The 144,179-nt window shown below is 43.7% G+C and overlaps 2 long non-coding RNA genes across 4 annotated transcripts; both read left to right on the forward strand.

Moving 5' to 3' along the window:
- The first annotated feature begins 23,495 nt into the window (after positions 1-23,495).
- Positions 23,496-25,576, forward strand: LOC114814609. The gene is made up of 3 exons (XR_003762380.2): positions 23,496-23,875; positions 24,949-25,062; positions 25,439-25,576. It is a non-coding gene; the product is annotated as an uncharacterized LOC114814609 (long non-coding RNA).
- Positions 25,577-36,844: 11,268 nt separating this feature from the next.
- LOC103170609 lies at positions 36,845-103,705 on the forward strand. 3 transcript variants are annotated; one of them, XR_003759020.1, is made up of 4 exons: positions 36,845-36,873; positions 89,376-89,494; positions 102,022-102,214; positions 103,311-103,705. It is a non-coding gene; the product is annotated as an uncharacterized LOC103170609 (long non-coding RNA). The 3 variants fall into 3 exon arrangements; XR_486294.2 differs by lacking the exon at positions 36,845-36,873 and adding an exon at positions 81,174-81,288; XR_486295.3 differs by lacking the exon at positions 36,845-36,873 and adding an exon at positions 87,733-88,095.
- Positions 103,706-144,179: the final 40,474 nt, after the last annotated feature.

Consider the following 144,179-nt stretch of genomic DNA (forward strand, 5'->3'; position numbering starts at 1 on the left):
ATTAAAAGTGTGAGCTCTATGTGGGACAGGGACTGTGTCCAACTCAATTTGCTCCTATCCACCCCAGTGCTTAGTACAGTATCTGGCACAGAGTAAGCACTTAACAAATGTCATTATCATTATTATTATTATTATCATATTATATTTGTTAGGCACTTACTATGTGCCAAGAACTGTGTCATGCTCTGGGGTAGATGCAGTCATATCAGGACTCACAGTCTAACAGGGAAGGAACATAGACATTTAATCCCCATTTTACTAATGGGATTACAGTTAATGACTTGTCCAAAGCCACACAGCAGACAAATGGCCAATGACTGTTTATTGTTGCATTGTACTCTCCAAAGTGCTTAGTACAGTGCTCTGCGCATGCTCAATAAATACAAATGAGTGAATGAATTGAATGAATGAATGAATATATTCCCTGCCCACAAAAAGTTTACAGTCTAGAGTCAAATTAAAAACTCCAATTTGGGATCTGTCTCCCAATTCCTCAGTGCTTGGAATGAGCCAAAATCCATCCAGTGGGGATTTTTACCAAAACTAGGAAGTAATTTGAAAGGGAGTCTCCTGTTGACTTAGAATCTGCCAAACTCTTTTAAAAGGGCTTTGCCAAAACCAGAGATTATTTGATAGGCAGTCCCAGGTGCTGCAAAAAGGCTTCCTCTGACTTTCCAATTTGTTAAAACAGATTTTCATCACAGTCCCTCCCTGGGAGGAATTGGGGTTTTAGGGAAGCACATTCACATGTTTGAGCCTCTAGGGCAGGAATTCCCAAATATGACCAGTCATCTGGCTTAATCAGACCCATCAAACCATGGGTTGGGGACATCAACCTTCCTAGGAATGAGTAAAATCAAGATAGCCCCAAGAGTCAAGGTCTTCAGGAAGTCATGTGGGAGTGGAGAAGGAGAAGGAACAGTGACCAGTGACTGAAGAGTAAACCAATTTCTACATTGGCACATATCCCTGCTCTTCAGGATCTCTTTTCCTCCACGATGAGATCGATTTGGTTCTGACCCTGCCCCATTCTGAACATGTGTGGAAGATTATGTGGCCTGTTCTTATGTCATTCTCTTGGTCTGGCCCTCCAAACCAAAAAAAAAGTTTGGATACCCTCACTCAGTGTCTTTTGATTCATTTTTCTCCAAGCCGCTTTACTCTTCTTCTAAAGTAGATCCAGGAAAAGAACTGTTCAAATCTCATTCCCACTAGTAATGAATATTAGCTGCTAGCTTCCCTTTGGAATGGATTCCCTCTAGTGTCCCAGTTTATAGGGAAATGAGGGCCTGCTGAAATCTCTCTACTGTTCAAGGGTAATTCTAGTGTAAGTGTGGCTAAAATGTGAAGCCCCAAAATGCAGTAGGGGGCATTAGGTCAGTAATACTGAGAATCCTAGTACAGAGAGGCACTCGACATGCACTCACTTGACACCGCTGACATTTTAGTCCTTGAACCAAGCATAATATTCAGCCCCTACTCAGTATCAGTTCATAAACACTAGTTGTTATATGACTCTTCAGGAAGAAATAATGATACTAGGTTAGGAGTTACTGACCAGTCTCCAGAGTCATAACCCACCCTACCCCCTTCCCACATTCCTTCCAACAGCCCCTGGGCTCAGGGCTGCTGAAGTACCAAATCAGAGCCATCAAATCCGTCAGTCAGTTAATTGTATTCATTGAGCGCTTACTGTGTGCAGAACACTGCACTAAGCGCTTGAGAGAGTACAGTAGAACAATAGAACAGTCACTTTCCCTGCCCAGCTCTTGGTAGCCAAAGCAGCATTAGAAAAGACAATGTGGCCTAAAGGAACAAGCACAGTTCTCTGATTAGGAGAGACAGATTCTAGTCCCAGCTCTTCCAGCATTCTCTTTATCGAGAATAAAATGACAATACTGTGTTGGTATATTTTAAGATACGGAAATGTGACATTGCTTTTAGGAACTGTACTTTCAAATGGTTTGTTAATAGCCAAATAGAGAACCATCTTCTAAGTAGGTGCTCTGATTCCACTCTCACTGCTGGATGATTGAGGTTTACTCCTGAATTAGAGCTAATGTTTGCCTATTGCCTGACTCTGACTATTGCTGACTCTCCTACCTCACCTGCCACTAGCCCTGGACATCACCTCTGGGGCTAGGCGGTCACTTATGCAGGCTGTGGATGCCCTTCAGGCGGTGTGGGAGAAGGTTGGAGAGATTACAGCACAGACTTGAAAGTTTAAAACTTTATGTTGAGGTTAATCCAGAACAGAGATAATTCACTCACCAATCAATGGCATTTATTTATTGAGTGCTTACTGTGTGCAGAGCATTGTACTAAGCACCTGGGAGAGCACAATGTAACAGAGTTACTACTAATAATAATAATTATGGTCTTTATTCAGTGCTTACTATATGCAAGGCACTGTAATAAGTGCTTGGGGGAATACAAGCAAATTGGGTTGGACACAGTTCTGTCTTGCACGGGGCTCACAGTCTTACTCCCCATTTTACAAATGAGGTAACTGAGGCACATAGAAATGAAGTGACTTGTCCAAAGTCACATGGCAGACAATAATAATAATAATGGTATTTGTTAAGCACTTACTATGTGCCAAGCACTGATCTAAGCTCTAGGGTGGATTCAGGTTATCACGTTGTCCCACGAGGGGCTCACAGTCTTAATCCCCATTTTACAGATGAGGTAACTGAAGCACAGAGAAGTTAAGTGGTTTGCTCAAGGTTACACAGCAGACAAGTGGCGGAGTCAGGATTAGAACCCATGCCCTCTGACTCCCAAGGCCATGCTCTTTCCATTAAGCATGCTTCTTCTCTAGTGAAGGTGTCAGAATTAGAACCCAGGACTTTGTGACTTCCAGGCCCGTGCTCTATCCACTAGGCCACACTGCTTCTTAAGAGTTGGTAGACACATTCCCTACCCACAGTGAGCTTATAGTCTTAAACAAGCTTATACCAATGGCCTGAAGCTAGGTTGGATCAAATCTCTTAGGTTTATTGCAGAAATAGGGGTGGCCAGATTTTTCTCCAGTTTTGCTATAGAATTCAGGCTTGAATTTGGTCTGGTGTCCTAAAAGGACATTAAAAAAAAATCCACATACTGTAGCAACAAACCTATCGTTTAGCTTCTGCTTTCTGGCAGAAATTTGAGAGCGGGGTGAATTACAGCCATAAATTAAATAAAACTATCCAGAATATGGCTGGTCCAGAAAGCTTGTCGGCTTCTTTCACAATGCTCCTCATTCTCCTCTTCTTGATGAGACAGATTCACCAGAGGAAAAAATAAAGCAGGAGTGGAGAGAAGAGTGGTTATTTGATTCTGTATGCAGAATACACACCTAATTAACGCAAAGTTGAGACCAACCAGAAAGCTCAGCTAAATGTCCTCCTAATAGATTCCTCTCCTATAAGCACAAGGACTTTCAACTATACTGTTAACCTGAGAAAAAGAAGGACCCATCCAAAAAAAGTTACCAGAATCGCAGTACCTCAGTCAGTCCTTGAGGTCTAGACACAGGACTTAACTTCAAATAGCAAACGTTTTACTTCCTAACATTTACTTACTCTGAAGTAGTGTGGCCTAGTGGATAAAGCATGGGTCCAGATGCCAGGGAACCTGGGTTTTAATCCCTGGTCTGCCACCTGCGTGCTGTGTGACCTTGGGAAAGTCACAACTTCTCTGTGTCTATTTCCTCAGCTGCAAAATGAGAATTCATTACCTATTCTCCCTCATACTGAAACTGTGTCTCAGGTGGGATAGGGACTGTGTCCAATCTTATTAACTTGTATCTACCCCAGGGAGTCAGAGGTTATGGGTTCTAATCCCTGCTCCGCCGCTTGCTAGCTGTGTGACTTTGGGCAAGTCACTTAACTTCTCTATGCCTCAATTACCTCGTCTGTAAAGTGGGGATTAAAACTGTGAGCTCCATGTGAGACAACGTGATCACCTTGTATCCCCCCAGCTCTTAGAACAGTGCTTTGCACATAGTAAGCCCTTAACAAATACCACCATTATTATTAGCAGTGCTTGACAAATAGTAAGTACTTAATAAATATTACTTTTTTCAAAAAAGACATGTTCCTCAAGACAGTGTGAAAGTGGAGAATTCTGCATCTTTCTTATTATCTTAATGCTGGATGAATTGCTACCCCTATACTGGTTCCTTTTCTTCCAGCTGACTTTAACTCAGAGTATTTACTTCAGTATGTGCCAAGGTGACATGGAGTTGAAGAATGTATTGGCCCGCACTGTTCATTCATTGTTTTGGATGCAGTGTTATCTGCCTTAGTCCTGAATGCTTGCCCTGGAATTAAATTAAATAAAAAAAGGAGAGTGATGCCAGAGGGCATAACACTTCCACCTTTGCTATCCCTGGAGAGACTGATGCAGTCTTCAGGAATGTAATGTTTTCCTTAATTTGTTGGAAACTGGCCCTTTATTGACAAGATTTATCTGCACTGCTTGACTAGTGGAAACGATGGGCTATTTCATGGGTGTAAATAGGCAGCCTCTGCCTCTGCCTCTGTCTCTGCCTCTGCCTCTGTCTCCAAGGGGCCTCTCACATATTTAAGGATACAGCCCTTCCTGATTCCCTCTGGGGCCTGAGAGCATTCCGGTGGGCATATCTCTTGCGGAAAAAGCTGGACCCAGTCCTTCTTCCTGGAATCCTGCTTTTTGAAGAGATGCTGTCACCAGGCTGGTTTTTGTCTCTCAATAAATGTTTGTTCGCATCCATCTCCATTATGCTGGCCAGTCAGTGAGATCTCTTCATATTGCATTTCTAGTTTGAGGTTAAAATCTGCCATGTCCCAAAGGTCTGGGTGTGCTGATCAGAGAGGAGATTCCCTGGAACTTCCCAAGGCCATTGAGGAGGACAGCGGGCTCGCAGGATAGACCTCGATCTCGTCTATCTCGCTGCCGACCTCTCGCCCACATCCTGCCTCTGGTTTGGAATGCCCCCCCTCCTCATATCCAACATACGATTACTCTCCCCTCTTCAAAGCCTTACTGAAAGCACATCTCTGTCAAGAGGCCTTCAAGAGGCATCTTTTCCTCTTCTCCCATTCCCTTTTGTGTCCCTCTGACTTGGTCCCTTCATTCCCCCTCCCAGCCTCACAGCACTTAAGTACAGATCTGTTATTCATTTATTTATATTAGTGTCTGTCTCCCCCTCTAGACTGTAAGCTCACTGTGGGCAGGGAATCGCTCTGTTCATTATTATATTATACTCTCCCAAGCACTTAGTACAGTGCTTTGCACACAGTAAGTGCTCAATAAATATGATTGAATGAATGAACAACTGGATCCTAGCTACTTGGAGGCAGTAGTGAGCAAAAAGCAAAATAAGCAGAAGCAGAAAAGATTCAGACTTGCAAACTTATTTCTATGAACTGGATCTTCCAAGAGTCTAAGGTACTCCAGAGCAGGAAGTTGGGCCTTTGACTCAATACACTTGATTTTGCCGGTTGCATGGTCAGCCTACAACCTCTTCACCAGATGGCTTTTGCTGCCCTGGATCCACTGACAACTGAAGGCATGGCAGCACTCGCTCCGTCCATCCTGATACCGTCATTCCCACTGTCACTGCCGAATTGGGAAGGGAAGCCTAGCCCTGGAAGGAGGCATTCGTAAGGCATCTTCACCCAGTCAAGGAAGACAAGTAGATACAAAATGAAACAATTGGGTACTCAATCAATAACAAACAAAAGATGAGTCCATTCGAGAGTTGAGGAGACTGGAAGGATAGCAGGATTGGGAAGGTAGGGTACAGCGGGGCAGTCAGTGATAAACCATCTTTTGAGAGACCTAACTTCCTCCTGCAGTGTGACTCAGGTTCTTACATGAACAGACTCACTAAGGGCAGGAACAAAATATACCCTGAAGTATCCTAGAAGCCAGAAAGAGTTAAATCACCTTCCCAAAACACCAAAGCCTTCTCCCAAGGAGCAGTTGGCACTCTGGGGGAAAGTAATCCAGCAATCTGGCACCCAAAAAGCTCAGTCAGTGGACAGAACACACTACCCAATAGATGTCATCAACCCATTTGGCCTGGTTCTGCTCTGGACAGCTTGTGCTGTGCTCTAGACAGCTGTTGTGCTATGTGCTCTAGACAGCTGTTGCCCTCTGAACTCCCCAAACAGGACACACTGTACAGGGCCAGATTTTCAAAATCTCCCCTCTGTTTTACCGCTACATTTTTAAATCTCCTCAACCTCTGGTATACTTAGGCCTAGACACAAATCCTCATCTCTGGTTTTGAAGTTGTCTCTGCTTCCATGCACTTGCAGAAGAAAATGTCCAAGGAGGAAGAGTGAATTTGGCATCCAAGATCGTGGTAGCCAGGAGGCCAATAGAAACAGCATACCAATCGTCAGATAGATGGGCCCTGTTAATAGCCTTTCAGTCGTCACATGGATTCACGTTTCTAGGCCCCACAGGAGTCTGTCACAGAGACAAACATTTCAGTGAGGCTTAGTGGATAGAGCATGAGCCTGGGAGTTAGAAGGTCCTGTATTCTAACCCCAGGTCTATTACTGTCTGCTGTCGCTGGGTGACCTTGGGTTAGACACTTCACTTCTCTGGGCCTCAGTTACCTCAACTGTAAAATGAGGATGAGGATTGTGAAACCCATGTGGAACAGGGACTTTGTCCAACCTGATTAACTCGTATCTACCTTAATGCTTAGAGCAGTGCTTGGCATATAGTAAGCACTTTAACAAGTACCATAATTATTTATCATTATTTCCAATCCATAAGACCTTCAGAGTGTTGGACACAAGAGCTTAAGAGGGAGGAGGGGCTCAATTTTCCCCATGAAATCAACCGTTCAAAGATGCGAACCGACCAAAATGCCAGCCCAGAGCAGTATTCCCCTTCTGCTCTACCGTCTTGTACCAATCAATAACAATTCAATTTTGTCTGAACTGAGGCATAACCTATTCCAAGAAGTAAGTCTCAAACCCAGTCAGGCAATAGACAACAAATAAACTTTCTGGCCAGGATTTGACATAAAAGATAAGTAAATTTGGGCACCATCCACAGAGCAGTGGAAGTCCAGCTTATATGGTCTATTTAAAGATCCAAGTGACACCATATCATTCCTTAAAAGTACTAAAGTGAGCCCCAAGGGGCAATACCCAGCCGAGTCTTAATTTTTCTTTTTTAAATCTTAAACCAGAGCCAAAACATATCAAGTAGTTTAATACAAATCCTGGCATATTCCAGTAGAATTTTAATAGTCAAAGATATTTAAAAGGGTGGATAATTATGCTAGTATTACTAGAACAGGCAAGGGACTTTCCATCAGAAATCTGGATACTTCAGAAAATTAAAAATGTGCTTGCCCCGCTGGGAACATACTGCAGAGAGTAAACATACTATGAGCTTCCTGTTCATTTTTACATCTCACTTGTCACAAACCCCACACCTAGTTTTTTATTTTGTTTTGTTTTTTAGGTGATTAGTTTCAGGGGCCAAGGAGACCTGATGTTTGTGTAACTCTCAAGAGAGTTTAGGGTAGTAGCTAAACTTTTACAAATAAACTGCAAGTTCCAAGAAGACAGGTTCCACATTATTTGCTTCAGTTGCACTCTCCCAAGTGCTTAATTCAGTATTTTGCACTCAGTGGTGCTCCGTAATCACCGCTGATTGTTTGAGTGATTAGTAGCCCCCTCCTGATGAGACATTAAATAATAATAATGGCATTGGTTAAGTGCCTACATTATGCCTTACATCGTACTAAGTGCTGGGATAGATACAAGACAATCAGTCCTTGACCCACATGGATCTTACATCGAGATAGGCTGGAGTAGGATTGAATCCCCATTTTACAGATGAGGAAGCTGAGGCACAGAGATGTTAAGCTACTTGCTCAAGGTCACACAGCAGACAAGTGTGCAGAGCTGGGATTAGAACTCAGATCCTCTCACTCTCAGACCCGTGCTTTTTCCACTGGACCTTGCTGCTCATCTGATTAATTGATTAATGCTCTGATTAATCTAATTCCTGATTAATCCCCACTCCTCCCTGGTCAAACGACTCTGTCAACCATTTTAGCACTCATGAGTATATCTGTTCATTTGTTTATTTAAGTGCCTACTTTCGTTTTTATAATTTACTCTACAGTCTCATTCACTCCAATTCAGTTAGCTCATGTCTCTTATTAGATTGTAAATTCCTCAAGGGGCAGGGACTGTGTCTTTTACTTTTATCATTTATCCCCCAAGTGCCTGTAAGGTACTTAATAACTGTCACTGATGATGAGGAGCCCATCAACTGTACAGGACAATGATGCTGACAATGCTGTTGAAGAATCAGTTCTCTAGATTTATTGTGAAAGACTGGCTTTGAAAAATGGTTGGATGGTTTGTCCTCTGACAATAGCAGTAACTGAATAAGTGCTTAACTCAACTGCTTAGAACATGGAGATAATAATGCTAGAGCAATGGGTTTGAATTCTATATAGTTCACATTTTCTCTTTAGATAAGAGTTTTATAATGGATTACCAAAGAGACAATTAAGACTATAAAGGGGGAAAGTTAAGGGTTTTGAGTAGCCCACCATAAATCATGAGGATCGATGTCCGAGGGGCAACAAGCACACAATTCCTCCAAGTATCCTAGAGACAGTTTCAAGGCCAAATTCTGGGTAGGACTGACCATTGATCTGACGCAATATGAAATTCCTTTGTGGTCTTTGCCTGGCATCCTCTCAGCAGTTGAGATCAGCAGTTCTAACTCAGTTCATGCTGTTTGTCCATGAAAGCCTGTACTTTTAGAAACTTCTAGCCACCACTGACTAAGTGAACCCCAATTTCTGGCTTCCTATACTCATTGCTCAATCTCCCTGCTCGGATTAGATGGAGGAAAGCATCAGATGCTAAGGGAAGTTATTTTACTGTTCCTGGATTTAGCGTGTGTGTGTGTCCTTGGGCTTCTGAGTAATAGGGTTCAATGTTATAAATTGAATAAACAATAATTTCCAGAGAGCCAGAAAGGACCAAAATATAATTCATCAAGTGTCATCACCAGAAACCAGCAGCAAGCAGAGGAGACAAGTGGACAATTGTGATTAAGTGTTCATTACAGGATAGAGAATTCTGTTGCCACCACACCGACTCTGACCATGACTGTTGGAATCTAACCTTGGGGCAAACTTATCTAACTGTAATGTATTTCAATATCCACTTTCTCCTATATACTGTAAGCTCCTTGAGGGTAGGATTTGTGTCTACCAACTCTACAGTACTGTATTTTCCTATGGGCTTAGAACAGTTCTCTACACACAATAAGAACTCAAGAAATGCCACAGATTGAATGATTCCAGCAATCACATCCAAACAGTAGGCCCTTGTTAGCTCTGATATAATCTTAGGCTCCCAAACTTAAGAAGCTCAAAGAGACAGGATCACAACTGACATCCTTGTGGGGTTAATAGCATTTTGGAAAGTGCATTTTGGAGTGTGTGCATCTGATTTTTAGAATAGGTTCTGCTCTTGTATGGCAGGAGGGAAGGCAGGGAGGGAAGAAAAGCAGAAAAATCTGAGAGAGTGAGGAGTGATGGTCATTGGTTAGGATCATTCCAAGGTACCCATTAAGACTAGAAAAAGAAAAATACATGTCCTTTTTCTTCTTTCTCCCTCCGTCTTCTGTTCTAACTCCTAGTAATAATAATAATTATGGTAGTTGTTAAGTGCTTACTATGTGCCAAGCACTGTTCTAAGTACTGGGGTAGATACAAGTTAATCAGGTTGGACACAGTCCCTGTCTCACATAAGGTTCACTCTTAATCTCCATTTTACAGATGAGGTAACTGAGGCACAGAGAAGTTAAGCAACTTGCCCAAGGTCACACAGCAGACATATCATGAAGCAGGATTAGAACTCAGGCCCTTCTGACTCTCAGGTCCATGCTCTATCCACTAAGCCACGCTGCTTCTCTCCTCAGCTCAATCGATGAATGATTTTTATGGAGCATTTACTAAGTGCAGAGCACTGCATTAAGAGCTGGGGGAAAATACTCCAAACACTAATGACACAGTCATTATTCTCAAGGATTTTATAATATATAAAGCAGATATAATTTTTTTTTACCTATAGTGAGAGCAGGAGGAAAGACAAAGATATAACCCTAAAGCCCTCTCTTCCCCCTGGGCCCCAGCTTTCCCATCTTAGTCAGAAACAGCACCATCCTTCCTCTCCCAGAAGATGGCAACCACAATGTTAACCAGAATTCCTCATTATCTTTCAATTCTCATATTTAATCAATCAATCACTCAATGTTTTACAATTCATTTATTGTACCTCAATCTCGTCTATCTCACCACCAACCTCTAGTCCACGCCCTGCCTCTGGCCTGGAATGCCCCCACCTCTTCATATCTGAAAGACAAATACCCTCCTCACCTTCAAAGCCTTATTGAAGGCACATCTCCAAGTGATCTTCCATTCATTCAATTGCATTTATTGAGCGCTTACAGTGTGCAGGGCACTGTACTAAGCACTTGGAAAGTACAATTGAGCAACAAATAGAGAAATTACCTACCTAACAATGGGCTCACAGTCTAGAAGGGGTCTGGGGGAGAGGGAGAGACGGACAGCAAAACAAGTAAAAAGACACTATAACCATTAATATAAATAAATAGAATTATAGATATGTACACATCATTAATAAAATAAATAGACTAATAAATATGTACACATATACACAAATGCTCATTTCCTCTTCTCCCACTCCCTTCTGCATTGTCCTGATTTGCTCCCATTACTCGCCTCTCCCTCAGTCCCTCAGCACTTATGTGCAGATTCATAATTTGTTTATGTTAAGGTCTGTCTCCCCCTCTAGACTGTGGGCAGGGAACATATCTACCAACTCTGTTTGTTATATTGTTATGGTGTACTCTCCCAAGTGCTTATTACAGTGCTCTGTAAACTATAAGCTCACTATGGGCGGGGAATGGGTCCATTTATTATTATAATGTACTCTCCCAAGTGCTTAGTACAGGCTCTAGTGCTCAATAAATATGATTGAATAAATGAACGAACAGTAAAGTGCTCAATAAATATGATTGATTGATAGAACACTTACTGTGTGCAGAGTGCTTGGGAGAGTACAATACAACATAGTTGGTAGCTGCATTTTCTGCCTACTATCTACTGCCAAGCCTAAAGTTCGCTCAACATTTCCCGGATCCACCCCTTCTCTCCACCCAAATAGCTACCACCATGGTAAAGATTCTGGTCAGGTCGGGCCTAGACTCAATATCAGGCCACCTCAACTGTCTCCCTTCCCCCAGCAAACTTCCCCATCCTATCACAACATCTTACTGTTATACAGATCATCTTCTGAAAGTGTCACTAAGCCCACATGTCACCTCTTGTCAAACCCTCCAATGGCTCCCTGTATCCCTCCGCAACAAAACAAAACTCCTCACAATTGGTTTCAATGCTCTCCATCAACTTGCCCCACCTTTAACTTTTATCTGTTCCTCAACTCTCTCTCTTTATTCCTCCCAAGTGAATCTTCTAACGGTACCTCATTCTCCACAGTCTCATCTCTATCTCCTTACTTGTGCGATTCCTCCCAACTTGGAATTTCCCCCTTTCCCAAACCCAGCAGATTACAGCTTTCTCCACATTTAAAGCCCTCTTAAAGTCCCACCTCATTAAGCAAGCTTTTCCTGATTAATTTCCAAGTACCCTGAGTCGTATAAATCCATCAGCAGACTCTAACAAGTATGAACTTATTCATAACCATCTTTGGCACTTCTTTCTATACATATGTCTTTTCAATTAAGCATTTATCTTGACTATTGATTTTTAAATATTGTATTTCTGCTTCTCTGGTAGAGTGTAAGCTCTTTGCAGGTAAGGGATGTGGCACTTCTTAGTTTTGTACTTTCCAAATGTTTTGTACAGCACATTCCACCAAGTGGACCCTTAATAAATGCTAATATTAAGCTACTATTCTGCCGTCCCCTCTCTAGGATCGCACCTGGAGGGTGTCCAGTACTTCTACCAGTCTTGGCTAAAGGCGGGAGAGTCAAGCAGAGGCATACCTATTCCATCCCTAGCTTGGGCAGTGACTAGCAAGAGGAAGGCAATCTACTACAAGTCAAAACTCACCAGGAGAGAGTCGAGGGCAGAGACTCAAGTTTACTACATGGAAGAAGACAGTGGTAAACCACTTCCATAGTTTTACCAAGAAAACTCTATGGATCAACTATCAGAATGATTGCAGATGGAGGTGGGACGTTCTGAGAGAGATGTGTCCACGGAGTCACTATGGGTCAGAGATAACTCGACAGCATAAGACAAGACTGTCCACAGTAGATGCTTAGCGACTCTGAGGAAGATGGTGACAATCTAGACCCAACCTTCTCTCCCAAGAAGGACAGACCACTCAAGGCAGAATATTTTATGATTTATACTTTAAAATCACTGTGCACAAAGTCTAATCACTCCCTTCATTCATTCAATAGTATTTATTGAGCGCTTATTATGTGCAGAACACTGTACTAAGTGCTTGGAATGTAAAATTCGGCAACAGATAGAGACAATCCCTGCAATGGAAGGAGTACGGGCTTGGGAGTCAGAGGTCATGAGTTTGAATCCCTGATCTGCCACTTGTCAGCTGTGTAACTGTGGGCAAGTCACTTAACTTCTCTGTGCCTCAGTTACCTCATCTGTAAAATGGGGATGAAGACTGTGAGCCTCACGTGGGATAACCTGATCACCCTGTATCTACCCCAGTGCTTAGAACAGTGCTCTGCACATAGTAAGCGCTTAACAAATACCAACATTATTATTATTATTAGTCGGGGGAGACAGGACAGACAAAAACAATAGCACTAAATAGAATCAAGGAGCTGTACATCTCATTAACAAAATAAATAAGGTAATAAAAAAATATATAAATCAGTGGATGAGCACAGTGCTGAGGGAAGGGGAAGGTTGGGGGAGGAGCAGAGGGAAAGGGGGGGAAAGGGGACTTAGGTGAGGGGAGGTGAAGGGAGGCAGAGAGGCAGCAGAGGGAGCAGAGGGAAAAGGGGAAGCTCAGTCTGGGAAGGCCTCTTGGAGGAGGTGAGCTCTCAGTAGGGCTTTGAAGAGGGGAAGAGAATTAGTTTGGCAGAGGTGAGGAGGGAGGGCATTCCAGGACAGGACAGGTGAGAACGGGGGGCGGTGAAGAGGTGGGCATCCCTGTATTTCATCACCCTGCTATCTAGCAAGTCCTTCCTTCTATCCAGCCAAGAATCTCTCCTGCTTTCATTTAAGCTGTTTCCTCTGTTCTGTCTTCTCTGGACAGGGAGAGCCACTGACCAACTCCCACTCATTAAAACCCTTCCTAAAACCATAGGAAGTGATTAAATCACTCCTCAACCTTCTCTTCTTCAGACTAAACAAACCCAATTCCTTCAAGTTTTTCTCATACCACCTGCTTTTCATCCCTCTTATCATTGTTGTTGTCATCACTATTCTTTGGGCCTTTTCCAGTAACTCCACATCCATTTTTTAAATGCACTAATCAAAACAGGAAACAATAAGGGCTCACAGGACAAAGCTATGGTAGAATGACTACACCCTTATCCTTTCATGTGCTTTTGAGACTCCATCCCCTATTTCTCAGACCTTCTCTCAGACAAGTTGGTTTTTCCAAATTTCAAGACCATATAACGATGCCTAGTGGTATTGCTTGTTATTATTATTATTATTAAGTGTTACTATATGTCTAGCATTGTTCTAAGTGCTGGGCAGACACAGGTTAATCAGGGTTGAACACGGTCCCTGTTTCACATGAGACTCACAGTCTTAGTAGAAAGGAGAGCAGGTATTAAATCCTCATTCCATGGTTGAGACTTGTTATTGTTGAATTGTACTGTTTCTTTGAGAACCTCTTTCTCATTTATCCAGGTAAGTTTGAATTTCATTCCCACATCCCCTAATGTTGGCAGCTAAGTCCAAATCATAATTGTTGGAAAATCTGATGAGCAAGATCCTGATTCCTTCATCTATATCATCAGGAAAGATACTGAATTTAAATTTACAGCTGTTTGCTTATTTTACAAATGTAATGAAAAAGATGAGTTTTGAGCTATTTGGTCATTGACTAAAAGGAAAAAATTAAATAACAAAACCCCAGTTTCTTTGCTCTTTCTTTCAGAGCTCTATCCCCAGGGCCCTGGAAGAGCCAGGGAGAGACTTGGCAGAGGGAAATGAACAATAACAAAGCAATAATGGCCAGTGCAACAGAAGAAGAATGAAAGTCTCTCTGTTGGTTACCCTGTCAACCAATATTTCAACCTTCACCACCAGGCTCTACAACCAATATCATGTATTAGAACGGATTCCTTGGCTTCTTTAATGGAACCAGTGAAAATAATGTTCCCCTTAGAGGATTAAGCCACAGTTTTAGGGCAGTAATTGAGTCTCCACTGTATATGTTTTTTGGTTCAAGCACCTTACATTCATAACATATCAGCAACCTGATTATCTTTTACCTACCCTAGTGCTTATTACAAAGCTTGGAACATAGTAGGCATTTAACTAATAATAATAAGTACAGTGCCTGGCACATAGTAAGAGCTTAACAAATACCATCATCATATTATTATTATAGTATTATCAATTATTATTATTACTTAACATTAATAATAACCAAAAGAATTGAATCAGGCTAACAATGGTTGTACCTTTTGCTTCCTCCTCCTTTGGTTCTCAGAGAGATGTCCTTCTTAAAATGTCTCACCACACTCTTTACTCTGTGCATTTAGGGCTTTGCTTTAAGCTCAGCTTTACCTAGCTAGAGGCAGGATTTAATTAGTTACAGTTTTTCTAGAACAGTCCCCCCCCACTCAACCTCACCACAATTTACACTGTGGCCTACATTACTGAATTCCACTGGGCATTTAGTTTTTCAGTGTCTTCCTTTTAGATGGTAACACCTCTGCTTTCCAATGGTAGACACAGAGAAGTTTAGGAAATACCAGCTGGTAAGGGCTGAATGGGTCCAGTGATGTATCTCTCCACCACTAAAAAATGTGGAATGCACTTACCCCGCAAAGATGCCAGGAGTTTGGATTTCCCATTAACCACTCCCGCAAATTACTTCAAGGCTTAACTTGGAATTCACAACCAAAATGTTAACATTTTTAATTTAAGTGGGCACCTCTGTTTGAAAAATGATGGTGGCCATCAAATGCCGCCAAGGAAGTTGAAATCAACTGGAAGGAATTAGTCATTCATTCATTCTTATTGCATTTATTGAGAGCTTACTGTGTGCAGAGCACTGTACTAAATGCTTGGGAAGTACAACACACAACAATAGACAGTGACATTCCCTGTCTTCAGTGAGCTTCCAGTATACAGACACTAGCACAACACTACAAGCAGATGTGAAGCATCATGGTGTAGTGGATAGAGCACGGGCCTGGGAATAGGTGGTCATGGACTCCCAATCCCATCTCCACCACTTGTCTGCTGTGTGACCTTGAGCAAGTCACTCAACTTCTCTGTGCCTCAGTTACCTCATCTGTAAAATAAGGATTGAGACAGGGACTATGTACAAACCACTTTGCTTGTAACCACCCCAGCCCTTACTATAGTGCCTGGCACATCATTAGTGCCAACAAATAAACATTAGTTATCATTATTATTTACAAGCTCTTCCAGGGAATACAATATTCTTTGTTTTTCCCTGCTTTGAAAGGATAGGGACTCAGATTCAAGCCCCTTCAGGATCTATAAGTGGTTCATGCAGAGATGCTGAGCAGCACACTAGTGCTGAAAATATTTCCTTGTATGTATGTACAAGGTAAAAAGTATTAAAAGAAAATCCCTTAATAAAGCTGATAGTCATTCTTTTTTATAAATGATTAGTGAGGGCAAAAGATTACTATAATTGACTTCTCAGTTTGTTTCAAGCTTATTTCATCTTTTTTTCTCCTCTAAATGATACATGTGGTTATCACTAGATCTCCTTCCTTCATAAAATTAACCCGTAAAAGTATTCTCATGTTTCCTTGAAGAGCATAAGTAATTGAGAAATGTAATCCTGGGTTCAGAATTGATGGTCCATTCCACCCATGATGCTTGGAGGAAACCAAGTGATGATTGCCCTCCTTTGATAATGATGGACATTTAATAATAATGTTGGTATTTGTTAAGCGCTACTATGTGCGAGCACTGTTCTAAGCGCTGGGGTAGACACAGGGGAATCAGGTTGTCCCACGTGGGGCTCACAGTCTTAATCCCCATTTTACAAGATGAGGGAACTAGGCACCGAGAAGTTAAGTGACTTGCCCAAAGTCACACAGCTGGCAAGTGGCAGAGCCGGGGTTTGAACCCATGACCTCTGGACTCCAAAGCCCGTGCTCTTTCCAGTGAGCACGCTGCTTCTCGTGCATTTATTAGGGGCTTACTCTGTGCCAAGCACTGTGTAGTTGCAAGATAATCAGATCCAACACCATACCTGTCCCACATATGGCTCACAATCAGAGAGAGCTCCATTCTCCTGCTCGGGGATTATACCACCTGAACATCCCTAATTTTTCCCTCCAGTAATCCATTATGAACTTATAGTTCATAAACTAAAACCCTTCTTGGTCTTCTCACCGCAACTTTACCCTCTAAACACTCCAACAACCCACTGAGGACCTCTTGCCTGTGAATTTAGCCTAGTCCCTCTTAAATCTAATGATATTTTCAGCCTGCATAACTCTCGGTGGTAGTTGAATCCTTTATGCTACCAACACTAGGTGAGGAAATGTTTCCTTTTATTTGTTTTGAAACTTCCACCTTCAAAATTCAGTGGGTGCCCCTCATCCCGGTGCTCTGGATTGGGAGAGAGAAATTCTGGTTTGCCCTCTACAGAGGTTTCATAATTCTGTGAATTTTTTTATGGGTATTTGTTAAGTTCTTATTACGTGCCGAACACTGTTCTAAGTGCTGGTTTATATATGAGGTTTATTCAGGTTGTACGCAGATCCTGTCCCACATTGTGCTCAAATCTAAGAGGGAGGAGGATTTAATCTCCATTTTACAGTTGAGGAAGATGAGCCACAGAGAGGTTGCCCAAGGTCACACAGGCAAGCAATTGGCAGAGGACTGGATTAGAACCCAGGTTCTCTGGACTTCCAGGCCCATACTCTTTCCACTAGGCCCTCCTTGTTTCTATTATGAACTTCAATCTTGTCTCCTTTCTGCCGGTGCCTCTCTAGCCTCAGGAGTACTAATTATTCCCTCTGTTCCGATTTGGAAGCTGCTCTATTCTCTAATCATTTTGATTGCCTCTCTTCTGATGTTCTTCTTGAACTGTGTTTGTGTCCTTCCTAAAGGTACAGTATTCCAGATATAAATATACTTACATTCCAGATGTGAATAGCTTCAAACTCAAAAGGGTATTTGGAAAAGGAAAGTGATGAAACTCAGTGTTTGTTGGTTTTTGATAACCTTCCTCATGATCCTTTGCATTTTTGTTCATCTTTTTACTGTCCCCGACACCTTAGATTAGTAAATTGAATAAAATGTGAGCCTTTCGCCAGGCAGAGCCATCCCTGTGAACGAAAAAGCGAACCTACCTGATCCTGCAAATTGACTTCCTTTGACCTCTGCTTTCTGTCTGAAAATTCAAGTTGTTTAGGAAAAGGATGTTAATTGGGCAAACCACTGCTGATGGAAAGCCTTTATAGAGATTGCTTAAATCAGCAGTAATGCCCAATCTTCCACACCTGGGGCACTAGAATCCTCTAGTTTCTTTTTTTGTCTCTAAAAAATTAGTATGATTTTTATGCATTTTAAGAAATGGAACAAACAGTTTCTATCTTCACTGGGTACTAAGTGCAAGATGTTACAGAAAAAAATAGCTTTTAACTGCTGATATGCGAATTTTAAAAAGAGAGACAAGTGTGAGCAAACAAAAGCTGTTGCATCAAATACTGTGACCAAAAAATTAGAAAAAATGCCAGAAATGTTTGAGGCTAAATAAACACATTATACTTGATATTTTAACCCATTCACTTTCAGAGAGCCAGCCTCTTAAAGGGCCAGTCAAATACCCTGACTGCTGTGCGAAGCAGTGTGGCTTGTGGACTAGAGCATGGGCCTAGGAATCAGAAGGACCTGGGTTCTAATCCTGGCTCCATCCACATGTCTGTAGTGTGACCTTGGGCAAGTCACTTCACTTCTCTGGGCCTCAGTTACCTCATCTGTAAAATGGGGATTAAGAGTTTGAGCCCCATGTGGTGTCCCAACCTGTGTCCAACCTGATCAACTTCTATCTACTCCAGCACTTAGAATTGTGCTTAGGACATAGTTAGTGCTTCACAAGTGCCATAAGTATTATTATTAATTAATTATTATTATTAGAACATTTAAGCTGAAATATTTTAGTATACCTATGTTTGTGAATTAGGCTGTGCCTCGCTAAGACTAGGATGTTTTTGATTTCCAAGATTATCAAGAGATATAGTAACTATATAATATTTTTTATTCCAAACTTCCTTCTTGGGAGGCCATTTCCCTATATGCATTTCCCTCTAGACTGTAAGCTCGTTGTGGGCAGGGAATGTGTCTACCAACTCTGTTGTACTCTTCCAAGTACTTTAGTACAGTGCTTTGCCATAGTAAGCACTCAATAAATATGATTGATTGATTACAGGCAGAACAGACAATCCTCTCCCACTCTTCAAAGCCTGCACTGAAGGCACAACTCCTCCAAGAGGCTTTCTATGACTAAGGCCCTCCTTTCCTCTTCTCCCACTCCCTTCTACTTTGCCCTGACTTGCTCCCTTTGCTCATTGCCCCTCCCAGCCCCAGAGCACTTTGTACAGATCTGTAACTGTTTATTTATTACCCATTTATTTGTATTAATGACTTTCTCCCTCTCTAGACTGTAAATTCATTGTTAACAGGGAATGTGTCTGTTGATATTATTGTACTCTCCTAAGCACTTAGTACAGTGCTTTTGCACACAGTAAGTGCTCAATAAATACGATTGAATGAATTGATGAATGACAATAAATTGTGGGAGACTATGGACCAATTTAGGATTTATGCCTTCTTATCTACAGGAGAGAAGCTGGTCCTGCTGTCGGGAGGTCAAAAGCCTCGGTTAGCTACATATGCTGGGAAAGATTGTTGGAATGGGTCTAAATCTCTGGCCTAGATATCATTGCCCTCCTTAAGAGAAGATGGTGTAATGATTTTTTCTAAAGTGCTTACTATGTGCCAAGCATTGTTCTAAGCACTGGGGTTAGATACAAGATAATCAGGTTGGACAAAGTCCCTGTCCCACGTGGGGCTCACAGTCTTAATCCCCATTTTACAGATGAGGTAATTGAAAGCACAGAGAAGTTAAGTGACTCGCCCAAGGCCCACAGAGCAGACGAGTGGTGGAATTGGAATTCGAACCCACTTCCTCTGACTCCTAAGCCCATGCTCCTTGACATCTAGACCATGCTTTACCTCTCAACTGAAGCTTTTGTTGTAAATGGATGTAGATGTGATGTTGTATTTGTCTATGAGAAGCTGAATAGTTGGCCAAGTGATTCTCCTTTGACTCCAATGTAAGCCTGGATTAAGGATAGGACTATGGGCAGAAGGGGCACTCGAGGAAGAATCTAGCTGACTGCTATCACTGCCATTGCTGGTTGATTATCCCTTTTGATAAATTGATGGATTAGGTGGACTTGGTTAGATTGAATGACTAAAAAAAAAGGAAAAGCTTACACACTCTATACACTCACTCTCTGCCACAAGTTACACTAAGCACCTTTGCTCTGGATTGGGGGGAAAGGCTCTAGGAACAAAGAGATGGGAATGGAGAGTGACAGTGCTTAGCAGATTGGACGGGGGAAGAGGTGATCAGAGAAGCCACAGCCAGAAGATACAGGGTCTGAGAAAGCAGCAAGTCCACATAGAAGGAATGAGGCGGATACAGGCTCACTGGGGAGGCTCAGGTACCAGGAATAAGTACTTCAGGGGGCAGAAAAGAAAAGCAGTAAAGAAGAACGAGAGATGAGGTTGGGTGAGATAGGGCTGGATACCAAAGCGGGGGATGGGGGAAAAACAGTCTGATTAAGGAATCTTGAAATGTTTACTGATGTAAAAACCATGGAAAGTTAAAGGGTAACTCATACACCAATTTGCCAGATTGAAAGATTAAAAATAGTCCATTCTTTTTATCCTTGACTTACTTCATATCTCATCATTATCATAATTATCATCATCATAGTCGTCAACATTGTCAAATATCAATAGTATTTATTGACCATCTACTTGTCTAGAGCACTGTATTTAAGGTTTGGGAGAGTATAATGAAAGTGATAGCCCCCGCTGTCAAGGGGCTCATGATCTAATCAGAAAAACTCTTCAAAACAGATGTATTCAAGGAAAGTGTGGAAAGATGCAGTAAATGAATAAGTAGATAGGTATCATACCTGGACCTCTGTATACACAAATGGATACTGGGATTCTTTCATGGGGTCAAGGAGATATGAATTTTGGAACCTCCAAGTCTGGCTGGGCTCATTACTCTAGAGTAAATATTTGAGTAAAATTCTCAATCAGAAATCAATTATGTGACATCTGTGAACTCTACCTATATTTACTCTAGAGTAAATATTTGAGTAAAAATTCTCAATCAGAAAATCAAATTATGTGACATCTGTGAACTCTACCTTTCCAAACAAGATAGTTTAGGTACTATGGAGAGATTGCTAATTCATCTGCATCAGCTTTCCTTTTTTAAAAGAAGATTCATAGTAGACTACTGAGAGGAAGGTTGGAGATGTGGAGGAGAAAGTCCTGGTTGCCGGATGGCCCAGATCGAACAGGAGGATCGTGTGTCGAGGGGGACAACCAGCACACAGTTCCTTCTGTGGCTATTGTTGGAGGAGGAACACTGGACCATTAGGCCACAGAACTGGCTCAGCGGAGGAGTTCCAATGTTCTTAGATTCTTATTATGGAATGTGAGAAATGGAGGTTAATCTGGGGGTGGAGGAAGAGGGTGGGGGTAAGCCCATGAACGGAACACCTCATGGATCCTGGGCCTAGGCAGTCTAGAAAGCAGGGCCACCCAGCACTGTCTGCTTCTCCTGACATCTATAATAGCTTTGATATGGAATGGGGAGAGGGGGGTTACCACTGGGTTCCCCTCAATCCTTCCAAGGTGCTGGTGCTCCCCCCCAACTCCTGAGCTCTAGCAGAAGTTTGAGTCAATTCTACCTGCAACAGATATTCCATCAGAAGGAGGTCCTGCATCAGAATGCGGGAAAGAATCAAAGCTTGGATTTGCCTAGAGCTTTTGTTTTTATGATTAATAAAAATATTTATTAAGCATCTGCTATGTGCCAAACGCCAAGGTGCAAGATTGGCACAGTCCTGTACTACGTGGAACCCATAGTGCAAAAGTGAGGTTCCAGTTGGGTATCTTATCCCCATTTTGTGGACCCCAACATCCACACTCAGAACAGGCAGCCCCCAATTTACAGATGAGGAACTGGAAGTATGGAGGCTTACAAGAGGTCACACAGCAGACAAATGGCAGAGTGAGGACTATCAATCAATCAATTAATCAAAGGTATTTATTGAGCACTTACAATTTGCAGAGCACTGTTACTGAGCACTTGGGAGAGTACATGCAACAGAAGTAACAGACATATTCTGTGCCCATAATGAATTTAGAATCTAGAGGGGAGACAGATATTAACGTAAATAAATAATTTGTAATATATAATTTAAGGTATATACACAAGTTCTGTGGGGTTTAGAGTTGGGGGGGATTAGAATCTGGGCCTCCCAATTCCAGACCTTTGCTCTTTCCACTAGTCACACTGAAAGTGCTTGATTTCAATTACTGCATTTTTATGCACACAATATCCCTGGAGATAGGGCGGAAGATATGATTATTCCCATTTAAGCACTATGTACATATCCATGATTTTTTTATTCATATTAAGGTCTGTATCTCCTTCTAGCTTGTAAGCTTGTTGGAGGCAAGAAACATGTCCACCAACTTCGTTAAATTGTACTTCCCACAGAAGAGCTCAGTAAATATGATTGATAATAATAATAATACTTGTTGATTTTTAGCACTTACTATATGCCAAGCGCTATACTAAGTGCTGGGGTAGATAGAAGATAATCAGGTCTCACATGGGGCTCATATTCTAAGTAGGAGGAGAAGAATATTGAATCTCCATTTGCAAATGAGGAAACTGGGGCTGAGGGAGGTTAAGTGAGTTGACCAAGGTCACCCAGCAGGCCAGTGAAAGGCCTGAGACTAGAAACAGATTTCCTGACTCATAGCCCCAAGCTCTTTCCACTAGACCACATGGAGTGCAACTCCCTCTTTAGAGGTTCAGTGGTTCCCATGTGTTCATAATGCTCCCTTGCCTGATGGGTTAACAGGTCTTCCTTATTTGCTGAAAAAGATATTAACAGTACAGCTAGCTATTACAGCTTAGTGTAAGGAAAGCTTGAGTGTTTGCATAACAGCGTAGCACTGACATTTCACATGAGCTTGTGTGTGGGATGAGTGAAAGCTGCACACAATAGACTGCTTAAGCAAAATTTTTGTCTGGTGTATGCCGAAGTTACCTCACAACTTCATATTTGAATAAGCTTCTTAAATAACTTTGGATGGGTTCTGGATGATTATATAATTCCTCTACCTTCTTTCACCCTGGAAATTTCACAATAACCCTCCTGTAGATATTACAAATACTAGGTAAATCGTCCTCAGGATGGGTAAAGTGAGGTCCAGTTGGCTGAAATGTCTTTCATCACTAAAATTAAAATTTTAGTTCTCAGTGAAACCCTTCTCAATCCTGTGTCTAAGCACAGTGCATGAGTAGATTTGTGCCTGAACTTATCAGAAGTTAAAAAAAAATCAAAGTTAATAAAACAGTTATATAGAATTGCTTGTTTTTCCTTCAATGACACAAAAGAAATTCAACCTAGTAAATTCAAATGGGAAGAGAGAATAAACATTTCATGGATCCAGGGAAGCCCACTGTCAAACCATGAGACAAAGGACTGGACTGCTAAGAGGCAACAGCAACAGATTGACAGGGAACAAGTGGGAGGTGGGCTACACTCCTTCAGCGACAGCTTCACAAAGATCAGGAAACAAGAAGCATTACGTAAATTCCTTTGTGTAAGTTCTCAGTCTCTAAGTCTTTGGCAGGACAGAGACTATTCCGTTGCTCACAGTAGAAAGACTCCATCATCACCTTTGAAAACAGATGGGTCCCATTTGCGGTAACTGTATAGGCATTAGGAATTCGGTGCCCATAATGTGAAATTGGCTGGTAGTTCCGAATTAGTATTTTCAGCCACACCAGCAGGCATGGGTGGCTGTAAACTCCTCAAGGGCATGAACTGTGTCTTCTAGTATGAACTAGAATACTATTTAGTATTCTACTGTTTCTATGGTATGCTTCCAGGGTTCTGTTCACAATGGGCCCTTAGTAAATGACAACACCTTCGAAAATGAAAACAGTTAGCCATTCCGTCAGTGGATTTGCCCAGCAAAGGAGAGGCTTGAGAGGGTTGATTTGAAAAATCCTTCTACAGTTCTCAATAGTCTATCAATCTTCCACCAGTTTTCGTTACACTGGTTTAGTCAAACCAGTGGATTTGCTTCCACTTCACCTATTTCATCTTCACATAACCTTATTGGCTTTTTCAGTAGGAATCAACTATTTCACCCAGGCACATACACAGAGATTGTCCAGTGCTTGGATTCATTTGTTCTTTTCTGAGAAAGAGATTTTTACACTCATATGTATTTTATTCCTAGCTGGAGAAATATCAAAAGGATTTGAATATCACCATCTGGAAGTTGTGCCATGGACTGCAGTGGGCAGAATTAAAAGTTGGTTTTCTTATCTTCCTTTAAAAGTATACTTCGGGTGCTTTGAAAACAGCACAAAAACATTTCTGATACAGCAGTGTCACTGATGCAAATGAATAGATTTCTTTCTTCCATGACTCCCATCTCTGTTCTGTATTTTGTCAATTATATTCTGGAAAAGTTCCCTTTTCCTGTACTTACATAACATAGGACATGACCCAAGAGTTAAGAGGGTAAGAATATTCAAATTATAGAAAAATTTGTTAGGGTACATTTCCCCAAAGAATAATATGTTGTGTTGATATTTTTCCTAATATTCCCGAAGAAGTACCGTTCGGTTTGTTTTGTGGTTATGGGTATTACCATTGTTTACAATTTTATAATGTTCTATTTATTTTAAATTGTTTATTTCTAGTGACTCAGTTAATAATAGACATCAACTCATTAAAGGATCCTCCACATAGAATGAAATGCTAGATAAATATTCAAGCTATTCCTTCGATCAGTCAATCAAACATGGAATTAATTGAGCACTTACTATGTTCAGTGCACTGTATTAAAGTGCCTGCGAGAGCACAATACAATAGAATTGGTAGACACGATCCCTGCTCTCAGGAGCTAAATCTCACTGGGGAATTGCAATCCAGACTTGGTCTGAATTGTGAATTCTGCTTTGAGCCACTTCAGAAATAGGTTCCTTGTTAACTAGGTGTAAATATGACATTTGCTCAAAATACTTGCTGATAGCTCTCCGTTAGTTTAAATTTTAATACCATAGCTCATTACTACTTACTCTTACAGAAAGTTCCTTGAAAATTTGTCAGAGAATATCTGCTACAGTTTCTGTTGTTTTTTTACAATAGAAGAAAAGAAGGTTCCTTTAAGATCCCTTAAGCATCAAGCGCACAATCCAGAGCCCAGGAGCAGGGTTCAGTTAGAAGCTCCTTATAGCTGTGAGATGACAGGATCACTGAATTAAAAGGAAACTTAAAAGATTGCAGTTTGACACATATTTTTCTTATTATGAGTATTATTGTGTTGCATTATCTCTGATTCCTAAGCCTTCAGCATGTTATTCCTTATTTGCCCCTCAGAGTGTTTGGCAAGAAAATCACAGCCATTTCAGCTAAAGCCGATAGGCAGCCTATGGAAGGCCGGTTCCTGCATCCCTGTCACTGAGGCTCGGCCATTAGATTCTTGCTAATGTGGTAAGAATACATGTCCCCTTCCTGCTCTTCTCCCTCAAGCTTTCCTCATCCCCCACCCCCTATCAACCACCGCTCCTCTTCCTGCCCGTTTCTCCCTGCCACCCCTCTGAGGCAGCAGCTGTGGGGGCTGCGGCCAGAAGGATGGTGAAGTGATGGCAGCTATTTTGATGTCTGTGGTACCTGCCCCGGGGTCCAGTGTCTCTACTGGCTCCACCTGGCACCAGTCAGTATCCGTAACGATAGTTCTGGCAGCTGAGCAGACTTTTCCAGTATCACCACCTCCACTTTCCTGCAAAATTTAAAGAAATGAAATAAAGACAGTAATGAGAAGTCCCTGGAACCATTATTTCATTCCCTATTTTTTTCATTTGTACAGGAACTTTTCAAATCTTTTGAGGCACTCTACCTCCAAGAACACGCATGATTATGCCAACAGATGGACTTATCTTTATGTGAAGCCAATTAATGGATGGCTGTGTACATTTTGGCTCATATGAAGATCTAGCAACCTTTATGTGTTTAGTGCCTAAATTCATTTATTTCCGAAGGACCATCCTTTTGGCTTTATATAGTGAGCTACCATCATGTGCCTTAAACCCCTCTCTATATTGCAAGATACAGTATTCTAATAGGTCTGAAGCACTAACAAGTTAAAATCCTGCTTTCCTTTTAAAGATGAATTTTACCCTTTTCTTGGCAATGATTAAATGTTGTTCCTCTTAACGGTTCACTGAACTTACCGATATGCTGTACTACTTAGTAATAATAAAAATAATGAATGATATTTATTAAGCATTTACTATGTGCCAAGCACTGTATAGAGCACTGGGTAGACACAGGATAATCGAGTTGGACAGGTTCCTCTGCTACAGGTGGCTCACAGACTAAGTGGGAGGGAACACAAGTACTACAGATGAGGAAACTTTATGGGCAGGAAACACGTCTGCTAATTCTGTTGTATTGTACTCTCCCGAGCACTTTGCACAGTGCTCTGCACATAGTAAATGCTCGATAAATACCACTGATTGATTGAGGCACAGAGAAGTTAAATGGCTTGCCCAAGGTCATACAACATAGCCTAGTGGAAAGAGCATGAGCCTGGGAGTCAGAGGACCTGGGTTCTAAGTCTGGCTCTGCCAACTGCTTGCTGTGCCTCAGTTTCCTGTTCTGTAAAATGGAGATTACATATATGGTCTCCCTCCCACTTAGACTGTGAATCCCATATGGGGAAGGAACTGTGTCCAACCTAGTTAACTTGTGTCTATCACAGTACTTAGACATATATTAAGCACTTAATAAATTCATTATTTTTATTGTTGTTGTTGTATTCAATGGCTGGGCTGGGATTAGAACCTAAATCCTCTGACTCCCAAACTCATGCCTTTTCCACTGGGGCATACTGCTTCTCAACTGATCCTCTATGAAACTTTATGAAATAGATAAATGTAACAATTTCCATAAAGAGAAGAAAAACAAGTAGCTCCCTAACAACCTCATAGAACACCCAAAGAACAATTTTCAACCTCATAATTTGAAGCTTAATCTGGTCAACCCCTTCATTTTGCTTTAAATCATCTCATCTGATCAACACTAATACCTAAAGTTTCTAATGAATTTCAGTTTCAAGAATGGAGAAAGAACAGGCTAGATAATTCTCAGGAAAAAAATTTAATGCCTTCTCTTTTGATTGCCACATTTATTTTCTCTTAGGATTTCGACATCATTTATCTGAGGCTGGTGGCAATTGTGGAACAAAAATTTCATTCTTTTGACTCCAACCCCCATTTGCTTTGCATCAGATCACATGTTCTCCTGCCTATGGTCTTCTTGCAGAAAATAAGGCCTATTCCTTATAACTCTCAAATGTCTTAAGAATATATGGATTCTTTGAAACAGTGGGCTAGGAGTCTGAGTCTTCGATGATCCTGCTTTGCCTTTATTTTGACAGAGTAAGGAGGTCTGAATAGCCACAGAACCAAGAAATAAACAACTTTTAAAAGAATTTAACTTGGCCAAATAGGCAGATGCTAATTTTCTTGTAAAGCTGGTAATCTTCCTTTTGCTCAACTATTTTTAATTTGCTGTACAAACTAATTAGTAGGGTTTTTGCAGATTAAACAACACCTCATTAGTTCAAAACCAATGAAGGTAGGAATATATTCTTCTATTTCTAGGGCAAGACTTGAATAATTTTAAAGTCAAAGTCCTAATTTCTCAAAGCCAAGGGCCTATCATGTCAGCACCAGGCAAACTACTCAAATTAGCAGTAGGATAAAGTAGCAAAGCAGACACTCCCTGATTCTTCATGGCCCTTTTGGTTGTGCCCTGTTTTCTGCCCAACAAATCCCCAATTTGGAACTGATGATGCTACTCATAAATTGTCTTGATTTTTTTTTAATAGTATTTGTTAAGTCCTTACCACGTGTCAAGCACTATCCTAAGTGCTGGAGTAGATACAAGATTATCAGATTGGACACCATCCCCATCCCACATGGGGCTCACAGTCTAAGTAGGAGGGAGAACAGGTATTGAATCCTCATTTGACAGGTGAGGAAACTGAGGCACAGAGAAGTTAAGTGACTTGGCCAAGGTCACACAGCAAGCAACTGGCAATTGGCAGAGCCAGGAATAGAACTCTGGTCCTCTGATTCCCAGGCCCAGACTCCTTCTACTAGACCACACTGTTTCCCCTCAATACCCCTATTTGGATTTGGGGGGACAAGGCAGCTGGTCATGGTAATGCTTCCTAACATGTCCTTAGACAAAAGATTTTGAGCCAAATCATTTCCTGAGTCAGGCCTGAGGCATCCATCCCACCCAGGACTCTTGGAGGAACTGTGTGATGACCGACCTTCTGAACACTCATCCTCAGAGTTAGGGCTAGATCATACAACACCCCTAACTTTGCCTTCCCCATCCCTCTCTTGCCCTTCCCTAGCCCGTTATAGACCCCGAATGGTGCGGAGATTCATCACCTGGAATGGTGAGGGGCCATGAACAGCAGAGCTTGGCCAGGAGGATTTTATTGAACTGTACTCTCCCAAGCACTTAGAACAGTGCTCTTTACATAGTAAACGTTCGACAGATAACTTTATTGCTTGTTAAGCTTCGTATGGGAAGGGACCATGTCTACCACCTCTACTGTACTGTACCAGGCATTTAATATAGTTCACATTGAAAGCACTTAATAAATTCCATTGATTGATTGATTGATTAATCAAGGAATGCCTTTCAAAATTCCTCTAAAAGATAGGAGGTGTGAAGCTCAGTGGGACTAAGAAGGGAGGGCATTTGAGCAATAGGGAAAGCAGTTGAGGGAGGAGGAAAGGCATAGACTTTGGGTTGGCAGCAAGATCATGAAGATTGAGTTGTGTTATTATTGACTTAATAATAACAATAATGACTGTGGCATTTGTTAAGTGCTTACTATATGCCAAGAATGTACTAAGCACTGGGGTAGATACAAGATAATCGGGTTCTACATGGGGCTCATAATCTAAGTAGAAAGGAGAATGGGTATTGACTCCCCATTTTGCAGATGAGGGAACTGAGGCACAGAGAAGTTAAGTGACATGTCCAAAGTCACACAGATGATAAATGGTGGATGAAACTAGGTCCTCTGACTCCCAGGCCCATGATCTTTCAACTAGATCATGCTGCTTCTCTCTACTTGTTTCCAGTTTTAGCATGGTCAGTGTCCTTAAATTATTTGGCGGAAAAGGACATGCCACTTTAATGAGTACATCATCAAATAGCAAGGTCTTGGAGAGGCTGTGTAGTGCTATGAGCAGATTATCAAGCTGGGATCTGGGACCCAGTTATGCCACTGGCTGAACTTGAGCAAGTCAGTCCACCACAGTGGAATGGAGATGAGAATAACACTTGTCCTTTTCTTCCCCTCAGGCCCCATACGAAGATAAAATGAGATCACTGGTGGGAAAGTGTTCTGTGTTCTTAGGAAGAAAGGCTCCATATAAAGCTGTGGTTTTAGTGTATACAACATCTGGGAATTTGGCCAAATACCACTGACAAGTTTATCTGTAATATTTGTTCACCTTTGAGAGATTAAATTTGCCTGTTGAGGAAATTACATTAAATTATGATTCAAGTGAAAGACCCTTTAGACTGAGGTCTTTGAGACTCACTGAGACCCTACAGTATCTGATCATGACAAAGAGGACCCTCAACGATATTGATCGATCATGAGGCAAAACAATTTGAGGAGACTGAGCATACAATCTTTAGAGAATAGCTATATGGTCTACCAGGTGAAGCCACAACTCTCCTGTGGGAACCTGCATGCACGCACACACAAAAACACACACCCATATACACATACATGTTACCTTCATGTAAAAATACTGAATCAACAATAGCTGCAGGAGCTGGTAATAATAATGGTGGTATTTGTTAAGTGCTTACTATGTGCCAAGCACTGTTCTAAGCACTAGACCATCATGGCTAGGGTCACCTCCCCACAGTGAGCTCTGTGGTCTACCCCGGAGTAACTTCTCCTTTCCTTGCCCATCCTGCCTCATGAGGGTGAAGCCCCAGCCCCACCAGGAGTGAAAGGAGGCCAGCCTGCCTTCCCCAAATCTAGAAAGGTGGAGGAGGTAGACTACCCCCTCCAAATACTATTTTAGCGTCAATCAATCAATCAATGGTATTTATTTAGCACTTAATGTTTGATGAGCACTGTACTGAACACTTGGGAGACTACAACAGAGTAGGTAGATGTGATCCCCGCCCTCTAGGAGCTTACAATCTAGTTCATATTTTAATGGCTTTAATTTTTTATTGTTGAATTTTGCAGTGCTCCTACTGTTTGTCATTTTTTCCTGCCTCTGTTGTGGGACAGGGATCTAAGGTTGTTTGGCCTTTGCCTACCGCAGTATGTAGCAGAATGTGTGGCACCGAGTCAGCACTCAGTACCATAATAGAGCTGGCATGTCCAGCACAGCCCTTAGTCTTCTTATTCTGACCTCAGTTCCCAGGAGAAGAATCTGGAGCTCCCGGAATTGGACTGGTTCTCTGTTTCCTCTCTGGGAAGTTGGTTGTAATGATGCCTAGCTAACTCCCTGGCTTCTAGGGAGGAGGCCCTCTGAGGACAAGAATTCTTGCAAAGGCTTGGCCACAGGACCCAAGTCCCCTTGCCCCACAATGGATGGAGTTAGATGTTCTTGGGGGTGTCCCCTAGTGGCTGCCCTCAGATTTCTGCCACTCTCTGTAGGCATCGAAATGAGACTTTGCTTCTGCTCAAATAGTATTTGATAAGCACTTATCAAGTGCCAGGCACTGTACTAAGCGCTAGGGTTGATACAAGCTAATCAGTTTGGACACATTCCATGTCCTATGTGGAGCTCACAGTTTTAATCCCCATTTTACAGAGGAGGAAACTGAGGCGTGGAGAAATTAAGTGATTTGCCCAAGGTCACACAGCAGACAAATGGTGGAGCCAAGATTAGATTCAGTCAATCATATTTACTGAGCACTTACTGCATGCAAAACACTGTACTAAGTACTTGGAAGAGTAAAGTACAACAACAATAAGACATTCCCTGCCCACAATGATCTGACAGTTTAGAGGGATTAAATCCCAGGTCCTTCTGACTCCCAGACCCATGCTACTGTTCCCTACTGAGAGCTCACCTCTTTCAAGAGGGCTTCTCAGACTGAGCCTCCCCTTTTCCCTCTGCTCCCCCTTCCCTCCCCTCCTCACTCCACCCTCTTCCCCTCCCCCTTCCCCCTTCCCCTCAGCACTGTGCTCATTTGTGTATATTGTTTATTACCCTATTTATTTTGTTAATGAGGTGTACATCCCCTTGATTCTATTTATTGTGATAATGTTGCCTTGTTTTGTTTTGTTCTGTTTTGCTCTGCTGTCTGTCTCCCCCAGTTAGACTGTGAGCCTGTCACTGGGCAGGGATTGTCTCTGTTGCAGAATTGTACATTCCAAGAGCTGAGTAAAGTGCTCTGCACATAGTAAGCACTCAATAAATACTATTGAATGAATGAATGGATGGATGAATGAATGAATACAATGCTTGGCCCACTAGGCCATGCTGCTTCTCTACTGAAGAGACCTGTGAAATTGGCAGACTGAGATCTGTGCTTTCCAGCAGTAAGACAGTTTTTCTGACAAGTGGGTTGCCAGTGTCACAGTTTCAGAGGAACCATAGAACTTACTGATAAGAAATTCAAGGGTTAGAGATATCATAACAGGTGAAGTGAGAGATCGCCCCATAGTTTGAATCATCTAGGACCACCCTGCACACAAGCTGTGACAAGATTGACATTCTGAGAAGTTTTGGTCACACCAGATTCTATGTAGAAAGTGAATGTGTTCTCTCCTATTTGGGTGTATAGTGGTTTGCCTTTTGTTAAGGCCCGTAACTCTTTCAGGTTGACCAGAGCTATATACCCCCCGAGACCAGTCAGGTTTTGGAAGCATTAGCAAAGCTTTCAAGTTCTCCATGAATCACAGTCCTCTCTAGTCTACAAATTATGAGCTAATGACAGACATGTCTATATAAAAGTTTAAATGATTAAATGAATGCTCCATGTGACCAGTGAGAGCTCTCCACCTCGCATTATTACTTAACCAAGGTTACTTCTTTATGGGATAAAAAAATTTCTTCTTTTGACTGGGATTATGCACTATCATCATTTTAGGAAAGCATTTTTTCCAGGAAGCCTCACTACAGCTGCTGTAAATGTAGACTTTCCCAAACTAAATCTAGCAAAGTCTCCTGACCCCAGATTCACACAGCATAACCAGATCCCATACCTAGGCCCTGTCAAAAATCAATCCAGCTCATAAATGCAGGAATTCACCATGCATTCTGAAGTTTCAAGGGCATTCAATAATTCAGGTAGTCAACTACACGCAGTGCTGAAAAGTGAAAGGTAGAAAGAGTCAGTGGAATGGATTTTAATATTGTAAAATGTTAGATTCGTTAGCTCCTTGATGGCAGGGGCCATATTTTCGGGGGGGGGGGCCGGTAATTTTCTTAAGCACTTACTCTCCTTCTCTGCACATGTAGATGCTCAGTAAATGTCAGTGGCTTACTGATTGATTGATTCACTGTTTCTATTGGAGAAATGAGGAAGCCGGGCAATTTCAGGCTCTGAAAATTAAATGGGCTGACACCGCCCCCCCAAACCCAAAGTAGGTTATTAGAGGGAAAGGTTAGGAGATGGCTCAAATGCAGTTTAAGCAGATTTAAGATTGAAAAGATCATAGATCATAGTGGATGCTTAAAGGGAAAGTTGGGTATGGTGGATGATCCAACCATAACCTTGAAGTTGGATGTCCAGGAAGGAGATGGGCACACTGTTCCTTCAAGTGCCCTAGAGCCACTGTCAGGTAGAATTGGGTGGACCATGGGCCTGACCTGGGAATGGTAGTGCCCACAGTCTTATGTTCCTGTGTCCTATTGTAAGTTCTGTTGGTAGATGTTTCTCAAAGAGAGTTCTGCAGACCCAGAGACAGAAAATGACCCTGGAGGAAAGAAATGAAGAAACAGTAGATAGGAATAACAAGGTAGAGGAGAGGATTAAGGGGAAATTTTCAAGAGAAGTTGAGGGAATGGATTCTGGGGGCAGGGGGAGGAAATGCAGGAGGAGTCTGATCATTATAGTGAGGACCAAGGAGAAGTATATTGGTATTAGGAGTAAGAGGGGATCTGTCAGATTATTTTGTAGTAGAAACAAGATGAAAACCAGTGTCTATTTCGGTGGTGAGGAAAGGGCAGATTCCTGAAATGTTCTGAAGAAAAATTGGCAGGCTTTAGCAGAAGATTGGGTGGAAGAACAGAATGGCAGTGAGGAGTCAAAGACAATAGCAAAACTGAGGGCTTCCATCATAGGGAGGATGATTATACTGCCAACGGAGATGGGGAAGCTGGGGAAGGGAATGATTTAGAGGGGAAGATGAGGAGTTCAACTTTGGATATATCGCATTTAAGGAGCTGGCAGAACATCCTGAAGATGTTCAGAACATTGCCTTGTCCTGAAGGCAAGAGAAGATGCACTATTAAATAGCAGGGGAGAGGTAAGGGCTGAAGAGATAGATCTGTGAGTCATCCTCATAGAAATGGTAGCTGAAGTCATACAAGTAGACAAGTTCCCCAAGAGAGCATGTGTAGAGGGAAAAGAGTAAGCAGTCACAGAACCTTGAGGGACACCCACGGTTAGGGGATGAGAAGATGATGAAGAATCAACAAAAGAAACCGGAGTGGTCAGAGAAGGAAAACAGCCAGGAGAATATCGAGTTGGCAAAACCAAGATCTGAAAGAGAAGGCGGCGGTGCAAAGTGTTGAAGGCCACTGAGAGGTTGAGGATTAAGGCAGAGTAGTTATGGGTCTTGGCTATGAGGAGGTCATTGGTGCCTCAGTGACATGGAACACACACAGACTTAACTAAGATCTGTTTTAGTTAACTGTATCTATTGAGCACCGGGTGCTTTATAGCGAATACAACTGAGGTAGGTGATTCAATCTCTGCCCACAAGAAGCTTAATGACAAGTGAAATCTACTGCCCTATTGCCAGCAAAATTCAGAAGCAAAATTTCCTCCCCCAACAAAAATTAGACATCATCATCATGAGTTTGGCTTCTTCCTAGGTTCTTTTGTTTCACGCCTGATGAGAAAGTAGGGTTGTGGGGGGGGAGGGTTGTATTGTCATCATCACCCGGATGTACTGAGTGTAAACTGCGGTACAGACATTCTCCCAGACACTTGAGAGAGCACTGTAAACATAGAAGACACAGTCTATGAGTTTACAATCTAATGGGGGAGGCGGGTAGACATAGATTGCATGCATGGAATGGGATAAGAAAAAAAGCATGTATATAACTAATAAAAACAAAACTAAGAAAAAATGAATGTACAATAAGCAAATCAATACACACCCAAATACTAATGGTGGCTAGTGTAATGACACAACTAAGTAGGAGGAATAAGTCATGGAATACCTCCTGGAGGATGTGGCCTTTTAGGAAGGCTTCAAGGTCAGTAGGGTTTCTTATTCCTTGAAGACTTTTTTCAGTCTGTCTCCGGCATTATGGTAAGCTTCATTTGGTTGAAAAGCTAAGTGGGTTAAGGTTCCTAAATTAGTCGGGATGAAAAAGGTAGGCGCTATGGTGGCTTTCACCTACTTTGAAGAATTACTTGGAAACAAATGACTACAGAGTACCACAGGCTTCAGTATACAGGTAATATTGGAAAGGTAGGGTTTTGAGGAAGCCCGAGCCTATCTTCAACAGGGGATTTTCAGGATTTGCTGATAATTTTTCAAAAATCTGCTCCCTTTTTTTGTGTTGCTTCCAATCAAGACTATCCAGAGCAAACTGGATTTTGTTTTGATATCTGGCTTGGTTTTTTGCTTGTTTTTCCTTTCCTTTCTATTGTTGCCTTTAAGGTGGTCTAACTGAGCCCCATTTATTTTTTTAAAAATACTAGACCTTTACTTTGATTTAAGCAGTTTCATATGGTTAAAATCACCCCCAGTCATCAATTCTGTGATTCTAACGGGATTGGCTGGTTTGTACCAGAAGACTTAATTCAGAGAAGTCATTCACTTCTTCATTTTCCATGATCCTACCCTCACCCAAGCCCTACACTTTGAAATGTGACTGACTGGTGTAAGATCACAGTCACATTCCAAAAGTAAAAATAACACTTATTCTAAATGAAAGACGAAACGTGCAAAGGAAGAGATTTTGATGATCCCCTTCAGGCTTTAGCAAGAAGGTTACGATTTTTCCGGCAATAAATGGCCATGCCATTAACCGATGTGAAATCGTTAGAAACTACAAGTTAGAAACCTGTCATTCAACTCCCATTTCAGGGTTGCAGACATGAGACCATCCGTATTGACTCAGCAACCGAGTCCAAACATTTAATTAGTAAAGAGAACATTCACAGTTAGGAATCACTAATAAAATCCCTTTTCTCTCAATTATGCACTTTATTCTGGCAACCAAATCCCTACTTTAAAAAAAAAAACCAAACTTGTTTTGGTTCTTTAAAGCACCTGCTGGGATTCTTTTATATGCCGTTATTTAAATAAATGATTGGCAAGAGTAGAGGATACTATTTAAAATAGCAAAGGTAAAGTTGTGACCTGTAGAACGGCCTCTCACTAACTCTTTTTAAATAGTTTTCCTGCCAAAAACAGCAATTAAAAAAGACCAAGTCACAGTTCTGCTGTATCGGAGCCAACAAGCCGATTACGGTATTGCTGGTTAGCATCACCTCTTTGGAATCGGGCTGCTGGTGGAGGCTACGAGTCCTTATTATCCTGGAATCCTGCTACTAGAGCCCTCTTGTTCTTCAACTCCATCCGAATCACCTCTTTCTCCTGTCTCCCTCAAATTCAAACTCGATTAAGGTGAAGCGAGGCGCCCACCGCGCAGAGCCGGCTTTCTTCGACTTTATTTGCAGACCTTTAGCAGATCGTAATGGGCCGCGGGAGGAGGTTGGGAGGGGAATTATCTCCATCCTTTTGAGCCCCTTCCTAAATAACCGTCGCGGTCGGACCGCGTTAGAGCACCACAGTGTCCGGGGCCTCTCCCATCCATCTCAAAGCGCTTAGCGGAAAGCCCCCCACTCCACCCCAACCGACCCCGGGCCCCGTTTTCCTAGGGAACCTGAGAAAAGGAGGAGGAGCAGGAGGAGGAGGAGGGAGAGGGAAAGATCTTAGGAAGGGGTGGAAGGGTCGAGGATTACCCCGGGTCGGAGGTCAGCCTCGGCCCCTAGGGTGCCCACCCAGCCAGCCCGTGCGCGTCCGGAGCTTCCCGTTCGTTAGAAAGGGAGTTGGCATCCTGCTCGGAGGCCCCGTGGCATCCTGCTTGGGGAAGTCCAGGGTTTGAGGCTGCTTTGGGGATGGGCTCTGGCTCCTGGAACCCTCCCAGACAAGGGGCCCGGTTGGCGAAGGCGCCCTTCTCCTCCCGCACGTTATGATGGGCGACCGGAGCTGGGGGGGGGCGCGGACGGTCCCATGGGTGCCAAGGTGGTCGTGCTGGGCTGAGCTGGGCTGGGCCGGGCCGGGCCAAGATGGGCTGAACTGGGCCGGGGCTGGGCTGGATTGGGCTGGGCTGGGCTGGGCAGGGCAGGGCTGAGCTGAGCTGAGCTGGGCTGGGCAGGGCAGGGTTGGGCTGGGCAGGGCAGGGCTGAGCTGGGTCGGGCCGGGGCTGGATTGGGCTGGGCTAGGCTGGGCTGGGCTGGGCTGGGCAGGCAAGACAGGCCTGGGTTGGCGGGCTGGGCTGAGCTGGCAGGGCTGGCTGAGCTGGGCTGGATTGGGCTGGGCTGGCAGGCCGGGGCTGAGCTGGTCTGGACAGGTTAGGGCCGGGCCGGGCTGGCCGGCTGCCGGGCTGGCCGGGCTGGCCAGGCAGGGCCGGCTGGGCCGAACTGGGTTGGGGCCGGCAGGGCTGCGCTGGGCAGGGCTGGGCTGAGCTGGGCCGGGTCGGACTGGGCCGGCTGGACTGGGTCGGGCAGGACCGGGCTGAGCTGGGCAGGGCTGGCCGGGCCGGGTCTGGGCTGCCGAGCCGGCCGGGCCGGGCCGGACCAGGGGGCGAAGAGGCTGCCGCCCAGGCGCCCGGTGAGTCAGCGGCGGCGGCGGCGGCGGCGGCGGCATCAGTATTCCCGGCGGCCCCTTGTCCTCCCTGAACCGGCCGGCGCCGGGCCGCCGGAGCTCCGCGGGAGGAGACAGAGAGACAGACAGAACAGAGACAGGGACAAGACAGAGAGACAGGCAGAGCGTCCTCCGGGCGGTGCGTGCGTGCCCGGCCGCGGGCTCCCCCGAGGAAGGTAAGGTCCGCGGAGCAGACGCGGCGGGGGGCGACCACGGGGGCGACCGCGGCCCGGGGGGGGACATGGGCGGGGGGACACAGGTCCAGCTCCCGGAGCCCCCGGGCCGCCCCTCCCTCCGTCGCGGGGTGGACGGGCCCCGACCCCCGCGCCCCTCCTGGGCCCTCGTTGGGCAAAAGGCCCCGGGGCAGGTGGGCAGGTGGGCAGGGCGGGGCGACCGCGGGCTCGGGGTCACCGGGTCAGTATGGCACGTGGCAGAAGCCGGCTAGTAGGGAGGAAGCGCCGAGGGGCAAGCCCGGGTGTCCCGCCCCGGACCCAGGACCCTGGGCTCCTCCCCGACGGCCTCCCACCATGGCTGGGCGCGGGACCATCCAACGGACGGCGCACGGAGGGCAGGGGCAGGTCTCTAGCCCCCCCCTCCCCCACCTGTGGGTCGGGGGCGTCGCCCAGCAGCAGTCGAGGCAGGGGCGTTTGGGTCAAGGGTCGCCCCGAAGGGAAAGCTGGGGCTGGAGGCAGGGCGCCTTGGGGCCTCGCCCAGCCGCCCCCGCTCCTTCTGCCGGATGGATTATTAAAGGGGGGCGGGTGCGGGGAGAGGAAGTAGGGAGAGAGAAGGGAAGAGGGAAAGAAGGAGAGAAAGGGAGGGAAAGGAAGGAGGGAGAGAAAGAAAGGGAGGGAGAGAGAAAGGAAGAGACAGAAAGGGAGGGAGAGAGGGAAAGGGAGAGAGGTCGAGAGAAAGGGAGGGAGAGAGAGAAAAGGAAAGGGAGGGAGGGAGAGAGAGAAAGGAAGGGAGAGAAGGGGGAGAGAGGGAGAGAGGGAGAAAGAGGGAGAGAGACAGAAAGGGAGAGAGAGAGAAAGGGAGGGAGAGAGACCGAGAAAAGAAGGGAAAGGGGAGGAGAGAGAAAGGAAGGGAGAGGAGAGAGAGAAAGGGGGGAGAGGAGAGAGAGGGCGAATGGGTCGGCGTGTGCCTGAGTCCCGGTCCCCGCTCCGTCCTGCCCCCCTCGGCGGGGGGTAAGGAGGTGGGAGGTGGGGAAGGAGGAGGAGTGACACGGCAATAAAGCGCTCGCTGATTTCCCGCCCCCGCCCTCCCCGCTGCCCACGGCCGGGCCTCAGAGGATGAAAGGATCTTATCCTCGGCTGACACCGCCGGCTGCTTCCCTCCCCTCCCTCTCTCTCCCGGCTTCTCCCCTTCCCCCCGCCCCCTCTCTCCCTCCCTCCCTCCCTCCCGGAGCTTTTAATTGTGCCCCCGGCCGCCAAGGTGATTAAAGTCCCCGGCGGTGCCCATCCCGCCAAGAGGGCATCCCCTCCCCCCCCACAAAGCCCCCTGCCCCTCTGCCCAGGGACCGTGTCGCGCTTTTGTCCCGGGCCGGGACAGCCACGGATTTCTCCCCTTTGCCTTTTTCCTTTTTATTTATTTTTTTTCCCTTCCCCTTTCCTTTGCCCCCAAATGGTCTCATCCCTAATTTCTAACGGCCTGTTCCGAGTCCCCAGCCCCCCTCGTGCAGCGTTGGCGGGGGGGACGGGGGCGGCTGAGCAGGGGGAGGGGGGGAGAGGGAGTTTTACATTTATTTATTTTTTTGTGAATTTTTCGTTGGAGTTTTTGCTGTCCCGGGAGAGTTTTCTCCCCGCGGGATTGGGGGAAGGGGGGGGGGGGCGGGGGAGGGGTGATGGCAGGGGGAAGGGGAAGGAGGAATGAATGAGTCTCCCCTTCCCCCTCCCCAACCCCACCCACAGACACAGGCGTGCAAACACACACACACACACACACGCACACACTCCCCCTCTCTCTCCTGCCCCTGTCCCAACCGTCTGGGAAATTTGTCCAGTTTGCTGTGAGTGATCAGGGCGGGAGAGCAGGTCACTCCCTCCCAAGAGGTCCCGAGGGTCGGTCTTGCCCCCGGATCCAGCGGGGCCGGTGACCCCCAAATTGGAATCTTGATCTTTCCTCCTTTCCCTCCGGGAAAACGGCCGATCCCTACCTCCCGGGCCGTCTACAGCGGGGTCAGGGTGGAAAACGGGGATTGAGGCTGTGAGTCCCTCGTGGGACAGGGACTGGGGTCCAACCCCTTACCTTGTATCCACCCCCGGCTCTTAGTACAGTGCCTGACACGCAGTAAGCGCTTACAAAGACCCTGCTTTTTATAGCATTATTACTATTTAATGACGAGGGCGAGCCTCTAGACGTAAGCCCTTGTGGGCAGGGATGGTCTCTCTCTAGGCTCTGTGTTCACTCATTCATTCGATAGTATTATTGAGCGCTTACTGGTGCAGAGCACTGACTAAGCGCTTGGAATGTACAATCGGCAACAGATTAGAGGCAATCCTGCCCAATAACGGGCTTCCAAGCGCTCAGTACAGTGCTCTGCACACAGTAAGCGCTCAATAAATACGAACTGAATGAATGAAGGGTCCCGAAAGGAAGGAGTGGGAGGAGGAGGGGTCGACCGGTCCTTAGGTAGGCGCCTGGGCGGCCAGCTGGGGCTCGCCTCGCCCAGCCAAGCCCCCGGCGGAGCGGGGGTCGTGAGAGGTCCCGAGACCCTCCCCAGTCTCCAAAGGGCTCTTGGGAGGAATGAGGAGAGGAAAACGAGCCCTGAGCCAGTCCGTCTACGGACCTGACTGTGGTCCCGAGTTGGCATCGAGGCGCCCCCTCATGTCCGTTGGGGTAGCCACGAGGGCAGAGCCGGGTGGGGTGGTGGCGAGCTCTCCCGTCGGGGGAAGCCCCCAGGGGCTAATTGCAAGAAGCGCTCCTCGCCCTCACTTATCGCCCGGGAGCCCCAGGATCTCGTTTCACAGCTGCTGCTCGGGAGTGGGTTCCCTAAAACGCATCCTCGCTCTCCCACTGCGCTACACGGTGCTTTTCAGACCCGTTTAGGGGTTCGGGCCGGTGCTGCGGGAATCTGCAATCCCTCCTTCGATGAGAAGAAAATGGGAAGCTACAAAGCAGGACAAAATTCACATCTGCATCCGCTGAGCAGCCCTTGCCATGTCTGTCCGATCTAAGTCTTTTATAAGAATGCTGCTATACGCTTTGGTGGAAATTAAAATTTCGTGGTTGGCTTTTGAATTATGAACAACGCACAGGGCTTTTCGTGTCGACCAGATACCTGGCAATGAACGGCCCAAAGAGCATAGGATGGAAGGGGCGACCTGGCTTCCTCTTAAAGGAGTAGGGAACGGGTGTTTGATTGAACACAAATGTTTAGGTAGAAATTAGTTCTTAGAATCATGAAAAACATTGATCGAGGGTGACTTTCACGTGCTAGAACTTTCACTTCAATGGAAATGTTCGAGTTTCCCAGAGTTTTCAAAACTTGGGGCAACATTCAGTGCTAGAGTTTCTGTATATTTGAATGTTTGTAACTTCGAACATAAAATTTAAAAAACAAACTAAAATGAAAAAAGTTACCTAGGAAATTAGAGAAGTGAGCTAGACTTTAATTTAGCAGTAAAGTCCATCATGTCTTCTTGTGTTATTCCACTGGCTTTAAAGAAAACTGAGTGAAAAATAAAAAATTTCCTGTTAACCTGACACAGAGTAATGTTTTCTTTCTGGATGTTCGAAAGAGACTGGCTGACATTCATGCTTTCAGTGCAGGCAGAAAATCCTGTGCTCAAATCTACTTGCTTTCTTACAAAAATCTTCTCAAGATATAAGGAAAAGCAAACAACAGTTTCCAAACTCGAGATCTCTCCCTATATATAATATATATATGTATATATTCAGAAAAAACTTGTCATCCACAGATAAATTGAACAATCATTTTTTTCTTAATCTTTTAGAAGTTAACAACAAACTTACAAAACACGAGGTCTTTTTTTGTTTTCTACCAAAAGAATGATAATATTTTTGTTTTGTTTTGTTAGAGCAATAACATTTGAATAATATTTAAACAAAATAATGACCTTGGTGTTTAAACTACAACTCATTTCACGTCATTAAACCTCCTGGTTGTAAATAAAAAGTCCAGTGTTTGAACTCTGGCTTTTGATTGGTTTCAAATGGCTTGTAGTTTAATGACTTGTGTCAATAAAAGATAGTGTATACTAAAACAAAAATTTGTGTTTTTCAGGTAAATAAAGATCTCAATCTCAAAAAGTTCATGTATGTTGAATGTTTTTAGGAATGATTTTTAAACTTGAAGACAGAGCAAAATAAGCACTTTTTAATCATATTATGAAAAAACAAAAAGAGCATATAGCCCCTTAGATTTCTTCCCCGTGCTCTTCTCTGAATTCCCTGCCTTAAGGGAAGAGATGGGGAGAGGAAACAGGGAGAGAGATAAACAAAATTAACCATAAGTATTGCATAAGGAAAGAAATTACGATTTATTAATCAAATTACCCTTCCTTTAGTTAGCTAAGACTTGATCTCTTACCAAAGAATTAATTTGAAAAAAAAAAAACTATGGCAATATATTGAGATAACTAGATTTAGAAAATACTACAGTATCTTAAGAAGGGACTCAAATGAAGCCAATTGTAGATTTACATTGGCTCTACCTAAAGGAATATCCTTGCTCTTTTAGATCGAGTATGGTACTCACACACTGACCAGTACATTGTTTATTGTTGCATCTAGGCAACAACTGTGATTATTGGTGAAATGCAGATAGAAAGCTGGGCTGTACTTCTTTCTCATGAGTTCTCCTTTTCCATAATGTGATTCTTTTTCCCGTTTAATTACTCCCATGAATAAAATCAAAAACTGTCCATGGCAGTGATGACTAAGGCGTAGTCATTAGTACGTTGAATATGTCTCATGGATTCCACCTGTGTCTTAATAGTTCTAACAATACCTGACTCATCAGGGGGATTTGGCACTAGTACTTCAGTATTAGTACTGAAGGGCTGAGAAGTGATATGCTTGCACGTGAAGGTAGCATTTTTTTCTTTGAGGTTGTGGTCTGGGAGTCTACCTGATTGACAGCTATGACAGCTCTGCCCTCCCCACCTATCGCCTCCCCATGTGGTCGTTGCGGTCATCAGAACAGCGGGGGGTTGGAGGGAAGGACAGAATTTTTGGGTGGAAGAAAAAAAGAGGCAGGAGTAAGCAAAGGGAAGGAGGCTGGAAAGCAGTCAGCCTGTCAATGCAGATGTGCAGACACTGGGGTTCTTGCAGTCGGTCAGAGATGGAACTAGTGGCAAGCTTGAAAACTTCTTCTGCCTGTGAGCTCAATTCCCCTGCTTTAGAGCTGGTTAAGATTTGTGGAATATTATCTTTTGAAAACACTGCTTACCCCATTAGTCTCAGCCCATGAGACATTCATTCATCCGATCGTATTTATTGAGCACTTACTGTGTGCAGAGCACTGTACTAAGCGCTTGAATCCCCACTACCACTAAAATCCCCCTGTAACATATGGGATGATGAACCCACTCCAGGATAGAATCAAGTATCGGAAAGTCATGGCCTGATGAATGTGATGATGTTTCACACCAAAATAATTATTATCATTCAATTTTGATTGTAAGTATCTGGAGGGTAGCCAACAGGTGTCTGGCTTCTGGTTTCCTCTCCCAATCACTTAGTACAGGGTTTCACGCTCAATAGATGCTCGATAAATAACACTGAAAATTCAAGCGGCGGAAACAATGATGGAAATGAGACCCATCTATATTAGAGCTTAATCAAGCTTCTACTTAGCAATAGAAATAAGACGCTTTGCCATGGATGACAAAACACACTAGTCCGTTACCTCTGGTGATTCCTGAATCTCTGGAGGATCAGATGGCAGAAAGTGTATTTTTAAACTGTATGCCTTTGCATGGTCTTTCTAAATTTATTCGAAAATATTTAAATAAAGTCAAAATCATCATATGGCAACCTGCAGTTGACTATGACATGGCTTGTTCCTGTACTGTCAACAATATATAATGTTTGGGATTTCATGGATGGGTTTTGTCAAGGCAAAGCAGACTTTGGTGAAGATTTTTTGCAGAAATTTTCCATAAATGACCAGGCTCTTCCCACGGCCAATCTAGCCTCTGGGACGGGAACAAACATTTACAGAGAATGCACTACATACATAGGAATCATATCTTCTTGTGCCGCATACAGCAGCAGTTTCACCTCCACGCTGGGCCCCGTGAACTTTGTTAGCAGTACATTTTGCTGCCTGGCCTCTCCGGCTCCAAGCTCAGACTTGGCGGAGGGGGGGCCTTATGACCACCCCTAGGGGCCAGGCAGGTTGGCAGGGGGCCTTAACCCTGCCAGGAAGCGGCTATTTAGTCAAGTTCACTACTGGCCCAATCCAGAGCACATTTTGGCATGCACGCACACTGCCCAAAACATTTGAGTCTGCCATGGGTTCAACAGTGGAATTTGGTGGATCCAGCAATGCTCCAGCAGAATTTAATAACTTGCCAATCCCCCTCTGACTTGAATGAAAACAAGGCTGAAAATATTTGCCCTGTTAAGAAGCATGTGAACTTTGGAAATTTTTTTTCAAAGTGAGAGTAGATTTGTTCACCCATTCTGGGAGTTAATTCGATTTAAAGGTGTTCTTCTCAAAATGTTACTTTAAGATCTGTGGGAACCACTTTCCCACTGGTAAATAAAAGCCCACATGCTGAATAAATAGAACTGCTCTTTTGAAAGGCATTAGGATTATTAGTCTTAAAATCTGCTGTCCCAAATTAACAACGTGAGAGTTCATTTTGTTTTATGCAATCGATTTTCCAGTTTTAAGTATTTTGCCCAGAAACCCAAAATGAAAGAAAAACATCGAGTACAAGATCGAATCTACAGGACTCATGTTGTCTTCTTTCTAAAAGGCAGTGTCTTATGTGGCTGCTGCACTGTATATGGGTCAATTGGGTAGAAATAACCTTGTAAGCTTAAATCATCATTGATTTAGGTCACAGTTCATTGACTTCTCTAATCGAGCAAACGCAAACCAACAGACTTGGACACTCTCGGCTTCTCTTCAATCTGAGAATGGAATTGACCCACTGGTTCTTTGATCTGTGCTGTTATCAGAATCAAAGGTTGGTTGCCCAAGGTTATTTTTATGGAGTCTAAAACTCTCCTTTGGCTAGGGCGAGGACAGAATGGGTGGCTCAGTGGAAAGAGCCCGGGCTTGGAAGTCAGAGGTCGTAGGTTCTAATCCTGGCTCCGCCACTTGCCAGCTGTGTGACTTTGGGCAAATTATTTAACATCTCTGTGCCTCAGTTACCTCATCTGTAAAATGGGGATTAAAACTGTGAGCCCCACGTGGGACAACCTGATCACCTTGTATCCCCCAGCGCTTAGAACAGTGCTTTGCACATAGTAAGCGGTTAACAAATACCACAATTTTTTGTTGTTTTACACTGACTTCGGGGAAAAGGAAAGAGTATCCATGCATCTGTCCTTTCTCCGGGGAGCTCAGAACAAGGATAGCATTTGATATCCCACAGTTCTTATTACTATTACTTTATCATTGCATTTGTTCATCCCTCAGGCTCACACTACTATCTGGGGGCATATTCACAAACAGGGATATTGGCCAAAGCTGCAATTTGAGCACCCCCACTGGCCTTTCCCTCTCTGGCAATGTCTAAATGCACCACAAAGAGCTACTCAGGGAGGGAGCAGACTGCGGGACAATGCAGAGAAAGATCAACCAAGGAAGAATTCTCCATATGAAGCAAGCAACACATGGTGGGGAGGGGGAGGAAGGGGGGATCCCGAGCTCTCCCCTCAACAGCTGCTGAGGGGGGTGTAGCAGTTTTCCTACCACCCAGACAAGAGTCAGGCTCACTGTTACTATCACCAATGATAACTTCACCAATGATACCGAGCTCCTTTCATCCAAATGTTCCTTGGCTTTACATATAATAGCTAATATGAATCAGTCCAAATGCAGCTCACCACAGGCATATTGTCTCTGGACATTGCTTATAAGAAGGTGAAATAACAACTTCATAAGCATTATGAGGCTAGAAAGAGAACCTCTAGACTGTAAGCTCATGGTGGACGGGAATATGTCTGTTTACCGTTGTACTGTACTCTCCAAGCACTCAGTAGAGTGGTCTGCACACAGAAAGCCTCAATAAATACAACTGAATAAATGAAATCTGTCTTCCCAACCAGAGTAACAGAAATCTGTCCTGTTTTAAAACACTCCTAAAACTGAGTTCCTTCAGTTCCTTGGGTAACCCATTCCGATATGTCAATGGCCCCAGTAGGTTCTCTGTACTAGGAAACTTCTATAGGGGGTTGAATTAATTCCTATGACCACCATCTTTCCTAGAGAAGCAGAAGGGTTTAGTGGAAAGAGCACCAAACTGGGCATCAGAGGACCTGAATTCTTACATCAGCTCTGCCCCTTGTCTGCTATGTGACCTTGGAAATCACTTAACATCCTTGGGCCTCAGTTTCCTCATCTGTAAAATGGGATCCAATTCCTGTTGTCCCTCTTACAGATTGTGAGCCCCCTGGTGGGACCGGACTGCATCCAACCTGACTGACTTGAATCTACCCCAGACCTTAGAACAGTGCTTGAAAAATAGTAAGCATTTAACAAATATCATTATTATTGTTATTTAACTCAATTAGAGCATTGGGTCCAGTTTACTAAATAGACTAATAAAGCGGGAAAACACAGACTCATGAGCTTTTTGCTAGTTCAAGATATATGGGATGACAGGCATGGGTGAGGTGAGGGCAGGAAAGAGGTAATACCAGAATGCTGCTATCCAATAATTCAAATCAATCAATCATATTTATTGACCTCTTATTGTGGGCAGAGCACTGTACTACGCACTTGGAAGAACACATTATAATGGAGCTGGTAGACACATTCCCTATCTGTAATGAGTGGTTTAGGGGGTGCATTACTTGTGAAAGTATGTGAAGGAAACCTGTGTTTCTTCAGTATTTTCTGAGATGGCTCTTGAGATCTTAGTCACTCAACTTTGATGGCATCCTTATTTGATAACCAAGTGACTCAGAGAAGTCATACATACAGTTTCAAATATTGATCAACAAAAATTCTTCAGCTAATAAAAATTTTACTTGCTTCTCCCACACTAAAGTCATAGCACTAATGCATTTGATAGTAGTGTATATTAATAGCCTAAAGAAATATCATTACCATCCATCATCAACATCATTACCATCATCCACATTTATTGATGCTTACTCTAAGCTTGGGAAACATTTAAAGAAGTAAAATCACAGTGTCTGATCTCGTGGAACTTCAGAACTGTACCTAGACATGGGTCATAATTTCAAACTTTATTAAAATCCTTATGCCTTTGCCCAGATTGCTTTATAGACATAGCTTTGTTTTTTTCAGATCTAGAACTGGTGGCCCAGGCAAATTGCTTGCCTGGATTGACTTCAACAATTTAGATGTTTTAATATGTCTTGGAACAGATTCTAGAGCTATGAGAATGTTATTAATCATCAATTAATCAAACATATTTATTGAGCACTTACTGTGTGCAGAGCACTGGCCTAAGCACTTGGGGGAGTACAAAATATAGAGTTGACAGACATATTCCCTGCCCAAATTAGCTTACAGTCTAGAGGGAGGGAAAGCACTAATATAAGCAAATAAATTATGGCTACATACATAAGAACAGTGCTGTGGGATTGAAGGAGGGGTGAATAAAGGGTGCATATCCAACTGTAAGAATTAAAGAGAGTGGGATAAGAGGAAATGAGTTGGGTAAGACCTCTTGACATGTGTTTTAATAAGGCTTTAAATTTGGGGAGAGTGATCCAACTGTCTGAAAGGAAGAGGTGGGACATTCCAGGCAGAGACAGGAGGTAGGTGAGGGGTCGGTGGCAAGATAGACAAGATAGAGTACAGAGAGTAGGTTGGCATTAGAAAAGCGAGTGTGTGGGCTGGGTTGTGGTAGGAAATCAGGGAGGTAAGGTAGGGGGAGCAAGGTGATTGAGTGCTTGAAAGCGATGATAAGGAATTCAGTCGATGGGTAACCACTGGAGGTTCTTAGAGTATGGTTGACCTTTAGGACAGGTCAACTGCCTTAGAGAAACCCAAGGTATTGCATGGCTCAAGACTCTTCCCCATAGCCCAGGCTGTTGACTACAAACTGTCCTGTCTCCTTCATATGTTGAAAGGTATGGCTCTTCATTCAACTGTCTCGTTCATTCAATCGTATCTAGTGAGCACTTACTGTGTGCAAAGCACTGTCCTAAAGCACTTGAAGCACTGTACTCACCAAGACTTGGTTGGCTCTATTATAGAGGTTCTGCTTGCTCCTGAAAGTTACAGAAAGCTCTCTGCGATCCAGGGTCTGGCATGGCAGTGCCTGAGACTGAATTTGGCCTGAGGGCAATAGTGTGGGGTGGAGGGGAATGGGCTCAGGGAGGTTGCCTCCCCATTTCTGGAACCACCTAGTCATACTCTCTTGCTCTTGAGGGTGGAAAGAAAAGTCATAGGGTTTCTTTAGGGGATAGAGGAGGGAGGAGGGAAGTTTGGGTGTAGGGTCACAATAGAATACGTACATAAACTCCAGCCCAATTTTTTTAGGACTTGTCAGACACAATATGCCATACTATTAGAAATGTTCCAACCCTGTAAGTGCGTGAAAAACTAACAAAGGAAAGGTAGACAAACAACATGCAAGTGGTAGCTAAAACATATCAACGAACCACATGTTCATCAAACCATCTGATGTCTTTCTAGGTCAGTAGGGAGGGCAGGGTTGTTGTGTTTACAGAAAGCAAATTAGTGGGTTCTGGAGAAGAAAAGTACTGGGGCTGCTTTTCCCTCATCACCATCTTCTTCAGTTTTCCTCCAACTCTGTCTTCAAGTTTTCAGTCAATCAATCAATCAACGATATTTACTGAGCACTTACAGTATATAGAGAGCACTGTACTAATCACTTGGGAGAGTACAATACAATGTTCTGGAGACAACTTTCGCCCACCCACATGAGTTTACAGTTAACTAACACAATTCAATCTTGAAATCTTCTGTTGCTAAAAGCTTAATCTGAGTGGTAAATACACCCGTTTTGTAGCCTAAAACCAGCAAAAGGAGTATTACTACACCAACGACATGAGCCAGCCACCATCTACTTTATTTCAGAAGTAATCTAAATAATACTGTCATGGGAAGTAAAGCTTAAGAAAATTGCTCATCTGCTTTACTCATCAAAAGCAGAAGATTCCAAACTCTAAATCTGGTATTTAGGACATCTTGAAGCTAGTGGGTCCATCGTGACTGAATAGAAAGGATAAAGTTATAATAAATCATTATTCATGTGTATATAACCTTTTACTCAGGGAACCTCAAAGTGCTTTTTTAATCGGTTAATGGATCTCATTCGTTCCTCAACATCCCTGGGAGGTAAAGGTGGCCCTCCATATTTCCCAGATGAGGGAAACTAAAATACAAAGAGTTAAAAGCCAAGTGCAATGACCCCCCACACACGTGACTTCCTCCCGCTTCAATACCCTTCATCATCCATTTACCCTCTGTGAATGTCTGACTTGTCTATACTTGCTGAAGGATATATCCTAGTTGTGCCCAGAACTATTGCACCACCAACTTCCTTGAGGCAAAGCCTCTTGTAAAATATGAACGGTGACTTTATTTTTTTATTAATTTACTAAATGCAGAGACAAAAATAAAAACAAACTGTACATCAGCTGGGATTGGATAACAGAATGTTCAAATTCCAAAGCTATAAAGATGGGACCACCCGAGGTCACTCACTTTATATATTGGTTTGCTTTATTAATATCACACCCTCTGACTCCATGATGGATTTCTTCTTCTTTCCAGTAGTATCAAGTTTAGCCATCTTTTTGAAGTGAATTGTCTTTTAACCTTGTATTTATTCTTAATAAATCTCATTTAAGCCTGGAAACCTATGTTAGGGTACTGAGATTATTATAAACCCTTCAAGGGGCAGGGTCTGTGCCTAATTCTCACTTGTGTATTCTTACCAGTGCTCTCCATATGAGAAATGCATAATAAATACTGTTACTACAAATTACAAGCATTTTCAATAACTCAATTATTTACAATGCCTTAAAGTTTCTCAATTTTCTCCAACCATATAGGGTTAAATATATATAATTGAGATAATTGAAGAAGGTAATTTTTATATCTGTATTTAAAACCTTTCTTTCAAATTACAGGTATAAGTGTATTGCTAGTTTTGTTATTAAAGAGAGTTTCCAAATAACAAAGAAACATTCAAAACTAGGCAAATGAAAACATCAAAATTTATTTCAATAACTACTTTCTGGAATACCAGACTTTCGTTCAGATATATTTAAGCTTATCTAGTAGCTCAGCAAATTAAGATCTTACTGAAAAATATTAAAAGAAATCAGTTTGGAATTCAAAAGCATTTTTTTAAGGTCATAATTATGTATAATAGTATCTTGCAAACAGCCACTCACCCACTTCCCAAAGGCAGTAATGATTTAGGTAAGAAAAATATAATCTGGGTACATTATTCTTGAACTGCTGCTGTCTGCTGGGACAGTTAGCTCTACTGCTGTCTGCTGGGACAGTTAGCTTGTAGAAATGTATTTGTTTCTAAGATGAAAAGGCATATTTTTACTCTGGCAAAACTCACATTTTCTTATTCAGTACAGTTACTGACTAGCCCTTTCAATTCATTACCACAATAGTCTCTAGATGATTGTTTTAGGCAGATCTTTAAAGTCAGGGTCTTATTTAAGGAAACCCCAATTAAGTATAATTTCACCTTCGAAAATAATAGTGATGGCATTTGTTTAGCACTTATAATGTGTCACGCATTGTGCCAAGCACTGGAGTAGATACAAGTTCATCAGTTTGGACACACGTCTTGCCTCATAAGAGGCTCACAATCTCAGTGAGAGAGTAGAATTCTTCTCTTATTAGAGGATCTAAATTCGATTCATTCATTCAATCTTATTTATTGAGCGCTTACTGTGTGCAGAGCACTGTACTAAGCTCTTGGAAAGTACAATTCGGCAACAAATAGAGACAATCCTTACCCAACAATGGGCTCTCAGTCTATAAAAGTGGGGGCAGACAGCAGAACAAAACAGAGCAAGTAGACAGGCATCAGTAGCATCAATATAAATAAATAGAATTAAAGATATATACACATCATTAATAAAATAAATAGAATGATAAATATGTACATACATACTCAAATGCTGTAGGGTGGGGAGGAGGGTAGAGCAGAGGGAGGGAGTAGGGGCAATGGAGAGTGGAGGAGGGACAGAGGTAAAGGTGGGGGCTCAGTCTGAGAAGGCCTCCTGGAGGAGGTGAGCTTTCAGTAGGGCTTTGAAGGGGAGAAGTATGCTAGTTTGGCCAATTCACATAAACCTAAGGCCACAATTCTTTCCCTTTATGTGAAATTCCAACTACAATACTTTAAAGGTTTTTAGTGTTTTAAAATGATCTTAAATGCATTTATTGAACTTTCATCTTCTTTCATCAAATTAATCATCTAGGTTGGAGTCTAAAGTCCTTTCTAAACACTTTCTTCAATTCAAGTAAGGGACTGCTGCAGAAGATTATCCGTAATTAGTGATATATTTATTTTCCCAAGTTTATATCAATATATTAAAAATAGATATAGCTGCTATTGGCAGAATTTTATGTTATTACATTGTATGGAGTGAAAGAGAATCTGTGGGTCAACTATGATGACTGCCCCTGAAAATTTGAACTAGAACAGATTTGGAAAGTTTTTAAACAGTTCAGAATTTCCTTACTTTTTATATACAAAATCTGAGTTTTGTTTCCACGAATGAAGATGTGGTTTTTCCCCACCTTTTCCTGAGGAAGAGAGGCCAACACCAAGGATTAGTTGGTCTGGCTTGAAACCTCCAAAAGCTTTTTAGTTTATCTGGTAAATGAAATGAGATGTCTGCTGCTTTTTGTCAAGGCTGAACTTCATCTTGGTATCATTTTGAACCTTGCTTTGTTAATGAAATCAGAAAGGCTTACCCTTCTTGGTTGACCACTACTGCTATGTCTGGGAAACAGAGTCATCTCCTGGCACTGGGCCAAATATTAACCAGACACAATTTTGTTTATCTTGTAAAATTATGCAAGGGCAGGTGTTCTGAGATTAGGAAAAACTCACTCAACCACATGAGGAAGACAGAACGATAACTGTGGATAAACAGGGAGATACATGGCTGAGAGAATAGCATTGGATTGGAAGCTGCACATATGGTAAATTCCTGTTCCCAGAATAAATATACCTTCCACCTAAATGTCCTATTCCATAAAAGCAGAGTGCTGACCTGCACTCACCCTGAATAAAATCTGTTCGACTCAAAGATTACACACCTTGTCACAGTTATCCTTTCATTCTTTTATTACTTCAGATTAGATGGTTGCAAATTGCTGCTGTGTCTTGGCTCCCCCTCAGTGGTGTCAGGTGCTTTTCAGATAAAATAATTTCCATCTGTTTAGTCATGCATTCGCTTAGCTCTCACTCTTTTATCTTTTAGGTATTTATTTAGTACCTCCCACCAGAGACTCTAACGAGTATGCCTCTCCCTCGCACATGCATCCTTTTGGACTCCTAGGGGACAAAAGCCACTGCTCACCTTCCTTCTACAGTGAACCCTGGCCAAACCAAAGAATAGTCAGGTGGTCCCACAGGGTCAAACTTTGGTGTGATGAAATGGCCGGGAGAGAGCCCCAGGTATTCCCAATGTAAGGCCACTGGGCCAGAAGCCAGGAGGCATATTACCAAAGATCCAGCGAGTGCCCCTTTCCTCTCTGGCCTTACCCCAGATCTGCCTACTATTTTAGTGCTGGGTAACTGAAGCATAACCAGGGGTATTGCAGCAAAATGCAGAACTCCATCTACTGGGCATGCAGAGATCCATCACGGTGCTCTGGCCATTCTGGCACTGGAAAACCCAGACCTACTCTCCCCGACTCTGGGAGAATCAGTGGATCAATATTATTTACTGAGTGCTCATTCTGGACAGAGAACTGTCCTGAGGGCTTGGGAGACTGTGATAGAGTTAACCCTTCCCTCAAGGGTTCCACAGTCTAGTGGAGGAGACAGTTATTAAAATCAATTACTAGTAGGGTGTAGCAACAGGGTTGAAGATAAGTTGAAGTTGGGGAAGAGGTACTCAAGTACTCAGGTGAGAAGCAGTCTGGGGAAAAGAATCGAGCTTATCAAGATTTAACATTTCGACCACTCTTCTAAGATCAAATTGTAACTATTTAAATGAAATTTTCAGTGCAGTCACTAATGGGCGTAGTTTAAAAATAAAGGACAACTATGACCAGTCTGGAGTTTTGTGCCTGAATTTAGTCACAATACAACTGGCGACCAGCAGGGGGCGAGATGGGTGACACGATACTGGCATTGGGCCTGGAATACTCAATCACTGTTGTTAGTTGGGTTAGAGGCTCAGAGGCTGGAAATTTTTAGAGGCTTGAATCCTGCCTCGGCATTGCAGCCTTTACATTACAGCCTCCTTAGGCATTACAGCCTTTATTCATTCAATAGTATTTCATTCAATAGTATTTATTGAGCGCTTACTATGTGCAGAGCACTGTACTAAGCGCTTGGAATGTACAAATCCGTAACAGACAGAGACAGTCCCTGCCCTTTGACGGGTTTACAGTCTAATCGGGGGAGACGGACAGACAAGAACAATAGCAATAATAATGTGAACTTTAGTGAGTTCACAGCTGTGATGGGATACACTCCACACTCTGGGGTCTGAGTCTATCTGAAGGCACATCTCCTCCAAGAAGCTTTCCCCGACTAAACCCTCATTTCCTTTTCTCCCACTCCCTTCTGCATCGCCCTGATTTGCTCCCTTTATTCACATCTACCTCAGCCCCACAGGACTTATAATAATGATAGCATTTGTTAAGCACTTACTATGTGCCAAGCACTGTTCTAAGCTCTAGGGGGGATTCAAGGTAATCAGGTTGTCCCATGTGGGGCTCACAGTCTCAATCCCCATTTTACAGATGAGGTAACTGAGGCACAGAGAAACTAAGTGACTTGCCCAAAGTCATACAGCTGACAAGTGGCAGAGCCAGGATTCGAACCTATGACCTCTGACTCCCAAGCCCGGTTTCTTTCCACTGAGCCACGCTGAATTTGCATATCTGTAATTGATTTATAATAATGTTGGTATTTGTTAAGCGCTGAGCACTGTTCTAAGCACTGGGGTAGATACAAGGTAATCAGGTGGTCCCACGTAGGGCTCACAGTCTTCATCCCCATTTTACAAATGAGGTCACTGAGGCACAGAGAAGTTAAGTAACTTGCCCAAGGTCACACAGCTGATAAGCGGCAGAGTCAGGATTAGAACCCATGACCTCTGACTGCCAAGCCTGGGCTTTTTCCACTGACCCACGTCGCCCCTCTAGACTGTGAGCTTGTGGGGCAGGTTCTGTGTCTACTAACTCTGTTTACTCTTTCAAGTGCTCAGCACAATGCACCGCACACAGTAAGTCTTCAGTAAATTCAATCGATCGATTGGTTGATTGACCGTGTCACTTGTCACCCTGTCGCAACATTTGGTCAGGCAGCCAGATGGGCTATTTATTGAGTGCTTACTACATGCCAGGGACTGTGCTAAAACTCAGGGGTGAATACCAGATTAACAATTCTGATATGGTCCCTGGACCACGTGGGGCTCACAATCTAGATGGAGGCCTGACAGACAGAAGAGATTTAAAAAATGACAGATACTGGGAGCATTTAAAAATACAAACAGAAGAGTTAAAAGGCAAAAAGCAGCAGTCAAGAATGGAAACAGCTTGAGGTGAGGTGCAGAGATTCATACTGAACACAGAATTCCAAAAAACCTTTAGAACAAAACCGGACTTTCAAAGGACTTTCAAATTGAAGCAGCGTGGCGCAGTGGAAAGAGCACGGGCTTTGGAGTCAGGGCTCATGAGTTCGAATCCCAGCTCTGCCACTTGTCAGCTGTGTGACTGTGGGCAAGTCACTTAACTTCTCTGTGCCTCAGTTCCCTCATCTGTAAAATGGGGATTAAGACTGTGAGCCCCACGTGGGACAACCTGATTCCCCTGTGTCTACCCCAGCGCTTAGAACAGTGCTCTGCACATAGTAAGCGCTTAACAAATACCAACATTATTATTATTATTAATGGAAACCACTGGAGACAGATACTCTCTAGGAACTGTGTTCTGGGAGCTGTTTCATTTCCTCACCTCACCCTTCTCTATGGCTCACCGCCAGAAGAGGGTAGGGTGCCCAAGATAAGGAAATTAAATGTATGAGAAAGCATTTCCCCTTCGGCCCTTCTGACAAGCAACTCCTGGAAGATAGGGTGTGATCCAGCACCAGGAGATCGTCAGATCGTCAGATCAAGGAAAAAAGGCCTGGATTTGCTTTTTGCCCTGCCCCTGTCTGCCCACAGGAGACAACTTTTCATAATGCGTGCCAGGTGGAAGGAAAGGGGGCAGGACCTTTAAGGGAATCGAAAGCGGAACAGGGTTTAGTACTGAGTGGCTGACAGTCTTCAAATTGGTCGAGGATCAGAAACCTGCAATTTTTAGTCTTTTCAGCCTGGCCTGGGGGCTCTGGGGTCTTGTTGAGAGACCTGGGATGAGCAAAGCTTAAAGTCCAAACTGAAGCAGATCTGGGGACTGTGTCCCAGTGCTTGGCACATAGTAACTGCTATACTAAGTACTATTATCATTATTATCATTAATAATAATAATGATGATGGCATTTAAGTGCTTACTATGTGACAAGTACTATTATTCTCATTATTATTCAATCAATGATAGTTATAGAGCATTACTATGTGCAGAGCACTGTACTACACACTTGGCAGAGTACAGTACAACAGAATTAGCAGACACTTCCTCTGTCCCTATTGAGTTTACAGTCTAGAGGGGGAGACAGACAGTAATATAAATAAATAATTTATAATACATAGGAAAGATACTGATCTTGCCCCAACAGTTGGAAACGCAGGGGAGCAAACAGCCCTGATTGGCCCTTGTAAGAATTGCCAGCTGGGTCGCTTTCTTCCCCTATGATTTTCTTTCAGATTTCTTGTTTCTTTCCCTCTCTCTTCCTCTCCTTCTTGCTGTTTTTCTCTGTGGCTCTGTCTCTGTGGGTCTCACTAGATAACTCCTCAAACTGAACCTCTAGCAGTCTCTTACCCTGTCTCCTGTGACAAGTTAGAAAAAAAAGACGGGTAGGTAAATTGTGGGGTGACCCACAGGAGACAAAGTGAAAGACACCCGAGTCAGGGAAGGTGAGTAAAAGGATGAATTCAATCGCTGTGTGCAGAAAAATGTACTAAGCATTTGGGAGAGTATGAAAATACAATAGACACATTCCCTGCCCATAGCGAGTTTACAGTCAAGAGGGGGAGACAGACATTAATATAAATAAATGGATTATGAATATGAACATAACTGCTGTGGGGAACTATTTCTTCTACTCTGAAGCTAAACTATACAAAGTCATCTTAAACCCAGGTTTTTCTAGATTTCAAAGCTATAAAGTATATCCTAGGTCATTTCTGCAAAAATACATTTGATGATCCCTTAGTGGTCTGAAAGAATTAAGGTGCCTCCAAAAGCACCCAAATTTCTATCTAACTTGGGCTGTGGAGAGATCTGGCTTTGAAGCCAATGTGTTGAACACTTTACATTTATATTAGTAATCAGTCCTTTCCTCCTCCTCTTCTTCCTCCTTCATCCTAAATCTCCATAAACACCCTACTCTATCCTGACATATCTCCCCAGCACCGCCCCCATCCCCACCATTTTCCCACCATATCTTCTTAGCCTGGATCCCATTTAAAAGAGGGAAGTCATATTTCTTTTAGCTCGTTATGAGTTTAGGTTAAGTGCTAAACTTAATCTAGATCATTTCATGTTGAAATTCCCTCTGGAATTTAGGTAACTGTAAATGTGGAAATGAGTTCCTTTAAAAAGAAATCTACTCCAACAATATGATGACACCTCGTTAGCACACTGCTCGTTAGAATGTTTTCCCAGGATCCCAGTTAGTACTTCATTAGTGCCTCCTTAGTGTTCTGTTCTTCATAAGAGGTTTGTTGTTGGTGGTGGGGTTTTTTCCACTCTTCTAGGGAAAAAGAAAGTACTTCACTGATTTTAAAATCTATTTTATGTACCTATTCCTGGGTGCAAATAACTAGAAAAATTTTATACAGATGCCTGCATCTTATTCACAAAGCTAGAATTGGGTTGTTTTTCTATGAGTTTCTTTTTGCTCTCTAGTTTCAAAAATCAGTTTGTCAAGCAGAGTTTCTCATCTAACTATAAAACACTGAGCACATAAATCCAATCTTTTGAGTTAATATCCCATTCTATAGCTGTTGCTTATCATAGACTATTTTTCATTTAAAATGTTCTTTATGGGACTAATAAGTACTTGAATGCTTCTCTTAAAACCTAACAATAATGATACCCTTAGCATAATATAACATTCTACCATATTTACAGAGAATTGGTGTCACTTCCAAAAGAACATTTTTAATAGTTCATTTATTCACTTTTCCTATTTTCTGGAATCGAATAACAAGCAGAGAGAAATAAACACTTTCTTTCCTCCGCCCCAGCAAAGCTGGAAGAGGCACAACGATCGGAGTCTGTGGCCAGCCAGTACACCAGAAAAATGAAATAAAGAGTTTGCAATTATTTAAAGAATTTGGGCAGTGTAGACCGCCAAAGAGAATAAACTAGTTTGTCCTAATTTATCTCCTTGGCAGCCCACGTACCCAAAATTTATAACATAATTGGCCTCTCCCCACTCTAAATCACTACCGTACAAAGAATCTGCTGTGGCAGAATTTAAAAGGACAGTTTTCACAGCTTATGATTTATCATTTAAATGAACACTTTCAACCATTTTACTAATAAAATATTTTTAAAGTTTTCAAGTAAAGTAGCGAATTAGGGTTCAAAATTTAGCCTTCTGAAACTGGAAAGGTCTTTCTTCTCTAAGCCCCTTGCAAGAAAGAGAAAATTCTCATTGTTTATAAATCTTGTATCATAAAGTAACTGCACAGATATAAATTAGTCTCAAACTGACAACTAAGCCAGTAACTTATTGTGAAGCAGAAGAGAAACTTCTCTTCCTAAGAATGGATTGTACAATCTCATCACTTGCTTTTCACAATCACAGATTTTGAGTACTATCATCATCACTGTTAATTTATTAAGCGCTTGTACTGTGCAAAGCACTCAGGTTGATCCCTAAGAGACCATTCAAGAACAGTCCTTAACAATATGAAGACAGGTCCAAAGGGAAGAGCAACAGTTAAAATTCAATACTTTGAGCTATCAGTGAGATAAAATTCAACAATTCAAAAGCTTCAAAAGCAGAAAATCTCAAAATCCATCGATCAACTCCTTTCTTGAGAATGACAGACAAGCCTTAACCCTTCAGGATTGAGATCTCATGGTAGGAATTGATTGTAGGATCTACTCTCACAAGGAGGTCCCAGTTGTGTTCCCACTGGGGCACAGAGTGCAATGAGTAAGTGAACAAAAGGACAGGGCACTGCAGAGTGTTCATGAAAGTCCTTCATGTGCAGGACCCTGAAGTGACCCCAGCCTAGTGCCAATTCTATACCTTGGTGCCATGGCTCAGAAGGCAGTTGCCTTGATAGTTGCTGGTCTTTGCCATCCACATTTTTTAACCAGTTATATTTTCAGGATCCCTCTGGGCCCATCCATTTCTTCCCCAGTGATGGTCAATGCCCAGCAGGCATTCCCCTACAAGAAGAGAAAGCAGCATGGTGTAATGGATAGAGCATTAGCTTAGGAGTCAGAAGTTTGTGGGCTCTAATCCTGGCTCTTCCACTTGTCTATGTGACCTTGGGCAAGTTATTTCACTTTTCTGGGCCTCAGTTACCGCAACTGTAAAATGGGGTTTGAGACTGTGAGCCCCATGTGGGACAGGGATTGTGTTCAACCCAATTTGCTTGTTTCCACCCCAGCACTTAGTACAGTGACTGGAAAATAGTAAGTGCTTAGCAAATACTGCAAGTATTCTTATTATTATTAGAAGCAAGTACCCTGATTTTCAGATCCCTGCTTTTTCCTCTGGGCTAACAGCAGGACACAGCCAGCCACAGGAAGCCCAGGGTCAGCTGGGAGGAGATAAAGTCTATAAAGCCGGAGCACTTCCTTTCCTTCTTTCCCATGCCCCACCCCCATGAGGAGGAAGCCCTAATTCCCAATCTAAGGAGCAGAGGGTAGACAAGAAGCTCCACATTGGGAACATGGAGGAGAAAGAATTGGCAATTGTGACCCTGCAAATGTAGATTGTCCAAGGGTTCAGATTCCCCAAATCCCACCCTCTACTGCACTAACAGTAATGGTTCACCCTCCTGCCACCTCACCCTGCAGTCATGGCCCCCTCCCCTCATGGTAGAGGTACAGTGGGCAGTGATGACCCTAAGAGATCCATATATGCCTCTTTGCCACCCATAATTCAGCTGACCTTAATTAGGTATGGGTGTCATAAGGCAGACAAAAAAGGTTTTTTTTAGAAATTCATAGAACCTTCATAGTTGCTGAGCATGTTGGTGTATTTTTTGAGCACTTACTGTGTGCAGAGCAGCATCCTATCCCACCTAGATTACTGCCTCAGCCTCCTTGCTGAACTTCCAAACTCCTGCCTCTCCCCACTCCAATCCATACTTCACTCCACTGCCCGGATCATCTTTCTATAGAAATATTCAGGACATATCAGCTCTCTGTTCAAAAATCTCCAGTGGTTGCCTATCCACCTCCATACCAAACAAAAACTCCTCTCTATTGGCTTTAAAGCACTCCATCACCCTGTCCCCTCCAACCTCACCTCACTTTTCTCCTTCTATAACCCAGCCCACAAGCTTTGCTCCTCTGGTGCCGCTAACCTCCTCAATGTGCCTCCATCTCACCACTGACCCCTGGCCCACATCCTACCTCTGGCCTGAAACGCCCTCCCTCCTCAAATCCACCAGACAATTACTCTCCCTGCCTTCAAAGTTTTACTGGATGCAAGTGTCCTCTAAGAGGCCTTCCCAGACTAAGGGCCACTTTTTCTCATCTCCCACTCCCTTCTGCATTGCCCTGACTTGCTCCCTTTGCTCTTCTCCCCTCTCCCCGCCCCATAGCACTTAAGTATATATCTGTAATTTTATTTATTTATATATCTGTCTATTTGTATTGATGTCTGTCTCCCCCCTTCTAGACTGTGAGCTTATTGTTAGCAGGGATTGTCACTCTTTATTGCTGTACTGTACTTTCCCAAGTGCTTAGTACAGTGCTCTGCACCCAGTAAGTGCTCAATAAATACGACTGAATGAATGAATGAATGAAAGAGAGTAAAAATATAGCAATATAACAGAGTTTGCAGACACATTCGCTGCCCACAATGATGATAATCATGGTTTCTGTTAAGCACTTACGTGCAAAACACTGTTCTAAACACTGGGGCAGATACAATATCAGCTGGTAGGGACATAGTCTCTGTTCCACATGGAGCTTAGTCTAAGAGGGAGGGAGAACAAGATTTTATCTCTTTTTTACAGATGAGGATAATGAGGTGCAGAGAAGTGAAGTGGTTTGCCCAAGGTCACCCAATAAGAAAATGGCAGTTAGGATTAAAACCCATGTCCTCCGTCTCCCAGATCTTTCCACTAGGCAACCCTGCTTCTCCACCCCCATGGACTGCTGACCTTCTCTGTTCCTCTGGAACCAATCTGTTCCCCTCCTAGATCCCTATAAACATGAACCATATTTCCAAGCAATGGTACTTGTTGACAGGAGCTTAAGATCGAAGCCGTAAGGAAATATGTCAACCAACTTTGTTGTTATATTGTACTCACCCAAGTGCTTATTATATTTCTCTGCAGACAGTAAATGCTCAAGAAATATGATTTTTTGATTGATTGAGGCCGGGCCTGGACATTTAAAAATAAAAATATCAGACATAAAGGCATCCAGTGCCTTATCAGGACTAGACAGGTAACAGACCTGCTGAAAACCAGACTGTCCAATATAATGACAATAAAGGAGTTTCCCATCGGGAGCAATAGATGAGAAGGGAAGCAGCATGGCCTAGTGGCAAGAGCCATGGCTTGGGGGTCAGAGGATGTGGGTCCTAATCCCAGCTCCTCCAGCTGTCTGCTGTGTGACATTGGGCAAGTCGCTTAACTTCTCTGTGCCTCAGTTACTTCATCTGTAAAATGGGGATTAAGACTGGGAGCCCCATGTGGGATAGGGACCGTGTCCAGCCTGATTACCTAGTACCTACACCAGTGCTTAGAACAGTGCTTGATATATAGTAAGCGCTTAACAAATACCATAATCATCAATCATCCTCACCATGAGATGTCAGCACTGAAAACCTGCACAGAGGAATGGATTATAGTGCTGGTGGCTTGCTCAGCATGACTTGCACCGTCTCATCCCTGCCAATCACGCTCCCAGTAGGGAATGGAGGTATGCAACACTTTGCAGAGTACATGTTTGGTCTTTGCCCACACTAATATGAAAACAGGTAGAACCATGACTTCTAGACTGTGAGCCCTTTGTTGGGTAGGGATTGTCTCTATCTGTTGCCTAATTGTACTTTCCAAACGCTTAGAACAGTGCTCTACACACAGTAAGCACTCAATAAATACGATTGAATGAATGAATAGAACCCAAGGGAAGCAGTGTAGCCTAGTGCATAGGGCAGAAGAATCTGAGTTCTAATCCTGGCTCGGCCATTTGTCTGCTGTGTGACTTTAGGCAAGTCACTTTAACTTCTCTGTGCCTCAGTTACCTCATCTGTAAATGGAGATTTAAGACTGTGAGCCCCATGGGGCACATGGACTGTGCCCAACCTGATTAGCTGGTATCTACCCCAGTGCTTAGTACATTGCTTGGCAGATAGTAAGTGCTCAACAAATACCGTTAAGAAAAATAAGGTCCAGATTTCCTGAGCAGTGATTTTTCCACTGAACCAATGTCAGGGCTGTGGCTGATAGAAATAGCACCTCAGTAGCGGTGGAGATTCAGATTAACATGCTGCAAGCCTTATTGGCCACCTTCACTTGCTTCCACTTTCTTCTCCCTTTTCCTAGCTCCTCCCCGTTATAGAGAAATCTTCTGGGTTCTAATAAACTACTTGAGAACTTGCTGGTTCCAAAATATTTTAAAATTCTCTACCTCAAGAAATTATGTGGGATGAATGTTTCAACAATAGAAGAGCTTCAGATGAGCTACAAAGCACTTTTGCCTCCCAGAATGCTCAGTAATCACTATGTTAATTGGTTTTTCCTGCTCCAAGGCACTAAACTGAATGAGTTAATGCATCTCCCTAGGCACCTAACTTACAAAGGCCCAGCAATAGGGAAAATCTGTATTTAATTGGTCTGATCTCCTTAATAGGAAGGGACTAAATTGCTCACTTATGGAGAGCCGTTAACTCCTTCCTGCCCCTACAGTGCCTTGGGACAGGTAATTTTCTAAAACGGACCTCAGTGAGGCTGAAAAAGTCCGGACTTAACCACAAAGAAAACAGTTTACCCCAATTGCAGTGATGAACCATTAGGTTCCATTGCGATTAGGACTCATTTCATATAATAACCCTTCCTTTTGGAATTCATTCCTTTGGTTTTCATAGATCCATGGACTAAGCTCACTGTTGACATGGAGTCGTTTCATATGGCCAAGTGCCACTATTTGTAAAGCAAGAAAAGATAAATATTTTCCACCTTAACTTGGGTAAGATCATTTTAACTAAAAAAAAATCCAGTTTGATTATTAAGCAAATTGCATTTTTTTCTCAAAAGTTTTGTAACCCTTTGTTGCTTAGAGAATAGAGAATCTACAGCCATAAGCTTAGAGGCAACACTTAGTCTTTATCTGTAATTATTCAGAACAATCCTTTATTTTTTTATTGCATTTTTATTGCCGAGGTGCTCTCACGTTAATCAGTTCATTTCCGCCCTCATAACAACTCTGTGAGGTAGGGAGAGAAGGCGGGTATTATTATCCCCATTTTGCAAAAGAGGAAACCGTGGTACAGAGAAGTTAAGTGACTTGCTCACAGTCTCATGGCAGGTTATCAGCACAGCTTGTGCTCGAACCTGGGTCCTCTGGTTCCTAAACTCGGCAATAAGAATGACAAAGATGAATGTTCATGACACTCCTTACCTTTGATCGAAAACTGTAGCTTTAACCTTCTGGTGTGGCATCTATGCAAAATGAACAAATTATCTGGCCAAATTAAATATCATATTCCTTTATAAACAGCATCCTGAAAATTACAAAACCACTAAAATATATTTAGTGAAAATAGTAAAATGCAACAAATTCAGGACCAAGTTAGAAAAAAATGAATCCCTGGTGGTGCCGAGGGAGAAGCTAGGGCAATTTTTATGGATGAACTGGCAAATAGTCAAACTTTGGCCCATGTTCATTTTCATAGTGTTCTTTCCTGTATAAGCTAATTTGAAGGGTCCTAATCACTTAGCTTGGGTAAACATGGAAAACGTAGTATGGTCTAGTGGAAAGAACCCAGGCTTTGGTAAAGTCACGTCACTTCTCTGGACCTGTTTCATTAATGATGGTATTTGCTAAACACCTACTATGAGTCAAGCACTATTCCAATCAGTTTGAACACAAGGCCCTACACAGCGCTCACAGTCTAAGTAAGAGGGAGACAGGGTATTTGTTTCCCCTTTTACAGATTAAATTTCCTCTCCAAAATACCTATTTCTCCTATTTAGACTAAGAACCCGTTGAGGGACAGGCAACTTGTTCAATCCGATTATCCAAAACTCCAGTGTTTAGCACAGTACTTGACACATATTAAGCACTTACTAAATACCACCGTTATTATTATTACTGCTGTTCTACCGGGCTTTAAGATTTAAAACCACAATAAAATGCAGTCCTGGGTAGGCATCTATTTAGGGTTACAGTGTCCCACCTACTCTTTGATGCCAATGCTTTTTGCACACTTATGCAATAGTTCAATATTATCTTGACCTAACAGAAACAAATATCCCTTCATAGATCAAAAAGAAAATTTCCGTTTATCCCTTACCATCGTCGCCAGCATTTACTGAGGCCTGTCAGTGGACAGAAGCCATAACCCTTGGCGGGAAATACAAAAGAAGCAAAACACACAATCCTTGCCCTCAAGTTGCTTATGGCTAATGACAACTACATGTGTCAAAAAATTATGAGAGAAGGTAATAAACATAATAAACACATGGGGAGAAAAAAATGCATCTCCTGGCTTTGGGGTTCACTTTACAAATTTGTTAGCATTTAGATTTCTTTAAACTAACTGAGAGGAATGAACGGCACGGCAAAAGATTTCTGATTGTGAATAATATCAGTTTTTAATTTTAGAAAATGCTTATGAATTGAATGAATCACTACCTCTTGGTCATATTTTAATATGGCTTTTATGATTAAAGACAGACAGGATGCCATAGTCTCAGGTGTGACTGCCTTCTTCATTAGGCTAAGCTTTTCAAAGGCAAGACGTGTAGTTTTATGTTTCTGTGTGTCCTCCAAGTGTCTAGTACTGTTCGGTGCTCTGTTACAGCAGTTGATGTTAATGACAAGAGCAACTGTATAGAACATACTAAACAGTTCCAGTGTGACCTTCTTTAGAAGTGCAGTATGGCACTATTATTTTCAAACTCAAGAAGTCCCCTATCTAGTACTGGAGTCTTTTCCCAAAGTAAATGTCACAAGTTAGAAAGGCCTTTTTCAGCCAAAAGGAACCGGGCCGATAAATCTGGAAACTATTTGGGTCACTGAAGTAGTAACCTACTTGAAGCAGCGTCACCTTGTGGATAGAACACGAGCCTGGAAATCAGAAGGCCCTGGATTCTAGTCCTGACTCCGCCATTTGTCTATGTGACCTTGGGCAAGTCACTTAACTTCTCTGTGCCTCGGTTACCTCATCTGAAAAGTGTGGATTAAGACTGTAAGCCCTATGTGGGACATGGATTTTTGTCCAATCTGATTACCATATATCTGCCCCAGCCCTGAGAACAGGGTCTGGTACATAATAATAATAATAATTATGATGATATTCGTTAAGCACTTACTATGTGCCAAGCACTCTTCTAAACACATAGTGAGCGCTTAACAAATAAGGTTTTTTAAAAAAAACCTTTATTTAAAAAAAAAAATTTTATTTTAAAAAAATAACTTTTTAAAAACGTTTCTCCTTTTTTCCATTCTCCTTTCTTCCCTGGCTGCTTCCTGACTTGCTAGACCTAAATATACTAATCTTAAAGGGCTTCCTTGGAGGAGAGTGACTAGCCACTGAAGCAGTGGCTGGAACTAGAAATGGAGTTAGGGAGAGGTATATCAGCGGCTGATCTGTGACCAAATCAGAAGCAGGTGCAGAATTAATATTCCTACTTCTACTACTGCTAATAATAATAATAACGGTACTTGTTAAGCCTTTGCACTGTGCCAAACCCTGTACTAAGCACAGGGGCAGATAAAAGATAAGAAGATCAGACACAATCCCTGTCCCACATTGGTTCACCATCTAAAGGGGAAAAAGTATTTAATTCCCATTTTACAAGTGAGGAAACCGAGGCACCAAGAGTTAAGTGACTTGCTCAAAGGTCGCCCATCAGGCAAGTGGCGAAGGCAAGGTTAGAACCCAGGTCTTTTGATTCCTGGGCCTGTGCTCTTTCCACTAGGCCACGCTTCTTTCCGTTCCAGCTCTTGCATCATTTGGGGGTTATTTTGGGGCACACTCAGCTGAACTGCCAGCTCACACATCCTTTCAGGATTTCTGTTCCTGGGATTCTCAGCCCAGCCCAGAGAGGGAAACCGAGCATTTCTTGAAGCAAGGGAGTACCCGTCCTGAGGGTGCAGACTGCACAAAGACACTGTTCACATAGCACCTCTCGACCCCCTGCCCACCTTCCCCCTTGTGGAGAAGGCTGCAGTGGGGATTCACTTCTTGAAATCACCCGAGAGCTGAAATTCATCAGCTATGCCCCTAACTTTGAAAACACCCAGGCTCTCCCTCCTCTGTTTTAAGCAGGTCTCCTGAAAGAGTACAGAGCTGCTTCACAGTCTCATGGTCCTCAAAGAGTCTGAGCAGCTTCCAGGGTGGTCTTATTTAGCATCGGCTAGACCTCAGGCTGGAGAAACCCAGCTCAGGAGTTTAAAGGCTAAACAGAAATGGTCCAAGTGAGTCTTTCATCTGCAGTCTATTACTGGTCATTTCTCATAAGGAAGGTGTCATTTTCCAAATCCTTCAGAGAAGGGAACAAATCAAGACAGCTCTGGCTTAGGGAAACATTTGTCACCATGGTCGCTCTAGACATCTCAATACATTTTTGTCTTTGAAAGCAATTCCAGATTTATGCAAGAAAAAAAGGAAAGATCCTTCGAGGCCAGAACTATTTAAATAAACTTTATCAGTGCCTTTCTGAATTTATTGGTGTCATCCATCAGCCATTAGAGAGGGTACTTCTTGTTTACGTAAAGGGGGAAGTATCTTTTGCTTTGCTTTTCACACTGACTATTTGGCTTATTGCAGCAGCCAATTAAACTAATTAATCCCTGGGCATTATACCGACAGAAAAATTGTGTGTTCATACATTTAAAATCATTCAGAAGGAAGAAATGGGTTTCTCTGAACATTTCAAGATTTATGGTGTGCTTTTGTTGAACATTTAACCAAAGCACTTCAATAACTCAAGCATTTGCTTCACAATTTGCTTGAAGATACTTATGTGTGATAAACATTGCTATTTACCAGGACCTCCTGGGTATTGTGTGTTACATTTGCTAAATCCTTCCAAATTTTTCTCTCAGCCTCACATTCAGTGGGAATATATTCCTCATTCTTACATCTCCACCTCGGATGTAAGCCAGGGCATAAATCCAAGAAGAGACTTCCATTAACAATTAGAACTTCGCCTTAGGGGAGAAAAAACGCCCAAAACTCAGTGTGTGAAAATGTCAAGTGCAGAGAAAAAGAGAGAGCTCAGACCATCTGAGGACACCCAAAGTTGTTTTTAAAAAGTGTCAGTAAACTTTGAATGTACATAATCTCTCCCTATAGGACTTCAGACCATAACATCATGGTCAAACATTAGTTTGTCAAATATGTTTTCCTCAAAAAAACAAATCTTTATTTTTTTGGCCCAAGCAGAAAGAAGCAGCTGTCCACACTGTTTACTCAGATACTATTCTGTTAATATTAAGAAAGTTTTATCTTTCCTATAGTAACTGGAAATATTTATGGGTCAGTTGAATGTACATGTTTACCTTTTGTTTTCCAGGGGTTGGTCTTCAGAGAGCAAAAAGCACTCTGTTACCATATCATTTCTCAAACGACTATTTTCCATGAACACTAAAACCAGGAAACTTATTATTTTGCTGGACTTTTTTTGTGGTTGCACTTTCCTAATATGCAATTTTGATAGTTTATTATTTTTAAATGGTAGTATGGATGTCCCCGCCCCCTACAGTCTAGTTCTGAAGTACTTTTTCCCCTTTTTCAAGATAAAAATTTTGAAAATAGCTCCTGTGATCTTAGTGGTTCTTTTAAAACATTTAAATAACATTCCATTTATTTTCTTTTAACATTACTTGTAACATTAGGCTTTAAATCTACAGTATGCCAACCAGTAATTTATACTGAGGTCTCACTTGGGAGATTTTCTCAAAATCATAATTCCCCAATTGTTTTTTTCACAATGCTATAACCACAGGCTCTAAGTCATGTGTTGCAGGTTTAGGCAAGTTTCCATTTGTTCCTTTTCCTTCTGATCCTGTTAGCATCATTTTCCCATCTTATCTAAAAGTGCTTAAAAACAAGAGGAAAAGTCACCCTCCAACCTCCTTGCCCACCCAGTCTCTGGTTCTTACTAAAGAGAAGCCTGAAAGAAAGAAAGAAAGAAAGAGCAATTGAATAGACTTTCTGCTTCCTGCCTCCCATCTCCAGCAGCTGGTTCAGGGCCCACCTCATCTGGATAGCAGTCATTTTGGGGATCTAGCATACCAAAGACATCACCAACGTTTTTTTTTTAATAGCACATGTTAAACACTTACTATGTGTCAAGCATTTTTCTAAGCGCTGGGGTAAATACAAGTTAACTAGAACAGATACAGTCCCAGTCCCACATGATGCTCAAAGCCTAAGTAGAAGAGAGAACAAGTATTGAATACCCATATTGCAGTTGGGGAAACTGAGGCACAGAAAAATCAAGTGACTTGTCCACACAGTGGGCAAGTGACAGAGCCAGGATAAGAATTCAGGTCCTCTGACTCTCTGGTCTGCGTTTTATTCACTAGATCACGCTGCTTCCAACTTGAAGGACTTGTGGATGAGAAGATTGGTTCTGGAGCTCCCCGAGGTTACTGCCTTCAGCCTACATCACAAAAAAGCCCCCCAAAACCCCCAAACCATTTCAAAAACCCAAAAGGGTCCTCTAGAGAACCAATGGAAGGAAGATTTTTGCTTTTATAAACTGAATAAATTGTTCACATCTCCTATTCATTTTGGAGGTTGAGATCTTAGTCCTTAGTGCATTTTCAAGGGCCAACTGTATTGACATTGACAGAATTGATCTAATGGCCTCAGGGTCTAAATGATGTGGTTTTCAGAGAATACAAAAACTTGAGCACGTCTTACCCCTAGTTTTTGCATTGAAATTTGAAGGACAACAAATGGGAAGTGAAAATTTTCCCAGATTTGTCTGAATTGTAAAGATTTTGGTTGAAATGCCAATAATTGGAAAATGAAAAGTTGGCGACTCTATCCATAAGAAACATCATTTCTAATAATAATAATAATAATAATAATGGTGGTATTTGTTAAGCGCTTACTATGTGCAGAGCACTGTTCTAAGTGCTGGAGTAGAAACAGGATAATCAGATTGTCCCACTTGAGGCTCACATTCTTAATCCCCATTTTACAGATAAGGTAACTGAGACACAGAGAAGTTAAGTGACTTGCCCAAAGTCACACAGCTGACAAGTGGCAGATTCAGGATTCAAACCCATGACCCCTGACTCTCAAGCCCGGGCTCTTTCCACTGAGCCACACTGTTTCCCATAGCCACGCTCAGCAGGGATATACCACATATTTGCAAGTTTACAGGTAGAAGTGTTTTTCATCTTTAATTCAGGTTTACAGTCATGAAGAAATGCTATCCACACTGCAGTAGGCTCTTGAATCTCATAGAACACTCCCAATGCCCTCAAATATACTCAGCCTTCTTGCAAGTTATGGGAGAGATAGCCAACCAGTGGACATTATCAACCCCCAACCAAGGGGAAGGAGAGGGGAACACCTAGTCAAGCTGAGGAAGGTAGACTTTTACATTGCCCAAACAGCTAGGGGAACTTTAAATTCCATACATCCCAGCCATGGCCTTGGTTTGGGGTATCTCCTCCGAAAGGAGTTCACAATCCAGCCATTTTTTTAACGGTTTTTGTTAAGCACTTGCTATATGTCAAGTACTATTCTGAGTGCTGTGGTAGATAGAAATTTATCAGGTTGGACTCAGTCCCTGTCCCACATGGGACTCACTGTCTAAGTAGGAGGGAGAACAAGTATGGAATCTCCATTTTACTAAGGCACAAAGAAGTTAAGTGACTTGCCCAAGGCCACCCAGCAAGCAAATGGCAGAGCTGGGACTAGAATCCAGGTACTCTGGCTACTAGACCCTTGTTTTATCCATTAGGTCATGCCACTTCCTATTGGTGTATGAAATAATAGGCTGTTCTGTTCCTAGAATTCAGCTTGCTTGACTTGGCCTCTGCCATTGCCGGCACAATTGTTCAGTAAATTCGGGTCGTAAAAAAGCAAACAAACCCCAAACCAACTAAGTTTGGCTTCAATTATTAACATAATTGAAGTCAAAGTAGCTGGTAATATATCTGGTAGATCTTAATGGAAATGCACTGGCTTGGAAATTCAGGGACCTGGGTTCTACTTCTGCCTCCTCTTCTTGCCAGCTGTGTGACCTTGGGCAAGTCATTTAACTTTTCTGTGTCTCAGTTTCCTCATCTGTAAAGTGGGGATTCAATACTTATTCTCCCCACTACTTAGACCATGAGTCCTGTGCAGAACAGAGATTGTTCCAATCCTATTATCTGAATCTACCCCAGTGCTTAGTACAATACTTGTTCAGTGCTTAGTACTGTGCTTGTCACATAAGTGCTAAACAATTGCCGCAATTATTATTCTCCAGATAATGGCCTACCCTCCAGGTGACTCTGGGCTATGGAGACCCTGGGCGGTCTTGCCCCAGAAATCAGTGATTCCAGGGAGTCTGGGATCCCCACTGTCAAAGCAAATAATAAAATATCTCCCCTTTCAGTCTGCATTCACACCGTTTTCAACTACAGCTTTCTTCCCAGCAGGAATTGTCAAGCTAGAGCAAACTGCCCTTGCCCGCTGGCAAAAAGACAAATCCTATTCAACTTCAGCAAGAGTTACATGCCCATAACGGCTAAGAGAAGCCAAATGGTTAAGAAGTTGTCAGTGTTTCCATGAGTTTCTGAGGATTCATATAACAGCTGGTTAGCGGTTAGAGCCAAGAGTCAGGAGCTCTAGTTTTCTATTCCCAGCTCTGGCACCTACGCATCATGGCGTCTTCACCATGTCATCTGGCTTCTTGGTGCTTCAGTTGGTCAGTGTGTTTTGGGAAATGTTGTGCATGTGACTGAATCTTAGTTGTTTATTGATCTCAGGTGGTTGAAGGTAAACCCAGAATTATTATTACTGTTTTTTTGCATTAGGTAAAGAACAGAATAGGCTTGAGCAAAGTCGGGTGCTAGAGAAGAGAAGAGAATGGTTACTTTTAGTATTCGCATTGGGCTAAAACTCAAAAAAATAACTGTCAAATTTCAGAACATTTCACAGAAGCAAAAATAGCTGCATTTGGGAAAAAATATGCAAACGCTTTTAAAAGCATGCTAGTCACTTGAACAATTTGCCAAATGTTTCTTTAATTGACAAGTTACTTAAGTTTGAAATGTGGCTGCTTCGCCTACTACAGTGTATGTTTTTAACATGGTTCCTGTGATTGAGTTTCTGAAAGTAACAGTACATGAAATCATAATGCTATTGATCACATTTGAAAACACTACAATACTTCCTGTTTAATGTTTTCCATGTATAGCCCAGGAGGAAATATTGATCATAGCCAATAAAAAGTGCTTTTGTTCTGAGAAAACTCTTCTTCACCTTCCAAGACCATTACAGACTGTGGAAAACATAGCCTGAACTCTACCTTTTAATCTCTCCTTCGTTTTGTCTTTACACCTCAGTGAATTAATGGAAGAAAACATTTGGGCTTCTCAGAGCCTAATTGCTGGCTTCTGAACATGAACAATAGTAGCCTATTATTTAATACACCATATTAAACATTAAGGATTCGGGGTATTATGTATGCAAGAATATATTTTGCATTTTTCATTTCATGGCATGTGAACAGGAAAAACTACAGTTCCAGAGGATTTGGGTAGGTGATTCTTGTCTGAGAGAGAGAGAGAGAGAGTGATCATATGAGAGAGGGTGTCACGGGGAAAGACTCTGCTTTTTAAAACATCAAGCAAACCCCTGATGTCACTGACCTTACACACTCCCCGCCCATGCTTTGTGGTGGACAACAGACTGACCTCCTGGAATTGATCAATAAAGAGAAGTCAGTCACCCTCAACCTCTAGCTTCAGGGTCCTTGGATCCATCATTAGCCAAAAAAACAAACAAACCAGGGTTTACTGCAGCCATGCAAATTTGCTCAGGCTAGCAGTGGGCTAGCACTTATTTTCATGGCTGGTCTAAATATGAGTAAAGCCAAACCCATCAGAAGTTTCCCATTTGGGTCCTTGCATTTTGCTGAAAAAGATGTAAAATATTGGAGAGTTTGCCAGTCAGCTCTTCATGGACCATGTTTTCTAAGAGGTTAAAGCTTGCTGTTTATTCCAGCAAGGGTCTGGAATAAATTATATTCAGCAAATTGGCTTCTAAGCCACTTGTTTCTGACATTAGCATAGGAATAACCTATGTGTTTTGCTAAATCCACCCACTTTTGATTAAATCTTGGCTAATTTGGGGGATCTACCATCAAAAATGCAAAAGACATGTTGATCGGCACTGTCTGGAGGGAGGCAGAAAACTGGTGGATAAACAGTTCAGTACAAAAGCTGCTGGCAGCATGTACACAAATTATTCCAAATTTTAGAGATCTGCAATGCAGATCTGAGGACACAATTTGCTCCTTGGTTTATTTGCCAAGTGAAATATTATGTAACTCATAATGATTTCAGTGGGACCAGTGATACACTGTGCTGTACATTTATGCTGAGTGTATGCATACACCCTACAGATATGTGTGGCCATGAATGCCATATATGGACAATTCTAACTTTGCACACATTTAACTTTTCATTACATCTTTCATTCAAGGTTCTCCAAACAGCTAACATGAATTGCCAGCAGTTTAGACTTACGCTTAACTTTCTGTGGTAGGGAAACTTCGTTCCCATTTTCTAAATGGAAAATTTGAGACTTGGCAAAATTTGCAATTCAAGTTGGTGAACGAATGTTCAGCACCTAGTAATCCTATATTTATGTCCAAAGAGACCTAAAAGATATACCTATCATTATGCATCCGCTAGAGCTCTCCAAATAAAATTGCCAGTAGACCCAGGGGTAGGACTTGGAGGTCTAAATAGTTCAGAATTCAGGGGAGGTTAAAGACCATAGGCTAAGGGAGAAGAAAATCTGGGAGGCAGATGATTTTGGGAGGTCTCGATCACCTACCACTCTGGGATTACAGGTTTTTAACAAAGATTTCAACGAAATACCAAGATCAAAACCATTCCCTGAAGAGCAGTTTATAGAGGGTAGTTATGGCCAAGGCTGGACTACTTGAGGCTTTTGTCCGTTGATTTTTGATTTTTGCCCTTTTTCAGAGGAATGTACTTAGGAGAAGGTGTTGAAGAGCAGCAACATCTCTGAGTCTGACTCTACCTGATATCACTAATCCTCAGAATGACAAAGGAGTCTCCAGAATGTCCACTTTGGAAACTCCTGCCAAAAGAACAGAATACCAGGAACTTGTCCAGCCTGTTGGGTGGAGGTAGCCTAATCCTGGCTAGGACCCCCAAAAAGTGATTAGGTTTGTACATGCCTTTGGTCCTCAGCCTATACCTTGACTCACCATTCCCCCCTGCAATCTCTCACCTTCTTCCCCAACTCCCCATAACACCAGACAGAAACCCCAGACTTAGGCCTGCAACGAGTATGCTCAGTCACTTCTCCTCCCCACAGACACAGATGCCTGTGAAAACCAAACAAAAAGAGAACAGAAAGGAAAGTAGAATATATTAAATTTCTCATTGGGTCCCTTGCCTGATCCTCATTAAACCCGAGGCCTGGGTTTTCTTTTTTTTTTTTCTTCTTTTTTTTTTTGGGTCCTGAGTACGCGAGCCAGTGCTTATTTTCATGGCTGAGTTATGATTCCATTTATTTTATGATTGAGTTTAAAAAACAAGTATCCAGGAAGTGGTAAGAAGCAAAGGGCTTCAGGAATTTTCTTTTTAAGTTGTGTTTCTTTTTTGTCTCCCTTTCTAGACCATTAAACAGCTCTTAAAAATTAGAGAAAAAAACCTACAGTGAAAATTCACTTAGCTCTTCAACAGCCAACGCATAGGAAAGGATGTGTCATTATGTCCTTAATTGATCCTCCAGTAAATTGTTATTTGTGGAGCAGATCTGTACATTTGCCCTTCCTCGTGTTATCTCTGAAATACCTGGGTCTCAGGGAAGCCAGGAACAGACTGAGCAGCAGCCTTCCTCTGATCTATCAAAATAAATATGAATGAAATTTTAGAACTTGGGATTTTGGAAGAGGCGGGAGGGATAGTTGGTTTGTTCTGTGTGGATGTGATTGAGCTTTGTCACTGAAGATTCCTCTCCAAAAAGGCCTGGATTTGGAAAATGGAGCCTGATGTTTTGTTTGCCTAAAAATACCCATTAAGAGTAATAGATCTGAATGCTATACATGGAAGAAAAGTGTTTTTCTACAAGTTCAGCAGCATCAGGCAGCTGACAGTATGTTGCTGGGATGTCCATTTTCCTGTTTGGAGAGAGGCACTCTTTGGTCATGGCATAGTGGGTAGAGCAAGGGCCTGGGAGTCAGAAAGTCATGGGTTTGAATCCCAGCTCCACAACTTGTCTGCTGTGTGACCTTGGGAAATCACTTCATTCTCTGTGCTTCAGTTACCTCGTCTGTAAAATGGGGACTGAGACTGTGAGCCCCACCTCGGACAGGGACTGTGTCCAACATGATTTGCTTGTATCCACCCCAGTGCTTAGTTCAGGGCCTGGCACAGAGTAAATGCTTAACAAATACCACAATTATTATTATTTGGATACTGCCAGGGTAAGGTAGTGGAAGGAAAGGGTGAAGTAGTGGAGGGGAAGTGTTTTTTGTCTGTCCTTACATCACAAGAAAAGAAAAATAGTCCTCTACTGCCTAACTGTTCCCCTCTCATTCATTAGTTTCCTCAGATTTGGCTCTCTCTGCTTTCAAGGCCAATCTCTTGCCCAGTTCTTTTTTGAAACTAGAAATTTAGAGCTGTAAATGCAGTATATCATAGGACTTTGCTCAAACAACTTGCCCCATGACCCTCTTCAACAATTATGGCCTCAACTGCTTGGCTCTTCAGTCAATCAATCAATCCATAGTATTTATTGAGTACTTACTGTGTGCAGAACACTACACTAAGCACTCTCTACTAAAGGTCAGAGATTAGGCACTGAAGCAATGACTGGGAGATTTATAGCCTCCAAGGACCTAGAGTCAGGCAGAGGTGAGCTCCAGGGACCAGGCCCTGTTCCATCAACTCCAGACCCAGCCCATTTTCAAACCCACTGAGGATAGAAAGAGTCTGGCAGAAGGAGGCCAGATTTCGGTTTGGAGAATCCAGGATACTCACTATGGCCCAGCCTCAGATAGGCAGGGCTTGCAGCACTGACACCACAGGCTAATAGGGTGGCCATGGTGGCAATCAAGAATGTAGACACCTTTTTGCTCACACCCTAAAACATTCTTTTATTTCAAGAAGGAAATAATGAAACATTATTGTGGAAACATTAGTGTGGAAACAACTAGTACTTGTATTTCTGTCTACTCCTGGTGAGACTCATAAAATTTTTGTTTCAAAACTGGTAAGAAAATTGCTCTCATGTTCACTGTAGCATGAGCAACAGATGCAATTCAACCAGGCTACACTACAGTAATTACCTTGACCCACCAATCCCTCCTGCAATCTCACACCTTCTTCCCCAACTCCCCATAATACCAGACAGAAAGCCCAGGCTTAGGCTTTCTGTCTGGAAGGACATACATGCAAAGATTCTTTGTGGGAATTTTCAGAACCTATGTAGTTGCTGTGCATTAAAAATAAAAATACCAGCTATAAAATTATCTGGTGCTGTGTCAGTCCAGGATAAGGGACAGACTAGCTGAAAAGCAGACTCTCCAGTATAAAATGAGATAAATAGCTACCCCAAGGGACTGTACACATCTCCTCCCAACAGGCCTTTCCCTGACAAGTGTGATAAAACAAGAGAAGAGATTACCTAGTATAAAAGGGGCATCTGTCTGCTCTAGTCTGACCTATGCTCTCTAATTAGTTAATGGCTAGTCAATTTTCACCAAAGACAGTCTCTGGAGAGGGACAGAAAGCTGACAGAGTAGACCTTACCTTCAGTGTCCAAGTCATGTATTTGGGTGATGTGCTGTTCCCACACTGAAGGTTTTTTGGCTTCACCATAATGACACAGGTTTTAATATTATCTGGGGCTAATTTCTCATCATCTTGTGCACTAGTCCTTTCCCACCTAACTCGAAAATGGGGATTCACTCCAGCAAAAGGCCAAATTCACATTCATAAGGGAAGACTTTTACTGTTTTTACAAAGGAAAGTCTTTCATTGGCATTCAAAAATCAACTCAATTTGTAAAATGTGTGCAGTCTTTTACCTCAAATAGATTGCAATTCAATTAATGTGTGTAAACATCTTGGAACTCATGGCTCAGACTAAAAACATTAGCTTGACCCTTCTTCCCTCTCTAATTTCGTGGCTTAGTGGATAGAGTACGGTCTTGGAAGTCAGAAGGACCTGAGTTATAATCTCCACCACTTTGGGCAAGTCATTTAACTTCTTTGTGCCTCAGTTACCTCACCTGAAAAAATGTGAATTAAGTCTGTGAGTCCCACATGGGACAGGGACTGTGTCCAACCTGATTTTCTTGAATCCACCCCAGCACTTATTACAGTGCCTGGCACAGAGTATTATTATCATTATTATTATTAATTTCCATCTTCAATCATTCACACTCTGAGGGCTTCTTCAAATATGTTCAAGTCTCCCCCATTCTGAAAAAGTGTTCTCTGGATCCTACTGCTCGCTCTATCTATCATCCCATTTCCCTATCATTCCTGTCCAAACCCCTTGAATGGATTATATTCCTGCTGCTTCCACTTTCTCTTCTCCAACTCCCTTCTTCATTCACTTCAGTCTTGTTTTGGCTTTATTAATTCCATTGAGGCAGCACTCTCCAAGATCATCAGAGATCTACTCCTTGATTTAATGATCTCTACTCTATCCTAATCCTCCTAGAGTTCTCAGTCACCTTTGACACTGGATCACTCCCTCCTCCTTGAAACACTGCCTTCTTTTCTGGTTTTCCTCCTAACTCTCTGGATTCTCTTTCTCAGACTCTTTCACCGATTCCTCTACTAACACTCACTCCTTAATAATAATAATAATAATGTTGGTATTTGTTAAGCGCTTACTATGTGCAGAGCACTGTTCTAAGTGCTGGGGTAGATACAGGGTAATCAGGTTGTCCCACATGAGGCTCACAGTCTTCATCCCCATTTTACAGATGAGGTCACTGAGGCCCAGAGAAGTTAAGTGACTTGCCCATAGTCACACAGCTGACAAGTGGCAGAGCCAGGATTCGAACCCATGACCTCTGACTCCCAAGCCCGTGCTCTTTCCACTGAGCCATGCTCTCAATGTCCTACCAGATTCTATTCTGGCTCGCCTTCTCTTCTCACTTTACACTCAGCTCTCTCAAGGAGTATGTCCATTTCCTCAGCTTCAGCTAAATGGAGAGATCATGCCTACCTACTCTCTTGCACTGTCCCACCCACTTAGTACAGAGCTCTGAACATGGTAAGCACTCAATAAATACCATTAATTGATGAGTCTCAGATCTCTCTTGCTAGTCTCGAATTCTCTCCCCTTTTGTGATCTCTTATTTCTTCCTGTCAAAAGAAGATGAATGTTTTGCCAGTACTTTAATTCAGTAAGTATAAAACTGAACTTATTTTACCTCCTAAATTATCTCTTCTACCTAATCTTCTCATCCTGGATCTGGATCTGCCCCTTTCTCTCCATCCAAAAGACCACTACCCTGATCTAAGCATTCATCACATCCTCACTAGACTGTTCTCTAAGTTTCTTTTCTGATGTCCCTGCCTCCAGCCTTTGCCCTCTCCAGTCTATACTTCATTTTGCTGCCTGGATCATTTTTCTTTAATGCCATCTTGCACCCATCTCTCCACTCCTCAAAACCCTTCAAAGATGCTACCCAAATCTACATCTCCTCCCCTGATCTCTCTCCCTCTCTCCAGGCTTACATCTCCTTTTGCCTTTAAGACATTTCTACTTGGATGTTCTCCCATCACCTCAAGCTTAACATTTCCAAAACAGAACTCCTTATCTTCCCACCCAAACCCTGTCCTCTCCCGGACTTTCCTGTCACTGTAGATGGTACCACCATCTTTCCCATCTCACTAGCTCACAACGTCAGTGTTACCCCAGACTCCTCTCTCTCATTCAACCCACTTACTCAGTCCATCACCAAATCCTGTCGGTCTTACCTTCACAACATCGTTAAAATCTGCCCTCTTCTCTCCATAGAAACTGCTACCACATTAATACAGTCACTCATCCTAACTCACCTAGATTATTGCATCAGCCTCCTTTCTGACCTCCCAACCTCTCCCTATTCCAGTCCATACTTCACTCCGCTGACTGGATCATCTTTCTAAAGAAACATTCAGTACATGTCACCCCCACCCCCCTCAAAAATCTCCAGTGCTTGCCTAACCACCTCCATATCAGACAAAAACTACTCACCATTGGCTTTAAAACACTCCATCACCTTGCTCCCTCCTACCTCACCTCGCTTCTCTCCTTCTACAACCCAGTCCACACACTTCTGGTGTTAACCTTCTCACTGTGTCTCACAGTTGATTCCTGGCCCACATCTTGCCTCTGGCCTGGAATGCCCTCCCTCCTCAGATCCGCCAATTACTCTCCCCCCACTTCAAAGCCTTATTGAAGGCACATCTCCTCCAAGAGGCCTTCCCAGACTAAGCCCCACTTTTCGTCATCTCCCACTCTCTTCCATGTTGCCCTGACTTGCTCCCTTTGCTCTTGTCCCTTTTCCCTGCCCCACAGCTCTTATGTAAATATCGATAATTTAATTAATTCATATTGATGTCTATTTGTATTGATGTCTCTCTCCCCGCCTCTAAACTGGGAGCTCATTATAGGCAGGGATTATTGCTTTACTGTACAGTGCTCTGCACACAGTAATCACTTAATAAATACTACTGAATGAACAGTTTTTTCCACAACAAACAGAAATTCCTGGTTATTGACTTTAAGGCATCCATCAGCCCTCTCCCTCTTAATTATCCATTCTCTATCCACTGTCATTCCCTACTCCAGTCCATACTTCACTCTGCTACCTGGATCATTTTTCTAAAAAAAACTGTTCAGTCCATGTTCCCCCACTCCTCAGGAACCTCCAGGGATTATCCACCCCCACATCAAAGAGTAACTCCTTATCATAGGCTTTAAAGCATTCAATCACCTTGTCTCCACCTATCTTTACTTGCTGATTTCCTACTACACCCCAGCCCACACACTTTGCTCCTTTAATGCCACCTACTCACCATACCTCAATCCCTAGCCATCAGTATTCTGACTAAGCACCCCATTGCCACACTGCTGGAGGCAGAATAAGGGGGACTGAATGAATCATTGGCTTGACCCATAATGGCATTGCTTATGGTCTGATGGCCTTACAAAACATCTTGTGATTTTATTGGCTGAGTAGGGAAGAAAAAAAAACTCTTTGCAGGAGGAATTACATCACCAGGCAGTTCCAGCATTTCAGTGTAGACAGTTGACCCAAGGTGGCCTAAAACTGCGTTATTGTAGTTCAAACAACTCAGTAAATGTGGCTAGAAAAGTACTCTGTATATTCCCTCTTTCCTTGACCCTCCTTCTCTACAAACCAACTAAGTTCATCTTTCAGTCATACACCCCGTAGGTGCAAGGAGAAGATTTAATTTAATTTATAGTCTGGTTATTTACATAGGACTTTACTACACAGCCCATGGTCACAAAGCATAAATATTTATTGTGGTAAACCTTACATCAAGTTGTATCATTTGGTTTCAAATATCTCTCTCTTACAAAGATGTCTTTTTAAAATTGCATACCATTCCAGCTAAGAGGAAATTGTATTGGTCCCTTTTGGGAGATTTACTTCTTCAGAAACAATCATTAGTGGTGAAAATGTTTATCCTGTACAATGCTCAGAAATAGCCTAAGTACCCTTCCAACACACAAAGAATCTTGGAGTTTAATTTACACCTCAATGAGTTAATGGAAGAAAACATGGGCTTCTCAGAGCGTAATCACTGGCTTCTGAACCTGAACAATAGTAGCCTATTATTTCATACACCATATTTAATAATAGGGGGATAGAGCATTGTGCATGCAAGAATGCATTCCTGTATTTTTCACTCCATGTCATGTAAATAGACAGATCCTAAGTCTCTGAAGGATTTGTGAAGGAAAATCTAGTCTGAGACAGCATAAGAGGGAAAAACAGTATCAGGGAGAAAGACATGAACACTTTTAAACTCCCAAGCAGAGCTACAAAGATAGGCAAGAGAAACCAAAATGCTGTTTGCCTGGCCCACATGGGGCATAATCCATTTTCTATTTCTGCCCACCTGTTTTTCCTTGCATTTGTTTGGGAGATTAAGAGATAAAATGTCTGGAATTTTCCGCTCCTAACTCACATAACTTTCTTTTTAGAACTAAAGAGCCCGCTTGAACCCATTTGAACTCCTGATGAAGAGAATGGAGGAAATCTTGAAATGTGTACCTCCCCCGCCCTCTAATCCTCTTCCTCCTTTGCAGGCAACCCAGGATCAGAATAGGGTTGATTTGTAAAGTACGGGAAGACTCCCTGATCTACTCAAGTCCTCCTGCTGGGTGCCTCAAACTTAGAAAACCTGTTCAATTCCTGGTCAATCCACATTTCTGAAAAAGGAGGGGGAAGATGTGTCTTGCAGAATTGGATTCCGTTGAGCAATCTCATTTCCCATTTTGCTGTATCTCCATCCAAATTGGATAAAATCTAAAGGCTCAGAGCCATATTTGACTTTAACCAGTGCTGACAGCAGCCCCAGCCCCAGAGGCCAGAAGTGGCCTGGCTTTAGTAGTGACGCATTCTCTTTTTACTGAAGACAGCCACTCAGGGCACCCCCTTGGGAAAACCCATCACTGGGCATTGGGCACAATGTGGAGCTTCAGGCTTTACCTCTAGGTATGTTTCTGGAAGAAACTTTCTTGCGTAGATTCCCACAAGTACACTACAACTGTCTCGAGTTCTTCCTTCTTCCTCTGACTGCAGAAAGGGGAATTGGATGTAGTGCCTGGGTTCATGAAATGAGTAATTGAAGACATTTTGGCAAGCTGAGAATGAACAGTTACTGCCATAAAAAATCTTGGGGCTCTCCAGGTGCTTCTTAAGGGAAGTTGAGGGCCCACCAAGCATTTAAGATGGGCTCTATCTTAGCTGTCCACCAAATCTATCATATCGGATGCTCCCATGCACTTAGTACAGTGCTTAGCATGCAGTAATTGCTCAATAAGTACCATTGATTGATTACATCCTACATCCTTCAGCTTTCCTGAGACCAACCCCTTGTTCGTGCACCCTCTTTGCTTTCTGCCTAAGAAGAGGTTGTCATCTTCCAGGAAGGAGATCAACGTAGGGAAAGAAATCCTCCTTGAAGGAGTCCGGGAGGCCAGAAGAAGCCAAAGTCCCTCCTGAGATGATGAGTAAGGAGAAAGCCATCCAGCCCGTCTCCTGTTTCACAGAAAGACCTCTGTGCTCTAGCGGGCCGCACGTCCAAGTGCCAAATGGAAACTGCTCCAAAAACACTGAGCTGTTCTTACTCCCGAAACCCAATGAGAACTATAAACATGAGGGCTGCAGGTGTAGGGAGGGAATATTTGCACACACTATCATCCTTTTAAACTTCAGCCTGGCTAGGACTGGTAAAATCAGTTAAAATCAGACAGGGGAGATTCTTTTGTCTTAATTTAGGGGCTAGGAAATTTATATCCATTGAGGATGAAATAGAATAGATGAGGGGAGATATGCAGCATGGCCTATTGGAAAAAGCACAGGCCTGGGAGTCAGAAGGACCTGAGGTCTATTCCCAGCTCTGCCACATGTCTGCTGTGTGACCTTGGGCAAGTCACTTAACTTCTCTCTGCCTTTTTTACCCCTTTTGTACAATGGGGATTAAGACTGTGAGCCCCATATGGGAGGGAGACTGTATCCAACCTGCTTACTTTTTATCTATCCCAATGCTTAGAACAGTGTTTGGCATGCAGTAAGCATTTAACAAATACCTCAATAATAATAATAATTATTATTATATACATCTACACACACACATACTGTATAATTGTCATAGTTGCTACATAATTAGCAGTTAGAGTAATTTGTGTGGCTTAGTCCCTTTAACTAAACTCACTCTTCCAACGCAAGCTTTTTCCCTCTTGTCCTGTCTTCTGAGATGAGGAAACGATCAAGTCATGAAGGATTATTAGCAGGAGGATGCTCAAGACAGTTTAAGTAGCCTTCAGCCTTCTCTTTTCCCAGCTAAATACCTCCAGTGCTTTTAACATTTCATCAGGAAGCTATTTTTTCAACCCTTTCAGCCCTTTTTTTCCCCCCCCCTCACTCCTCTGGACCCTCTCCTTCCCCCATCTCCCCCTATTTTCCTCCAAATCCCCTTTTAAAATGCAGAAACCGGACACGCTTTTCTAAACGGAGGATTCAAGTTGCTTCTGCTGTTCCCATCTGCGAGGCTTTGACCCCGCTCTTTCCCATTTGTTCCGTGATGCTATTAAGAAAGGAGCCTCCGGAAAGTAAACTGCAAGGATTTTGAAAATGAGTTTTCTTTTCCCATCAGGGCAGTGAAAGGTGCTGGACCAGCAGCCCGGGGCAGCGGACTCCTGAACTCCCCTTCCAAGGAGGCCCAGCGCGGGCAGCCGAGGCGAAGGCTTTCTCACACCGCCCGGCGATTGTGCCACACACAGAGTATGCCAACCAGAAAGCGCTGACTCGCGGGGTGAAAGGATCGCTTAATCCCTATTCACATTCAAATCCCTCTCCTCTCCGCTTAGATACGAATAAGGGAGCCGCTTTGTGCCGGTTTATTATAATCGTGCCTCCTCGGACCCTTATATTTTTTTCTTTTTTTCTCCCCAGGCCCTGCCCAGCTGGGGCAGTATCAGTCTGTGGAGAATTCAAATCGGTGTCTTAGCAGGAGTTAGCTCAGGGCCGGGGCATTTTCCTGGCAGGGATGTTGCCCCACTCGCCTATCCTGGGGGGCTTTGCGCCCCCTGCCCAGGTGGGAGGAGGCCCTGACGGGGCTGGGGGCGAAGGGTGGGAAGGGACGAGCCCCCTGGGCCCCCCGTGTGCCCCCACATGTCCCCGCCACCTCCTCGTTCATTCATTTAATCTTATTGAGCCCTTCCTGTGTGCAGCACATTGGACTAAGCGCTTCAATTCGGCAGCAGATCGAGACAATCCCTGCCCTCCCCCGTGGGCCCCCGCTCCCCACAAATTAACCAATTTAGCCATCCCCTCAAGCGGGAGATCTTAAACTCTAGGAATCCTCCCTGACACCGATAATTAAAGTAGAAAAGCAAAGCTCAGAGGTTAAAAAAAAAAAACCCAACAAAAAACCCTCTGAAGAAAGGATTTTTTTCTCCCCGCTACACCCCAGCCAAGTCTCGAATTTCACTCTTTTATTTCAACGAGATCGTCGGCCCCCATCAGGTCCTCCCCCGAAACGCCAACCCCGGGCTGGCGGCTACCCGTTTTCCCTGAGGGAAAACGGTGAGGAAAACGGCGGCCGTTCCGCCGGGGAGGGAAAGCTGGGAGGAAAAAGGCGGCCGTTCCGCCGGGCGGGAAAAGCTGTGAGGAAAAAGGCAGCCGGTTCCGCCGGGGAGGGAAAGCTGTGAGGAAAACGGCGGCCGTTCCTCCAGGGAGGGAAAGCTGTGAGGAAAACGGCGGCCGTTCCTTCAGGGAGGGAAAGCTGTGAGGAAAACGGCGGCCGTTCCTCCAGGGAGGGAAAGCTGTGAGGAAAACGGCGGCCGTTCCTCCACGGAGGGAAAGCTGTGAAGAAAAAGGCGGCCCATCCTCCGGGGCGGAAAAGCTGGGAGGAAAACAGCGGCCCTTCCTCCGGGGAAGGAAAGCTGTGAGGAAAAAGGTGGCCCTTCCTCCGGGGAGGGAAAGCTGGGAGGAAAACGGCGGCCGTTCCTCCAGGGAGGGAAAGCTGTGAGGAAAAAGGCGGCCCATCCTCCGGGGAGGAAAAGCTGGGAGGAAAACGGCGGCCCTTCCTCTGGGGAGGGAAATCTGGGAGGAAAACGGCGGCCGTTCCTCCAGGGAGGGAAAGCTGTGAGGAAAAAGGCGGCCGTTCCTCCAGGGAGGGAAAGCTGTGAGGAAAAAGGCGGCCCATCCTCCGGGGAGGGAAAGCTGTGAGGAAAACGGCGGCCGTTCCTCCAGGGAGGGAAAGCTGTGAGGAAAAAGGCGGCCCATCCTCCGGGGAGGAAAAGCTGGGAGGAAAACGGCGGCCGTTCCTCCAGGGAGGGAAAGCTGTGAGGAAAAAGGCGGCCCATCCTCCGGGGAGGAAAAGCTGGGAGGAAAACGGCGGCCCTTCCTCTGGGGAGAGAAAGCTGAGAGGAAAACGGCTGTGAGGAAAACGGGGGCCCTTCCTTTGGGGAGGGAAAACTGTGAGGAAAACGGCGGCCCTTCCTCTGGGGAGGGAAAGCTGTGAGGGGAAAGGCGGCCGTTCCTCCAGGGAGGGAAAACTGTGAGGAAAAAGGCGGCCCTTCCTCCGGGGAGGGAAAGCTGAGAGGAAAACGGCGGCCGTTCCTCTGGGGAGGGAAAGCTGAGAGGAAAACGGCGGCCCTTCCTCCGGGGAGGGAAAGCTGGGAGGAAAAAGGCGGCCGTTCCTCCAGGGAGGGAAAACTGTGAGGAAAAAGGCGGCCCTTCCTCCGGGGAGGGAAAGCTGAGAGGAAAACGGCGGCCGTTCCTCTGGGGAGGGAAAGCTGAGAGGAAAACGGCGGCCCTTCCTCCGGGGAGGGAAAGCTGGGAGGAAAAAGGCGGCCGTTCCTCCAGGGAGGGAAAACTGTGAGGAAAAAGGCGGCCCTTCCTCCGGGGAGGGAAAGCTGAGAGGAAAACGGCGGCCGTTCCTCTGGGGAGGGAAAGCTGAGAGGAAAACGGCGGCCCTTCCTCCGGGGAGGGAAAGCTGGGAGGAAAAAGGCGGCCGTTCCTCTGGGGAGGGAAAGCTGAGAGGAAAACGGCGGCCGTTCCGCGCGCGCGGAGGCGGCGGGGGGAGGGGGAACTGTTGCCTCAAGCCCGCGAACCTCAGGCGTTTTCGCCGTTTCTCCTTTCCCCGCCCCCCTCCATCCAGTCATCCTCCCTGTCCCTCAATGGCCCCAGACGACCCCGCTACAGTTGCTCAACGGCAACGAGGGCAAGTCTGGCTGTGGCTCTCCTCCAGGCGCCGAAGCGCTAACGTTTTTTTTTTTGTCTCGGCCGGTCCCGGGCGACACCCCGGGGGATGGAGGAGAGGGCTGGGACGGTGTTGAGCGTTTGGGGGGGAGGAGGTGGGAAAGGGGGAGCAGCCCCGGCCTAGCCGGCACGGCCCTGGAAAAAAGCCGGGCTCTCTTCCACCTTGAATCCGTTAGAATCAATCAGGCAAACGGGATTCAGTCAGCAATTGAGAAGCAAGGATGAAAAAGGGGAGGCAGGTGTCGGAGCAGATCCCCCAAAAGCTTCCCTCTCTGAAGTCCGTTTTGGTTGCTCTCTATCTCCCCCGTTTAGACTGCGAACCCGTCACTGGGCAGGGATGGTCTCTATCTGTTGCCGAATTGTACACTCCAAGCGCTTAGTACAGTGCTCTGCACATAGTAGGCGCTCAATAAATACGATTGAATGAATGAATCCTCTGCCCCTCCAGCAGCCCCCGGGGTCGGATTGCACCTGCCCGGGAAATGCCCTCATCTCATTTATTTCCCGTCGGGGAAATGCTAATTTAGAATTTCAATCGAGCAGGCACACTAACAGAGAGTTGATACATACATTAACATGCTAACATGGTACCTTGACTTTGAAGGGGGGGAAGTGTAAAATAAAAAGTGACACATTCCCTGCCCACAAAGAACCTTTACCCTCTAACGACAGTAGTTCCAAGAGGAGTCAAAAGAAATAATTGAATAAACATATAAAAGAATGAAGACGAGTAACAGGGAAAGTGTCTGCTAATTCTGTTGTCCTCTCTCGAGCGCTTAGTACAGTGTTCTGCACATAGTAGGTGCTCAATAAATACAATTGATTGAAAAAAGAAATTACATTTCTGGGTCTTTGGATATTTATTTCGTGGTTTCGGCATGACTGAGTATGGGACCATCACACCTAGTAATTCCATGTTTCTTCAGAATGCCCTCAGCAAGCGCAATCATGAATTTCGCTTATTGTGTGTATGTTTATGAGCTTGTTATGGGCAGGGAATGTGACTGCTAATTCTGGTTTACTGTACTTTCCCTAGCACTTAGCACAGGGTACTTACACATAGTAAGCACTCAATAAACAGCATTAATTGATTGATTGATTTATACTGATTCCTTTCAACTTTAAAATGGAAAGGTAATAAAGAGAGGAGAGGAGGTGGGAGAAAAGAGCTAAGTGAGCCAGTGGAGAACACACTTTAGTCACTTCTCATTTATTAAGGGGCTGATTACCCAATTAATGGATTGTCTCAGCCCTTTGGGTCTCCTCCATTTATTATTTCACTGTGCATGCACATTAACACGAGAGGGAAAGCAGAAAAAATTGGAGAATACCCTCCATCTGCTCAATTTTCCAACCATTCTTCCTTCAACTCTTGAGAGATCTTCTGCCTGCTCTTATATTTCATTCAGTCATATTTATTGAGTGCTTACTGTGTGCAGAGCACTGTACTAAGTGCTTGGGAGAGTACGATGTAACAATAGACACATTCCCTGCCCACGATGAGCTTATGATCTAGAGAGAGAGGCAGATATTAATATAAATAATCAAACTATGGATATTTACATAAGTGCTGCGGGTCACAGGGGCATTGGTGAATAAAGGGAGCAAATCAGGGCGAACCAGAAAGGAGTGGGAGAAAAGGAAATGAGGGTTTAGTCAGGGAAGGCCTTTTGGAGGAGATGTGCCTTCAGGAAAGCTTTGAAACTGGGAAGAGTAATTGTCAAATATGAAGAGGGAGGGAATTCCAGGCCAAAGACAGGACGTGGGGGAGATGTTGGCAGAGAAATAGATGAGACTGAGGTACAGTGAGTAGGTTGGCATTAGAGGAGTGAAGCGTGTGGGCTGGGTTGTAATAAGAGAGCAGCAAGGTGAGGTAGGAGAGGACAAGGGGATTGAGTGCTTTAAAGCTGATAAAAAGGAGTTTCTGTTTGATGTGGAGGTGGACTGGCAACATGTGGAGGCTCTTGAGGAGTGGGGAAAAATGGACTAAATGTTTTTGTAAAAAAATAATCCGGCGGCAGAGTACCTCTGTCCTAAATCTCCTCAATCTCTTGGCTGCCTTTGACATTTCTCTATCTGATCCCACTTTCTCTCACCTCCTCAAAATATTTGCACCCATTCCTCTTCCCTACCTAACCACCATCTTCAATTGTTCACCCAGTGATGGTTCTTTCCACTCTTCCTTCAAATATGCTCGTATCTCCCCTAGTCTAAGAAAATCATCTGGATCTTACTGCACCCATCTCCCTGCTCCCATTCCTATCCAAACTCCTTCAGAGAGATAGCAAGCATCTGCTGACTTCTCTTCATCCCCAATTACCTTCTTGACCCTCTACAGTCCAGTTTCCGACCACTTCACTGAGTCACACCAATGGCCTCCTCCTTGCCGACTCTAATGGAATCTGCTCCATCCTAAATCTCCTCAAACTCTTGGCTACCTTCGACACTTTGCACCCCTCCTTTCTCCTGGAAACACTAATTAACCTTGGTTTTACTGACACAGTACTCCCTTGGTTCTTCACCTTTCTGGATACTCTTTCGCAGTCTCTTTCGCTGGGTTTCCCTCTGCTTCTCAACCCAGATTAAACAAAACCAGATTAAACAGAGGCTCATGAGGCCAAAGCCCATGGCTTTAGGATAGTAGGGAACTCCCAAACACTCCACAGGGTGATCCCTAAATATGCAAGCTTGGCCACAGCTGCAACTCCCACCAAAAACAACTCCTAAACTCTGCTAGATGGAGCACAATTTCTTCCCCATCACTCCCCTTTCTGGAAGAACTTTCCTCCCCAGCACCTCTAGCCTTCTGCTAGACACAGACCTGGCAGGGAGAAGCCACAGCCTCCAGAGTTCAGGAGCCATATAGGCACTGAACCCAGCTATGTGAGATTCAGACCCTCCATTCACATGGGAACTATCCTCTGCACCCCCTGCTATTCACCTCTCCTCCTTTTCCTTTGCCTCCAAATCCCTTGGCTGTGAGGGAACCAAAAGGGCAGAACTGCACTGTAAAGCTCATTATGGGCAGGGAATGGAAAGTGTCTGCTAATTCTATTTTATTATACTCTCCCAAGTGCTTAGTGCAGTCCTCTGTATATAGCAAGTGCTCAATAAGCACTACTGATTAAACGCACCAACCATAGCTTCAAGATAGCACTGCCTCCAGTAGCCAAATGTGCTACCTACTGTTAATCAGCAGCGTGGCTTAGTGGAAAGAGCACGGGCTTGGGAGTTAGAGGACATGGGTTCTAATCCTGGCTCTGCCACTTGTCTGCTGTGTGATCTTGGGAAAGCTGCTTAACTTCTCTGTTGCTCAGTTTCCTCATCTGTAAAATGGAAATTAAGACTATGAGCCCCATGTGGAACAACCTGATTATCTTGTACCTATCCTAGAGCTTACTATGTGCCAAGCACAAGTAAGTGCTTAACAAATTCCATAATTTGTTATTATTGCTAATCAGAATGTTGCCCAGGGCTTATACAGGAGCAATCAGGCAATAATTAGCTAAGCTGGAGAGCTGTCTCCAATGTCATCATATGCAGCATACCACATTGATGTCACATGTCGCTTGGAGACCCTGAAAATATTGTAGTCTCAGGCCCACACTCTAGGGCGGCAGGGGTGGAGACAGGGAGAGAGAAACTAACATAGCTCAGATCTCAAGGCTCTGTTCTGTGTCACCTTCTCTTCTCACTTTACACTTTCTTAGGGAGCTCAACCACTGCAGTGGTTTCAACTACCATCTTTATAGAGATAACTCCCCAATCTACCTTTGCTAGCCCTTACCACTAATTTAATTTCAATCTCACATTTCCTCTTCCACACCAGACATTTCTACATGAATATCCCATAGACCTTCCAGTTCAATGTGTCTAAAACTGAACTCCTCACCTGCCCTTTCAAATCCTGCAGGTGACAATCACTATCCTTCCTATCACTGAAATGCACAACCTTGGTATTAACCTTGACTTCACCTTCTCTTTCAACTTCCATTTTCAGCCTGTCATTAATTTTCTTTCAGGTTTTCCTCCACATCATTTTTCAGGATCTGCCCCCTTCCTCCTCATCAACATGGTCACTACTCTGGTTTCAGGTACTTGTCATATACCGATTTGAATACTCAGCCTCCTCACTGGTCTTCCTGCCTTCAGTCTCTCCACTCTCCACTCCATACCTTATTCTGCTGCATGGATTTTTGTCATAAAATATTGTTCTATACACATCTCTCCACTCTTCAGTAACCTCCAAGGATTCAGTGGGAGGGAAGAGAAAGTGAGGGTTACACCGCAAAGCGCTAGCACTACAATCAATCCTTCACACAGGTATGTGGTCCTGAAGTCTCAGAAACTTTTGACCATTGGCTTTAAGGCTCTCAATCAGTTCTCCACCCCCCTCTGCTTATCTACAGTCTTCTCCCACTACAACCCAGAATGTACTCTTCATTCCTCTCAAACGAACTTATTCACGGTGATTTGCTCTTGCCTCGCCTCTTCCATCCCCTTGCTTACGTCCTTCCTCCCACCTGGAACTCCCTCCTCCTTCATATCCACCAGACCACAGCTTTTCCCACATCAAAGTCATTCATTCATTTATTCAATCGTATTTATTGAGCGTTTACTGTGTGCAGAGCACAGTCCTAAGCACTTGGAGTGTACAATTCGGCAACAGATAGAGACAATCCATGCCCCAAAACGGGTTCACAGTCTAAAAGGGGGGAACAGACAACAAAACAAGTAGTCAGGCATCAATGGCATCAAGATAAATAGAATCATAGATATATATACATCATTAATAAAATAGAGTAATAAATAATATATACAAATATGCACAAGTGCTGTGGGGAGGGGAAGGGTGTGGGCAGAGCAGAGGGAGGGAGTAGGGGGAATGGGGAGAGGAGGAAGGACAGAGGGAAAGGGAGGGCTCAGTCTGGGAAGGCCTCCTGGAGGAGGTGAGCTCTTAGTAGGGCTTTGAAGAGGGAAAGAGAATTAGTTTGGCAGATGTGAGGAGGGAGGACATTCCAGGTCAGTGATAGGATGTGGGCCAGGGGTCAACGGTGGGTCAGGTGAGAATGAGGCACCCTGAGGAGGTTAGCAGCAGAAGAGGGGTGTATGGGGTGGGCTTTAGAAGAAGAGAAGGGAGGTGAGGTAGGAGGAGGTCAGGTGATGGAGAGCTTTGAAGCCAAGAGTGGGGGGAGCATTCCCTTAATCAACCCTCCACTCCCCCACCCATGTTATCTCCACAATTACTATCATAGCACTTTGGCACCAGCTACACATTTAACACTTCTGTACATAACCTACCACTTAATACTCACCTATATATCGATATTCCTTCTTCCTCCTATCTGTAAACTATTTAAGTATCTGCCTTCACCACTAGATTGTTAGCTCCTTGAGGGCAGGCATCATGTCTACTAACCCTGTTTTACTCTCTCAAGCATTTAGTACAGTGTTTTGCACCCAATAGGTGGACAGTAAGTATTACTAATTGATTTGTTAGGCTCATTTAAAGGGGAAGCGATTGGATTTAGTCATTTAAAGAGGTGTTTGGATTATCTGAGGTTTTCCTTTATCTGTGTCATTCCTCCCTCTCATTTCTGCAGGTGACTGAAAGTTGATCATATTTGGCAATCAAGAAATCACTGTAAAGACTCATAGAACAGAAGAGGACAGTTTTGTTTCAAATCTTGGAGGGATATAAGTTCGTGGCCTTGGGAACAAGGTAAGATGATTTCCCTTGCCTCTCTGTAATTTTCATTTAAGCATCATTGAAATGCAGCAGCTGCTAAATTTTTCTGTGTTCAACCACCTCTCACTCAGGTTTAAAGGTTAAAGTGAGTTACTGAACTGAGTTAAGGGTGTTCTGGCTTGTAGTGTACTTATTTTTGTACCTCACCTAGGCAGGAAATTCTGGGTGGCGGATAGCATTTTCAATTTTGGCAGGATACAGGAATGTGATTTAATTTTTGATGTGATTGCTGGTCCTTTCAAACCTCCTTTCTTGCTCGTCCCTTTCACTTCAAAACACTGCTGTACTGTGTCTCCACCTCAAAGTTAGAGTCCACAGAATGTTTGCTTGAAAATTATTCAGCCTCTTGTGGACACACTAAGACTACTTTGTTTTCCATTAGAAGGGAAAAATAAACATGCCAAACTTCAGATTTATAATTGCATCTGTAAGGTTCATTTTAAAGTTACAAACCTTTTCTTTCTTTCTTTCCTTTTATTGCCCCTTAGTTATGCATTTATACAACTTTGTTCCAGCTGTTTTTGGGGGTGTCTCTCAACAAAGTCTTCCAAAATCCTGCAATATTTTCACCAAATCCAATCTCAGATGCAGACTCAAAAACAAGTAAGACTTGACTCAAATAATTTTAAAAAAAAAGCCCACACATCTGCTACCCTATTTGGAAGTGTGGGAATGAAGTGATATGCCCTGCACATTTGAGAGGAGAGTCTAACCCACGGAGTCTTCAGCTGATCTTTTGTTCAGAGGGGGCTAGAAGCCTGTCAGATGTGGTTTCACGGGGACTGTTTGAGCCTCAATTCCAAAACAGTGCAATTAGGAAAAAGGGAAATGAGTTAACTGAATCAGCTCAGTTAACTACTGCTTTCTCCTCTTCACCTCTCAGCAATGTCTCTCAGACAGAATAGACTGGCCTGAGAGGATACCCACGAAACAAATGCAACTGGTTGAATTCCCATCAAGGACTTTCTCTCTCTCTCTCTCTCTCTCTCTCTCTCTCTCTCTATCATTTTTTGTGGGTACACAACCTGAACCAACCCCCACCCCTTCCAACAGGTCGAGTGTTCTGAGTTGAGTAGGCAAATGTGGCCATCATGCCCATCAATAACCATTTGTGGGTCGAGCTAATTGCCCTAAGAAGATCTATAAAGCCCTCAGGGAGGTCAAAGTTTGCCTCTCCACTACCTGGCATAAATAATATAGGAAGTAATGTTTTTATTAATGTTTCAGGGTTTGTGGTCCCTAAATGGGGATTTTATGTGCTTATTTACACCTACGTGAAACAAAAAAATTGCATTAAAAATGCAATCTACAACCCAGTTTAATATCTATATTGAAATGGTATAAAAATGAACATCTGTAACTACTGACAGCTGTGGCTGCTGAATTGTTTAGGCGTTTCAGGGACAAAAACAGAACTACAAACAGGGCTGGAAGGAACCTACTAAAAGTCATTTAGTCCAGTCTCCTGTCTTTAGGCAGTGCTATCCCCATAGGCACATATCAACTTCTTTGTTCGATTCTCCAGAAAATATAATTTCCTTATCTTTCTCCATAATCGGTGATGAACTACTCTTTGGCTGTTTTTTCCATAAACAAAGAAATTCCAGAGAATAATACAGTAAGAAGAGAACTTGCACATAACTATAGAAGTATGAAATACAGGTTAGGCCAAAAGATAGATTGGACGTTGTTCAGTCTCCCACTTACCCTTCCCCCCTCCTCAAGTTTTTCATTTAAGATATTCAAAATGCTGAAAATTCAAATTCCTTCCCTGGTTTAAATTGCATCATGCTGAAATTATGCCTGTCAAGTTGTTGCCAAGTAAAGAGTTCCTGTGAGTGGCTAGACACCTCTTCCAGAGAGAAGACAATAACTATTTGAGGGTCCAGGCCCAGGGTCTACTGGACCACCCAGTGATATTCATTCATCCATTCAATCATATTTATTGAGTGCTTATTGTGTGCAAAGTACTGTACTGAGCACTTGGAAGAGTGCAACATAATAAACAGACATATTCCCATCCACAGGGAGCAATAGCCAAAAGACCTTTCACCAAAACTTTTTTTTTCTTTTTCTGCAGTGAAGAGTTTTATATTTAGAACTTCCAGAGAGCACAGTGTTTGTTCTAGGGCTTGCCAGCACTCATCTCTGGCACTCTGACCTTGAGAGGTTGTAGTCCTGGCACTACTGAATTTGGCTCTGCAGAGCCTGGCACCTCTGGATTTTTCATTTCATTTGCAAAAGTAAAAATAAAATTTATATTTCTTAGATGTTATAAACACCTAGGACTGGTCCAGAACTACAACAGTAGGCTGCTCTTTCAAACAAACTTGTTTTGACTGTATCTACAGAAGTAATACCACCATGCATTCAAAGTCATTTCAAGTTTAAAATGTAAAATTACATAATCGTCTGAACCCTGGAACCCCATTCTCTACAAATTAACTCCTGGCTTCTACTTGGACATAATGAACTCTCTGTACAAAATGCCGTATTTTCCAGACTTTGAGAGAAATATATTGCTCCATGTTGAAGAGAGGTGTCCTGAAACTCATATGTACTCCCAGTTCTCTTATAACATATGTCTTCATTATACAATTTGGGTATGACATGAAGGAAGAATTAGGCAAAACTCTTCCCATAACATGAATGTGTTCTGATATAACACGATCCGCATGTTGTTACAAGTAGATTTAGTGCAAGGAGAAACGTTTGTGCACATTTGTGGCTTTGGTCAAGACATGACACTGCTATACTTCCCAGGCTCTGTTTTACTGTATTGTATAGGGTTTTTTTTTGTTTCTTTGCATTTTTACCACTTTAGAGGACTTAATTCAGTGGAATAATAATGAGTAGCAAGGGAATAAAGCAATCTGATAGTGGTAGCCATAATAGGAACTTGCGTCAAAATATCTGTCATGGTGGTCTCTTCAAACATCTATCCCCAGCTCATTCAATCCTATTGGATCAATGGTTACTAGACCACAATTTTCCCATAACATGAGGATCTTCAAGGACTCAACCACTGTTTTTAAGAGAACTCCCAGAACTGAAACTGGAAGGCTTTACAGAGATGACCTAATTCCCCAATGATCCTGCCATTCAGAAGGATTTTGAGAAAATGATCTGCCTTCTGGACAACATCTTTCCTTTTTTCCATTCTTCAGTCTCTACCTCAGTGTCAGCTCTTTTGAAAAATGCACAGATCTATGGATCGTCTTTGCATAAGTTGCTGGAAGCAGTAATATCAATAAGATCCACTTCTTGATTGAGTGTATCAAGCAGTAGATGGTCTAGTCTGCTGGGCAGGATCTGGTGATCTGTTATTAATAATAATAATAATAATGTATCAAGCACTATACTAAGTGTTGGGGTAGATACAAGATAAAGAAGCAATATGGCCTAGTGGATAGAACCAGGGCCTGGAAGTCAGAAGGACCTAGGTTCTGCCACATGTCTGTGTGACCTTGGGTAAGTCACTTTACTTCTCTGTGCCTCATTTGCCACATCTATAAAAGGGGATTAAGACTGTGAGCCCTATGTGGGACATGGACTGTCCCCAACCTAATTAGCTTTTATCTACCCCAGCATTTAGTACAGTGCCTGGCATATAATAAGAATTTAACAAATACCATTAAAAAAAAGATTGGACAAAGTCCCTGTCCCAAGGAGACTCAAAGTATAAGGGGGCAATGTCTCCACTTAATTCAGAACAGCTAATCTCCTTTGCATTCTTGGGTCATAATTATAATATAATGCTAATCTATTTACTATCTTGCAATTGCAAGTTACCCTTTGATATAAGATCTTAGTAATGTTATTAGGCCTCCTGGAACAAGGGGTACCGGCTAAGAAGTACATCCTGCAAATACTTGTTCAATTATCTCATTTGCTGGTGGGCATCATCTGCATTTATCATCAAGCAAGTTTCCATTATTTATATTTGAGACCATTTTGGTTCCAATCACCTTATCCTAAATTACCACTACAAGTCTTTCATTTCCACCAAAGAGTAAACCTTGCTTCCACCATGAGCTCATTTTATACTGAGGCGGGTAAGTGCTGTGCATCTGTTTTCGTTTCCAAGGCTGAATATACCGTCGAATTATTTGTAGATTTGTTGCAGGATCATAAGCTGAACCCCCAAGCTTCAGTGGTGTGAAAGTGAGATCTGTTTTAATGTTCAGTTTGTTCAGGTTACAATCTGACTTGCTGTAAAAATAGTCTCACGGTTTTGCAAGCTGGAAGTAATACAGCTAAAGTGGGAAGATGGGAAACAAGGAGGGCAGAGAAAACACTTGAAAGGTACAATGAAGCACAGCCTCGAGCAATGGGACAGAGCTGTGGACTCTTGGGACAGACCAGCAATCTGGAATGAGGTGACTTCTACAGGAGAGAATTATTGTAATAATAGTATTTACTGAGGGCCCACTGGATGCACTATGCTATACTAAGCACTGGGGAAGTACTTAGCAAGCAAGTGACACTTTTCCCTGTCTATAAAGATCTTAAACTCTAATGGGAGAGACAAAGATAAAAGTATTTACAAACCAAGTTATAAATAATTGAATGCTCAACTGAAGGAATGTAATATACATAAGTGCTGAGGGTGTGCATGAAGAGGTACAGTAAGTGCTAGAGATGGCAAATGGATTTATATGTCTTGGGATGCTGAGGATCAATTAGGGGAAGCCATGTGGAAGGAGGTGGGCTTTTAGGAGGGTTTTGAATATGGGGAGGGCTGTGGTCTGTCAGATTTGGGGATGGAGGGGAATCCAAGCTGGTGGAACAGCATGAGTGAAATGAGGGAAGCAGAAGAGTAGAGAATGAGGTACAGTTAGAAGGTTGGCTTGAGAGGAACAAAGAGAGCAGTTTGGGGAGGAGAGGATGAGGAAAGCAGATTGTAAGATGGGATGAGTTGGTGGAGAGCCTGAAGCCAGTGGTGAAGAGTTTTTACTTGATGTGGAGGGACACAGATGATTGTGGGGAGCGAAAAGTTCCTAGTAGGGTTTCAGGAAGAGGATTCATAATAATAATAATAATGATGATGGTATTTGTTAAGTGCTTACTATGTGCCAAGCACTGTTCATGCAGTAAATGTAGTATAAATTTGGAAACGGGAGAGACTGGAGACAGGGAGACCAGTGAGGATGTTGGTACCATATTCTAGCCATGATTAATCAATGGTATTTATCGAGTGCGTATTCTGTGCAGAGCACTATATTAAGCACTTGGGAGATACAATCAGAGCTTGTATCAGAGTGATAGCTGCTTCCTGGGAATGGGATCTGTGATTCTGGGAGACAGTGTGTAGAAAGAATCGGCAGGATTCTTAATGTGAGAGTTGAAAGACAGTGAGGAGTGGAGGATGACATCAAGGTCGCAGGCTTCTGGGACAGGGAGGATGATGGTGCAATCAAGACTGGCAGATTTAGGAAGTGTCGTGGGTTTAGGGAGAAAGGTAAGGAGTTTTCTCTTAGATATTTTGAGTTTGAGGTCTTGCTGCTTACATCCACGTGGAAATGCCTTAGAGGCAAGGGAAGATGCAGAACTGCAGGTTAGATGAGAGCTCAGGGCTGGAGAGGTAGATTTGGGTGTCATCTGCATAGAGGTAGTAGCTGAAGCCATAGGAGCAGACGAATTTCCCCAAGTGACTAGTAATAGAGTGAGAAGAATAGAGGACCAAGAACAAAGCCTTTTGGAGACAACTCTGGTTAATGAATGAAAAGAGAGAGAGAGCCAGTGAGGAGCAATCAGATGGGGTAGGAATAGAACCAAACTAGTATTCCGAGGCCTGAGAGAATTTCAAAGAGAAAGGAGTGTCAGTGTCATTCGTTCATTCATTCACTAGTCTTTATTGAGTGTTTACTGTGCAGAGCACTGTACTAAATGCTTGAGAGAGTACAATATAATAATAGGGAATGTAATAGGGAATAATAATAGGGAAGCAGCATAGCTCAGTAGAAAGAGCACGGGTTTGGGAGTCAGAGGTCGTGGGTTCTAACCCCGGCTCTGCCATATATCAGCTGTGTGATTCTAGGCAAGTCACTTAACTTCTCTATGCCTCAGTTACCTCATCTGTAAAATGGGGATTAAGACTGTGAGACTGTGTGGGACAACCTGATTACCTTGTATTATCTCCTACCCCAAGGCTTAGAACAGTGCTTGGCACATTGTAAGCACTTAACAAATACCATTATTATTAACAGACACATTCAAATTGCCTGCCCACAATGAGCTTACAGTCTAGAGGGAGCTTACGGCTGAGAGTTTGTTGACTCCCTAGACCCATTGACTGCAAAGAGTGTATGTAGTTTCAAGAGGGTGGAGTCCAGAGCCTGACTGTAGAGAACTGGGAAGAGAGTTAGTGAAGAGGAAATGAAGACAGTCGTTGTAATCCACCAACTCCTGGAATTTGGATAGGAATTAGAGCTGGCAGCTGGGGTGGTAGCTGGTTGGAGGCACTGGGAATGAGAGAGGTCATTTTCAGTTTAGGGGAGAGTAGGACATGTTTGAAGACAGCAAGGTTGAAGACAGAAGGGAAGGGAGGTGAAGGAAGAAGTGTGGGAGAAGTGCTTTTCTCTCTAGACTGTAAGCTCATAGTGAGCAGGGACTGTGTCTACCAACTCTGTTGTATTGAACTCTCTCAAGTGCTTCTACTGTGCTCTGCATAAAACACTTAATAAATATGAATGATCAATTGATTTTCAAAGGAGTGAGGGTTAGTAGTGCAGATAGAAGGCATGGATTTAGAGAGAAGGCAAAAGTCTTCTCTGAGAAACTGCAGGGAAGCTGAAGAAATCAGTCATTCAATGATATTTATTGAGCACTTATTGTGTGCATAGCACTGTACTAAGCACTTGGGAGAGTATAATATAATAAAGCTGGTAGTCATGTTTCCTGCCCACAACAAATTTACAGTCTAGAGGGGGAGATGGACATTAATTTAAGCAAATAAATTAGAGATATGTACATCAGTGCTGTGGGGCTCAGGGAGGGGTGAATAAAGGATGCAAATCCAAATGCAAGGATGAGGCAGAAGGGAGTGGGAGAAGAGGAAATGAGGGATTAGTCAGTGAAGACATCTTGGAGGTGATATGCTTTCGATAAGGCTTTGAAGGTGAAGAGATTAATGGTCTTTGGGATATGAAGGGGGAAGGTGTTCCAGGCCAGAGGCAGGATATGAGCAAGAGGTTGGCGGCGAGAGAGATGAGATCAAGGTACAGTGAGTAGGTTGGCATTAGAGGAGTGAAATATGTGTCTGGATTGTAGTAGGAAGTCACAGAGGTAAGGTAGGACTGTGAGCCCGTCACTGGGCAGGGGTTGTCTCTATCTGATGCCCAATTGTACATTCCAAATGCTTAGTACAGTGCTCTGTACATAGTAAGCGCTCAATAAATACTATTGAATGAATGAATGCGTGGGGAAGATGAGGAGGTATAGTGGAGTGGTGAGGAGGTGATGGAGACACTTTGGAAACTCACACTTACACTCAGTTTGGCCAACAGAGTAGTTGGCAAGGTCATCAGGGGTTAGGGAGGGAGATGTTCTCCCTTCAGCTTAGACCGTGAGCCCCATGTGGGACCTGATTATCTTGTATCTATTCCAGCATTTAGTACAGAGCTTGGCCCAGAGTAAGCACTTAACAAATACTACAAGTATTATTATTATTATTAACATTTCATCTGGGGGCACTGGAGACTTCAGGAGTTGAAAGTTTGGAAGAATTGATTAGGATGATGGGCATATGATTTAATGAGGGAGGAATTGAAGAGTTACTGAGTGGAAGAGAGTTATAACATGACAGAGTGAACTTGTAATGGGAAGAGAAGCAGAGAGGCCTAGTAGAAAAAGCATGGGCCTAGGAGTCAGAGTACCTGGGTTCTACTGCCGGCTTTGCCACTTGTCTGCTGTGTGACCCTAGACAGGTCACCTCATTTCTCTGTGTCTCAGTTTCATCACCTGTAAAATGGGGATTAAGTATATGCTCTTCCCTCCTATTTAGACTGTGAGCCCCATATGGAGCAGGGACCAGGCCTGATCCTTTTATCTCATCTCTGCCCCAATGCTTAGGACAGAGTGTGGCATATAGTAAGTCCTTAACAAATACCATTGAAAAAGTTGGCAGTAATCAGCCTGATAACTGGATTTCCACCAGCTCTGTTCAACTGCATAGTCCCTTTGAGGAAGACTACAAGGCAACAAGGAGGAATTGAAAACAATGTCAGGCACTGGGGTAGTAAATTCAACAGCACATGAAAGGGTGATCTTCACGTGGGTAGGCTGGGAAAGACACTGTCCATTGTGCACAGATTTTTTAAAATCAAAGGTATTTATTGAACACTTACTTTGTGCTAAGCACTGTACTAAGCACTTGGGAGAGTATAATCCAGCAGAATTGGCAGACACGTTCCCTGCCCACAATGAGTTTACAGTCTAGAGTCACATCTGCACATATTGATGAAATCTCACTGTCTCTAGTGTCATCTTTAAACAACTTTCTTTCCATTATCTCTCACCTTTTTCATGGGTTAGAAATGACCCTCTCAATTGCAGTATAGGATCAAACATATGTTGCTTTGACTTTTAACACTTTCTTATCCTCTAGCTCTTTTTGGACCATTTTATAATCCCAGATGAATATTGAAGCTGGTTCTGCAGCTCTAATTTTTTGATGGTATTTGTTAAGCATTTACTAGGTGTCAGGTGCTGTACTAAGCTCTGGGGTAGATACAAGATAATCAGATGGGACAGAGTCCGTGTCCCACCTGGGCCTCACAGTCTTAATCCCTATTTTACAAATGAGGTAACTGAGGCACAGAGAAGTGAAGTCAGTTGCCCAAGCTCACACAGCAGACATGTGGCATAGCCAGGATTAGAACACAGGTCCTTCTGACTCCCAGGCCCATTCTCTATCCACTAGACAATGCTGCTTCTCTATATAAATGAATATGTATATATACATGTACACACACACACATATATGAGTGTATGTATATATGCGTGTGTATATATATGAAATGCTATTGTCCATCCTATTCAAAGATGACATTACTGATTGTGAGCCCCTATCCATGCCCAAGAATGAGGCCTAAAAGACAAATACTGGATCAACACATCCTCCTGCATTATTTACTAGTGAACTATCATAGCCACCCAAGATTGAAGTTCACCAAGGGCCCATCCTCTGGTTAGTCAGTTTTATGGTTGGTGATGCAGGCAATGTTTAGGGCACCCATTTAGGGAGAGCAGAATGCCCCTAAATAGGCTTACTCAGGGTACTGTCAAGTGACACTGCTGTTTTATTAATGATCTAATGGGACAGAGGAAGAAGAGTAGAGGCACCTGAGAGAGGGGCAGGAGAGGAAGTGGCAGTGAAAAACATGAGAGGAAGAGTGAAGAGGACAAGAACAGTGTCAATCTCACCAGGCCAAAAAGCAGATATTTCTGTAAAAAAGGAAAAAGTACTTGTCAGGAGATGTTTGATCTCAGTCATAATCATTTTATACATTATTTATACAATAGTAAATATATGCCTCAGCATGACCTAGTAGATAGAGCCTGGGCCTGGGAGTTAGAAGGACCTGGGCTTTAATCCTGGCTCTGCTACTTCTCTGCTGTGTGACCTTGGACAAATCACGTCGCTTCTCTGTGCCTCAGTTACTTCATCTGTAAAACGGGGATTAGGACTGTGAGCCCCATGTGGGACATGGACTATGTCCAACTTGATTAGTTTACCTGATTAGTTTACATCTATCACAGTGCTTAGTACAGTCCCTGGAACATAGTAAGCACTTTACAAATACCATAAAAAAACTCCTGCTTCATCCCACCCTCTAATCACCATCATTGCTGTCATTATCAAACATTATTGAGCATCCACATTGAACACTACATCATTCTGGGTGATTGAGACTACCTCCAGAGAAATTCTACTCAATGCAGTATCAGCCCTATAGGCTCTCATAATCTAAGGGTGCAGACAAACACTGAAGCAATTGATAGTGCTTCATTATACAGCTAAATTTGAACGACTGAACATACAAATGAGGATTGCCTGGCACGAGCTTTGAAGTAGCAAATGGAATCCAGGCTGAGAATCTGGACTTTCAAATGTTGTAAAGTGTTATCCCCTCAGAATGAGCTGGTCTTTACCCATCATAACATACAGACATTAGCCAAGTATAGTATAACTAATGTCAAAACAAAAATCTTCTGGTTGTGTGTCAAACATCCAGAAAGACTGCCTTCGGAATGAGACTCATGTAGAATGAATCGCCTCTTTCTTAATCTGTGTCTGTGTATTGTTGTACTGTACTCTCCCCAGCATTTAGTACCATGCTCTGTACACAATAAGTGCTCAATAAATATGATTGACTGACTAAATGCTCAATATACACAGTTGATTGATGAGTGATTACAGCACTTGACACAGAGTAAGCCCTTAACAAATACCACAGTCATTGTAATTATTATTATGACTATAACCTGCAGTGTGCCTATATACCAAACAGTCCCTTAGTGTCACTGGTCCTCACAGAGTTCTTGATTTAGACCAGAGCATTACCTTGGACAATGAGGAGGAATTCAGCTCTCTATTATCATGAACAATATTACTGTCAGTGTGCTCATTCACAATATCTGCCTTTGTATGAATGTTATATTTTTCTTTTGAAATAAATTTTATGTCAGTCTCTTGTTTCCATGATTTTTCTTAGTTACTTGGAGACATCAGGTTCATCCTTACCCAAGTCCTTTAATTCCAAATGGACTGGGCCACTAAGGAAGGATGATCAGTCCACCCCATACACTCCACTTCTCTGCCGCTAACTTCCTCACGGTCCCTCGTTCGTGTCTGTACCACTGTCGACCCCTGGCCCACATCCTACCACTGACCTGGAATGTCCTCCGTCCTCATATCCACCAACTAACAACTCTCTTCCCTTCTTCAAAGCCCTACTGAGAGCTCACTTCCTCCAGGAGACCTTCCCAAACTGAGCCCTCCCTTTCCCTCTGCCCTTCCTACCTTCCCCATTCCCCCTACTCCCCCCCTCTGCTCTACCCACTTCCCCTCCCCACAGCACTTGTGCGTATTTGTACATATTATTTATCACTCTATTTATTTTGTTAATGATGCATATATATATCTATGATTCTATTTATCTTGATGATATTGACGCCAGACTACTGGTTTTGTTTTGTTGTGTTTTGTTGTCTGTCTCCCCCGTTTAGACTGTGAGCCTGTTGTTGGGCAGGGATTGTCTCTGTTGCCGAATTGTACATTCCAAACGCTTAGTACAGTGCTTTGCATTTAGTAAGCATTCAATAAATACGAGTGAATGAAGTGGGCAAGGTCATCATGAGAAGTAGAATGGCCTAGTGGAAAGAGCTCGGGCCTGGGAATCAGAAGACCTGGATTCTAATCCCACCTCTGCCAATTGCTTGCTTTGTGACCTGGACAAGTCATTTAACTTCTCTGTGTCTCGGTTTACTCATCTGTAAAATAGGGATTAAATACCTGTTCTCGCTCCTACTGTAACAGGTGAGCCTGATTAACTTGCATCTACCCCAGCACTTAGAATAATGTTTGTCACATAGTAAGAGCTTAATACATGTCATTATTATCATTATTTCTCCAGATCTTAGGCTCCCCAAATGGGATTTTGATTCCAGGCAGTCAACTCTTCTTATATCTGGAACTAGTCTTCACAAGCGTCATCCTTAAAACAGATCCTAAAGCTATATGTTTAGTTGCACTGGTAAACAGACTAGCAGACCACCTTTGGTAGGTAGAAATTGGAGGGACAAAAGTCATTATTACCATTCTGCTCTAGTCCATGCTGGGTTGGGGAAACAAACACCCTGTGATCATTGCTTACAAGATGCAGATAGCTCTCTTTATCCTCCAAGGGAGATAAATGAGCTGGACGGCATCCTCCAAAAGGATTTTTAAGCATCTTCTAGGCACATGGCCCTCGGAGTTTGACTTAGATAGAGGAAGAACTTCTTGTCAGAGAAAGTTATTTAAATCCAAAATGGGTTACTGAAAACAATTGTGTAACATCCTCCTCTGAACATCTTTAAACTTGGGGTGGTTCTCTGAGTGTCGGATGGTGTTGGATAAATTCTGGCTAAAGGCTCTCTCCATGTGTGGTGGCAACCTGCCCATTCTCCACAATGTGGAGAATATTAAGTGTTAACCTGGGCATTTGCAGAGATAAGCTGCTCCAGTTTACCGACAGAAGGACTGATTTAGGACGTGTGGGGTGGACCACGGCATTATTTTTGGCCGAGCACGAGCAAAGCCCCTTAGGTCACACATTTCCACTGTTCCAACTTTACAAAATCCACCCATTCCAAAGCTCTGGATAGGTTCCATAGGAGACTGTCAGGTTCCCTTCTGCTAGGGTGGGTGGAATGGATATGAACTAACAGACTTGCTCTACCCAGAATTCCCAAATCTCACCTGCTAACAAGCTATTCATTCTGTCCTGCTTTAGGCAATGCTGTGAGGAGTAACAAAGTAAAAGCAACTGAAGGACCAGGCCCGTGGCATCCAGATTACTTCTATGTTGCCCACTGACATTTACATACCACTTCTTGGGTGGCAGGGGAAGGAGGAAGAAGTGGAGCAGGAAGCAGAGGAAGGATGGAGATGATGTAGAGATATCAGTCAGTCTTCATTCCTCCCAGGTGAATTTCTTCCTCCTTTCTCTCTCCTCCACCCCTAAACTCATTCCCTCCCTTCCCTCCTTCAAAATTGACCTGTAACCCAGATTAGACTCACCTGACTCCAGTCACATGCACTACCCTAGCAACCTCAGCACTTTCTTACAACTCTTTGCAGAGTGGATGTTTCTGTGATCTGTGTTAAAGTGTTACTTATGGCAGAGGGTATCTGTCATTGGGGTTGTTCTTTCTTCCTTTGAGTTAATCTTAAATTGGAGGCTTTGTGTTTGGAGTGTCTTCCATCACCGGAGTGCAAATCCTTTGACGACGGGGGGCTGGGTCTAGCAAAACACATGAAACCATGCACTCTTTGTTCCAAAGCTTTTGATTTTATTGGGTAAGTCCCTGGGACCCCACACAGCCTCTATATAAAAGAGATATGAATTCAAAATAACTGGCAAAAGTTACTTGGGATCTTCCCATTTAATTTCTGGTGTGCCGACTCCTGTCTTTCTACAAATTCAGAAAAACGCTGCAGGGAGAAGGAGAAGGGTTTCATTTGGGGAAGTCGATAGTATGACTATGTGGAAAATGTGGATCAAACAGGTGCTCAACCCATCCCTTCCACTTACTTCCTATGAAGATGAAGCTAAAGTGCTGGAATCCTCACCCACAAACCACTGCAGTCCTACGACAAAGGCTCAAATCAAGGAGAACCAAAAGAAGCACTCCCTAACAATTTGGCTGGGTCTTCAAATTGATGATGCTTTTCCCAAAAGCCCCTATGCCCACTCTTTTCAAGGGTGTCCAGGAACTAAGGTGATACATTCAGTATGTTCAAGTGGCCAGAAGTTGATGGCTGACTTGTTTCGATTACCCACGTCCCTCTCTGTGTCTTTCATTCTTTCAACTACCTTCCGAACATAGAAAACACCCCTCTTTGGGGTGGGTCTGGGTCAGGGGAACTTATGTATAACTGTCCATTCTGTCTTTTGGAAGCTGCACTAGTTAAAAAAGATCTATTGGGGTAGGAGGCCTATGTCATGATGTGACATGAGATTTGAAAAGTTCACCTGGGGATTTTCTTGACAGAATCGCTCTCTGTCCTCTCTTATCACAGGGAATTTGTGGAAGGAGAATAGATTCCCCACATGACTGTTGAAAAATGATTAGTCACAAGAATGTAATCAGCTGTGAGAATTCTGCTGGGAAGGAGCAGAGACACGCGCGTGGCTCCTGTTCAAAAGGGCCATGTGGATCGCATTCAAGGAGCCAGCCCGCCTCCCCCTCTCTCCTTGAAATATCCGACTGCTGTTTTGTCTTAAAGGAGTTGGCCCAGGGAAGAAAGAAAGTGGAAAAATTGAGACCAGGTCTTTAAAAGTTAGATTTCATTTTTCCAGAGCGTTTGTTTAGAAAAAAAATATTGTCCAAATAACTCAAGAGCAAAACCTGTAATTGCCAGAGAAATGAAGATTCCTAGCCAGGGATTGCAAAATAAAAGAGCTTGGAAAACTCCTCTTTGGTTGGATGAAAGAAAGTGTAGAAACGGGGGCCTAGGGCCTGAGGCAGGGGGATAGTCAGGCTCCTCATTAAGACTCTGGCTTGAGGTTTGACTGGTCCGCAAGTTTACTGGAAGGATTCACCTTGACTTCAGTTTAAGCGAGCCAGATTGCCTTCCATAAAATCATTCAGGGGATGTCATCAGGTCCTTACCCAGATATGCCTCTAGACGGCAAGAGATGATAATAAGTTTTCCTTTCAGTCAAATGTTGCCAATACTCTGTAGAAGTAGAGATTCGGGACCTTGGTTTGAATGCCCTTCCAAACTTGTAGCACAGAACATGTGGGTGTAGCTTCAGTACAAAATCAATCATTGGTATTCACTGAGGGTCTACTGAATATAAAGCATATACTGAGAACTAGAGATGGAGTATAACAGAAGTAAAACACCCATCCCCTATCCTGAAAAAAGCTTGATACTTACTGGAGGAGACAGGCAGAAATCATTTACAAATAGGCAGAAAATTATGCTACAAGGATATAAAGGTTGTAGTAGAAATACCATGGGAAGAGATAGCTGAATAAACAAGTACATAAAATAAATTATTTTATCCACATGTAAATCAACACTGGGGACAGGAATAAGCTACCTAAGTGCTATTGGGCAGAAGTTAATTTATCTTTGAGAGCTGGCAAAGAATCTTGAAGCTACTGGTATTGGAGGGTTTATGAGGAGAAGGGAGATTTCTAATGAGTAACATTTCAAGAAGATCATCCAGGCATGTAGCACCTGGATTTGTATGCTTTATTCACCCCACCTTCAGCCCCTTAGCACTTCTGAACATATCCACATTTTTTTTATTATTAAAGTCTGCCTCCCACTCTAGGCTGTAAGCTCCTTGCCAGCAGGGAATGAGTCTACCAACTCTGTTATACTGTATTCTCCCAACTACATAGTACTGCTCTGCACACAATAAGCACTCAATAAATATATTTGAATGATTGATTGAGGCTGGAGGCAGGAAGACTATGGAGGAGGCTAATAACAGTAGTCCCCTGAAATAGAAAATGATCTTGGACCAATGAGGCCGCTGTTTGGGATAAGAGGAAGGGACAGATTTGGAAAATGTTGTGGAGGAAGAATCAGAAGTTTTTAGTAGATAACTGAATGTGAGAATAAGGTCTGAAATGCCTTTCATCAGGGCCGAATGAGGAGCACCAGTCTAAAGTGGGTGGAGCGGTATCTCTTTACCATCTCTGGGAATGGGGTATCTAACTAGAGGGCTTGCATTTTCAAAGTTGACCCTGCTGCCAGTAAGGTCCTATTCACTTAAGCAGGTGTTTTAGAAATGTCGGTGTACATCTGACAGTCCATTCCACTCTGTTATTGTATAAAGTTGGTCCTTCACCATCTTGATACATGGTTACCTGCAGGATTTGTCCCTGTTTTTGCATCTGCTTCCCGGTTTCACAGTCTTCCTGAAGGCCCTGCTTCCTGAAGAGCCACCCCTCTCCTGACTACTATGTTCAGCTACCCTTCAGAGGAATGAATTTTGGTGGCCTAAGAACCTCAGAAATTATGTATCTGAGGTTTTTCCTGCCAATCAAATGAAGTTAGCCCCTCCACCTCCAACTACATGGCAGAGAAGCAGCGTGGCTCAGTGGAAAGAGCGGGGCTTGGGAGTCAGAGGTCATGGGTTCTAATCCCAACTCTGCCACTTGTCAACTGTGTGACTTTGGGCAAGTCACTTAACTTTTCTGTGCCTCAGTTCCCTCATCTGAAAAATGGGGATTAAGGTGGTGACCCCCATGTGGGACAACAGGATTAGAACAGTGCTTGGTATATAATAATCGCTTAACAAATACCATTACTATTATTAATATTATTTTTATTATTTAAACCTGTTGCCTTCATGGGATTCTGTGGCTATTCTCCATATCTACACCCCTATCTCCCCGGCTGCCCCATACCCCCTCTATATTCTATGCCTATTCTTGTAATTTTCATTTATATTTTTCTTCAGTTCCAATGCAGTGGAAATGGCTCGGGATGATGTCATTGCTATAACCCCTTCTGGGGCTGCAAAATTGGGGGACCAGGGCAGGATGAGGGGGAGTAGACAATGGAAGAGGACTTTGGGGAGTGAGGGTGAACTTTGGACCTACTCCTTTGCACCTCATCAACACATGGGCTGTGTCGAATTCCCACCTCTGCATCTTCACCCCGTGCTTAATACAGTGCTGTGTACATTTAAAGTACTTATTACTTCTACTGTTACTCTTCTGATATCCTGCCTCAGTCTGTCCCCAGACTTGACTTTGCAGCCCCGGAAGGTGTGCATGGAAGGGACCAGGATGATGAAACCAGCAGCAGAAGCAGTGAGGTTCACCCTGTTGGAGCTGTAGAAAAAAATAAGTAAAATTACAACACTAGATAGAGGCTAGGTGGGGGAATGGAAAGACAGAGGGATGAATTTGGATGGAGGAGGGGGATAGGTGAGGAAGGGAGGGCAGGTCTAATTTCCTGGTAATTTCACAAAAGGAGATACTTATTCAGCCATTACTTTAAGAGGAAGTGATTTCCATCAGGCTGATGCAGAACCCTACATTCCAGGCTGATTTGTCTGTAACTGTTGTCTCCGAATATTCCCCCATAGATTGAAACTGGACTTTGTTGTATCTTTAAAACATTTGCTCTGCCCTCTCCCTGCCTGCTTAGAATTTCTCTGACTCCTGCTCAACTCATATGGCAATAGAGGTTCACCAACAAGAAGGCTGTGGAAAGCAATCAGCTCACCAGCATCAAGGGACCGTGTACACAGAGACAATCCCCTTGGTGGCCTAATTGAGTTAACGGGCCCTCTTGGGCCCTAATTGGGGAGAATCAAGGCCAATACTCATTGAGAGCCCACAGATTAAATGCCATACACACATGGGTCCCTTTTTCACTTGCTTCACATTTTTGTTTCTTTATTTCCTTTTATTTTGTTGGTTATGTTTGGCCATTTAACGCTCTGGTCACCCCCACATCAGAGGCTTAGGGAAGGGAGGGAGTAAAAGGTCTTTGACTCCATTTCCCGCCCCCACCCACACCTGTAGTCCTCCTTGGGTCCTCTGTAGCTACCCTGACACCCACCACCCCCCATGCAGGCTCTGGAAACTCCCTAGTGGCAGCAGCTGAACTGCCATCACCCCAATTGTTCCTTTCTCTGTGATGGGTCCTGATTAATTATAATAATGAACCTATTTAGGGAATTTACAGCTTTTTCCAAGTTCAGAGTGTTTCCAAGTGCCAATTAAATCCACTCTGCACAGCAGCAAAGTTGCCCCAAACTGACAAATCTAGGAGACACCTTCCAATGCAACTTTAACTACAAAGTCTTTCTGCCATCCTTCTGCTCACCCCCCAATCACTATTTAAAGCCTTTCGATTGTTGATTCAATTTCATTTGGGAGGAAATGCTGATGCTCTTACATAAGAATACAGATTCCTGCAACAAATCCCTTTGTCTTAGATTCTCCCACAGGTGGAGGGCTGGGTTGGTAGACGGAGCCTTTTCAGGGAGGGCTTAATGCAGAGAGGAGGAAGGATTGAGTTAAGGTCTGGAAAAGGAAGAGGTGAGGCAGAATCAGGAGCAGAAGATTCCCACAATTGGAAATTAGAAGGAAGGTCAGGGGTCATTTAGGGACCTGTACAGATTCCTGGGCACGTCAGTTTCTTCTTTAAGGCCAGGAAAAGAATATTGCCAGGGCGAGGTTAATTATCTGAACCTCTCAGGCTGGCTCAGAGAATGAAAGACTCAAATAGGGCTTAGTTGTCACAGGCCCATGCCCGATTCAGTTCAATGTCCTGATTTCTTGTTTTTCCCTGGTGACCTGAACTAGTCTCAGTTCAACTTACAGAGATTTGGAGAATTGACTTCCTGCCGTGGGGTTGTATAAAGGGCATTAGGTCATGTCTCCTTCAAAACCTTACCTCTCAGGCCAACAGAGCAAACTGTTTTCCAAAGTCATCAGCTCCAACTAATGGGACAGCACTAATGGTTAATTATGGATGAGGGGAGTGGGGAAAAGACTTAAGGTGAAACTAAGGAAGCATCTTTCCTAAAACTCAAGGAAAGGGGAAAAGGGAGAAGAGTGCCTATATCATTGTGCCAGACCCCAAACAGTTCCTCTTATGTTAATTAAAGTGTAGTGGGACGTGTTTGGAAGCCCCTAGCCTAAGCAGTGGGGCATAAAAAGCATTGCAGGGGCCCCTGTTTGAGAGATGGGGAGCCCTCCCCAAGAGATCCTGGGATCAGCACACACAACAAAGATGGATGGTTCCAATTAACTAAAAATCAACTCTGCCGTTTGCCAAGCCCTGAACCACAGCCAAAGCAAATCTCTGAGGTTAGACAACATTCAATTAGCTTTCCCTTTCCCCATCTGCGTGCACCTCCTGAATCCGCTTGCTCATCTGGACCAAGACCCAAAACACCAACGTATCATAAGAAAGGCTGCACTTGGCTTTGAGAGTTCAGAGGGCAGTGAGTGACAGAGGAGGAAGAAGAAAGTTCATTTGAACTCCTTCTCAGAAATCACCTCCATCAAAATCTTTAAATTCTTGATGTTCTCCTGTCACTGGGGAATCCAGATATATGTGGTTCAGAAGGTAAATTCCTCGAAGAGGAATTTAAATTAATAATTCCCTGGGTTGGGGAATTGATTCATTCAATTTCACAAACACTAGAAATACTTTAATAGTTACTCACAGTGAGTAGAAAGCTGGACAAAAATGGACTCTAGTGGCTTTTTTTCTGGAATAGAGGGTTATCATGATGACCTAAAATACCCAGAGTTAAAATATATACAAATGATTGGGAGATGAGGGCAAAAGGTAGACAGCACAGGGAGAGCAATCCAATTTCTTCTCGCCTGATCTTTTACTCCAGGTGACCAAATTTACCAAGCAAGATCAAATGTTTTCCTAGTGAAACTGGTGTGGGAGAAAATGGGAGGCTTTCAACAACTGATAATCCCAGAGATACCGGAATCAGTTGTCCTCTGGTTCAAAGGTGCTGCCTCTGTTGGTGAGTCATTCTTCCTGGACATGTACATTTAGAGAGCCAAATGTGTGACCACATCACTGTGGGAAATGGGGAAGAGTCCAAGAGACATCAGGACACCTAGAGTAGAATTAGTAAAAATAATTGAATTTGTTGAACGTCGACTAAATGCAATGCACTGTACTAAATGCTTGGAAAGTACAACAAAAGCACAAGCCATGTTCCTTGCCCACAGAGTGTTTACACCTCAACAGGGGAAATAGGTGGAAATATTCAAAAAATTCACAACCAATGGAATTGGGAATAAAGAAAATTGAATGTTCAATCAATGATGCACAGACACTGAGGAGGGATATAAATATATATGCAAGAGGGGACTGAAGAGCTGAAATGGTTTGGGGTGTTGATAATTAGTAGGGGAAGCTTGTAGGGAGATTTTCGGATGGCTTTGAAGGTGAGGGAAAGGCAAGAGGTCTGACCGATCTAGAGGAGGAGAGGTTTTCCAGTTCAGGGGAAAATCAATCAAACAATCAATAGTATTTATCGATGGCTTACTCTGTGCAAAGCACTGTACTAAATATTTGGGAGAGAGTGATAGAAGGGCTTATAATATAGCTGGGAAAACAAATCGAGCCTGGGGAAAATGTGAGTAAGATGAGAGTGGAGTTTGGCCAAGAAGTGGCTTGGGAAGAGCAGTGAAGGTGAACGGGGGAGTGGTAGGTGAGAAGAGCCAACAACTAAAGTGGAAATAGATGGTGGAGAGCCTTAAAACCAATGGTAGAAAGAACCCAGTGCTTAATGTGGAGAACTCAAGCTAGATGGACCCAATAAAGGCACCCCACGTGAGCCTCTCCTCTTGCTCTTCCCACGTTCTTTGGGAGATCTCAGTTTCTTCAACATCATCACCATCATCATCATGAACAGCACTGACTGAGAGCTTACTGTGTGCAGGTGCTTGGAAACATACAATAGAAATGTTTTCTTTTGCTCTCACTAAGGAGATCAGGTTTAATTATAGTAGAAAGTTCCCTTCATCACCCACAAAGGGCCCTGCGCTGTGACCTGACCCAGAGAAACGGCCCAGCTCCCCGGGATCTCACCAGAAGCTGAAAATTGAGAAATACCATAAGCTCATTGTGGTTAGGTAACATGTCTACTAACTCTGTTATACTGTACTCTCCCAAACACTCAGTACAGTGGTACAGTGCTCTGCACACAGTAAGTGCTCAATAAATATGTTTGGATCGGTTGATTGATTGAAATATCTCAAAGGAGGATCCTTTTCCCTCCCACCTGAGGAAAAAGACAACTTGGGCCTTCTGGCTCACAAATACGTGGCCCAGTTGAAAGAACACGGGTTTGGGAGTCAGAGGTCATGGGTTCGAATCCTACCTCTGCCACATGTCAGCTGTGTGACTGTGGACAAGTCACTTTACTTCTTGGTGCCTCAGTTACCTCATCTGTCAAATGGGGATTAAGACTGTGAGCCTCAGGTGGGACAACCTGGTTACCCTGTATCTACCCCAGTGCTTAGAACAGTGTTCTGCACACAGTAAGCGCTTAAATACCAAAATAAAAAAAAAATACTTGTTGTCCAGGGGTCTAATGCCTCTCCCAGTATGGGACATCAAAGAGTCTTACCTTGCCCTCTCAAGGGGCTTACCAGAATATGAAAGCTGCATTAAACACCCCCCATTCAGGTGGGACAATCTGCTCCCCACAATGCAGACTCTGATTGTTCTCCAGAGGATGGGCTTTTATGCTAAAAGACATATTTTGATTTTGAATTAGCAGGTGAATTGATAAGAGAACATTGGGGTAGGCGTCTGTGCTCACCTTTTATTTTGTTACAATAAAGCCTTGGTAGACAGGAAAATCACCATCCCCTCCCACAGAATCAAAAGTAATCGTGTTGAGTGCCCGATCACAATATCTAAAGAATTTTGCCTCAAATAACCCAATCCATCGCACTCATGTTTGGTAATGAAAAGGAATTGGGAGTTTTTGCTTTAGAACTTGTAGTGTTATTATGTTCCAAAATGTAGTCGCAAATCAGTGCCATAATTTATCATTATAATTAAGTACAATTTTTTTAAAGCTGTCAAATCTGCTCACATTACTTGCCAGAGAAGGCTAAGTGAACTTGAACAACACAAGGAAAATAAGAATTTGTTTTAAACTTTCATCCAAATGTTCCAGCAGATACTGAGGGTAATGAGCATTTCTACTTCTGAGGGACACTGTTTGGGGTGTTTGTGAATTTCAGTCTTTTAATCTGTCTTCTAACTGTCTTCCAAAGAGAATAAAAGATAGAGTTTGCCTACTTCTGTTCAGTACTGTAGAGAGTTTGAATTCAGGGTAAAAAAAAAAAAAGAGTGAAGACGTCATTCTTCCAGGCCTGTTTACAGGCATTCAACCATATATGGGGATAATTTACTGGCATGATTTGAAGGGATCTTATAAAGGGGGTATGGGCCAGCCAGTCTTCATCCCCTATGAGTTTAAATGAGCTCAAAATGAAGCACAACAGGTTTAGATTAGGCAGATAGAAATGTTTCCATCTGGAAAGGACTAGAAATCAGTTATATTTATTGAGCACTTACATGCGCAGAGCACTGTACTAAGTGCTCAGGAGAGTACAATATAATAGAGTTGATAGACATGTTCCCCACCCACAAGAGGCTTACTATCTAGAGGAGAAACTCTAGGATGGGGGACCTGGAGAGAATGTGGGGTGCATGCTCCAGAATTTTAATAATAAAATAGCACCTCAGTCAGTTCAAATCTCTGAATGAAAGTCAATCAATCAATTAATGGTATTTATTGAGCACATTTTGTATGCAGAGCTCTCTAATCAACACTTTTGAGAATACAGTTCAGTAGAGTTGGTAGATATGATCCTTGCTTACAAGGACCTTACAGTCTGGAGAGAGAGACAGATACTGAAATAATTTACAGGGGAAGTGGTAGGGTAAAAGAATATGTTTTGGGGCTGCTTTGGGGCTGAGGATGGGGTGAAGATCAAATGCTTAAAGGGTACCAATCAAAGTGCCTATGTGATGCAGAAGGGAGTGCAAGTAGGGGAAATGTGAGCTTAGTTGGGGAAGGCCTCTTGAAGAAGCTGTGATTGGAGGAAGGCTTTGAAGGGACCCAGGACAGATCATGTCCCATTTCAGAACTAACAGTTCCACCATTTCACCTTCAGTAGATGAATAACTTGACTCCCAGTTTAGTAGAGGCTGTCTGTGCCGACTCCATAAACTTCTCTTGTGCCCTCTCTATCCAAGGCCATTAACAGGGCTTGGTAAATGACTAAGGGTTATCTTTCCTTTGAGTTCTCCTAAACAAGGAAATCAGGCATTTGTGAATCAATCAGTTAATCAGTAGTATTTGAGTACCCTCTCTGTGTCGCCAGACTACTTGTTTTGTTTTGTTCTGTTTTGTTTTGTTGTCTGTCTCCCCCATTTAGACTGTGAGCCTGTCATTGGGCAGGGATCATCTCTATCTGTTGCCGAATTGTACATTTCAAGCACTTAGTATGGTGCTCTGCACATAGTAAGCGCTCAGTAAATAGGATTGATTGAATGAATGAATGAATGAATGAATGAGGACTATACTAAGCCCTTGGGAGAGTACAACAGATTTAGTAGAACCAACCCCCTACCCTCAAGAAGCTTACAGTCTATCAGGGGAGAGCAACAGTAAAATAATTTATGGATAGGAGGAAGAAGGAATGGGTATATGTAGGTGATTGAGTGTTTAAATATCAGGATATGTTTAAAAGAGTTAAAGGTGGTTACTAATATGTAAATGTGTGGTTGAAGAAAGGTACTGGATGGGTGTGTGTGATCTACATAAGTCATATTTGATTGTATTACAAATGTGGCTGGGCATCCTATCAAATCTACCAGTCCCTAGTAGAAGAGGTGGAACTATAACCCAACATGGTGCTGTATCCCCTATGATTGACATATACCTGTCATATGATGCATTCTGATGCCAGCTAGGCATATGCACTCCACTTGCATCCCTAGTAGATGGTTCACTCCCTATTCACACCAGAAGCTCTGTCCCCCCTGCCCCTGCAGGAGCGGCTTTTCTGACTCCCTCCATCTTCACAGCCACGTACCAGACACTCCATCCCCCCTGCCCCTGCAGGAGTGCTATCTCTGTCCCCTCCACTCCCAGTTGCATTTGGGACTCCATCGCCCCTGCCCCTGCCACACTGACTCATAAAGCCCTTCCCAGATAGAGAGTGCCCTCCGGTCCACTCCCTGGACAACTCCATGCGTGTGTCTTCTGCAGAGGTTCTGCTCCCCTGCCACTCCAAAGACTGTCTCCTCTGCTCTGCTGGAGAGGACTCTCTGTCCCTCCACACAAACACAAAGTCTTTCCCAGATACAGAGTGCTTTCCAGTCCTCCCCCTGGTCAGCTCCATATGTATATCTCTGGAGAAGGGTCACTCCCCAGTCATGCCAAAGACTTCTTCATTCATTCTTTCATTCAATCGTATTTACTGAGCTCTTACTGTGTGCAGAGCACTAAGTACTTGGAAAGTACAATTCAGCAATAAAGAGAGACAATCCCTGCCCACAACGGGCTTACAATCTAGAAGGGGAGAGACAGACATCAAAACAAGTAAACAGGCATCAATAGCATAAATATAAATAAATAGAATTAAAGATATATACACATCAAAACAAGTAAACAGGCATTAATGTAAATAAATAAAATTATAGTTTTGTACATGTATACATAAGTGCCAGAGGAGGGTGAGGGGGTAAAATAAGGAGAGAGAGTCAGTGCAATGGGGAGGGGAAAGGGAGCTGAGGAAAAGGGGGCTTAGTCTGGAAAGGCCTCTTGGAGGAGGTGAGCCTTCAGTAGGGCTTTGAAGGGGAGAAGTGTGATTGGTAGATTTAAGGCCAGAGGTCGATGACAGGACAAGTGAGAATGAGGCACAGTGAGAAGATTAGCTCCAGAGGGGCAGAGTGTGGGGGCTGGGATGTAGAAGGAGAGTAGAGAGGTGAGGTAGGTGGGGGTAAGGTGGTGGATAGCTTTGAAGTCAATAGGGAGAAGTCTTTGCCTGCTATGAAGGTTGAAGGCAACCACTGGAGATCATTGAGGAGAGGGGTGACGTGCCCAGAACATTTCTGTAGAAAGATAATCTTGGCAGCAGAGTGAAAACTCCATCTCCCAGCCCCGGCTGGAGCAGCTTCTCTGTCCCCTGAAGAGATGACAGCCCCAAGAACCAGGGCATATGAAGGAAAATGCCCAGGGTGGCACAATCCCTCTGAAGGACCTGGAACAGAGTTACTTTGATTTGTACATGCCCCATGCCCCCCCACCTCCACCAACTGTCCCCCTTAAGCCTGCTCCCCATCCCAAAATCTACATTTGTCTCCAGACAGACTGGGTTTCCCCACCCCTGCCTTGGGGGCCACCTCTGGAAGAAAGCTCCACTTCCCTCTTCCCTGGCATTGCCCCTGGTCTCAAGATTGGGTGACTCTGTAAATTAAACTATAAAGACTATAAAATTGCTAGTTTATCAGATCATCTTGAAGGATTTCACCTGATTAACATGTCGTAGCACAAAATGAGTCAAACAGTCGTGGAACCAGAGGAAAGGAAAAATTAATAGGGGAAGTTCTCCCAGAACCGATATGATTTTAGAAGGGCTTTGGAGATTGCAAGAGCTGTGGTCTAGCAGATACTTTTTATGGTATTTGTTAAGCACTCACTATGTATCATTGCACACATAGTACACTAAGCTCTGGGGCAGGGTAGATATAAGATAATCAGGTTGGACACCATCCCTGTCCTACACAAGTCTCACAGTCTTAATCCCCATTTTACAGATGAAAGAACTAAGGCAAAGAGAAGTTAAGTGACTTTGCCCAATGTCACACAGCAGATTAGTGACAGACCCAGAATCAGAATCCAGGTCCTCTGACTCTCAGGCCCCTATTCCTTCCACTAGGTCAAGCTGCTTCTTGTTAAGGGGAATGTAATTCTAGGCAAGAATAAGGGTGTGATCAAGGGATCAGAGGCCAAAGGGGCAAGAGCTAAACACTGTAAGTTAGCAAGGGAGGAATGAAGTTGGGAGATTGTGGAAGGAGAGAGTAGATGAGTTGCAGGAGAGAGCTGACTGAGTACCTTTTTGCTAATGGTCAGGAGTTTCCACTTGCAGAGGAATGGGTAACCATTCCAACTTAGACTGGGGGCCCCATGTAGGATAGGACAGATCTTGACTACTGCTTCAGCCTCTTTAGTGACCTCCCTGCCTCCTGTCTCTCCCAACCCCAGTCAATACTTCACTTGACTGTCTGGATCATTTTCCTACAAAAACATTCAGTCCATGTTTCCCTACTTCTCAGGAACCTCCAGTGGTTGCCCATCCATCTCTGCTATCAAACAGAAAGTCTTTACCATTGACATTAAAGCCCTCCATCACCTTTCCCCTCATACTTTACCTCACTGAATTCCTACTACAACCCAGCCCACACACTTCATTCCTCTAACATCACTGTACTTCAAGCTCATCTATCTTGTCACCGATCCCATGCATACGTTCTGCATCTGGCCTGGAACTCCCTCCCCATTCATATCCAATAGATAATCACCCTCCCTACCTTCAAAGACATTAAAATCATTATCTCTTCTAAAAGGCCTTCCCTGATTTAATGTCTTCTTCCCCTCTAGACTGTAAGCTCCTTGTGGGCAGGGAACATGTCTACCTACTCCGTTACAGCATACTCTCCCAAGTGCTTAATACAGTTCTCTGAACACAGTAAGTGCTGAATAAATACAATTGATTGACAGATTGTCCAAACTAATTATCTTGTATCTATCCCAGTGCTTAGTACAGTGCCTGGCACATAATAAATAAGTGCTTAGCAAGTACCATTTAAAAGAAATGGAAAGTTTTTTGAGGAATGGGGAGACAGGTTTAGAACAATATTTCAGGAAAACAATCAGACCAGCAGCCGAAAGGAAAGCCTGGAGATGGGTGAGACTGGAAGCAGGGAGACTTGCTGGGTACAACAGGTACCCGGACCACCATGCTGGTTATTCAGATGAAAAGCAAGGGATGCAGCTGGGAAATATGGTGGAGGAATAACTGTCAGAATTTAGTGACAGACTGAATATGGGAAGTGAAAGAGTGGAGACAATCAAGGATTATGCCAAGGTTGTGGGCTTCAGAGGTGGGAAGTATTGGAAGTATTGCCAACATCGATGGGAAAGTTGGGTGAAGGAGAAAATCTGGATGAAATATGTTTAGTTTTAGACATATGGGGCTGGAGGTATAAGCAGGACAATCATGCTGAGACATTCTGGAGGCAAGAGGAAATGAAAGATTGTTGTGTAAATTAGAGATCAAGGCTTGGAGGGTACACTTGGGTGTCATCTGATTAAAGGTGGTAGTTGAAGCCATAAGAATGAGTAAGCTTGGGGATTGCAGCTTTGCTTAGTGGATAAAGCCTGGGCCTGGGAGTCAGAAGGATCTGGGTTCTCATCCTAACTCCTCCATTTCTCTCCTGCATGACCTAGGACAAGTCACTTAACTTCTCTGTACTTCAGTTACCTCATCTGTGAATTGGGAATTAAGACTGTGAGCCCCACATGGGCTGTGTCCAACCTAATTAACTTGAACCTACCTCTGGGCTTAGGACAGTGCCTGATACATAGTTAGCTCTTAAAAAATACCATAAAAAATTGCCTCCTGGATGCTCTTAAAATATTTTCCCTTAGTTTCCTCATCTGTAAAATGGGAATTAAAACCTGTTTGCCCTGCACACTTCACTCCTCTAATGCTAACCTTCTCACTGTACCTTGATCTTGTCTATGCCCTCGCCCATGCTCTGGCCTGGAGCACCCTCCCTCCTCAAATCTGACAGACAATTACTCTCCCCCATTCAAAGTCTTATTGAAGGCACATCTCCTCCAAGAGGCCGTCCCTGACTAGGCCCCCCTTTCCCCTTCTCCCACTTCCTCTGCATTGCCCTGACTTGTTCCCTTTATTCATCACTCCTCCCAGCCCCCCTGCACTTATGTCCACTATGATGTGCTTGTATCCACCCCAGTACATAGTACAGTGCCTCATACATAGTAGATGCTTAACAAATACCATAATTATTATTACTATTATAGCCACAATTTATTTATTTATATTTATGTCTGTCTCCCCCTCTAGACTTTAATCTCACTATGAGCAGGGAATGTGACTGTTTATTGTAATATTGTGCTCTCAAGTGATTAGTACAGTGCTCTGTATGCAGTAAGCACTCAATAAATATGATTGAATGAATGAATGAATAGTGGCATACTGAGTTTCTTTTGCAGTGTTTCCTAACCCCTCTAAACTTTCACTGGACTCTCCAAACCTTTCTTTCTTTTTCTCCTAGACCATCTAGGTCTTCTAGCAGATGGTGACTCTATAGTAAGGATCATACCAATACTCCTGGCCCCTGATAGGCCAAAATAAGCCCAATAGGGAGCATTATGCAGGAAATTTAAGATGCCTTTTGATTTTATTCAGTTCACTAAGTTTGAAATCTGTCTCTGCTATCATTCTGAGAATAGTATATCTCTAACTCACCCTCCCTTTTGTCTCCTCCTCTGATGTAGGCTTCGAGTGTCTCATCCTGGATTATTTAAATCGTAGCAGAACAGAAATAAAAAATTAATGTCATTGAAGGGTGACTTTAATGCCTTGGTTCATGCAAAAAAAATAAATAAATAAAAATTAAAGCAGAGGTGGAGATACGCCACTAATTCTTTGCCTTGATTTGCCTGTAATAAGCTCATTTTCTATTATAAATAGTCTATAATCAAATTCAGTCATATAACCTCATTTCCAGTCATCTTTATTCATTGTTACTTTAATTCCAAGAATTCCTTGGCATGATCTAAGAGCTACTGAAGTGTTTAATAGCTGCTTAAAGTAACAACATGCTCTGTTTAGAGCAAAACTAAGGGAAAAAATGTTCTTAACCAGTTGGGCCAGTATATTTATAAGGGATATGTTTTCTTGGGACAGGGTGCAAAGGAACTTGTCATTTACAAAGATCCAGTGGCCAGCGTTTGTACATTTAGGGATGGCAAGTGGGCAAGAACAGATGTAGGAAGTGGGAGGGAGGAAGAGACTTGGTTGGGGATCTTTTAGGGTGTCTCGGTCTGGGCTAACTCTGGGGGAAAGAAAGAAGTAGGTGTGGGGAGAGGGACTGGGAGCTCTTTTGAAGGGATGATATTTTGGGTCCAAGCTGTAGAGGGGGCTTGGGACAGGGGGTGGCGAGGGAGAGGGGGACAGAAACAGGATCTGAAATTCCTTCTTCCCCAATGAAGTCCTTAACCCATAGACAAGGGAGTCCTTCCTTTCTCTCTGAACCAACCAGAACCTTCTGGGATTTAATTTGGTTTGCCGTTGGCCAAATGAAAACTTCCTGTTTTTAAGAGAAAAGGATTAAAAACACTTATTAAAGGGCCTTTAAAAGCCCTTTCCATAGCCTCAGGCTCATGACTTCTCCCAGTGCCCTTCCTAAACCAGCCCCGCTTTAGCTCTCCTAATTCCAAGCCCCTTGCAGCCAGCTCTTCCCTTTCCCTAGCTTAAGCCAAACCAGCTCATTCATCTCTGATTAGATTTACCAAACCCTCCTCAATCCATGCGGGGGCCTATCTGCCCTGGAGCTATGAAACAAGCAGCACCCGATGGGAGTAAGAAAAGGCTGAGATTTCTTTAGTTACCTAGCCCTCTGGGGTTGAGTGGGATTGAGGGACTAAAAGAAATGGAGTTGGTGGTCTCGTGCTCCTGTTTGGCAGAAGAAAGCTGGGAAAAGGAAGCATTATAAGGTTTGTGTCTCCTCTTGGTGATGGAGCTGAGGTCTTTCATTCATTCAATAGTATTTATTGAGAACTTGCTATGTGCAGAACACTGTACTAAACACCTTTTGTGTTAGCCTCCTCACTGGTCTCCCTGCTTTCAGCTTCTCCCTACTCCAATACCATATACCTACTCCAATACTATAATACCTCTGCTACACAGATTATACATTCATTCAGTCATATTTATTGAGCATTTACTCTTTTTAAAGCATCACTCAGAACACATCTCTCCAAATTTCAAAACTATCATTGGCTTCCCTTTTCCTCTGCATCAAGCAAAGACTCCTCACAGTTGACTTCAAGGCTCTCCATCAACTCTCCTCCTGTTACACATTGGCTCTGTCTACCCACTATTCCTCACCTCACACTTTTCATTCATCACAAAATCATCTTCTCAGCTCTCCCACCTCCATACCCTCACTTGCCCTGTTACCCCGGCCTGGAATTCTCTCTCAACACCAAATCCACTAGGCCATAGTTTTTCCCATCTTCAAAGCCCTCCTAAAATCCCACCTCCTCCAGAAAGCCTGTCTCAAATAATTCACAACACCCACATCATGTCAACCCAAAAGCAACCCATAGAACTTACATATTTTACTACTATCTTCAGCAGTGTTGTATGTATGTTTTGACATTCACTGTATATTTAATGACTTATTTTGCTATTTCATCCTGATATAGTTGAACTTCTTCCTGTTGTATCCTTCTACTCACACTACTTGAAATTGACTTTTGTCTGTCTCCTACATTAGACTGTGAACTACTTGAAATTGGGAAAATATGCCTTCCTTCTAGACGGTGAGCCTCTTGAAGGACAAGGACTATGTCTAATTCCCACCTCTGTTTTCTTTCCCAGAGCTTAGTACAGTGCTCATCACACAGTAAGCATTTTAATATACTACTATTTGTACTTTCCCAAGTATTCCGTAGAGTACCTCACACTCAGAGGATGCTCATTAAACACCAGTGATTGATCGATTGATTCCTGGAGCTTTCTTCCGGTAAAATGAAATGCCGCCAAATAGGTGGGCCACTTTGGGAAAAATATTTCCCAGCCATGTAGCTCTTTTGCCTCCCAGAACCACTTTAGCCACCAGCAAATGCCCCAGAGGGGGTCAGCAGTGTTTACATCATGGCAAAAGCACCCCTTGCTAACCTGCAAAGACATTTTCCACAACCCATGAAAAAAAAAACCCAGCCAAACTGATCTAGGGGCCAGATCTAGGCAAGGTATTTCCATGAATGTCAGCCTCCACCTCCATTAAGTTGGGTGACCCTGGGTGGGCTGATGCCAGCGGCACCGAAGACTGAAACCTGGCTATTCAAAAGATCCCTTTCCAAGGAATGGACTTGGAAGTCAGTTGCCAGGGTAGTGGCACTGAGTGCTGTGAAAGGAGAGAGATCCCAGCAGGAATCTGGGAAGGATAAAGTCATAGCAGTACGGAAAAGGCACAGTGAGGAATCATCAAATGCACAAGTGAGAGCTGAGCATCCCCTGATTCCCCTGTTGAATAGTCTTTGCCCTTCTAACTTCCTTAGTTCCTTTGTCCTCAAGCTATGGCCAAGGGTGAGCTAACCTGCTCATGCTCAGGGACTTCCAGGATTATTTTTAGAGGTTCTGAATTCAATAAACCCCAAATGCCTGCAGCCAACAAGTTTTTTTTTCTTCTAATTTTTAAATCCATGTGTAATTTAAAGTAAATTCAATGTGTATGTTTCTGATTCATGTACACTTAAATCATTAAAGTGTTGTTTTGAAAGAGTAATTTGACATCCAGGAAGTCTTTTGAAGCCTTTTAAAAGGCTTTTTAATAAGTGTTTTTAATCCTTTTTCTCTTAAAAACAGGAAGTAATATTTGGCCAACAGCAAACAAACTTAAATGCCAAAAAGCTTAAATTGAGTCCCATGCTTTCTGGGGGAGTTTTAAACTGCTCCTGAGGCCTGGCCCCTAATCAGGTGAGGAGGATAAGGCTTATCTTCAGGTGCCTTTCCAGAAGAGGAGGCCTGGGGCAGATACTGTGATAGCTTAGCCTGCAGAAGAAAAGGCTGAGGGGAGACCTTGAAAGCTGCTTTCAAGCCTAAGAAGTTGTTTATGAGCAGATAGTGGTTACTTCTGTGTTCACCAACAATAAAAAAAAGAGGAAATGGACTTAGAAAGAAGGAGGAGGAAATTCAGCTGGGAATTAGGAAAATCCTCTTGACAATCAGGGTGAAAAAATCCTGGGGTGGGCTAATGAGAGAGGATATAGGGCCTCCCAGTCCTTTAAAGGACCCAGGAGAGCTTTAGGCATTCCTTGTCCTGGAGGCTGGGGTCTGGGCCAGATGACCTCTGGAGGTTCTTCCTAGTTCTCACATTCTTTGACTGGAAACAGAGACTTGAAAATATGCTTTTGTGAATAAATGGGTCAAAGGCTGGGGACTTAAGCAAGTGTCCAGAGCCTAGAATGGTGAATCTGGCAGGGAGAGGGGGTAGAGGAGGGAAGAGTGGCAAATATTTGGGAGAATGTGAAGGTGGAGGAACAGAATCTGATATAAAGGCAGAAATATGAGCTAAATGCAAGAACCCTGTCAGCTTCATAGAAGAATGTTTATCCAAAGGTTCCAGGGCACACCAGTATGCTCTAGGCCCTGCCTGCAACCCACATCATCCAGATTTTCCCTCATTCTCCTCATCATGCCTCCCCTGCCCCCAAACTAAGCTTGCAATATCAAAAACAGGAGGAAAAGTAGCAGCATCCTTAGAATATGCACCATTCCATATGTGTGCTAGTCAGGGACACACAAACTAAACCCCAGAGGGGCAGTGGTCATGGAGAGATGGACTGAAGCAATGGGACCCTGTTAGGTTTGTACTAGACCCCTGAATCAATCAACCCAGAAATTGTAGAAATCTGTAAGTGAACAGCCGGGAACATAACCACACTTCCTACAGGGGCTGAAAGAGGAACTTGGTAAATGGGAAGATTCAGCCCAGAGACAGACCTGAAAAAGAGGCAGGGCCCAGAAAGGAGCCAGGAGGGAGGGAAGAAGAGAGGAAGCGAAGGATCCCAAGGAAAGTAACACTGTCATGAATCAGACTCTCCCCAGGATCTCAGTTCTTTCTGGGCTTAGATCCTGTGCTGAACAAGACCCTTTGCCCATATTCCTGCTCCTTTTCTCTCCCCCTGATCCTCTTTGGAAAGTCCTTCTTTTTTTATGGAATTTGTTAAATGGTGGTGGTAATTGTGATATTTGTTTAGCGCTTACTATGTGCCAGGCACTGTTCTAAGAGCTGGGGTGAATACAAGGAAATCATGTTGGACACTGTCCCTGTCCCACGTGGGGCTCACAGTTTCAATCCCCATTTTATAGATGAGGTAACTGAGGCACAGAGAAGTCAAGTGACTGGCCCAAGGTAACACAGCAGACTAGTGGTGAAACCGGGATTAGAACAAATGACCTTCTGACTTTCAGAACAATGCTCTATGCACTACATCATGCTGCTTACTTTGTGTCAAACATTGTTCTAAACACTGGGGTAGATATAAGTTAATTAGGTTGGGCAGAGTCCCTGTCCTGCATGTGGCTCACAGTCATCTGGTGGCAGACTAGGGTTATTGGCTGCTGAAGAATTCCATTTGACGGACCAAGTCAAAGACAGATGGACCAAAGATAGTCTGCTCCCAGATCTCTGTTCCCCCAGCCCCCAACCCTTATCTTTTGTGGACTGTTTGGGCCAGATTAAAGTCCTGCTTGATCTGGGAGAGAGGAAGCCTGGTACCTTTCCCCCACATCCAGATCAATGTTTGTCCACTCTGGCCCTCCCCCAAATGTGGTACCTATTCCCCCCCACAACACACATTTCTGCTAGGCTATATTTAGTTCCACCACAGACCCAAAAGAGGTAAGGCAGTTGCGGGAAGGGGGACGCAGAGCGGATGCTGTTGGGACAGTTGCAGCCCACCCCCCATGGGAAGGCCTTTGGAAGCTGGCACTTCTACTCAATGGGTAAAGTGACCCCAGCTGGATAAACAACGGATATAGAACTGTAGTGCTGTGCCAGAAAGGATGAGGAGGGTGACAGACATTGCAGTCTAGGTGCCCAGAGGGGCTATGGCCTGGGTGTGGAGGGTTTCGAAATAACACAGGGGATAGGGAGAAGGAACTACATGGCTAAGAGAGGCAATCTTGCCCCAGGCTCAGGAACCCAAAGGTAACTCTCCGTGGTTTCAGGAAAAGATTGCCTGGGACCGTAAAATGTTCACAGTGGATTTCAAGGCCTGAGAGTCAAGTTCTAAAGAGCAAGTACTGTCATTCAGCTACGAGAAAAGCCCTGTCTCCAGAATCATTATTCATTCATTCAATTCATTCAATCGTATTTACTGAGTGCTTACTTTGTGCAGAACACTGTACTAAGTTCTTGGAAAGTACAGTACAACAATGAAGAGAGATAATCCCTGCCCACAACAGGATCACAGTCTAGAGGAGGGAGACAGACATCAATATAAGTAAACTGGCATCAATATAAATAAATAGAATTATAGATATATACGTACATATGTAAGTGTTGTGGGGTGGGGAGAAGGGGGAAAGAGGAAAGAGATTGAGTCAGGGTGACACGGATGGGAGTGGGAGATGAAGAAAAGTGAAGCTTAGTCTGGGAAGGCCTCTGGGAGGAGATGTGGCTTCAGTAAGGCTTTGAAGGAGGGGAGAGTGATTGTCTGCTGGATTTGAGAATAGAGAGTGTTCCAGGCCAGAGGTAAGACGTGGACCAGCGGTTGCGGGCGAGACAGGCGAGATCAAGGCACAATGAGAAGACTAGCACCAGAGGAGTGGAGTGTGCAGGTTGGGATGTAGAAGGAGAGAGGGAGGTGAGATAGGAGGGGCAAGGTGATGGAAAGCTTTAAAGGCAATAGTGAGGAGTTTTTGTTTGATATGGAGGTGGATAGGCAACCACTGGAGATTTCTGAGGGGGCTGGAGTCAGGGAGAGGATGACATGCCCTGAACGTTTCTGTAGAAAGATAATCCAAGCAGTGTAGGGAAGTATGGACTGAAGTGGGGAGAGGCAGGAGGTGGGGAGGTCAGAAAGGAGGCTGATGCAGTAATTTAGGTGGGAGAGGATGAGTTCCTCTCTGATTTAAACATCCCTACTTACTCACTGTATCACGAGCTCATCCATCTCACTGCCAACGCCTTGCCCACATCATCCTTCTGACCTGGAACTCCCTCCCCCAATGTGTCTGTTCTACTGTTACATAGTACTCTCCCAAGTGCTTAGTTCAGTGTTCTGCACACAGTAAGTGCTCAATAAATTTGACTGATTGATTGATTGATTGATTGATTGATAGTCTACCACTCTCCCGGCCAACCCCTTGCCTACATTCTCCTTCTGCCTGGGAACTTCCTCCCCCTTCATATCTGACAGTCCACCACTCTCCCCACTTTCAAAATATTATTAACATCACATCTTCTCCAAGAAGCCTTCCCAGATTATGCACTTTTTCCCTACTCCCTCTCCCTTTTGCATCACCTATGTATTTGGCTCTGTACCCTTTAAGAACTTGATATTCACCCCTCCCTCAGGCCCGCAACATTTATGTACATACCCATTCTTTATTTTAATGTCTGACTCCCCCTCTAGACTGTAAGCTTCTGGTGGACAGGGGACATATCCACCAACTCTGTTATACTTTCAATCAATCAATTAATTGTGTTTATTGAGTGCTTACTGTGTTCAGACCACTGTACTAAGTGCCTGGGAGAACACTATATAACAGAGTTGGTAGACAAATTCCATGCTCTAGTACAGTGTTCTTCACACAATAAGCTGACAATAAATACCTCTAATTGACTGATTGATTGATCCTAGTCTGGTGGTCTCAATGTGTGGCAAAAGCCAATAAGGCCAACTAAGCACTGGGCATAATAATAATGGTATTTGTTAGGTGCTTACTATGTGCTAAGAACTGTACTAAGTGCTAGACATAATTGGGTGGGTCACAGTCCCTATCCCACGGAGGCCATACAGTCTAAGTAGGAGGGAGAACAAGCATTTTATCCCTCCAATTTAAAGATGAGGAAACTGAGGTACAGAGAATTAAGCGACATGCCCAAGGATACCCAGCAAGCAAGTGGCAGAGCCAGGATTGAAACTCAGGTCCTCTGACTCCCAGGCGCATGCTTTTCCCACTAGGCCACACAGTTTCTAGGAAGCACATAAAAGGGAGAAACAAAACATAAAGCAGAGCTTTACCACTATAATAATTGTGGCATTTGTTAAGCCCTTACTAGGTGCCAAGAACAGTGTAAAATTATGGGACAGCCATACTGAAATACTTGCAGGCAGGCTCTGGTTGTGTTGTTTTAGAAAGGACAGAATAGAGGGGGAGAAGGTAGAGAAGGCTGATCAAGAAGCTGAAGGGGATAGAGAAACCGTCGTAAAGTTGGAAAAGGTTAAGACTCTTCCATCTGAAAAGGCACAGGTTGAGAGGGGACAGATGGAACTTTTCAATATAAGGAATTTTTGTTTCCCAAATCCCATAGCATAAGGACAAAGGACACCCCATTGATATTTGCACTGTCAGAGGCTGAATCCTTGACTGGAAGCGCTGTGGCTTTGGCCCAGTAATAGCGTTGTGGATCATTTGGTGTTTATTTATACGTGTTTCATCTTGGTCTAAACGAGAAGTTCCTTCTTTTTTCCTTTTTATGGTCGATCTCAGCTGCTACCGGGAAGTCATTACTGTGTTAAAGGAATGTGCAAATATGCATTTTCTTAAGGCTTCACCGATATCCAAGAATGCTCGCATTCATAAAGGTAGGTGAATTTCACAACCAAAGTGGACTTTATCTCCAACCTTGACTACTGCACTTTATATTTTCCTTTTTGAAAATGCCCACCTTAAATGTGCATCAACATCACACAGAATGGAACTTATTCTCCAACTCTTTAAGAAAGCTGATGGGATTATTAAGTTTAATACTAAATGATGAAAAATAGTGTTGGTCTTTTTTAATAAAACCCCCAGCCAAAAAAAAAAATCTATGGGGTTTGTGTCCTTCAGCATAAATACATGTATGTAGGTTTGGCATGCATTCTGCTTTTAAAATGTGCTAAAGAATACAAAGCTGAGGACTGGGGGGGTGATGATGCTGATGAAGATGAAGATGATGATGATGATAGCTGTGGTATTTGCTAAGCACTTATAATGTGCTCAGAGAAATGTAAAATAGAGATTAAGACAGTGAGCCCCACATGGGCCAGGAACTGAACTAAGCACTGGGGTAGATACAAGCAAATCAGGTTGGACACAGTCTTCATTCATTCATTCAATAGTATTTATTGAGCGCTTACTATGTGCAGAGCACTGTACTAAGCGCTTGGGATGAACAAGTCGGCAACAGATAGAGACAGTCCCTGCCGTTTGACGGGCTTACAGTCTAATCGGGGGAGACGGACAGACGAGAACAATGGCACTAAACAGCGTCAAGAGGAAGAACATCTCGTAAAAACAATGGCAACTAAATAGAATCAAGGCGATGTACAATTCATTAACAAAATAAATAGGGTAACGAAAATATATACAGTTGAGCGGACGAGTACAGTGCTGTGGGGATGGGAAGGGAGAGGTGGAGGAGCAGAGGGAAAAGGGGAAAATGAGGCTTTAGCTGCGGAGAGGTAAAGGGGGGATGGCAGAGGGAGTAGAGGGGGAAGAGGAGCTCAGTCTGGGAAGGCCTCTTGGAGGAGGTGATTTTTAAGTAAGGTTTTGAAGAGGGAAAGAGAATCAGTTTGGCGGAGGTGAGGAGGGAGGGCGTTCCAGGACCGCGGGAGGACGTGACCCAGGGGTCGACGGCGGGATAGGCGAGACCGAGGGACGGTGAGGAGGTGGGCGGCAGAGGAGCGGAGCGTGCGGGGTGGGCGGTAGAAAGAGAGAAGGGAGGAGAGGTAGGAAGGGGCAAGGTGATGGAGAGCCTTGAAGCCTAGAGTGAGGAGTTTTTGTTTGGAGCGGAGGTCGATAGGCAACCACTGGAGTTGTTTAAGAAGGGGAGTGACATGCCCAGATCGTTTCTGTGGGAAGATGAGCCGGGCAGCGGAGTGAAGAATAGACCGGAGCGGGGCGAGAGAGGAGGAAGGGAGGTCAGAGAGAAGGCTGACACAGTAGTCTAGCCGGGATATAACGAGAGCCCGTAATAGTAAGGTAGCCGTTTGGGTGGAGAGGAAAGGGCGGATCTTGGCGATATTGTAGAGGTGAAACCGGCAGGTCTTGGTAACGGATAGGATGTGTTAATCTCCATTGTACATTTCTCTGAAGTTCAGAGAAGTGAAGTGACTTGCCCAAGGTCACACAGCAGACAAATGGAAGAGCTGGGATTAGACCCAGGTTCTTCTGACTCCCAGGCCCATGTTCTATAACGATGTTGATGATGGAATCCCTCTCAACCCTATAGTCACATTTTCCCTGGGACTCTGAAGGCAACAAATAAGTAGATGAGCAAGGGTGCAGCAAGCTGTCAAGTTTACACAAAAACTTCTCATACAGAACCCCTTTACAGCCCAAGCGAACACAGCTGAAGCAGTCCTACAGCACCACAGAGGAGCGGGTGGTTGCCAGGAAAGCCACCTTGGTAGCCACCCACATTAGCCAGCTATTTTCAGGATTTCTACTGAGCTTTTTCATCACATGAAGCACCCTAGGCCGTTCTTTTTTTTATGGTATTTGTTAAGCACTTACTATACACCAGATACTATTCTAAGCACTGGGTCAGATACAAGCTAATCAGTTTGGATGTAGTCCCTGTCCCACATGGGGCTCAGAGTCTTAATCCTCATTTTACAGATGAGGTAAGTGAGGAACAGAGAAGTGACTTGCCCAAGGTCACTCAGCAGATAAGTGGAGGGGAGAGAGATTAAAACCCAGGTTCTTCTGACTCCCAGGTGTGTGCTCTATCCACTTGACCACACTGCTTCTTGTTGTTTTTTTCAGAAGCCTTCACCATTGATGACAGTAGCCCCAGCAGCAGTTTCACCCCAACATTGCAGTCTGGAGGGGGGCCAGGTGAGGGGGTTATTCATTCAACAGCATTTATTTGAGGGCTTACCATGTGCAGACCTCTGTACTTAGCACTTGGGAGAAAACAATATAGAGTTGGTAGATACCCCCCTGATTAATTTGCATCTCCCCCAGTGCTAATCCAGCGCTTAGAACAGTGCCTAACACATAGTAAGAATTTTACAAATACCATGCAAAAAGACCCCTCTCCACAAGAGTTTACAGTCTAGGCAAAGGGAAGGTTAAGAATAATATGGTGCTCATGGTTTGTTGGACAAGAAGAATTAGAGAGTCAAAAGTCTAGATGGTCACCAGCTTCCTCATTCCCTGTTGCACCCCTCTAAACCAGGAACATTAAATAGTTTGAAGCACATGCCACTCTGCTTCAAGTCCTTGGTGAGGCAGTTAGGTTGGTCCAGGGCTTGGTCAGTGCTGCCCAGCTTGGCCATCACGCTGGGAAAGACTTGTGAATGACTCTGGGCAGAACCATCCAAAGAAAATCCACCTTCCCCTTCCCTCAGGTTGCTCAATTTCCTCGCTTTCTGACGTAGTAGGTTTTCCCACTCTGTAAAAATGAATTAATAAATCTCTCAGCTTTTCTGGCATCTTGTTGATTCTCTCTTGGAGCCCTCCCTTCCAGGCATACTGGAGGGGCTGCTCTGGGAATTACTCATTGCAAATGAATTGCGTGGTAGTAACCACAAAGGGTCACAAATGAAGTACACATAGGTTACAACGGCCACCAAGGGGCTTTTGGGAAACTTCTGAATTTCCTTTTCCAGGAAAATTTCAAAACTCTCTTTTTTCTCAGTATAAATGTTAATTCCCTGAATCCATACCCACTACCCTGACTCCTCATCCATCCTCAGCTGACTGCCCCATCCTAGGTAATAGAAAGTCTGACTTTTAAGTTTAATGGCTTTCAGTGAACTCTAAATTATGGTTCTGCTTCAGTAGAAGTTCTGTGGGCTTTAAAATTATCTAAAGAGTGCTTCTGACCTTAGATGACTCCAGAAAAACAAGCTGTGTCCCTAAGATTGATTCATTGAATTTAATGTCAATTTATTTGTGGTTACTTTAAATTTCTTTTAGTGATTCATAGTAAACTACTATCATACATTAAGTAGGTCTGCAGGTCACCCAAGGGTCTTTTTAGCTTCATTCCATATGCTTGAAGATCATCGTCATCACCATCATTGGTGGCATTTATCCAGAGCTTAGAACAGTGCCTAGCATGCAGTAAGCACTTAATAAATACCATAATTATTATTATTACTGAGTGCTAACTACACACAGAGCACTGTACTAAATGTTTAGGAGAGTATAGCAAAGCTAACAGATACATTCCCTTCCCTCAACAAGCTTACAGTCTAGCTGGGGAGACAGACATGAATATAAATTAATAATTCATATAATTTCAAGATATGTACATAAGGCCTATGGGGTTGAGGTGGGGAAAATATCAAATGCCCAAGGGTCACAGATCAAAATGCATAGGCAATGCAGGAGGGAGAAGGGGCCAGGGAAAAGAGGAGATGGCTTTTTCCTTGTTGTTTTATGGTATTTGTTAAGCGCTTACTATGTGCCAGACCCCATACTAAGCGCTAGGGTAGATACAAGCTAATCAGGTTTGACACTGCCCATATCCTACATGGGGCTCACAGTCTTAATCCTCATGTTACAGATGAAGTGACTGAGGCACAGAGAAGTTAAGTGACTTGCCCAAAGCCACACAGCAAATGAGTGGCAAGTCAGGATCAGAACCCAGGTCCTTCTGACTCCCAGGCCTCTGCTACTCTGCTTCTCATTAAGATGCGACCTTAATAAGGCTTTTACATTGGGGAGAGTGGTGGTGTGACATGTATGGATAGGGAGGGAGTTCCAGGCTAGGTGGAGGATGTAGGACAAGGGTCAGCGGTGAGACAGACAAGAGCAGAACACAGTGAATAAGCTGGTACTAGAGAAGTGAAGTGTGCAGGCTGGGCTGATTAGCACTTCAGACCCATGGCATCATGTGTGGATACAGCTTTACATACACGGAGAAACAGAGATTTCTGAATTCATGTCAAATTATGTCTGGGAGGGACCCTAGGCCTGGCCAGGGCAGCAAACCAACATTTGGGGAAGGAATTAACCATACTTGAGAGGCAGCCCCTTAATGATAATCATAATAATAATAATAACAGTAATAATAGTAATAATAGTATTTGTTAAGTGCTTACTATGTGCTAGGCACTGCACTAAGCACTGGGGTGAATACAAGCAAACTGGGTTGGACATAGTCCCTGTCCACAACGGGCTCAAGTCTTAACCCCCATTTTAAGATGAGGAAACTGAGGCACAGAGAAGTTAAAGTCTATGGGCAGAGAAAATCTGAGCTTTGAAAGGCGCCCTGACCGTTCATTCCCAGTAGAGCCCAAACTGGGCCACGAGGCCTGTGGCAACAGACAACTGAAGGGGGTCATGTGGCAGGGCTCTCGGCTGATTTTTCCTGTAAAATGAAAAAATCCTTTGTGGGGAATTTTCCCCATGGAACCACTAAAGAAAAAACCTATAAGAAAAGTACCTAAGCTTAAACTTTTTTATCTATATTTGTTAAGTGTTTAATATGTGCCAGGCACTGTACTAAGCACTGGAGTAGACCCAAGATAATCAGGTTGGACAAAGTCCATGCCCCACATGGCGCTCACAATCATAATCCCCATTTTACATACAGATGAGGTAACTGAGGCCCAGAGAAGTTAAGTGGCTGAGTCAGAATTACAACCCAGGTCCTTCTGACTCCCAGGTCTGCGCCCTATCCACTAGCCCACACTGCTTCCCCAGCTACCTGCAGATAGCTAACTGCTCACTCCCCGAGGCTCACCATGTCCCGGGGACAATGATGCCCAAATTGTTGTTCTATGGACAGTGAAAGGCCAGCCTCACCTGTTCCTGAACATTATGAGGTGAGGGCCCCATCCCACCCGGGAACAGATGAGTGTATTATGGAGAACAATCTAGATTAATCCCCAGGAAGCATCCCAGGGGGTTCCAGGTGATATAATGGCTGGTGGGGGTGCCCAGAATCCTCTAGGACAGACAGGACAATTAAGATCTCTCCACGATGCCTGGAGCTTCGGTTTAGGAGATCTTTCAGGGTTACTTAATAGCCCCCATCTTCCTCCAGCAACTAAGTGGCTCTATTATTGGTGTTGCTTTACCTAGCCCAAATGTTTCCCCCTCTATTTTAAGATTTTAAGACCATAAGTGATGCCACTCTAGGGACAGACCCGAGGTCCATCCAGCCTAGGATTCCATTTCTGACCATGGTAACAGAACCCTTGAAGGAATGGTAGGACGGCTGCCCTCCTGGAGAGCCATCCTCATGGTTAGTCATGGACCTTCTCACATCCCTAACTTTCCCTCTAGTAACCCACTAAGGACTGCTCAACCATGAACCTCTCCCTCTTTACCTTGTTCACTTTATCTGCCCACACATCTTCCAGTGAGAACTAGCTCTTTATGTTTAGCTCTCCTCTGGGGGAAGAAGTGTTTCCTTCCATTTATTTTGCACCTACCCATTGTATACTTTGATGAGTGTCCCCTTCCTGGCAAGACAAGTGAATCAGGTCTGGGGAAACCATTTGGAATCAAATGGTGCTGCTTGATTAAAAACCCTTGCCTTGGATTTACCTGGTACTGGAGACCTACAAGGGGCCTTTCACCTATGAATAGAATGAAGAAACTGGGTTCTCTACAAAAGATCCTCTCTCAAGTGTACAAATACAGGGAAAGAGCCATAAAGGCTGCTGCTTTTAGAGTCATGACCCTACTTTTTTGCAATACCACATGAGCTTACGTAATAGGCAACAGATAGCATATCACACATCTGGCTTGGTGTCCTTGGTTAGGCAGCAGTGTCAATTGAAATATTTGCTCACAGCAGAACTGATGAAACCGAATAGCTGAAAGTGTTTTTATGCTTCAAATGAAGTTTTTACTACACCAGTTTAGCCATTGTTTCATATTATTAAATTCACCTAATTAATTGGTTGGGGGAAGCTAATGTTTCCAAACAAAACTAAACAGCATCTCTTGTGATTTCTGAGTGGTGCTAATTTTCAGCAACTGTGACATGCACAAAAGATTGGGAAACAATCTTTCCTTAATTAAAACTATTTAAAGGTTTCAAATTTTTAAAACTTTACCTGTTTATAGGACTTTGCTATCATCATTATTCTCGTCATCACCATGCTCATCCTCATTCTTACCTTCAGGATTTAACTTGCGTTTCTCCTTTGGGTAGAGCATGTATCTGTGGGGATACTCACAAAAGGAAAGATGTAGTTCCTGCACTTGTGGAATTTACAGGAGGCGGCAGGAGTTTGCCACTTGTATTCTGGGTGATGTTGGACAAGTCGTTCAACTGCCTTGTACCTCAGTTTCCCCATCTGTAAAATAGGGAAAATAATACCTGACCCTACCTTGCAAGGGTGTTGTTGGGGCTATATTAAAATAAGTAATGTAAGGTGTTTCGCTAATAAAGGCACTAAATAGAATTCACTTAGAATGTGAGCCCCATGTGGGAAAGGGACTGCATCCAACCTGATTACCTTGTGTACCTCCCATCACTTAGACCAGTGCTTGCTTCACACAGTAAGCACTTAATCATAAGACTAAGAATGAGACAATTTCCAGAAACTAAACCTTCAGGTGAAAATAACAGAAACATTCTCACAGGTTCCCAAGATATTCTCCAAGAGGATCTCTGACGATGACTCACGAATTACTTAAATGAATACAGGACAAAGACAGGCCTTCCTAAGGTCCGAAGGACTACAAAATGAGTGGTCCTTAAGAGATCTTCCTTGATCATATCCACCAGTAGAAAGCATTGCTTTGTGGAGCATTAATGGGGCATTTCCTCTGATTGGTTCCCCCAGGCAGGAACTTATTGGTGGACACATCTGCCAATCTACCTGTTGAGGATCTGATTGGCAGGGGGAAAGAAAATGGTGGCCGCAACTGCAGCTTTTGCCAAGAATTTCATGTTTCATAATTAAAAATACCCCAGAATCCCTGAAGAAGACAGGATTGGGTTTTTGTTTTAAAATGTGCAGAGGGAAAACTTTGAAGTCCAGCTGGGTCTGGGCCAAGAACAAAGAATAGTGGGGTGGGGCCTGGAGTGGGGGCCTCCCTACCATATTTCAGGTTCAAAGCTTGCTCCTAGGGGTTTGCTCCAGCCAAGCCATTGGATCCAGCTCAGGGCGTTCCTGAGAGGAAGTGGTGCATTTCCAGGGAAAGGAAGATTCCATCCTATTTGTTTCCCCTGTCCTGCCTGCTCTCTTCCCTAGTACAGGGAAAAGATCTTGGGAAAGCGCTGTCAGCCCATGTGCTGGCCTCCATGCCGCCAATCTGAAAGGGACTCACCAAATAGTAGGATCACTGCCTGGAAAGGTGAAGTTACTTCATGGAACCAGAAAGATGTAGCTTGGCAAACAGGAGAGGAGAGAGCATTCCAGGTATGGAGAGGGTGAATGCCACATTTAGGAGGTGAGAGAATTATACAAAGGGAATGGTGAGCAGGTTGGCTTGAACTGAGTTGTGGTGTCATGAGAAAAGAGAGCTGAGATGTCATATAGTGAGCTGCATACCCACAGTTTACAGATACATTCAGGAAATTTAAGGGGTGGGCCAGATTAGGATTAGGTTAGGGTTAAGGTGCTGGTACAGATCAAATGCTGGTAAATCCTACTGATGCTGGAATGAATGGGTGGGTGAATAGGTAGGTGGGTGGATGAACTGTAGACTGTACAGTACCTCTAGGCTGTAAGATCATTATAGACAGGGAATGTGTCTGCTAATTTCTCTTGTATAGTACTCTCCCAAACTCCTAGAACAGTGCTCTGCACATAAGCGCTCGATAAATACCACTGATTGATGGATGGATGGATGGATGGATGGATGGAGGGATGGATGGATGGATGGATGGATGGATGGATGGATGGATGGATGAATGAATGGAATAGCTGCTATTGCTGCCACCAAAAACCATGACTGGACCCTCAGCCACTCCTGAGACACGTTGTCCAACTCCCTTTTTTTTCCTCTGGAGACAAGAGGTTGGACCCAATGGTCTCTTGCAGTTCTGCCCAGTGCAGAACACTGTCCAAGGTCCTTCGGGGGAGGGGGGGACATGCACATAAAGAACAATCCCTCCCCATAAAGAGTTTTTAATCTACCTGAAACTAAACAAGTTAGGAAATTCATCAGATCCCTTTCTTCTTTTTGCATATTCTATGTGGATTCACTGCTTTAAACACATAAGGTGCATGTGCCACCATTAAACTGATTATCCAGTATTTATTGAGAGCCCAAGGGGTTCAAAGCCCAGTTCTAGGAGCAGTTTGTCCAGGGGACTGTGTTTTATAGAATATGCACTCATTACATAATGCAATCACAATTTTGTGCCAGAATATTTGATCCCTTTTATTTCAGAGATGTTATATCCGAATCAGCTTGACCATATTCCTTATGGTATGCACATATGGAAAGGCCACAGACAGACTATTTTCCACTGATGTTAATCAGGCCTCCTCCCTTGCAATATGTTTTCAAAAAGGGACCGTTTCCTTGATGTCTGGATTTCCCTGGGAGAAATCCATTTGCAGAATTTGGAGGAGTCCAGATGTTGGCTTTCCTCCTCTTTGGGCCCTTCCTGATGATAAGGGAGCTTTGAGGATGTTCCGCACACTTCTCCTATACTGTATCCTCCCCAAGTCTTCTCTCCGTTGCAATCCAGTGAGATTCTTCTGGTTGGCGGGGGGGGAGGGGAGGGATGGGGGATGTTGCTCTGCCTTGTCACTCTCTGGTCTCCAAACTTGCCACCTTAACTTTTCCAGGGCTTGTGGGGAGAACAGGCTATACACTTACCTTGCAAATAATAATAATAATTATGGTACTTAAGAGCTTACTATGTGCCAAGCACCATTCTAAGCTCTGGGATAGATACAACTTAGGTTGAGCACAGTCCCTGTTCTACCTGGGGCTCACAGTCTAAGTAGGAGGGAGTAGGATTTAATCCTCATTTTACAGATGTGGTAACTGAGGCCCAGAGAAGTTAAGTGACTTGCCCAAGATCACATAGCAGACATGGTGGAGCCAGGATTAGAACCCAGGTCCTATGCTCTTTCCAGAGGACTCCTTTGGGACCTCAGCCATCTATGTGAGTTTCAGTGCTTGCCTTTCACAGTTCTGTTGGTAAACAGCACAGAACAGGTAAGGACTGATGGACAGAGAAGGTAAGAACTGTCTGTCTGCGCTACCAAATTACTGAACCAAACCATCCCGGAGCCTCAGAACCTGCAGCCCTAAGCCTCCCACAGCTGAATTTCACAACCCCACTTGAAATGGAAGCAATGCCCATTAACGATCAAGGCTCAGCACACAGTGTCCCACAGTGCCCAGCCAGCCAAATCAAGGCTCCAGCACCCTGTTGACCTCCAGCAGAAGAGATTAGCCTCCCTTTCTCCAGTCATAGTTTTCCTTCCACATAATTTCTCCAGGAAAATAAGTCCACAAGTTTGCACTGTAGATTGCAGCAAAATTGAACTGAAGGGCATCTTTGTTTCAGTTGATAGGGTACAGATTTGCACATACTCTACCAACAGAAGCCTGGAATCATTCGATCAATTGTATCAGAGGGTACAGATCCAATTGCAGAGATGATACAGAAGGGAGAGGGAGTAGGGGGAAGAGGACTAAATCAGGGTAGGCCTCAGGGAGGAATTGTGACTTTCTCCAAGAGCATTTAAACTCTTTTTGGGCAAGGATTGTATTTTGGGCTCCTGATTTACTTTCAATCACTTACTATAGTACATTTCTGCTAACAGGTGCTCAGTAAATACCATGACAACTAATACTGCCAGACGGGATTGCTTGAGGAATTCCCATACAGGGTTCTTTTTTTTAAAACCTCATTACTGTTCCTACTGTCCTGTGACAATTGATGAGAAAAAAAATGGTAAGGAAACACTAAAGTCACAGTGCTGCTGTAATGCCACCATCAAACTATACCCACTCCCTCCCATGTTCAACTTCAGGGATCCCTCCAGATGAAATTTGAAGTGTGTTTCTGGGACTGATATCTTTGATGCCACACTCCTACTGTAGAATTGTCTGAGTGCAGAAATTTCAGATGTGGCTTCTTGAATCAATCATATTTGTTGAGTGTTTACTGTGTGCAAAGCACTATACTAAGCACTTGGGAGAGTACGCTATAACAATATAGCAGAATTGGTAGATACATTCGCTGCCCACAACTAGCTTACAGTCTAGAGGGGGAGACAGACATTAATATAAATAAATTACAGATATTTACATAAGAGCTTTGGGGCTGAGGCCAGGGGGCGAGGGGCAAATCAGGGTGACACAGAAGGGAGTGGAAGAAAAGGAAATGAAGGCTTTAGTCAGGAAAGTCGTCTTGGAGGAGATATGCCTTCAATAAGGATTTGAAGGTGGGGAGAGTAATTGACTGTGGATATGAAGAGGAAAGGCATTCCAGGCCAGCGGCAAGACGTGGGCAAGAGTTTGGCAGCAAGATAGATGAGATGAAGGCACAGTAAGAAGGTTAGGATTAGAAGAGTAAAGTGAATGGGCTGAGTTGTAGTAGGAGAGTAGTGGGGTGAAATAGGAGAGGGCAAGGTGATTGAGTGCTTTAAAGAGAACGAGGTTTCTTTAAAGAGTGCATTAAAGAGAAGGAATTTCTGTTTGATGCAGAGCTGGATGGGCAACCCCTGGAAGTTCTTGAGGAGTGGGAAAACATGGACTGAATGTTTTGTAGAGAAATGATCCGGCAGTTAAGCCAGCCTTGGGGGTCAGGGAGGCAGACACAGAGCACAGCTGGAAGCCCAAGGACTGTTGGTCCTAACAGTCACTTCAAACTGGCTGTGCTTACACAAGGCAGAGTGTTCACACTCCGGGGATTTTCCGATGTCTTGGCTATCCCAGACAACGTGATTGAGTCTAAACCTGCAGGGTGAAAGATATCACCTGGACCATTCACTGGATCATTCAAGACAAAAAACTCTTCTAGATGTGCTGCCCATTCAGACTCTTAGGCCTGGTTTTGTTTTTTTATGGTGTTTAAGTGCTTACTATGTACTAGGCACTGTACTAAGTGCTGGGGTAGATACAAGCTTATCAGGTTGGACACAGTTCCTGTCCCTCATGGGGATCACAGTCTTATTCCCCATTTTACAGATGAGGTATCTGAGGCCCAGAGAAGTTAAATGACTTGTCCAAGGTCACACAGCAGACAGATGGCAGAGCTGGGATTAGAGCCTAGGTCTTTCTGATTCCCGGGCCCGTGCTCTACCCATTAGATCATGCTGCTTCCCTTGTTTGCCTGCCCTGTTAGAGTGCCAGAGCCTTGTAGGCAGGAAATGTGTCACTTCACTATTCTGCATTTCCTAAGCATCTAGTACAGTGCACTGCACCAAATGGGCACTCAAAAAATGCTGCTGCTGCTACTACTACTACTAAATGATTTAGAGAATTTGCTAACCCAGACTTGCTCTGGAGGCCTTGCCTGTTTGTAGTCAGAGCACCTGGAAATCCACCCAACCACATCATTCTCACTGGGACTCTGATCAGCTGTGATGTGTTTCACCTCTGATCACCCTGAATTGACTGAGCCACTCCTGGATGCAGAGTTCTTTACTGAGTGCTTGAAAACATAACATAGAACTAAAAGTTACAGTCTCTGCCCTTAAGGAGCTTACAAACAAATAAGGGTGAAGCATAAGGGTGAAGCATGGCCTAGTGGCAAAAGCTCGGGCTTGAGAGTAGGAGGTCATGGGTTCTAATCACAGCTCTGCCACTTATCTGCTGTGTGACCTTGGGCAAGTCACTTAACTTCTCTGTGCCTCCATTATCTCATCTGTAAAATGGGGATGAGACTGTGAGCCCCATGTGGGACAACCTGATCACCTTGTATCTACTCCAGCGCTTAGAACAATGCTTGGCACGTAATAAGTGCTTAACAGATGCCATAATTATTATTCTTATGAATACAAAATTGCCATATATTGCACACACACACTGGCTATAGGAATAGTAACATATATGCAGAAAGGGATTAGATTAATAAATGAACATTCAAAGTAATAGTGGACTTCAACTGCTCCTGGGAGTCATTTTTTTTACAATATGTGTTGTTGATGATGATGGTATCTGTTAAGCCCTTACTATATGCCAGGTTCTGTACTAAGCAATGGGATGGATACAAGCAAATCAAGTTGGATACAGTCCCTGTTCCATGTGGGGCTCACAGTCTCCAACCCCATTTTAAAGATCAAGTAACTGAGGCACAGAGAAGTGAAGTGACTTGCCCAGTGTCACACAGCAGACAAGTGGCAGAGCAGAGATTAGAACCCATGACCTTCTGACACCCAGGCCTGTCATCTATCTACTATACCATTCTGCTTCCTCAAAGCACATACTTGTGCCAGGCACTGAACTAAGTGATGGGTAGATACAAGCTAATCAGGTTGGACACAGTCCTCGTCACACAAGGAGCTCACAGTCTTAAATCCCCATTTTACAGATGAGGTAACTGAGGCACAGAGAAGTGAAGGGACTTGCCAAACATCATACAGCAGATTACTGGCAGAGCAGGATTGAGAACCCAGGTCCTTCTGACTCCCAGGTTCTATCCACTAGGACATGCCGTTTCTCCATAAAGGATGACTTTAACATCGAAAGCCAATCTAATCTTATTCACAACTGATACCTGCTGACAGGGTCAGACTACCTCCAGGTGACAAGTCGAAGAAATTCCCATTACTCAAGGTCACTGGCAGGAACTTCAAAAAGGTGTGACACCTTTTCACAGCTTTTCACAGCAGCTTTTCCCACAGATCAGTCAGCAATCACATTTATTAAGCACTTACTGTGTTCATAGCACTGTACTAAGCGCTTGGGGAAAGCATAGTATAACGGAGTTGATCGACACAATCTCTGCCCACAACAAGCTTACAGTCTAGAAGAGGAAAGAGGCATTAATATAATTACAGATGTGTACATAAGTGCTGTGGGGCTGAGTGGTGTGGTGAATAGATGGTGCAAATTCAAGTGCAAGGTCAATGCAGAAGGGAGTGGGAGAAGATGAAATGAGAGCCTAATAGGGGAAGACCTCTTGGAGAAGTGCTTTTTATAAGGCTTTGAAGGTGGGGAGAGTGATAGTCTGTTGGATAAGAAGAGGAAGGGTGTTCCAGGCAAGAGGCAGGACACGGGTGAGGGGCCAGTGGCGAGACAGATGAGATTGAGACAGAGTGAGTAGGTTGGCAATAGAGGAGCAATGTGGGCAAGCTGGGTTGTAGTAGGAAATCAGGGAGGTACAGTAGGAAGGGGCAAGCTGATCGAGTGCTTTAAAGCCCAAAAGTCCTCAGGAATAGTTTCTTTACCTCTCAGGAAAACAAGAAACACACTCCCCTCCACACAGAACTCAGCATCTTTTTGAAAAAAAAAATTAACATGCCTAATTACAAAAAAAACATTAGATAACCACAACTCAAGACAAGGTCTAGTGCCTAGTTTCAACACTTCACTTTTGCTTTTGCCAACATCTCCCTGATGAACAGAGCAAACCACTGACTTCTCCATTATATTATTTCTCCCTCCTAAACCCTGTGGCAAGAAACACTGGCCACCAAGTCTCAGGGTAGCCCACTGATATTTCACTGCCAGAGTCCTCTGTCTCCGAGTGCTGGTAGTTCCCTCTCCCCGTCTTCTTCTCCCCTCCCCCATCTTGTCAGCCATCCAACAGCCAGGCTTGTCTGGCCCCCTTGCCTCCCCATCCAAAGGGCCCTCCTCCCGGGCAGAGGAAACAGAACGGTACCCCGTGGAAGGAGGAGAAATGATAAAGAAGAAGACAACAACCTAGTATCCTTCAACCTCCCCCTCCCACCCCTCTCCTTTTCTCATCTTATGGTTCAGCCCAGCCCTGTGGGTGTCAAGGCCCACGTCATTACCCTGCACATGAAAACCAATTACAATGGATTTTCCATCATTATACTTGGAAATTGTATAATTCCAGCATGCTGAAACACTTAGTCACAATAATAGAAAAGTCCCCAATTCACAAAGCCCGATTTTACTTTGTGTGCCCTTAATTCATTTAGGACCCTGAAGACATTTGGGAGATCAACTTTTCAAAAAGTGGTCTGCTCTCATTCCACAGAAATAAATGCCAGGACCAAGAAACCACACAGGTGCAAAATTGGCACCCCACCCTTACCCCAAACTAACTACTCACAGAAGTGGCCACTGGGTAAGCAGCTGATTGCACACACAACAGAAGATTACAAGATCTCTTCAACACTTTGCTTCCCCAATACTGTCTATTTTTAACCAGTTACAGGGAAGACTAGAGGATTCAGCCGAAAAGAAGGATCGCGAAAACATTACCTCAACTTTGATCAGGGTGAATTCCTTGTCAATTCATGTCACGAAAAGCAGTTTCTTTTTCCAGCCAAGCAGAGACCGTGAACCCTATTTGCCACCAAAATCTTTAATTAAAATCAGCCTGGGCCAGCTGCTCTTCCTTACCGTGTGCTGCTAAAAAGGGACAGCTGCCTCCATCAGCAACCCACTGTCGGAATGGGTCAAGACCAGTTTCCTCGGATCACCACCCCTTTCCCCAGGTCACAGCCCCTAGTGAAGTGGGTGAGGGTTAATGCCAATTCAGAATCTATAGGGGGTGCCAGGGTGAAGCTCTCTGGCCGATCATTCTCGGTCTCCTACGCTGGAGCCTCCTCCCCCTCCCATCCTTTAACTGTTGGAGTTCCTCAAGGGTCAGTTCTTGGCCCTCTTCTGTTCTCCATTTACACTCACTCCCTCGGTGAACTCATCCGCTCTCACGGCTTTGACTACCATCTCTACGCAGATGACACGCAGATCTACATCTCCGCCCCTGTCCTCTCCCCCTCCCTTCAGGCTCGCATCTCCTCCTGCCTCCGGGACGTCTCCACCTGGATGTCTGCCCGCCACCTAAAACTCAACATGAGCAAGACTGAGCTCCTCATCTTCCCTCCCAAGCCCGGTCCGCTCCCAGACTTCTCCATCACCGTGGATGGCACGACCATCCTTCCCGTCCCGCAGGCCCGCAATCTCGGTGTCATCCTTGACTCGTCCCTCTCGTTCACCCCACACATCCTATCCGTTACCAAGACCTGCCGGTTTCACCTCTACAATACCGCCAAGATCCGCCCTTTCCTCTCCACCCAAACGGCTACCTTACTATTACGGGCTCTCGTTATATCCCGGCTAGACTACTGTGTCAGCCTTCTCTCTGACCTCCCTTCCTCCTCTCTCGCCCCGCTCCGGTCTATTCTTCACTCCGCTGCCCGGCTCATCTTCCTGCAGAAACGATCTGGGCCTGTCACTCCCCTTCTTAAACAACTCCAGTGGTTGCCTATCGACCTCCGCTCCAAACAAAAACTCCTCACTCTAGGCTTCAAGGCTCTCCATCACCTTGCCCCTTCCTACCTCTCCTCCCTTCTCTCTTTCTACCGCCCACCCCGCACGCTCCGCTCCTCTGCCGCCCACCTCCTCACCGTCCCTCGGTCTCGCCTATCCCGCCGTCGACCCCTGGGTCACGTCCTCCCGCGGTCCTGGAACGCCCTCCCTCCTCACCTCCGCCAAACTGATTCTCTTTCCCTCTTCAAAACCTTACTTAAAAATCACCTCCTCCAAGAGGCGTTCCCAGACTGAGCTCCTCTTCCCCCTCTACTCCCTCTGCCATCCCCCCTTTACCTCTCCGCAGCTAAAGCCTCATTTTCCCCTTTTCCCTCTGCTCCTCCACCTCTCCCTTCCCATCCCCACAGCACTGTACCCGTCCGCTCAACTGTATATATTTTCGTTACCCTATTTATTTTGTTAATGAATTGTACATCGCCTTGATTCTATTTAGTTGCCATTGTTTTTACGAGATGTTCTTCCCCTTGACGCTGTTTAGTGCCATTGTTCTTGTCTGTCCGTCTCCCCCGATTAGACTGTAAGCCCGTCAAACGGCAGGGACTGTCTCTATCTGTTGCCGACTTGTTCATCCCAAGCGCTTAGTACAGTGCTCTGCACATAGTAAGCGCTCAATAAATACTATTGAATGAATGAATGAAAGTGAAGCTGGGCTGTGCTTGTGGCTGGAGCTTGGGCTGGGTTTCGCCTGAATGACATTCTTACACTGATTAAGTGACATCTTTGTTGTTGTTTTTATTTTAACATTTTTTGTTTTTCCATCCATTTTTGGCTCAACTGAAGCATAACACCAATTAAAATTAGGTTAGGAATTAAATGTCCATTTCTTCAAAATACACCATAATTCTCCAATGTGTTCTCTCAGTACTTATTAAAAAATGTGATTTGTCTGCAGTGGGCAAGTACTTCAAAAGACAAGCCCCAGCCTATCCAAACTTCATAGTATTTTCATGCCTTTCTGTTTCTTTATTATTCAAAGTCCCTGCTTGTAGCTGCCATCATAAGGCACTAGAAAGTTACATCACAGAAAGCTTGGCTGCAAATATGTATCCCGAGCACAGCGAATTCGCTTAAATGGACTGTGAATTCACTCTAACAACTAGCATTAACAATTTTGCACATATGTAGACCTTTCCTTTCAAGGAATTTCGATCCATTCCCAAACACCTCATTAATCCTCTCGCCCTCTCAGGGTGGGAGAAATGAAGTAGTCTATCCCACATACTGCCCAGATCGTCTTCCTAAGACGTCATTTGGGAAAATCTCCCGTGGCTTCCATTTCTCTCCACATCAAACAAACCTTTAACTATTGGTTTCAAAGTTTTCCAGTGGTGATTTTCTTCTTTTCTGCTTTCTTCCACTGCTTCAGCCCAGCTTGCATTCTTACCTTCTCCCAGACTTTCTACCTGTTCCTCATCTTCAACTCTTTCACCTTCAACCCATTATTCATGCTCTTCCCCCTGCACAGAGCTCCTTTTTGCTTCAAATCCACCAAACTACATTCCTTCCCATTTTCAAAGCCTTCCTGAAAAGTCACCTTCTCCAGTCAATCAATCAATCAAGGGTATTTTTTGATTGGCCACTTATAGAAGTATCAGTCTCCTTTGTTTCTCCTTGAGGGCAGAGATTATGCCTACCAACTCTATTGTATCACACTCTCCCCAGTACTTAGTAGGATACACTGCACAAAAGCTTATTGGGTGCAGAGTACTGTACTAAGTACTGGGGAGAGTGCAATACAAATAGAGATGATAGGCTTGATATCTGCCCTCGAGGAGAAGCATAGTTACTCAATAGTTAGAGCACAGGCCTGGGAGTCAGAAGGACTTGGGTTCTAATCCTGACTCCACCACTTTTCTGCTGTGTGACCTTGGGCAAATCACTTTACTTCTCTGTGCTTCAGCTGCCTCATCTGTAAAATGGGGATTAAGATTGTGAGCCCCATGTGTGACAGGTACTGTGTCCAACCCGATTAGCTTGTATCTACCCCACACTCAGTAAAGTGCCAGGCAAATAGTAAGTGCTCAACAAATCCCTTAAAAAAAAAAAGGAATTTACAATCTAGAGGAGGAGGTTCCCCAACTAATCCCCATCTCCTTTGTCATGTCACTCCATTAGACACTCTTTGCACTCATGCATAAACTCATTGTGGGCAGAAAACATGTCTGCCAACACCACTGCATTGTACTCTGAAGGGGTTTGCCACAGATAGAGCAAGGGCCTGGGAGTCAGAAGGACCTGTGTTCTAATCCCCACTCTGCCACTTACCTGCTGTTTGACCTTGGGCAAGTCACTTCACTTCTCTGCCTCAGTTACCTCATTTGTTAAATGGGGATTAAGACTGTGCGCCCCAATTGTGACATGTTTAGCGGGTATCTATACCAGCTCTTAGTACAGTGACTGCCACTTAATAAGAACTTAACAAATTCTATTTTCTTCTTCTTCTACTACTCTCCCAAACACTTAGTACAGTGCTCTGCACACAGTGACCACCCAATAAAGTGTTGATTGATTGATTGATGTGTAGTACCTGTGTATTTGTTCCACTTCGGCAATTTTCTTCTGTTTTTATCAGCTGTATCTCTGCTTTACTCTATTTTTCCATTGTGCACATACACTTTATGTCTGCCTATCTCTCCCATGAGGTTATTAGCACATCCAGGACAGGGACCGTGTCTTCCATTTTTCCAAACACCTTGGAGAATGCTTTGTACCCAGTAGGAACTCAGTAAATGCTGCTGATGATGATGATGATGGTGATGAATTTTGTTCATTTCACTGATGAGGAAAGTGGGGTTGGCTGATCTATTGGAAGCAATCTGAAAGGAGCAGTTCTGAGAGTTTGGGTTGTGCTCCTGGAGTCAGTATGTGATGCTTCTGACTCTCAGTCCAGTTCCTGATTGATTCAATCCCCCTGTCAAGCTTCCAAAAGAAAAATATCTCCCTGAAAGCATTTGGAATACGAATTCTAATAAAAAAGATTAGACTCCTTCTCTATTCAATCAGCTGACTC

Source organism: Ornithorhynchus anatinus, chromosome 1 (assembly GCF_004115215.2).
Source record: "Ornithorhynchus anatinus isolate Pmale09 chromosome 1, mOrnAna1.pri.v4, whole genome shotgun sequence".
NCBI classification, from domain to species: Eukaryota; Metazoa; Chordata; class Mammalia; order Monotremata; family Ornithorhynchidae; genus Ornithorhynchus; species Ornithorhynchus anatinus.